The following is a 144,179-nucleotide window of genomic DNA, read 5'->3' as shown; positions in this document are numbered from 1 at the left end:
CACCAGCTATGACACTAGTGCAAACAGATAAAAATAATTTCAAATAGTGTTTAAATTTGCCCAATTGGGGGATCAAACACCTGCCCTTACTAATGCCTATAACACTAAAAAGCTCATTATATACATTACCTTTTAACAAATCCTTTCCCACCAGCAGAGTTACAGGATAAAGCTTTTATTGTGCCACTGACCTAAATTAATTTCATCTCTCTACATCCTGTATGGCTTAGGCCCTTTAGAAACTGCCCCATTACTTATATGGTAGAAGGACAGCTGAGATAGGTTTAGACATTGAAGCTACTCTCACTGGTTAAACAAAAAAGGTCCTTGACTCTGGACTATTCTTCTGTCTTGAACTGACAGATCTGGTGACCCTCATGGAATGCAGTAATGCTTTTCCAGAGGAGGCTGGAACAACACAGGAAGGCAGAAGGTTATTTGTAGGGATTGGGGTTCCCTTTCCCCAACCTATTGGGTTGTTTTGAAAGCATTAAATCATTCTTTTTCTGCACTTAGGCACTGATAATTTTTTACATATATACATATAGGACAGTTTTGTGCTGTGGGCTTTAGTCATCAGGTCAAGTCCATTAGCTAATCTCTCTGAGTTAAACAGAAGGGTCCTTGACTCTTACTCGGCATCTACTAAAACAGCTTTGAAAACACCCAGGGATGTTTGAAAGCTTTCATTAAAAAGCTTCTACATAAAATAACTAACTAACTAATATAAATAATAATAATTAGAAGCAGCTTCCTCACCCACAGTATCAGAGGAACAATCTCCTATTTAGACAGTAAATTATGATTTCATTCTAGTAATTTACAAAATCTTGAAAATACCCTTAGGCACTCTCATAAAATAAGAAATATGGCTGAAATGAATATTTACTTACTGAGTTGTTTTCAGAACAGAAACGAATGATCTGAGCACTCCAAGGAGGAAGTCATGTCATTAGTACTGCATGGAACACCCATTTGGTGTATTCAGCCACTGACAGGCAGATTCTGAACCTTTGACTGTTATTGAGCAGCACTTTTCTCCACTAAAAGTCCCAATGACTCCAGAAAAGGAGGTATATTCAAGTAACAAAGGGTGCCAGAATCCAGCTCATTAACATTGCAAACAGTAATACATAATAATACATTAATACATAATACATACATATAGGACAAATTTTTTAAAAAAACTTTAAAATAATGTATTGGCTTCTTTCCATCTTCTGCTTTAGTGGGGGTTAGAAAAGGAGAAAAAGAATCAGATAATTATTTTCAGTTTCTTTGGATTTCCTTTTATAATTACATAATCTTGCTCAACTATAATGATTGTGGGAGAAGAAAAAAGGTTGCAAATAAGAAGTCTAGTGCAATTGCACAAATTTGCACTTCTCAAGGTTAGTTAGCAATGACAGCATTCGTCTAGTTCTGTTCTGGTAGGGATTTTGTGAAGGCACGGTGCAGTTCTTCTGAAATTAGCATCTCATGAATGAGCAAAGTGAAATGAGCAAGGTGCAATTCTTCTGAAATGAGCATCTCCACTGAGCATACACACCTTCAAGTGCATGTGAATTAGTGGTGCTGTTTAGGGAAGGTGCAATTTAGACACTCCAATGTGGGTACTTAAAAGAATCATGCTATTGTTTCTTGGAAAGATACACTAGTGAGAGGTTTTCCCTCTTTGATTTATAAGCCCTAGGAAATTTAATGCACAAACCTTCTATTATGCAATAATAGAACTGCCCAGATGAAATAAAGGGAGTCAGGAATTCTAAAAAAGACCTTGTCATAAATATAAAGGGAAGGGTAAACCCCTTTGAAATCCCTCCTGGCCAGGGGAAAGCTCCTCTCACCTGTAAAGGGTTAAGAAGCTAAAGGTAACCTCGCTGGCACCTGACCAAAATGACCAATGAGGAGACAAGATACTTTCAAAAGCTGGGAGGAGGGAGAGAAACAAAGGGTCTGTGTCTGTCTGTAGTCGTCTTGGCCAGGGACAGAACAGGAATGGAGTCTTAGAACTTTTAGTAAGTAATCTAGCTAGGTATGTGTTAGATTATGATTTCTTTAAATGGCTGAGAAAAGAATTGTGCTGAATAGAATAACTATTTCTGTCTGTGTATCTTTTTTGTAACTTAAGGTTTTGCCTAGAGGGGTTCTCTATGTTTTTGAATCTAATTACCCTGTAAGATATCTACCATCCTGATTTTACAGGGGGGATTTCTTTATTTCTATTTACTTCTATTTTTTATTAAAAGTCTTCTTGTAAAACACTGAATGCTTTTTCATTGTTCTCAGATCCAAGGGTTTGGGTCTGTGGTCACCTATGCAAATTGGTGAGGCTTTTTATCCAACATTTCCCAGGAAAGGGGGGGGTGCAAGTTTTGGGAGGATTGTTCATGGTTCGTAAGATCCAAGGGTCTGGATCTGTAGTCACCTAGGCAAATTGGTGAGGCTTTTTACCAAACCTTGTCCAGGAAGTGGGGTGCAAGGCTTTGGGAAGTATTTTGGGGGGAAGGACGCGTCCAAACAGCTCTTCCCCAGTAACCAGTATTAGTTTGGTGGTGGTAGCGGCCAGTCCAAGGTGTAATATTTTGTACCTTGGGGAAGTTTTGACCTAAGCTGGTAAAGATAAGCTTAGGGGGGTTTTCATGCAGGTCCCCACATCTGTACCCTAGAGTTCAGAGTGGGGGAGGAACCGTGACATGGTGGCACAGCGGTGGGATTAACCTGAAATCATTTTGAGATCCAGTTGAGGTTTTTTGAACTAGAAATACAGATTTTAAAAAGGAATTTTTAGGAAGTCCAGGAAGCAGCTTTGAAACTGAAAGCAGCTTGGTTTCTCTCTGCTTTGTGGCCAAGCAGAGACAAAAGGGGATTATCTTGTGAATTGCAGGTTCTCTTTGCCTGGGGGCAGGGTACTTAACTCCTGCAGGGAAATTCACAGTCTTCCAACCCAGAGGTTTTTTTTTTCTTTTCTTCCTAAAAGTAAATAGGGGGTGTGTGCTCTACCCATTTGCCTGGAGACAAAAGTGGCAGGGTTTTTTTTTTAGGATTTTGATTTTTTTTTTGTTTTACAAGGAGCACAGGTTTGAAAAGAAATTTTTTTTTTCTTTGGGCTGGGTAAGCAGGTTTCCAAGTAGTTGGAGGTTTTTTGCTTTAATTTGGGCCCAGAGCAGAGACAAGGGAATTGTCTTTTTCTGTAGGCTGACAATCACTATCAGAGAATAGGTATTCTATTCCAGCACAGCAAAATTTTACAGCCAAGTTTTGTTTGTTTATTTCTAAACCTCGGGTGTAAAGTTAGTTAAAAACAGAGAGGTTAGAATGGCCAAATCCTCGGCTCAACTACAGCTGGAATTAGCCAAATTTCAGGCTGAGGAAAAACAAAGGGAACATGAAAGACAGATAGAACTCATGCGGCTGGAGAAGGAGGTACAGGAGGCTGCCCACAAGAGGGAAATGGAGGCAAGGAAGCATGTGGAGGAGATGGAGAGGATAAAGGCCCAGCAGAATATACCAACAAACCCTAGCAATCCTTCTCCAGGTACCACTTTCCATCCCAGAAAGTTCCCCACCTACAAGGCAGGTGATGATACTGAGGCCTTCTTAGAAAACTTCGAAAGGGCCTGCCTTGGGTACAACATCTCTACTGACCAATACATGGTAGAGCTGAGGCCGCAGCTCAGTGGACCCTTAGCTGAGGTGGCAGCTGAAATGCCTAAAGAACATATGAACAAGTATGAACTGTTTAAATCCAAGGCGAGAGTCAGAATGGGGATAACACCCGAGCAGTCTCGTCGGAGGTTCCGAGCCCTAAGGTGGAAACCAGACATGTCATTTACCCGACATGCCTACCACATTGTGAAACATTGGGATGCCTGGATATCAGGAGCAAGTGTTGAATCTCCAGTAAATTTGCCCTTCCTAATGCAAATGGAACAATTCTTAGAGGGTGTTCCTGAGGAAATAGAAAGATACATCCTAGATGGGAAACCCAAAACTGTAATCGAGGCAGGAGAGATTGGAGCCAGATGGGTGGAGGTGGCAGAGAAGAAGAAAACTGGTCGCAGTTGGAGCGGAGACCAGAAGGGACCACCCCAGACCACACCCTATTACCGGGGGCCGCCCAAAGCCCCACCTACCTCCCAAAGAACCCTCCAGACCCCTTATCGTCCCACCACCCCGTTCTCCAGCAACCCACCTCGCCCCGGTGACCCGTCAGCTGGACGATGTTTTAAATGTAACGAGCTGGGGCATGTAAAGGCCAACTGCCCCAAGAACCCCAACAGAGTACAGTTCATTGCACCGGAATCACACCAGAGGTCCACAGGCCCAGATACCTCCCAGATACCCTTGGAGCGGAGGGAAACTGTGAGTGTGGGCGGGAAGAAGGTCACCGCGTGGAGGGACACCGGAGCACAAGTGTCAGCTATCCATGCTTCCTTAGTGGACCCCAATTTAATCAACCCAGAGATCCAAGTGACGATTCAACCCTTCAAGTCCAACTCTTTCAATTTGCCTACAGCCAAGTTGCCTGTCCAGTACAAGGGCTGGTCAGGAATGTGGACTTTTGCAGTCTATGATGATTATCCCATCCCCATGCTGTTGGGGGAAGACTTGGCCAATCACGTGAAGCAGGCCAAGAGGGTGGGAACGGTCACCCGCAGCCAGGCTAAACAAGCCGTGGGGCCTAGCTCTGTTCCGGAAACTTCTATCAGGACCCGGTCAGAGGTGATGGACCCGGACCCCAGGCCAATGTCTGCAACAGCAGTAGTGGATCCAGTCCCAGAGACCCAGACGGAACCAGTCCCAGAACCGGAACCAGCCAAACAACCAACACCAGACCCCGTGCCAGCACTGAATCCAGTACTTGCAACCTCAACACCAGAGGGCCCCACCGAACCTGAACTGGCAGCAGCCGATAACCCTACACAAGAGGCTCAGCCGGAGCCTGAATCCCAACATAGTGCACCAGCGGAGAGCGGTTCACAGTCAACAGAAACAGCTCCATCCCCTATATCGCTTCCAGAGGGACCAAGCCTATGTCCCCAATCCAATGAGGAACTGATGTCTCCAGCATCAAGGGAACAGTTCCAGACCGAACAGGAAGCAGATGAAAGCCTCCAGAGAGCGTGGACGGCGGCACGGAGCAACCCACCGCCTCTCAGCTCTTCTAATCGATCCAGGTTTGTTGTAGAAAGAGGACTTTTATACAAGGAAACTCTTTCTGGGGGACACCAGGAAGACTGGCATCCTCAGAGACAGTTGGTAGTTCCAACTAAATACCGGGCCAAGCTCTTGAGCTTAGCCCATGATCACCCTAGTGGCCATGCTGGGGTGAACAGGACCAAAGACCGTTTGGGGGGGTCATTCCACTGGGAGGGAATGGGCAAGGATGTTTCTACCTATGTCCAGTCTTGTGAGGTGTGCCAAAGAGTGGGAAAACCCCAAGACCAGGTCAAAGCTCCTCTCCAGCCACTCTCCATCATTGAAGTTCCATTTCAGCGAGTAGCTGTGGATATTCTGGGTCCTTTTCCGAAAAAGACACCCAGAGGAAAGCAGTACATACTGACTTTCATGGATTTTGCCACCCGATGGCCGGAAGCAGTAGCTCTAAGCAACACCAGGGCTAAAAGTGTGTGCCAGGCACTAGCAGACATTTTTGCCAGGGTAGGTTGGCCCTCCGACATCCTCACAGATGCAGGGACTAATTTCCTGGCAGGAACTATGAAAAACCTTTGGGAAGCTCATGGGGTAAATCACTTGGTTGCCACTCCTTACCATCATCAAACAAATGGCATGGTGGAGAAGTTTAATGGAACTTTGGGGGCCATGATACGTAAATTCGTAAATGAGCACTCCAATGATTGGGACCTAGTATTGCAGCAGTTGCTCTTTGCCTACAGAGCTGTACCACATCCCAGTTTAGGGTTTTCCCCAGTTGAACTTGTATATGGCCGTGAGGTTAAGGGGCCATTGCAGTTGGTGAAGCAGCAATGGGAGGGATTTACACCTTCTCCAGGAACTAACATTCTGGACTTTGTAACCAACCTACAAAACACCCTCTGAACCTCTTTAGCCCTTGCTAGAGAAAACTTACAGGATGCTCAAAAAGAGCAAAAAGCCTGGTATGATAAACATGCCAGAGAACGTTCCTTCAAAGTAGGAGACCAGGTCATGGTCTTAAAGGCGCTCCAGGCCCATAAAATGGAAGCATCGTGGGAAGGGCCATTCGTGGTCCAGGAGCGCCTGGGAGCTGTTAATTATCTCATAGCATTCCCCACCTCCAACCGAAAGCCTAAGGTGTATCATATTAATTCTCTAAAGCCCTTTTATTCCAGAGAATTAAAGGTTTGTCAGTTTACAGCCCAGGGAGGAGACGACGCTGAGTGGCCTGAAGGTGTCTATTACGAAGGGAAATGTGCTGGTGGTGTGGAAGAGGTGAACCTCTCCATGACCCTTGGGCGTATGCAGCGACAGCAGATCCAGGAGCTGTGCACTAGCTACGCGCCAACGTTCTCAGCCACCCCAGGACTGACTGAACGGGCATACCACTCCATTGACACAGGTAATGCTCACCCAATTAGGGTCCACCCTTACCGGGTGTCTCCTCAAGCTAAAACTGCTATAGAACGGGAGATCCAGGATATGTTACAGATGGGTGTAATCCGCCCCTCTGAAAGTGCATGGGCATCTCCAGTGGTTCTAGTTCCCAAACCAGATGGGGAAATACGTTTTTGCGTGGACTACCGTAAGCTAAATGCTGTAACTCGCCCAGACAACTATCCAATGCCACGCACTGATGAACTATTAGAGAAACTGGGACGGGCCCAGTTCATCTCTACCTTGGACTTAACCAAGGGGTACTGGCAGGTACCGCTAGATGAATCTGCCAAGGAAAGGTCAGCCTTCATCACACATCTCGGGCTGTATGAATTTAATGTACTCCCTTTCGGGCTGCGAAATGCACCCGCCACTTTCCAAAGACTTGTAGATGGTCTCCTAGCGGGATTAGGAGAATATGCAGTCGCCTACCTTGACGATGTGGCCATATTTTCGAATTCCTGGGCAGACCACCTGGAACATCTACAAAAAGTCCTTGAGCGCATAAGGGAGGCAGGACTAACTGTTAAGGCTAAGAAGTGTCAAATAGGCCTAAACAGAGTGACTTACCTTGGACACCAGGTGGGTCAAGGAACTATCAGCCCCCTACAGGCCAAAGTGGATGCTATCCAAAAGTGGCCTGTCCCAAAGTCAAAGAAACAGGTTCAATCCTTCTTAGGCTTGGCCGGTTATTACAGACGATTTGTACCGCACTACAGCCAAATTGCTGCCCCACTGACAGACCTAACCAAAAAGAAACAGCCAAATGCTGTTCAGTGGACCGGAAAGTGTCAGAAGGCCTTTAACAAGCTTAAAGCGACACTCATGTCTGACCCTGTACTAAGGGCCCCAGACTTTGACAAACCGTTCCTAGTAACCACAGATGCATCCGAGCGTGGTGTGGGAGCAGTTTTAATGCAGAAAGGACCTGATCAAGAATTCCACCCTGTAGTGTTTCTCAGCAAAAAACTGTCTGAGAGGGAAAGCAACTGGTCAGTCACTGAAAAAGAATGTTATGCCATTGTCTACGCTCTGGAAAAGCTACGCCCATATGTTTGGGGACGGCGTTTCCACCTGCAAACCGACCATGCTGCACTAAAGTGGCTTCACACCGTCAAAGAAACTACCAAAAAACTTCTTCGGTGGAGTTTAGCTCTCCAAGATTTTGATTTCGACATCCAACACATCTCAGGAGCTTCTAACAAAGTGGCTGATGCACTCTCCCGTGAAAGTTTCCCAGAATCAACTGGTTAAAATCGTCCTTGAGATGTGGAAAATATTGTTAGTCTTTATGTACTTGGTAGTATATTTAGAGATGCATGTGTCTTATTAACTCTGTTTTCCTAGAGCTCCAGGAAGAAATCCCAGCCAGTGTTTCACCCTAGCTGAGATTTGGGGGGCGTGTCATAAATATAAAGGGAAGGGTAAACCCCTTTGAAATCCCTCCTGGCCAGGGGAAAGCTCCTCTCACCTGTAAAGGGTTAAGAAGCTAAAGGTAACCTCGCTGGCACCTGACCAAAATGACCAATGAGGAGACAAGATACTTTCAAAAGCTGGGAGGAGGGAGAGAAACAAAGGGTCTGTGTCTGTCTGTAGTCGTCTTGGCCAGGGACAGAACAGGAATGGAGTCTTAGAACTTTTAGTAAGTAATCTAGCTAGGTATGTGTTAGATTATGATTTCTTTAAATGGCTGAGAAAAGAATTGTGCTGAATAGAATAACTATTTCTGTCTGTGTATCTTTTTTGTAACTTAAGGTTTTGCCTAGAGGGGTTCTCTATGTTTTTGAATCTAATTACCCTGTAAGATATCTACCATCCTGATTTTACAGGGGGGATTTCTTTATTTCTATTTACTTCTATTTTTTATTAAAAGTCTTCTGGTAAAACACTGAATGCTTTTTCATTGTTCTCAGATCCAAGGGTTTGGGTCTGTGGTCACCTATGCAAATTGGTGAGGCTTTTTATCCAACATTTCCCAGGAAAGGGGGGGTGCAAGTGTTGGGAGGATTGTTCATGGTTCGTAAGATCCAAGGGTCTGGATCTGTAGTCACCTAGGCAAATTGGTGAGGCTTTTTACCAAACCTTGTCCAGGAAGTGGGGTGCAAGGTTTTGGGAAGTATTTTGGGGGGAAGGACGCGTCCAAACAGCTCTTCCCCAGTAACCAGTATTAGTTTGGTGGTGGTAGCGGCCAGTCCAAGGTGTAATATTTTGTACCTTGGGGAAGTTTTGACCTAAGCTGGTAAAGATAAGCTTAGGGGGTTTTTCATGCAGGTCCCCACATCTGTACCCTAGAGTTCAGAGTGGGGGAGGAACCGTGACAGACCTCACTAGTAAATACAGCAGGACTTTTCCATATGGGGCCAGTCGTTTACTACTCCACTTTGTGAGCAAATGAAAGTGACATGCCCATGAAACATTTAGAGTTAAACTGTATTTTTTGATGTAAGTGTTCTAACTGAAATTCTTTCAACCCACTGTAGTTCCTAACATCAGGAGGGTAATTAAAAAATCTCAACGCTCCTGAATTATATTAGGTGAAAAAACCCACTAATATGTGCCTGCAAAGTGTTTTATGTGGGAATCATTTTATTTGTCCTAGCATCTGAAAATACTGGTACCTCTCAGTTAAAATTTTAAATTAACATTTGCATACCACAGCCACTTGTCTGGCATGAGTTTTGATCTTGTCACTATAGAATACCCAGAGAGACAACAATCACTTATTCAGTAAAATATGAATAATTTAGCCAGTATGTTACAAGCCACAAAACTATGACAAATCAGACAGCTAAGAACCTCAAAATGTTGTGCAGAAGAGATAGGACCAGCTAGCTAGCTATTCTTTTCCTCTCTAGGATATTATGACTCATTTATTTTATAGCATGACAAAGTCATACTGAACTTGAGTGACTTATCAATAAAAATTTTTTACTGTTAATACTATGCTACAAGCAATGGGATTTAAAGTGAATGCTAACTCATTCCATTCTGACTGGAATCCAATCCTGACTGCAGGAATCCAAGGACAAGGTGTTGTATATCTTCAGAACTACTTTTAGGTTCTGCATATCACAACCAGTGATGGTGATCCAACCATCAGTCTAACAGCCTGAAAAGCCTACATATTTCTGTTCTATCTATCTTCTTATACTGTGACATTGCCATGATATCTCAAGTATCTCAAGATACACTTCTGTACAATTCAGTCTCCACGCTAGAGAGAGGTGCAGACTAGACTACTAATTTAAATGACATATAAGTTTCTAGGCCAGAGGTCCCCAAACTGTGGGGCACAAAGGAACATTTGGGGAGGCATGCCAGGGTCTGGGCCAGTCCCCAGGAGGGGTGGGGAGGGAGTGCAACCAGGCCCCAGTCCCAGCTGTTTCCCCCCCCACCATGGCCCTGGCTCCACACCTGGCCCTGCCCCCAGCCTCGGCCCCCTTACTCCTGGCTGTCTTTTTCCTCCCCCCCGGGTAGCCGTGGCCCCACTCCTGGCCCCGGGGTGGGGTGGGCACAGATAGGGTAAGTAGGGGTGCGACACTGGAAAGTGTGGGGACCATTGTTCTAGGCACTTCCAACTACTAGGAGCACGGCAAATAACCTTTTTGTATCTGCTTTGTGTAAGTCAATGAGAGAGTTGCATCTACTTATGGTGTGCCAGCGGGCTCCATGGCCTTCATGTCAGCTCCCATGCATGCCCTGAGAACTAACCAACCTTTCAATTGTTGGATTTAAAAACTGTAAAGCACGCACATGAAACAAACAGCAAAAGAAATACCATGGCTAAGTGATTTTCTCCCAGGGTCTCTTTAATACACATTTCTATGATAGAGTCTATAAACTCCAGTCTTTGCCTCAACATAAAAGTACCTTAAAAAGAAAATTGTGAAATCCTCAGGACACCTTATCACTCAAAGTAACCACACGATCCTGTCATAAGCCTTATTCTTCTTCCCCTCCAGCCCCCAGTGTTGGTTGCCATCTCCCCTATCCTGACATATCTCCGAGCAAAATCCAGAGAGGTGCTGAGCACCCAGTAGCCAGTCCGCAATTAGGATTGAATCTGGGTTAACTTTATAAGCCTGATGTTGGTCCCAGTTCTAATTTCCACAGGAGCAATCTCATCAATCTCAAAACTGGTCCATCAGGTCTGGGTCTGAAGTACAAATCTTCTAACAAACCTGAAATAAGCTGAGGCAAGGGGCTCCTAAATTACGGCACCCTGTTCACCAGAGTGCAAAGAGAGGGGGTGAGATAAAGCCTAGTATACTGGATTCCCCTAGCTGAGATCCAGGGCAAAGGGCCAAACATTACTTGATTACAATCAAACTTGCCAACATTTTAATTAGTAATATTGTTACGGGCTAGCTGGGCCTGATGAGCTTAGCTCAGTGCTCCACACACAAGGCTAGGAAGCAGAGAGAACCAGATATGAGAGACATTATTCCTTACCTGGATCTCCTGTACAGAGCCAGAGGGGTGGGAAGTCTCTGCTGCCCTGTTCTCCCCTTCCTGCATGTCTCCTAAAATGTGAAGGAAGTAAACCCTATGAAAAAGAGTGAGAATGGAGAAAGCAGAGGTTCTGTGGGGAGGAGATATGGGGCGTTTCCATCTTCCTGTGGATCTCCTGCAGTCTGGGAGCAGAAAATGCTGCCGAGTCTTAAGGGTATGTCTTCACTACCCGCTGGCTCAGCGGGTAGTGATCGATCTATCGGGGATTGATTTATCGCATCTCGTCTAGACACGATAAATCAATCCCCGAATCGATGCCTGTACTCCACCTTGGCAGGAGGAGTAAGCGGAGTCGACGGGGGAGCCACCGCGGTCAACTCGCTGCCGTGAGGACAGCCAGGTAACTCGAACTAAGATACTTTGACTTCAGCTACGCGAATAGCATAGTGGAAGTTGCGTATCTTAGTTTGAATCCCCAACCCCCCACCCCCAGTGTAGCACAGGCCTAAAAGGCTCACTGGGACTCCCCATGCCTTTGAGAAGCTCACTGGGGACCAGCCTCCTTCCCCCCATGAAGCTTAATAGGCTTCTTTTGCACTAAGACTTGTTGAGGGCCAAGAAGCCTGTTTTGGCTTGACCGTGACTGAGAAGTCTATTTGATACTTCAGCAGATAGAGGTGGCAGAGACAGCTGCAGTAGAGTTATCCCATACTTTAATGACAATGGTGCTCATGGCAACAACTGATACCCATCCTTCTTGACGGTCCATTGTACTGGTAAAAGCCTTTTGTGTAAACGCTGCTTTCCATTTTCCCTGGGTTGTTAATTACACATAGTTTTCAGTTAGCCAAGCATGAAGCCACTCAGTTTTATTATAAGAAAATTTGGAATCACATACTTTCTTACAGTACAAAGTTTGTCAACAAAGTAATAGGAGAATGTAGACGTGATACTTCCTGTGTAGGAGCTCTCTAGGGTCATGGGAATAAACAGAAGTTTATGACATGACAGTGTGGAACTAGGAACACGAATTAGGATGATGGCTTTTTTCACTTTAAAAACTTCCTATAATTTACTCAGGAAATTAATGTTGATGCTGAAATTTCTCAGGTCTGTCCTCAGTCCAGATATATATTTTTAGAGAAAATGTGGTAAAATTTCACTGAGCCGTTTCTAAGGGAGGTGTGTAAGGCAGGAGAGAATATTTTTCACCAATAAGACCCTTTGCAGATATCTATTTTTTCAATTTGGAGAAACCAAAAAATGGCCTTTGATGTAGACCTCCACAAGAAAGGATGAACTGAATTCGCTGAACAGATGGTTGTGCTCCTCATTATAGTGTCATAGATCATAATATTTTAGCTGGGGAATAACACTAGGACTTTGAACTCTACGAAATTCTGAAAAAGTTATAGAGCTCTACTGGTGTTTTAAATTGGTCTCAATTTAATTCATTTTACAAATACCTGGAATATTTTAAAGTTGAATTTAACATGACAGACTAGGATGTTTTTTAATGTTAGTTTAATCAGGCAATTTGTTTATTAGTGAAAGTCTGCTTATCTGCAGAATTACTGGGAGGGAAGATGCGTAACCAATAGCAAGGTACTTAGACGTTTACAAGTATGCCCCTAGGCTTGCAGAGTGACTCAGCTAACTTGTGGCTTTGTCATAAGAGGATGCTGTGCACCTCATGCAAGTTGTTGAGTTCCCTTATTCCTCCTTCACTTCAAGAATAAAGAATGTTCAGCACCTGCAGAATTGGGCCTTTGATGTTTTGTAGCCTTCCAAAAAGAAAAGGAGTACTTGTGGCACCTTAGAGACTAACTAATTTATTTGAGCATAAGCTTTCGTGAGATACAGCTCACTTCATTTATTTGAGCATGAGCTTTCGTGAGCTACAGCTCACTTCATCGGATGAAGTGAGCTGTAGCTCACGAAAGCTTATGCTCAAATAAATTGGTTAGTCTCTAAGGTGCCACAAGTACTCCTTTTCTTTTTGCGAATACAGACTAACACGGCTGTTACTCTGAAACTTGTAGCCTTCCAAATGACTTCTATTTAGATGTATGCAGTATTGTTGTAGCCGTCCACCCTAGGAGATAAGAGACACAAGGTGGGTGAGGTATCTTTTAGTGGTCCAACTTCTGTTAGTGAGAGGGACAAGGTTTTGAACTCAGAGGTGCTATTTCCAATGGCAACAGAATTTCACAAGTAACACGAGTTTGTAATTTGCATGTAGTGCCCTCTACTGGAAAATTTATGTTTCATTCTTGATGTCATCTGAAGAGGAAATTCATTCTCCTACTCTACCAAACACAAGGAGAAACATTAGTCTGATTCTTTACTCACTTATAGCAATGTAAATCAGGAGTAACTCTGCTGAGGTTGATCGAGTCACACCAAAAATCAGGCCTACTTCAGTATGTCATAAACATGGACGTAGGTAGAAATGTGAACACAGCCATTTAATTTTACCTCAGAGTATTTTGCGTAAGAATTTGCAGCCCAGATCCCACTTAATGTGTCCCCATTGGCTGCTCCTTGTATTTACGTTTTCTCTTTAAGCATTTGTTTATATTTTTATTCCTGAGTCTGCAATAGTGGGTGAAGGATGAAGCTGAGCAACAAATGATAAGAATTTTGTTTTTTTTCTTGGTTATATGAAGTCATATCAATCCTGGCACTTTCTAAAACGTGTTTGTGTTGCTTACTAAGAAGACAATGGTTCCTTGACATTTGCAACCCCCTGAACAAGGCACTTCAAATTGTTAAATGCCTGGAACTGAACAAATATATTTAAAGGGATCTTTGTGTTTTCTATCCAATAATTAGAGCCCTACCAAATTCACAGCCCATGAAATCTGGTCTCCCCCTGCAAAATCTGGTCTTTTGTGTGCTTTTACCCTATCCTATACAGATTTCATGAGTGAGACCAGCGTTTCTCAAGTTGGAGGTCTTGACCCAAAAGGGAGTTGGGGGGGGGGAAATCACAGGGTTATTTTAGGGAGGTTGTGGTATCACCACCCTTACTTCTGCACTGCCTTCAGTTCTGGGTAGCTGGAAATTGGCAGCTGTTAGCCGGGCACCCAGCACTGAAGGCAATGCCCCACCAGCAGCAGCGCAGAAGTAAGGGTGGCAACACCATACCATGCCACCCTTACTTTTGTGCTGCTGCTGCTGGCGGCAGCTCTGCCTTCAGAGCTGGGCTCCCTGCCAACACCTGCCACTCTCCAGCTGCCTGGCTCTGAAGGCAACGCCACTGCCAGCAGCAGTGCAGAAATAAGGGTAGCAGTACCGCAACCCCCCGACAATAACCTTGTGATCCCCCACCCAACTCCTTTTGGGTCAGGACCCCTACAAATAATATCACCATGAAATTTCAGATTTAAATAGCTGAAATCATGAAATTTACTATTTTAAAAATCCTGTGACTGAGAAATTGACCGAAATGGACCGTGAATTTGGTAGGGCCCTACCAATAATCCTTAACACATTCAAAGCGCTGTTCAGGTATCAATTAATCCTGGCAACACCCTTCTGGGACATGGTCAGTAGTGCATTATATTTTCCTGTTTACAAATACAGAAACTCCTGGATAGAGAGATTAAGGCCAACATTTTCAAAAGTGGTCCCTGATTATGGTTGCCCAACTTAAAAAAAAACTTTCAGGCAATACACATCCTCCTCTACCAATATGCAACTATATGAGGAAGCAGTGAGACAAACTGTACACAGGGATCTCTCAAATGCACCAAGTAAAGAAACTGATAGTGTAGGGAAAATACTATATTTCTCTAGTCTCTTTCAGTTCTAGTAATCTTCGGTGCTACTTGTAACAACAGATAAAAAGTTGTTCACAGGAGTGAGAGTATTTTTAGCTAACAGCATCCCTCAAAATACAGCAAAAAATCAAACAAGAAAAAACATGATTCATTGTGTTTGGTTTAAAGAGAACAGCAAATTCACCATGAGTCCCATGAGAAAAGAGGAAGGACAAAAGATTACTCAAGGCATTTACAGAAGAAAAAACTGAGAACCCTTCAAAAGAGAATCTATGGTGCTCATGCCAGAAGTGGTGCATCTCATAGGAACTTTAATTATTTAATAGGTGATTGAAGTAGTGTGGATGTGACAGCATAGTTAGAGCCAGGGTCTAAGAGGAGTTCAAAATGAGGCAGACACTCCTGCTTTTCTCTATATGCTAGTGGCCAGTCAGTGTGGCCTAGTTTCACACTGGTTCGAAAATACAAAGGGCATAAAAACTGTCATTTTTGTTTGGTTTCTCTTTATAAATGTTTAATAGGAAGCTTTTGAACTTGGTCTCTTTCCGAAATTTTTTCCTTGGTTGTCTTCCTTGTCATTGTTGCCTGAGTTCTTAAAATAGTATCTATCTATACAAAACTTGGTATAGATGTGATTCCTGAGGGGAATTAGCGTGACAGGGAGATTTTTTTTTAGCTATTACGTACTGTGGCAGAGCTCCAACCTTGTCCCTGTGGGTCCCGCACTTCCCGGCAGTTTATTCTAGCTTCAGAGGTTCACTGCAACCCTCCACGTAGCCCTTCTCTCTCTAGGGCCAGGGATACAGTCTCCGGAGCACTTTTCATCATAAGCCAGCAAGGAGGTTGATGAGAGAACTCCCACAGTCTCTGTTGCTCCTGCAAAGAGTCAGGTGTTCTCATTAGCCTGGAGCAGCCGCTGTTCTGGTCAGTCAGGGAACAGAAATCTGTTCATCCAATGACCAGTAGATCTGCCTTTGGCTCCTCTGCTGAACCCAACTGGCCTGGAGGGAGACTACTGCTCCAGCTGCTCCCCTGGCTGGGCCAGACCACCCCCCCGCTTCTCTGCTACCTGGTTGCTGGCTAGCTGCTGTCCCCCCTACCCCCACTTGCTTGCTGCTGCTTCAGCTACAGCCCCTTGGGCGGGGGGTGGCCTGCTGGCCCACTCCTCAGAGGAGGGGAGTGAGGGACCCCAGCCTCGGCCGTTGCTGCTGTGGATGCCACAGCCACCTGTGAGGGGTCCTTTCTGCCTGCCTGGCCACCGGACTGCCACCTGGAGCTGCTGCTGCCTGGGACCTGCTGGAACCCAAAGGAGGAGAAAAGGACCATCTGCTGCTGGGGGAGTGCACAGGGACTCTGCAGACCACCGTGGAGGGGGCCTTAAGATAGAGTAACTTTTGAACTATGCTTTTGTGGTGGGGGTTTTGACTGTGTTTGTGGGGACACAGGGGGTGTCAAGGTTCCTCCCCCACTCTGAACTCTAGGGTACAGATGTGGGGACCTGCATGAAAAACCTCCTAAGCTTATCTTTACCAGCTTAGGTCAAAACTTCCCCAAGGTACAAAATATTACACCCGTTGTCCTTGGACTGGCCGCTACCACCACCAAACTAATACTGGTTACTGGGGAAGAGCTGTTTGGACGCGTCCTTCCCCCCAAAATACTTCCCAAAACCTTGCACCCCACTTCCTGGACAAGGTTTGGTAAAAAGCCTCACCAATTTGCCTAGGTGACTACAGACCCAGATCCTTGGATCTTAAGAACAATGAACAATCCTCCCAACACTTGCACCCCCCCTTTCCTGGGAAATGTTGGATAAAAAGCCTCACCAATTTGCATAGGTGACCACAGACCCAAACCCTTGGATCGGAGAACAATGAAAAAGCATTCAGTTTTTTACAAGAAGACTTTTAATAAAAAATAGAAGTAAATAGAAATAAAGAAATCCCCCCTGTAAAATCAGGATGGTAGATATCTTACAGGGTAATTAGATTCAAAAACATAGAGAACCCCTCTAGGCAAAACCTTAAGTTACAAAAAAAGATACACAGACAGAAATAGTTATTCTATTCAGCACAATTCTTTTCTCAGCCATTTAAAGAATTCATAATCTAACACATACCTAGCTAGATTACTTACTAAAAGTTCTAAGACTCCATTCCTGTTCTGTCACTGGCAAGAACAGCATACAGACAGACACAGACCCTTTGTTTCTCTCCCTCCTCCCAGCTTTTGAAAGTATCTTGTCTCCTCATTGGTCATTTTGGTCAGGTGCCAGCGAGGTTACCTTTAGCTTCTTAACCCTTTACAGGTGAGAGGAGCTTTCCCCTGGCCAGGAGGGATTTCAAAGGGGTTTACCCTTCCCTTTATATTTATGACAGGGGGTGTGGCATGGAGCCTGCCTTCTAGTCAACCGTGTGTCCACCCCCCAACTCCCACCACCACCGTCATTGCTGCCCCCTCCACCAATCTCAGTGGACACTTGCCATCTGCCTTCAGCTCCTGCCTCTGGAACTCGGCTGCTCACCCGGCTTGCCGCGCCCTTTCACCACCATTTGGGCCAGAAGCAGCAGCCAGCCCGAACTGACTTCTTTGTGCAAGCGCACGTGGGCGCATGTGCTCCCCCCCAGACTGATCCCCCCTTCAGCAAGCCGCCAACTTTGTCCCTTGCTACCTGCCCCATTTGCCCCTTGCAGCCTTTTGCCCCTTCCCTTTGCCCCAGCCCCCACTTACTAGCTTCAGTTTGTTTGCCTGCCCCGCCCTTTTCCCTCTGTAGCTTTTGTTTGTTTGCGTCACCCCAGCCTCTCAAGCTAGCCTCTTGGTTCCCTGTCCTACCTCCAGCCCATGCCCCCTCCCATGTGCTTGTGCCCTTCCCTTGTTTGAGTTTGCCCCTATCTCACTGCACCCCCCCCCAATGTTGTTATAACCCCCCTCCCCTAGTGCAGCTAGAGGAGCCGGATTTCCATCCTGAGTCGGTGACTGCCCCCCACAAGCCTTTGATTACCCCCCATCCAGCCCACCCCTTTGGCATCCTCCTCCTCTGCCTGCAGCCTAGCGGGGAGGAGTGGTTGACCTGCTTCCCTTTTCCCCTCCTCTCTCCAGTGTTTTCCCCTCCCTCCCTGCTCATTATGGTGGGGGACATGGCAGGAGGGGCCCCTCCAACAGACCCAGCTGCCCCTCCCCCACCTGCCGCCCGTCACCCCCCCCATACCTCTACCTCAACTGCCGCTGCCAAACCACCTGCCCCTGCCGGGGCTCCAGCAGTGGCGGGCACCGGGGTGACCTCCGCCTCTGCCACGTCCCTCGCCCCCTCAGCTTCTGGGGGAGCCCCCCCCAGTCGGTGGGAAGGGCCAGGGTAGGAAGACGGGGAAGACCCTCGCTAAAAAGGCCAGGCCCTCCATGGCAGGGACTGCCCCCACTGCCACGGCCCCACCACCGGCCGCGGCGTCCCTACCCGCTGCTCCCTCCACCAGCTCTGAGGGTGCCCCTCCCCCAGCCCCTAGAGCATACGCACAGGTGGCGGCAGCCCCCCGCCTGCTGCTACGTCATCTCTCCCACCCGCCATCTCCACTACCATCTATAGCAGCCGGGGCCCCTTTCCCACCATGACCAGGAGGCACGGCATCCGTTGCCTCCTGGTGCCTGCCTCCCTCCACGTGGAGACCTACGTGCGGGCGTTGGTGAGGGTGGTTGGGCCCACGGCCATCGTGGCGGCCTCCAAAATGTATGGAAAGGTTGCATTGTTCCTAGCATCGGATGCCGCTGCCCAGGAGGCAGTGGAGAAGGGCCTGGCGGTGGGGGGCATGTTTGTCCCCCTAGAGCCGCTAGAGGACCTGGGTGTCCATCAGGTCCTGACCTCTTTCCCTCCAGTTCTTCCCAATGCCGCCCTATTACCCACCCTCTCTACCCTGGGGAAACCCTCTCTCACTGGGCTGCAAAGACCCCACCCTCCGTCACATCCGCTCATTCTGCCGGCAAGTGCAGCTTCAACTGCCGCCGGCAGCGCGTGACAGAGAGGTGCTCGAGGGGTCATTTTTGGTCCCCTACCAGAGGGCCCATTACTGGGTGCATTATTCTACAGGGGAGGCCCGGTGCTACCTCTGCTGGGCGATGAGGCACGTCTGGAGGGACTGCCCCCGGCCCAGCAAGGAGGGGCATCCAGGACCCCTGAGTCCTGGCAGGGCGCCGGCCCCATCATCGCCGGTGCTCCTGGCTGCCCGGCGCCCGGAGACGCCCCTTCTCCTCCTCAGTCCACGCGACCGGGACCCGAGCCCCATGGGATGTCCCTCGTTGGTGTGTGGCAACTGACCTCCTTCCCAGGCAGGGACCCCACTGAAGACTGTCCACCTTCCAATGCCATGGCTACTACGCCGGTCATGGAGCCAGAGCCTGGCATCACAAAGGGCCCCATTCCCATCCCCCAGATCCCAAAGCCTGACCGAGAAGGGCCATCTCCCAGCGGCCTGGCTACTGGGGCCCAGGATCCTGCCTCTGCCCCTCTTCCTGACCCCTGCCCTAGCCCTACTCTTGATCCCTGCCCTGCTCCGATACCAATCCCGTCCCTGTCCCCTCCACCTCCCGTGATATCATTGCTGCACCTGGGGCTGTCACCTCCTCATTTCCAGAGGATGGCCCACAGAGAGCGGCCTCTGTATTTCCCTGTCCCAACTCACCAGGGGCTGCTATCTTCCCTCCGCCGCCCCCACTTGAGCTGGGGTTTGAGGAGGGCTGTGTAGTGCCAGCCCATTGGGCACCATGTCGGGGCTCCACCCCTTGCCTGCCCATCTCGGTAGGCCATGGGGCTCTGTCAGAGGCCCCTCTGGAAAATAGCCGGGGGCTAGTGACCCCAGCCCCCCATACTCTGTGAGAGTTGCTGTGGGAGTTCCTTGAGGACGTCCATGGCTCCCGTAACAAGGTGCACCTCACTCTCCAGCGATGGAGAGACTTCCATCAACTCCTCTGGGCCGCGAGGGCCCTCATGTGGGAGGGTAAAAGGACCAGGAAGCAGGCTGCTGCGGCCTACCAGCAGGTCCATCTCTTCTGTTACTCCTTACTCAGCTATCGGATAGGTCATGGTTTGTTGTGCGGCGTGACGGGGGCCGTGAGGGACCCTGCCGGCGAGGATCCCCCCCAGCCCTCCTCTTGGCGCCTCTCATCATCGCAATGTTGAACACCTGGGGCTGTAGGATGTGTCTCCGCAGGTGCCAGGTGCTCTTCTTCCTTCGGGAGGGGAGTACTCTGTGGTTTTCCTGCAGGAGACCCATACAGATCCGGCTGCCAAAGACAGCTGGCGGCTGGAATGCGGGGACAGGGTCTACTTTAGCTATCCCACAGTTTGTGCAGCTGCAGTGGTGACCCTGTTCTCCCCCAACTTACAGCCCGAGGTGCTGGGGGTCACCGAGGCTATGCTGGGCTGCCTGCTGCACCTCTGGGCCCACATGGAGGGGCTTGTGGTCAACCGCGTCAATGTCTATGCCCCGACATCGGGCCCGGAGCGGCTGAGTTTCTATCAGCAGGCATCCGCCTTCCTCTGCACCTTGGATCCTCGCGAGTGCCTGGTCCTGGGCAGGGACCTTAACACCACCCTCAAGGGGTGGGACCACTGGGGGACTGAGCAGTGCCTGGCCGCTGCGGACGTGCTCCGGGAGATAGTCGAACATCACTCCTTGGTGGACTTCTGGCACGACCACCACCCTGACGATGTTTCAACGTTCACCTTTGTCTGGGAGGAGGCCCATCGGTCGTGCCACTCCCGGTTGGACCACATCTATTTATCACGTTTCCACCTTTCATGAGCCCACTCCTCCAGCATCCAGCCAGCCCTGTTTTCTGATCATCATCATTTAACCACCATGACTGCCTCTCTCTGCGCAGAGTGGCTGGGGCCGGCCTATTGGCATTTCAACAACAGCTTGTTGGAGGATGTGGGCTTCGTGGCATCCTTCCGGGAGTTCTGGCTGGCCTGGCGAGGGCAGCAGCATGCCTTTCCCTCAGTGCGGCGGTGGTGGGACTTGTGGAAGGTGCGTGCCAGGCTCTTCTGCCGTGACTACACTTGGGGCGCCAGCCGACGGAGGGATGGGGCGATAAAGCAGTTGGAATGGGAGGTCTTAGAGCTGGAGAGGTGTCTGGCCACCAGCCCCGAGGATCCATCCCTCTGCGGGGTGTGCCGGGAGAAGCAGGAGGAGCTCCAGGCCCTCGAGGATCATTGGGCCCGGGGCACCTTTGTTCGATCCCGCATCCATCTCCTTCGGGAGATGGATGGCGTCTCCCACTTCTTCTACGCCTTGGAGAAAAAGAGGGGGGCCAAGAAGCACATCACTTGCCTCCTAGCAGAGGACGGCACCCCCCTCATGGATCCGGTGGAGATGTGTGGGAGGGCCAGGGCCTTCTACGGAGGCCTTTTCTCCCCGGATCTGACCGATCCTAACGCTTGCAGAGTGCTCTGAGACGAACTCCCGACAGTCAGCATGGGCAACTGAGACCGGCTAGAGCTGCCTCTCACTCTGGCCGAGTTCTCAGAAGCCCTCTGCCTCTTGCCCACCAATAAATCTCTGGGCATGGACGGGCTGACCGTGGAGTTCTACCATGTGTTCTGGGATGTCCTCGGCCCAGACCTAGTGACCGTCTGGGCCGAGTCTTTGCAGAGCGGGGTCCTCCCTCTTTCGTGCAGGCGAGCCGTGCTTGCCTTATTGACGAAGAAGGGGGACCGCCACGATTTATGAAATTGGCATTCCGTCTCGCTTCTCAGCACGGACTACAAAGTCATAGCGAAAGCCATCTCGCTGCAGCTAGGGTCCATGTTGGTGGATATGTTCCACCCAGACCAGACCTACACCATCCTGGGCCGCACCATCTTCGACAACCTGTATCTGGTCCGGGACCTCTTGGAACTCGGGTGTAGGGATGGTCTGTCGTTCGCCCTCCTGTCCCTGGATCAGGAGACGGTGTTCGACAGGGTGGACCATGGGTATCTCCTGAGCACTCTGGAGAGTTTGGCTTCGGACCCCAGGTTGTGGGTTTTCTCCAGGTGCTGTACACCTCTGCAGAGTGTCTGGTCAGGCTCAACTGGACCCTGACCAAATCGGTAAGCTTCAGGCGAGGAGTATGGCAGGGGTGCCCCCTCTCAGGCCAGCTGTATGCTCTGGCGATCGAGCCCTTACTCTGTCTCCTCCGTAGGAGGTTGATGGGGTTGGTGTTGCGGGAGCCGGAGCTGCAGCTGGTGCTCTCGGCATATGCCGATGACGTGCTCCTCATGGTCCAGGACCCTGGCGACTTGGCGCGGGTGGAGGCTTGCCAGGCCATCTATTCAGCAGCCTCCTCCACCTGGGTCAACTGGGTCAAGGGCTCTGGCCTGGTGGTAGGGGACCGGTGGCAGGTGATCCCCCTCCCACCCGCGCTTCAGGCCAGCCGGTGGAGTGCGGGTCCGCTGCTCTATCTCGGCATTTACCTTTCTGCCACACATCCGTCTCCGCCAGAGAACTGGCACAGTTTAGAGGGCAGGGTGATAGAGCAGCTTTGGAAATGGACAGGACTACTCCGGTGCCTCTCCCTTCGAGGGAGAGCACTGGTGCTTAATCATCTAGTCCTGTTCATGCTCTGGTACCGTCTCAACACCCTGGTCCCGGCCCCGGGTTTCCTGGCCAACCTCCGGACATCGATTCTGGAGTTCTTCTGGTCAGGACTGCACTGGGTCTCTGCAGGGGTTCTCCATCTACCCCTGGGGGAGGGCAGGGCCTGAAGTGTCTCCACACTCATGTCCATGTCTTCCGCCTCCAGGCCCTGCAGAGGCTCCTTTATGGAGCAGGTAGTCCAGCATGGAGTGAACTGGCGCACGCCTTCCTGCGCCGCTTCCGAGGGCTCCGATATGACTGGCAGCTCCTTTATCTCCATCCGAAAGGTCTTCCATGAGACCTCTCCGGGCTGCCAGTCTTCTACCAGGACCTCCTCCGGACCTGGAAACTGTTCTCAGCGACCAGGTCCATGGCAGCAGATCTGCTCGTGGAGCCCCTGCTACCCAACCCCCAGCTCCGTGTGCAGGTGGCAGAGTCCACCTCAGTGCGCCAGAGGTTGGTCCTGGCAGAAGTCACCAGAGTTGGAGACCTCCTGGACTACGACTGGGGAGACTGGCTGGATCCCCCGACGCTCGTTCAGCACATGGGGCTCTCCAGGCCTCGTACTCCCCGGCGCGTACTTCAGGAGGTGAGGGCTGCTTTGCCGCCTGCTGTTTGGGTTTACCTTGACTGGGTCCTAGGTCCCCGCCCACCCTCCACCCCAGACCCTCCAGACCTTTTCATCGGGCCCCTACCCTGTGGACCCAACCGACTCCCTCCCTCTCCCTCCCCCGCCCCCCCCCCCGTCCCTTCACTGTCAGCCATCTGCACAATTTGCAGCTGGTCCATTTCCAGTTTGTGCCAAGGAAACATCTGTACACGCTTGTGCTCCATGCCCTTCATGTCCTCACCCTCGTGTCCCGCTCCAACACAAAGTGATGGGACCTCCTGCCACCTCTAGAGGGTGAGGAGCCCTGGTGGGCCAGCCTATATTCCACCCTGGTCCCGAGACCCGCTGGGGATATCAGTTGGCGGCTCCTTCACAGAGCCATGAGTACGGGCGTGTACTTAGCATGGTTCATCCCTATCCCAAACACCTGCCCCTTTTGCAGCGTGAGGGAAACCCTGGCGCACATATACCTGGAGGGCACCAGACTGCAGCCCCTATTCTGGCTCCTCACAAATATTTTGTTAAGATTTTGGTTGCACTTTCCCCCTCACCTCCTTATCTATGCGCTCCCTATCCGTGGCCCCACTAAGTCACAGGATCTCCTGGTCAACCTCCTCCTGGCCCTGGCTAAAGTGGCCATCTATAAAACCAGGGTGAGGAGGTTGGCCGATGGAATCTCCTGTGACTGTGGGGCCTATTTACAATCCTCCGTCTGTTCACGTCTCCAGGCAGAGTTCCTCTGGGCAGCGTCCGCTGACTCCCTTGATGCCTTCGAGGAGCAGTGTGCGCTGTCCAGGGTTCTCTGCTTGGTGTCCCCGTCTGGTTCCCTTCGTTTGACCCTTTGACCGCACTCCTGTCCCTGTTACTTGTACTTGTCCCTGTTACTTGTACCCTTTGACCGCACTCCTGTCCCTGTTGGTTGTACCCTGTGATTATTTGGTTTTCCAGGTCCTGTGGACCCCCCTCTTAGGCTGGGGGTGGATTCTTTAGGAGTGGGCAGGCTTTACCCGCCCACTTCCTGGATCCCAATAAGGCTACTCTGCTGCACCCAACTGGCCTGGGTCTATCACAGTACCTTATAACAACAAGTTTATGGGCACATAAACCTGATTAATGGAAGCCTGGTGCTAACTAGTTTGACTGATTGTTGGGGAGATCAGGCAAACAGAAGTCTGACTGACAGCAGAGCCAGGAGCCTAGGAGCACACAAGCTGGTTAGTTGATAGGGAAGAGACCAGGCACATCTGCAAGACTGATAGATTAATGGGTGGGGGAAGGGAATGGACCCAAGCAAGTCAGATTTGTCGATGGGGGCTTTGTGGGAGTGATTGCATAAAATCTTCATAAGGACCTACATTTTTCTATCAGAAATTGAACATATAACAGAAAAGGTCTTCCCCATTGTACTTCTACCTCAACAGTTCTGCCCCCTGCCATCCAAACCCCACCACAATTAATTATTTTAAAAACCTAGGAAATTAATACACCCAAATATTATTGTGAAGCATTTAGGATTATTATAATATAGAATAATAGAAATGTAGGACTAGAAGGGACCTGAAGAGGACATCTTGTCCAGTCCCCTGCACTTATGGCAGGACTAAGTAATACCTCATAACTAATAACATATATAATATGCCTGACACAAACCCACAACAGCAAGGGATGAAAAGTTAAGCCACCTACCAGTATATACATCTACTCCTTCGCCCACTGGCGCACACCTGATCGCTATCACAAGTGCTGTTTGCTGCAGATCGTGCACTGCAACTAGGGCTGGCCAAAATTTTTCTGTTGAAACATTTTTCCACAGGGTTTCAACTAAATGAAAATGTTCATGAAAAATGTCTCCTCTCCTTGAATGTTTTTAGTTTTTCAGGAGAAACCAGAGAGCAAAAGTGTTCAGCCAAAAAAAGAATATCTGGGGGATTTCAGCTGAAAATGTTTATGTTTTGATTGTCAATAGCACCAATATATATTTCAGGTTTTTGATTAAAAAAAAAGTTATTATTTTCCGAGGGGAACTTCCCTACCACATATTTTAACCATCCCTCACCACAACCTTAATTCTGCCCCACTAGGGAGGCCAACCTTTCATAAACCACTTAACCAACCTTCTGCTAACTATCCTCCTCCAACAGAACTAGTACACTAAATATCTGCAGTACTACTGGTGTTGAGGAAAAATCATTTGCCAAAGGGGTGACTTCAGAAAGGTAAAAAATACAGGGCAGAGTAAAGGTGGTGTGCACAGTCTGTAGTTTAATGGTAAGGTGTGAGGTTGTAAGTTGGGGAGTAGAGGGTACATACCGTTAAATGACCTCACTTTTTATTTAAGAGTGTTTGTGAGTTTATATCAGGCATGTTGGGAGTGCAACAGCCCTATTGGTCCATGATAATGTTTTAAGTGTATTAATTACATTATGATCAGGCTCTATCATCCCATCTAGGCCTGGTTGCATGGGGTTTGGTGCAGGACCATATATATCTATATAGGACTGCAACCACCACTCATCCCCTGAAAGGGATGCAGCCATCACCTTTCTGTATGCCTAGCCAGCTCTGCTGGCTGATCCTGAGAGAAGGTTAGGGGGTATGGGCTCTCTCTTCTCCTCACCCCAGGGAGTGCACATTATGCATCAGGGAGCAAAACAAACAAAAGGAAGTATTTTTTCACATAATGCACAGTCAACCTGTGGAACTCCTTGCCAGAGGATGTTGTGAAGGCCAACACTATAACAGGGTTCAAAAAAGAACTAGATAAGTTCATGGAGCCAGGTTGGACAGGGATGGTGTCCCTAACCTCTGTTTGCCAGAAGCTGAGAATGGGCAACAGGGGATGGATCACTCGATAACTACCCGTTCTGTTCATTCCCTCTGGGGCACCTGGCATTGGCTACTGTCGGAAGACAGGATACTGGACTAGATGGACCTTTGGTCTGATCCAGTATGGCTTTTCTTAGGTTCCTATGAGTACAGGGACTACAAGTATGCCCAACTGCAGTGTAGGGCACAGTGCGGTGAATGAGGAGGCACATATGGGCACAAGCTGACCCTGTATTAAATAGGATGTAAATGACTTGCCAGTTCCCTCATTATATGGAGTTTTCTTTGGAAAATACTGATTGTGTCCGGACAAGGGAAAAAATCCCTCCTTGCTTTCAGCTGCTGCCATATTTATTTTTAGGTACAGCGTATAATGCTGAAAGTTGGCTGCCTGAAATACTTAGTCAGAACTGATGGGAAATCTTGAGCAATTGCTCCCAAGAGCTACTACTCAAGAGCTGTTTAGATGAGAAACGTGTCAGAAAGCGTATATCCTGTGACTATATATTATTAGAAAATGATCAGAAGGAAGAGATTATAGTGATGCACGCTGCTCTTCCTGCATTGTGCCAGTTCTCAAAGCCAGAAGGATTACCGAGTCCACAAAATATCCCCCACCACACAGAAATTGATGGGACAATTACTTAATGCTCACAAAGTTTGGTTAAAGTGGTTTATGAAAAGCTGGCCTCCCAAATGGTAGTAGGAAAACCAGAGTTACGGAAGCCAAGGGAGAATAAGATTTAATTATTTAATGGCCACAAACATTTTTTCTCCACATTCCATGGCATATAGAACAATGAGAAGGGAATTGATCATCAGGAAATTTCAGACAGTGGCTATGTTGTTTATTTTATTCTTCAAAATGGCAAGCACATGCTGGCACAGTAGAAAAAAAACCACAATGTATTTATAATTGTGGTGAAGATTTCGCAGTTATGCTTTTGGGGCTTGTTTTGGTGGGTACAGTCTGGCTTAACAATAGGCCCAGCTGTGACTTTGCCCCGAGTAAGGGATAGCACCTTGCACTGCCACTGGTATAGAAAAGATGGCAGACTGTGACTCAGTCACAATCTTCCTTCTAGGTTTCCACATGCTTTGAGTGAGAAGCACCTTGCACCAGTTCTATACCTTTTGCCCATCCCCTCCCTTTTAAGCTCTAATGCGGCCACACAAGCCAAGCCACTATCTGGCCCAGTATTGTAACGAAAATACAAGTTATTTTCGTTTCAGAGTGATGGATGCATATGCTTTATTAATAGTACTTGTGAGTTATTGTCATTTGAAATCTGTTTGAAGAGCATGGTGGTGCAGAATCTGATGAGAGTCAAAATAAATTTAGAATGTATGCCTCTCAGGGCAGGGATTCCATCTTTCAAACTGCCTGCAAAATGTCATGGAAACCACTGGTACAATACATTGTGACGGGGCAAGGCCAGATGGCTATAGAAAAGTAGTGGGAGATAGATATATTAGCTCCAGGCTAAACAAATCCCTGGTACCAGGTTAAGTGAAATTGAAGCTGCTCCAGGTCAATTAAGACACCTGGGACCAATTAAGAACTTTCCAGAAGGCAGGGAGAATGCTAGGTTGATTGGGACACCTGAAGCCAATCGGGGCTGACTGAAACTAGTTAAAAACCTCCCAGTCAGTCAGGTGGGTGTGCATGTCAGGAGCTGTGGGAGGAAGTTGCGCTGTTGGAGAGGCTGAGTAGTACACACCATATCAGGCACAAGGAAGGAGGCCCTGAGGTAAGGGTGAAGTGGAGCTTGAGGAAATGAGGGCTGCTGTGGGGGAAGTAGCCCAGGGAATTGTACATGTCATGTTTCTAAAAGGTCAGCTACCATCGCTGATACTATTAGGGTCCCTGGGCTGGAGCCCGGAGTAGAGGGTGGGCCCAGGCACCCCCCTCCCCACCTTTGCCCCCTGATTAATCACTGAGACTGGGAGACAACAGAGACTGTGCAAGGAAGGATAACATCTCCTCACCTCCTTTGCTGGCTTATGATGAAAATGGCTCAGTAGACTGTGACCCTTGTCTCTAGAGAAAGAAGGGTTACATGGAGGGTCGCAGTGAGCCTCCGAGGCTAGCGAAATCCACCAGGAAACGCGGGACCCACGGAGGCAAGGACAGAGCTTTGTCACAACATATAAAGTATAATAAATTGGAAGATAGTCATGAAGCAGTGTCCAGAGAGATACATGGTAAATTCTGTCTGCCACCACTTCTGCTTCTCAGAAATAAAGTGGTAGATGACTCAAGACAGGGATTTCTTTCGAGATCTGTACAGAATGGACCTCTATGCATATAGTATAGCCTGTGATGCATAAAAGCTGAAGAAGTTGCACAATGGAAGTTGCTGAAGCAGTGTGCACTGGTGGATAGGGTACTAGACAGAGAATCAGGAGAGCTGGATTCTGTTCTATCTCTGCCAATGACTTGCTGGGCAAGCGACTACCCTGTGCCTCAGATTCCTCATCAGTGAAATGGGATAATGATATTGCTCCTCTCTGTAGAGCAATAGAACATCCAGAGATAGTAAATACAAAGCTTTATCACTGTTAACTCACTAGTAACTCCACATACCATCTACAAGAACATAGTTATTCCAGCTAAGGTCAGCATCAGCTTCTGCCCACAAAATACTCTTTATAGTCAGCCTTCTTTAGATGCTATAATATAGTTTAAAGTCTGTAATGCCTCATCACACCCACTTTGTTCAATCCCATTCCTTTTAAGCAGATCTCACAATCCAAATGTGGATTTGGAGGTCCACCCTTTTTGGGGGATGGTCTCATACCAGCAGAGCAAAACTTTGGTACAGAAGTTACTGTCAAGCCTTTATATGTGTGCCTGACGGTACTGTATTCAGTAAAACAGGGCATTTAATCGTGAGATAGTGTGTCAGACAGAAAAGATGCAGTTCTGTTCTGAGATAGGAAAATGGCTCAGTGTGGTACCTACATTTCCACAGCTTCCTCCTAACACAGAATAAGAACAAGACTTATTGGTAGTGATAAGCTTCTGTATTTTATACCCATATCACTCTCACTAGAGTCTTCTCCCCCCGTATCAGCCATACAAGGTGAAATAAAAGTGCCAATTTACCCTGGGAAATGTAGGTACCTGTAATCTGGAGATGGGAAGGTGGAGGAAAGGTGAGTGGGTCCCAAAGACTTGCAGCTGCTGTTTAAATTTGCAGGGGTGAAGTTACCACTCAGGAAAGGTGTCAGAATTACAGCATTGGAGAAGTCCCTTACTTATTCAGAAACAAAAGTACAGAACAGCCAGCTTTGCCGTAGTCTCACCAGTGCTTTATCCTGGTTCTGAAGAGACTTCCTGTGGGGATGAGAGAGTAGGTTAGTCTACTTGTCCACTGGTCTCTCTGCTGAGATTGCCAAGATGTGTGTCAGCTGTGGTGTGGACATTTTACTGTGAACTGGAAACAGAACACTAAACTCATTTCACACTGAACACCAATCAGCCATCAGATATGTTTTGGTCACTCCCAACCTAGGGTAAACCTGAACCTATGATTTAGAGGTGAAAGGCTCCATAATCTCATTACCAATTCAGTGACCATCTTAATGAAATATGTTTTAAAATATTGGAATCCTTCTAGTTTTCATCCTTAAACAAGTTAAAGAAATATACAGATATAATGCTCTTGCCTTGATGATTATTTTAGAAAAAGGCTTTTCTTTTAAATATGCAAGATTTCCCTGTCAGATTAGTATGTCAAAAACTCTAAATTTTATTAAATGTATTGCTTCATATTTTGCCATAATCTTTTCTGATAATATAGGAAATTACCCAAACAACAACCCTGATCTTAGGGCCCATCGAGCTGCACTTGACACCATTTTGCATCCCCCCAATCCTCAGCCTCTTTCAGACCATAGTGCAATTTAGAGCAGCCTTGGGGCTATTCTAATTTATGCCTGGCTGCAACAGGACTCAAGGGACTTATCCAAAAGCTGGAGGTTTGCTAGAGCACTGTAATGCTTTAGCAACCTGCCATCGCTCTGGCATGCCTCCCAGCTTGTGCCTCTCCCCCCTCCAATATCATGCCAGTAGCTGAAAGAGAATCTTCAGATAGCTTTTTAAGATGGCATTACTGAAGCAGTGCAAAGGGGCTGGAACAGGTCTGAGGATCTGGCCCTATTTCAGGTCATAGACATTTTAAAAATTGTGATGTTTTATCCATTGTATCAGTTCAGTTACAGCTAAGCCTAACCCAAACACTCTACTCTGAACTCCAAAAGATTGGTTCTTTGCAGTTCTGGCCTATTTGCAATAGCAGCCTATACAGTTTTTATTTATGGTATTTACAAATTGGAGACTTGGCAGACAGTACATTTTAAAGTTGTTTTTCTCCTCTGATCTGCATGATTTTCTGTAAGCAGGCTACACACAGGATAGACGCATCGGTTTCTCTTTTCAATCTGTGCCATGTAAATAAAGTGTATTTGTGACATTTTGATTTTATACACATATTGTTTTTGGCATTTATTTGAGTGTGTTGGGGGAGGCTTTGCCTTGCTTTCCTGTTGCACTGGACTGGCTCATTATCATGGCTCTGATCTGCAGCCAGGCACCCAGAAATCTGTTTATAGAATATGGTAACCATTGGGAAGGGTGTGACCCCGACTGTAATTTACAGGAACTGTAATTTACTCTAGTCATTTTCTATAATGATGCCTGTAATAGAACCCATTGAAACCGTGACAGACTTAGCATCAAAATTACCACTATTGACATTACTAGCTCACTGCAGCCAGGTTTAATAAGGTTAGCATCAGGACACAGCGTCAATTCACTGCGTTTTTCTTTGGATGTGGACTGTGTTGTCCGCAATGACACATTAGCCAGTTAAAGTTACACTTGTCACCACAGTGGGGAGCCATTATCCTTTTGGAGGGAAGAACGTGTAATTCAATGTAGATAGAAACAACATTGTTTTCCTGCCAATGTGGGTGAGGCTGAAAGCATGAACAATAATTAGATACATGCCAGCTGCGCTGTTGATGGATCATTTGTGGATGCTCGTGCATGGAAACAATTATTTAGGGATTTCCACTGTGAAGCTATTCCCCAGTGCTGGCCCATCTGACTCTTAGGTTCTGATTCATTTCCTTCTTAGGAGTTGTGTAACCAAAGATTTTAAGACTCAAAAACAGATACAAATGTGTAAGCAGAAGCAGCCATCAAATTTCTGTCTGATTTTAATTCATTTCTTTTTTTCCGAAGTAGCTGAGACGAAGACCATATTTATTTTATGTGGACTGAAGAAAGTAAAGCATTTCTTAATATTAATTAATCTACTTTTTTTAAAAAAAGCACTTAAAGACACATGCCGTGGCCTTGAGAATATATAAAATCTGCATTTTTTCTTGTGAACACAGCAGCTCAGTGGTTTCCTGGAATTCACCCTTGAACTAGAAGGGACTTTTTGGTTAACAGGACACAGTGTAATTGGATATTTCATTATAGTTAACATTTTCAAGCACATGAACACATTTAGGCCCTTAGTCACCTTGCCTACTAAAGAAAAAAAGATGAAAAATCTAAACTCACTGACCCTACAACCCTTACCAACACAGAGAGTCTTAATTGAGTAAGGCTTCCAGACTTGGACCTTAATCTTTTATATTGTATCCAGTGCATATATTCTTTAAAATATAGATGCCTAATCTTAACTGGTAGCCTCAACTCTTTGAAAAATCTATATGGCGTAGTTAATGTAAGCACACAGCCCAAAAATATTCAGATTATCTAACATGGGTTTGCATGCGGATCAGTATTAGGCCTTTAAATTATAAATTGTTAAGGCCTGTGTCTGAATATTGAATAGGGTCATAACCTGGTAGTCTCCCTTCAGTTTTTCCATTTGATGATTTAGGCTTTGTCTGACTAGATTAGCTACACAGAGAAAGGGAGGCTTGGCTGAAATAATAAAGGATTAAATGATGCACATATCCTGCAAATAAAGGGCAATATAAAAGCAGTTTATGCCAGTGACTTGATTTCTCTTTGGGTTTTATATTCCCACCCATCACTGTGGTATCTGCACACCTTCCATGCAGAATCAATAGCAGTAGTGAAATCTGGTATTCACACCCTACTTATCAATGGTGAAGTTGAGAAAATATAGATTTTCTAGTTGCATTATTCATTCTGGGATATCACCAGGACCAAATGGATTGAATATAGGTATAGCCAGAGGAATGCTGAGACTATACAGCAAGGGAAGAATATTATTGGACAGACAGATTTTGTCCAAGAAACCAATGACATGGAATGGTAAACAGTGAGTTGATAATCTGTTCAATGAATGATGTTCTCTTCTGAGAAAACTGTACTGAATATGCTATGACGGAGGCAGCTGCTCAATCTAGCCTGTATAGCTAGTGGAGATGGTGTCCTCCAAATCAGACTGTTACAGGCAAAGCCTTGCTCTTTGGTGAGGTCAAATGTTGTATTTGCTTTTTTAGAAATGCCTCAAACTGGCAGCCTCCTTAATCCCAAAGAAACAAATTTTATCACTTACTCAGGGGGAGAAGGGAAAAGGGGAGATAATTGCAGGCTGGAATGGTTATGGAATAACTGCTTAAACACAGGCATCCAGCAAACCAGAAATCACCTAACCAATAAGGTGACAGAAAATTGCAAAGATCTTATCATAGCACAGGATTGTTGGTCAGCACAGTTTTCATGCCAGTGGATGAGAACAATTAAAGGATCAGTCAGTGTTTACATTATTGATAACTGTTTAAACAGCTGAAGCTGTTCGCCAGGAAACTTGACTCTTCGGATGCGGATGCTGGCTCTGTTTGAAAGAGCTCTTAAGGTACAATTAGCCACGTTCTTCCAATGTTTGTAGAATCCTGAACTTGAGGACTTGGGAAGTGGAATCACTGACTTTTTTCCCCCAGTTGGTTAGAGTTTCTATTACGAAATCAATCCACCATGAAGTGAACGTGCTTGTCCTCAAACTGAGCTCTACCTCTCCATTAACGAAAGTCTGAAGAAGCAATTATCCTCAGTACACCCTAAACAACTAAAAGCTATGGTTCCAAACCTGAAGTCCTCAATGGGAGTTTTGCTTGAGTGAGGACTATGGAAACACCGAGTAAGGACTGTAGGTTCTGGCACTATATAAATGTATAAAAAATGAACTACGTAATATTTATGGACAAATTTATAAGATGCCTCAAGAGCTACATGCAAATTACATACTGTAGTTAAAATTCATATCTGAGCCTCTCGCAGAGCTCACATTTGTGCATGTAAGTCAGGAGCTGCACATGAAATGAATATTTTATACAGATGTATCTGAACTCTGGTGTGATGGGTTTGATCATAAAAACTCTCTCAAGACTGTCACTAGATGTGCTGAGATACCACTGAGAACAAACCCCTCCGCCAGAGAAGGCTTCCTTCCACTCCCATCTTGCTGAGCTAAACACACCAGTCGGCTACAGCACAGACCAAGAGGTTGGGTCATGCCTTGCTGCAGTTCACAGAAACTAAGGTTCACTTAGCCCAGGGGCTTCTCAGTTAACAGGGACTTTCCCAGCACCCAGTATGCTTTCTTTCTGGGAACCTAAACCCCAAATGAATCCGTTTTACTCTGTATAAAACTTATACAGGGTAAACTCATAAATTGTCCGACTTCTATAACACTGATAGAGAGATATGCACAATTGTTTGCTCCCCCAGGTATTAATTACTTACTCTGGGTTAATTAATAAGCAAAAATGATTTTATTAAGTATAAAAAGTAGGATTTAAGTGGTTCCAAATAATAACAGACAGAACAAAGTAAGTTACTAAGCAAAATAGAATAACACACACAAGTCTAAGCCTAATACAGAAGGAAACTGAATACAGGTAAATCTCACCCTCAGATATGTTCCAGTCAGCTTCTTTCACAGACTAGATACCTTCCTAGTCTGGGCCCAATCCTTTTCAGACCAATGTAGTGATTTATGGCCTGGGTCCAGCAATCACTCACACCCCCATAGTTGCAATCCTTTGTTCCAGTTTCTTTCAGGCATCTCTTGAGCCAGCTGAAGACAAAATGGAGAAGATTCCAGGGTCTTTTATATTCTCTCTCTTGTGGACGGAAACCCCTTTGTTCTTCTGTGCAAAATCACAGCAACAGGATGGAGTTTGTAGCTACCTGGGCAAGTCACATGTCCATGAATGAGTCAGCTTTTTTCATTTGCATTCAGCTTTTTGCCATTGTTTACATGTTCGTTTGAATGTTCCCAGGAAAGCTCAAATGTGGATTGGCGTCTCCCAAAGTCCATTGTCAGTTAAGTGTTTCTTGATTGGGCACTTACTCAAGAAGTCCTTTCTCAAGAAGCTGACCAAATGCTTCACTGATGCTACTTAGAATCAAACACATTGAGATACAAGTACATAGCCAATATTCATAACTTCAAATACAAAAATGATACACACATACATAATAACAACCAGCAAATTACAGCCTTTCCATAGACACCTTACTTGACCTCCTTTGTCCAAGATTTGGTGCAACTATAGGACCTTGGTTGCAACAATGATCTGTATGGTCACAGTTCATGTCAGTAATGTCACATCTGGCTTTAAGCAAGGTTTGAAATGTCTGGATCAGATTTAAACTGGAATCTTGTGGATTGAGCTCATCTCTAGTATTCAAGTACCTAAGTAATTGTCTGCACATTTTACTCTTCTCCGATACCTACCTGTATTATTGTCTCCTCCTGATTGCATCTGGACTGGAGTCTTGATTCTACAATAGGCTCCATATGGACACAGGGGTCTGCCTACATGGAGCTCATTGCAGGATTGAGGTCTTAAATTGTAAACTGTTTAGATAGAAGAACTTGCCTTTGCCTGTAATCTACAATACTATGCAAAGTGTGATGCTATACAAGTTAACAATAATACCACTGCCTGATTTCAATACTCAGATATGGAGCAGGTCTAAGTGCATGTGTAACGCCAATAGGCAGGATCATGGAGCTTAGTGCATGAGCCTCTACAGCAGGGGTGGGCAAACCTTTTGGCCTGAGGGCCATATCTGGGTGGGGAAATTGCATGCAGGGCCATGAATGTAGGGCTGGGGCAGGAGGTTGGGGTGTGGGAGGGAGTTCAAGGTATGGGAGGGGGTGCGGTGTGCAGTAAGGGGCTCAGGGTGCAGAAGGGAGTGCAAAGTGTGGGAGGGGGCTCAGGGCAGGGGTGCAGAGAGGAGTGCGGCATGCGGGAGGGGGCTCAGAGTGAGGGTTGGGGGCTTTGGGCAGGGTGTTGAGGTGCAGGAAGGGTGTGGCAGGGGGCTTGAGGTTGGAGTGCAGGAGGGTGCAGGGGGTTCAGGGCAGGGGGTTGGGGTGCAGAAGGGGTGAGGCAGGGGATTCAGGGCAGGGAGCTGGAGTGTGAGGTCCAGGAGGAGTTTGGGGTGTGGGCTCCAGCCCAGCACTGCTTACCTGGAGCGGCTCTGGGGTGGCAGTGGTGTGCAGTGGGGTTAGGGCAGGCTCCCTACCTGCCCTGACTCCATGCTGTTCCCAGAAGGGGCCGGCACCACGTCCCTGTGGCCCCTGGGGGCGGCACGGGGGGGGCAGAGGGCTCCGCACGCTGTCCTCACCTGTGGATACCTCCCCTGAAGCTCCCATTGGCTGTGGTTCCCCGTTCCCGGCCAATGGGAGCTGTGGGGGGTGGTGCCTGCAGGCGAGGGCAGTGCACGGAGCCCTCCCCCTCCCCGGGGCTGCAGGGACGTGGTGCCGGCCATTTCCTGGAGTGGTGCGGGGCCCGCGACGCCATGGGGGTGCCAACCCCTGCTGTACAGCATGAGCTAAAAGCCAGCTGGCTGTTAGCTAAGGCTGTAGAGCAGACTCATTTTATCTCTAAGTGGTCTTGATGCCACTAGATGGGACAGAACACCACACCCAGGAGGTGTGCGGGTTACAGTGCTCACATTTTATGGGTGCCTTTATAGAAGTCCTGTAAAAATGTGACCTTTTAAGTACATATATTTAAAAATTACTGTAACAGATTATTTTAAAATCAATCACTTTCTGCTCAAGCTGGTTGAAATTTTCATTGAGAAACAAGACAAAAGAGACAAAAAAGAGCAGAGAATAAAAAAAGTGAAAGTTTTGAATATCTACCTGAACAAAGTGAAAAGAATAGATGAAAAGCAGATATCTGAGGCAGTTGTGTGAACTAAACAATGGTCAGGCCAGAAAAGAGATAATAAAGAAATAACATCACCAGTGACATGCTTTTTGAGCACTAGTCCTATATTATTGGTAGTAGTATGATTTTTAGTTCCAAGTTGCACTCAAACCTATAGTGGTCTGATTTCCCTTCCCACCAGCATGCGCAATTTAACGTTGTGATATTAATAGGAGTTGTATGAGAAAACAAATCAAGGATGTTTTCCTAAAAAAATATGCTCTAGGAATTATTTTGAGGAAGTTTATGGCCCGTGTTATTACACAGAAGGTCAGAGTAGATGGTCACAATAGTCCCTTCTGGTCTTGGAATCTATGAAAGATTAAAATAAAACCTTCATCCTTTAAAATGACTTTACTTGATGGAAGAGAATTAACTCGATACAGTCATTGAATATGTACAATGTCCACAGCTAAAATTCTTGGTTGTGTTGTTTACCAGCTGAAGGGCTACTTTAAAAAAACCCTGTGTTTAGTTAGCAAAATTGAATATATCTGGAATATTCTCAGTGAACAAATATTTGTAAAGTTACAGATAATTAAGAGTGCCAGGGACAGAAGACTGACTGGAGAGGTTCTAGGATGAAATTGGAGGAGAGAAACTCCAGGAGTGCATAGATGAGCTTAGAAACGAAAGGGAGAAAGTAGACAGATCAGTAGCTGAAGAGGCAAGTGGGGTCCAGCATGACTTTTTTAAAATGGGGGAGATCAACACGTTTGTATGCTCAGGGGAAAGAGTCAAAAGAGAATGAGAGGTTAAGGAGACCAATAAGGGTAGGCAGCAGGGAGATCAGAGGATGGGATGGAATGGGGTCACTTGGGCAAGTGGAGGGGCTAGAGGAAGAAAGGAGACTAGAAGTTTCTGCATCTGTGACGGGGAGGAGGAGAGAGACTTTTATACATTTCCTTGACACCTCCTGCCTCCGTTATTACTGTTATTTTTATTATTTAAAGCTTTTCAGCTTCATGGCATTCTCTGTTTAGTAGCAACTCCTCTTTCTTTAGGACTGTAACATCCAGTTGAGTTTGCCCCACTTCCAAGCTAAAAAATACCCACACCTTAGGACCTCTGAAACCTCAGACAATACAGTGTCCTGTCAACAGTAGTAGTAGATATTAATTTTGATGTTGGACAGTTGCGTGTACATAGAAGTCACCCTAATAAGTGCAATATAATTTTGGGAACTTAGGTTTTCTGGCTTATACGTGGTTTATAAAAGATGATTTAAACAATGCTTTTAAATATCTTAACACATTACAAGTAAACTGGATTTTATTAAGAAAATGGCAGCACAAACCTATTTAATGGCCTGATCTTGCAGACATGCACAGTGCATAGCTCCAGTAAAGTCAATAAGATAGCTTGTAAGCTTAAAGTTAATCAGGTATGTAGGCATTTGCAAGATCGTGTCTTATATTACAAAATGTGCTTTCTGCACATGATGTTTATTTTAAAGAGCCCTGAAGATTAGAATTCCAGTTTGGAATATGCAATATAAGACAGCCAGTGAAAAAAACCACAACACAGCATAGAATGAGAGCTACAAATATTTTAGCTGTTGCAATGCTCTTGACTCTTGGTTGACGAGAAATGAAGAGGAGGCCCTGTAACAACTACTAAACTGTGGTATTAATTAACCCTTTCAGATCAATGTACCCCTTTTTTTTTTTTTGACATGATCACTGTTTTTTCTAAAGTGAATTTAATTGAGTCCTCTGAAAGATGTACTGGAAAATGTGATATTATTCTACTAGAATGGCAAGATTTGGACCCTACCGAATACCAAGAGCACAGATATTGTGACACTGGGGAGGTAGCATGATCTTTTTCTTATGTATTTGTTTAGTACCTAACACAACAGGATCCCCTGGTACATGGCTCAGGCTCCTACTTGCTATCATGATACAAACAATAAATAAATAAATACCAAAACAACCACCACCACCAATAGTATGCGAGACTGTGGCTCAGGAGACCTGGGTTCTATCCCCAGTGCTACCGCTAACGTGCTGTGTGACCTTAGGTAAGCCACTTCACATTTTGTGCCTCTGGTTGCCCTCCTACCCTGTGTTACTCTTGTATTCTTCTGGGTAGAGAAAGTCCCCATCTTGGGGCTGCTAAGCGCTACTGGAATACAAGTGAGAAACACTAATAATGGAAAGTTACACTGGCCCATCAGCACACCTCCAGTCTTGATAGGAAGGGACTATTTCTAGGAGAAAGGCAGCATCATTGAGACTGCAGGCACAGTCAGTCTTCTGGTGATTGCTAAAATTTCCAGGGGAGACAAACCCAGACAGTTTATATGACGCTGATGTTCAAGAAACTGAAGTTTCAACTCATTTTACATAGGTCAAACAGGCCTCAGGCTGCAGCCTCATACTGGATTCAAACCAATGATCTAAAAATGAAAGGCTCCATGTAACATTCTTTTATCAGTCCCCTGAGCCATCCTGTCTCCTCTGTACTATTTATTGGTTATGAAACACATACTTAGAAATTTAGAACCTCACTGCAAAATATAATCTAGGGAGCTGAAAACATGTCATCTCTAATGACTCCCACCTCTACCCTACTTTATTAGAATAATTCATTCACAATAGAGGCAGCCAGAGTTACAAAGTAGATTTAGGTCACATTTTTATTTTTTTTCAAAATCTGAGTTTCAAACCTTGAAATGATTTCTGAGCTGGAAAACACTAACAAGAGAAGTAACAGACCGAAAGTGGGGCTGCCATATGGAAACGTTACGCTTGCCATCAGTGCTGAGACTAATGCATACACTAAAATATACAACTCTAGTGTAGACACCTGGCCGAACAGAGAGTAGCCATATGACAATCTTTTAAGGTATCCTATTTTGTCACAGAAGCAATCCTTCTCTCATTTAATGGGAAGTATGATCATCTTCATTCCTCCTTAAGAGCGAGGAAGAGAAAATGGAAAGAAGTCATTAGCTTTCCCCCCTCGAGAACCTACAAAACTATTAGAAAAAGACTTATTGCAACAGAAATGTTCTTTGTTTTCTCTAAACAGTAAGATGCCCTACACAATTGTCTTCATGTAATGTTTTAAGATCTTTGGCAACTCTTATTAAATTACAGGAATCTCTGCATAACATTTCATAGTCATTTGTTAAATGTCTCTTTGGCAGTTATACTGCAATACATCACTCTCAGATGTTAGAGACATGCAGTATTATCCAGCTATAAGACAACTTGTCGCATGCATTTTCCCTCTATCCTGTGCAATCTAGCAATGTTGCTTGCTGCACTTCAGATGCCAACATGCATTATAACTGGCAGGAAATGATTGATTAGCAAAGGACATGTTAACTCACTAAATCCAGGCTTGGAGTTCTGCATGTAATCTAATTCAAATGAAGGCCATCCCCAATTCTCAGATTTGAAACAGGGATAAATGCCAGATTCTTTCCAGATGTTTTTGAATATCAGTGTCATTGTCAATCAAGTGTAGAAAAATTTCAGCTATAATGTAAAGAAAATAAAAAATTCTTGTATTTCAGTCTGTCAGGTACAGATTTATGGGTTGTCCAACTAATATAGTATTTGTTCTAATACTACTTTTAGCCCAGCTTTGACAAATTCCACTTACTCATGCCTCAGAGCAAGCAATTATTTTTGGACAGGTGAGTGAAATATTATTAGCTCTTACATTCTCAATCAACAAAGTAAATGTCAGGCAAAGTAGACTTTGTATCTGGGCTGGTAAATGTTCATTTCAATTTTGCAAGGCTGTCTCAGCCCCACTTAGCTCACATAACCGATTCCATATAGAAAGTGGTGAGACGCATTAGACTAAATAATGTAACTTAGTTAATTTCCATTATTAATGTAGAAAAACATAAAATAAATAATTTTAGCACATCACAGGCTCATTCACTCCACTGTATCCTAAAGGTCTTAGGGCTTGATCCAAAGTCCACTGCAGTTAATGGAAGTATTTCCATTGACTGATGGGCTCTGGATCAGGCACTTGATGTACCATATTTACCTCTGGACCAAGGCCCTGGGAAATAATAAACGTATGGCAACATCCAAAGGAAGAGAGACATGATTTTCCACTTTAATTTTGATTTGATTGTTCTGTCTTTCTTTATGGCCAGCTGGATGCTCTCTGACCAGCATCCAAAGCATTCTTATGCATTCACGGTGACTTCAGCACTAGCACGTTACAATGCCTAAAAGGGTAGAGCAAATTTTTTCACCTCCTATCTGAGTGGAGTTGGTCAAGTGGCAACATTCTTAGTGTCTCTGGCCTGGTGACAGAAAGGGTTGGTCTTCCACTGCTTACTGGATTGCCAGTCAGGAGGCGCAAACATCTCAAAGTTTAGGGCCAGATCATAGAATCACAGAATCATAGAATATCAGGGTTGGAAGGGACCTCAGGAAGTCATCTAGTCCAATCCCTTGCTCAAAGCAGGACCAATCCCCAATTAAATCATCCCAGCCATGGCTTTGTCAAGCCTGACCTTAAAAACTTCTAAGGAAGGAGATTCTACCACCTCCCTAGGTAACGCATTCCAGTGTTTCACCACCCTCCTAGTGAAAAAGTTTTTCCTAATATCCAACCTAAACCTCCCCCACTGCAACTTGAGACCATTACTCCTTGTCCTGTCCTCTTCTACCACCGAGAATAGTCTAGAACCATCCTCTCTGGAACCACCTCTCAGGTAGTTGAAAGCAACTATCAAATCCCCCCTCATTCTTCTCTTCTGCAGACTAAACAATCCCAGTTCCCAGATCATCAGCTGCTGTAAATAAATGTAACCCCACTGATGTCAATGTGGCTATGCTGATTTATAATCACTGAGGGCCTATCCCTCAATGCTTATGTTTGGTTTGGATAAGCATCTGAAAATTCGGACAATTATCCCAAATGTTTTGGGAATAGTGTTGAATTCTGATATGACCCAGATAGCAGGTTATCATACAGACTTCAGGCTGACAGTACAATATAAATGGCTACAAAATAATAATCTGAAGCGATTATGCTGATACCTATCATAATTGTATAGAATGCTGCACTGAACAGCTGCTAATAGAATTAAAGATGTCGAGGACCCTTTGACAACAAAAAATACAACTCAACAAAATAAAAAAATTTACTAAAAAAATTGCACAATTTTAAGCACGAGTGGCACTGTATGTGTGTCTTTGACACAGATAAGATGTCATGCATCTTATTCCATTGTCTGAAATTGTTCTCAAAGGAGAGAAATGAATACAATGAAAATAGTTTATCTCAAATGTGGCATATGGCCAACTATTTAAAATATTTAACTAGGACCTTGAGAATGATGAGACTGAAGCCCTAGTGTCAAAAGAACGTGTTTCCTTGCAGAGTCTTGTATTAACATATGTTTACTTTTAAGGATTAACTCAAATATGCTTTGTACAGATGACAGATGGCCTTAAGTACTGGGTAGAAGGGAAAATGTTTAACTCTGCCTCAGAAAGGCAATGTACAGCTGCATCCATATGAAAAGGAACTTCTAGGATATTTGATCATTTCACTGTATACAGGTCAGGGGTTCTCAAACTGGGTGTCATGACCCGTCAAGGGGTCGCGAGCTGTCACCCTCCACCCCAAACCCCATTTCGCCTCCAGCATTTATAATATAGTGTTAAATATAAAAAAATGTGTTTTTAATTTATAAGGGAGGGTCGCACTCAGAGGCTTGCTGTGTGAAAGGGGTCACCAGTACAAAAGTTTGAGAACCACTGATCTAGGTAAACAATTACTCAGAACAAAGAAAGTGAACAGCACCCATAAACTCTACATATTTGTGCTAGGATGAAAGAGAATGTTTATATATTGCAGGGCAACACCTGGCCTCATACAGCCCTTCTATGTCTCACAGGTAGTGCAAATGGGCCATAAAGCTACCTCAGCTGGGCAGCTGACGGTGGACCACGCAGGCATCACAGAGCTAGCTCTGGCCCTGTGTGGCACAGGAGATGTGCTGGCAACACGTGTGATGGAGAAGGTTTGGCCAGAGCACAGCTTCACTTCACTGATTCCAAGTTGGCAGAAAGTCCCTCGGGGACCCTTATCAGCTGATGTATGTTAGAATAGACTGGAGGCTGTGCATAGTGGGGTCGAACTGGCTATCAGCAGCCTGGGTGATTGGAGGAACAAAGAAGTGACACCTTGCCCCTTTGGCCCCTCTCCTCGGGTCCTAGGCCGGCAGAGCTTAGCCCAAGCCCAGGGTTGGGCCTAGTAAATTTGAAGTGTGGAAGTATTTTGGTGTGATATATTTGTTATCAGGCAAGGCTGAGGCCGTACAAAAGCAGGTAGCTTAACTGCCTGAAACATATGCAGAATTCTTTTACCAGGAACCGTCAACAAGGACAGAGACCTGTCAGGCTGAAGATCATTAGAAGTTTATATTGTCCCCATACGCACACCAAGATCTGTAGCTCCATTAGAGCCTCCACACTTTACCTTTATTTCTTCCCCTCTTGCATTATGGAGACTCCTTCCAGCCAAACAGGGCTGAACACCTTTTCCTGGGGCAGCCAAATGGGGCAGCAGAGAAAGATGGGCAGCATCTCCTCTCTCGCCTCTAGGGGAGGAGCTCGCATGATTATAGTGCTGTCACCCACCACTGGCCTTAGGAGCAAGGGATTAATGCTGGACTTCTATTCTCTAGGTCACCAAGCATGCCACGTTGCTATTAAACCATTGTGACTGCCTCTATTTTTCGTGTTTAATACAAATTGCTATATCATTATATTTTGAACACTTTTACACACTTCTCTAGGCACCTTTTAATAACTGTTTTGTCTGGAGATTGTTTTAAAACTAAGGGTAGTGATCTGCTTACCATAATACTACATTGGGATTTTTAAGCAGTTATTTCTTCTTTTTCTGACCTGAAAAACCCTTATTCAGCTTCTGCCACATACCTTCTGTGGTCCAACAGACAGGAAATGTAACTGTTAGGTGAAAAGATTATGTGCTATCCTAGCAGAGCAATGTGGCCAACTATTTAATCTCTGGCTTTTTGTAATGCTGTGAAACCATGTAATCTCTCTCTCAAATTAAACGGCTTATCAGCTTTCCTTGTATTTCTTAACAGATGTGGCCACACAAAGAAAAAGGTAACCAATATAGCAGTTATGGGAAAAGTAGAACAAACTACAAGGGAACAAATTATAAGGGAAATGGTAGATTCTCCATGACTTGAGATGTTCACCTTAAGAGTGGATGCCTTTCTGGAAGATAAGCTTTAACCAAACACAAGTTATCAGGCTCAATAACTTGGGGTAACAAGGTGAAATGTAATGGCCTGTGATATAAAGAAGGTCTGACTAGATAATCTAATAGTCTCTTCTGTGAATCTGTGAATCTGTGAATCAATCTGTGAATACTTCAGCTGCATTTGATGAAACTTGGACTTTTCAACTGAACACTATTTCTGAGAAGCACAGAAATTAGAAATGGAACAGTAATTGTGTCAATTCTTTTGCCAATACAAGATTGTTCCCTTCGGCATATACAGACATTTATTTGGTGCTTTGTTTCTCATCTGATGTCAGTGTTCCCCAGCTCCCAATAATTGACTCTTTTCACCAAAAGATCCATAGAGTTCTTTGTGAAATACTGAAGTGCTTCCTGAATTGACCAGAAGTTAAATGAAGTTAACAGCAGTTCCTGAGTTAACTTTAATAAAGAAAAAATCATAATAATTTGATTCATTTGTGATTTTCCATTCACTGGCTTAGTGTCTTTTATAGCAGAGCCCCACACAGGACTAGCGTAGGGCCCTGAAGCAGGACTGTGATCCCTCAGGACCCGCTACCATAATAGCTGGAGTGTGTGGGAGTGGGATTAAGAATAGTCCCGCACAAGGCTCTACTTTACAGCATTTCTGTTACCCTTTGTGCAAGCTCCCTGCTCAGCAAGTAGTTCTGTCACTGGAGCATAGTGCACCCTTTCCTCCCCGTGCTTGGGAAGCCCCGCATGCAATCAGTTTAGGTAGCTCTGTGGATCCTGCCGACTAATTGCTCCATAAATCTTGGCCAATACTCATCAATTAGTAGAAACAATAACTTACATTTATTTAGCATCCTTTATCTTAAAGAATTCCAAAGTGCCTAAACAATTACACTACGGATCATTACATAGATCTGTTCACATGACACTGTAAACAGAACTTCTAGGATATCTCATGATTTCATTGCACCTAGGTAAACATTTCCTCAAAGCAAAGAAACTGAATAGAACCTACAAGCTCTACAAATTGGTGCTAGGATGAAAGATAACCTGGGTCTCCCACATCCCAGGTGAGTACCCTAGACAGACAGTCTCTCAATATCTCTGGCTGAACCTGTTCCATTCTGATTAAATATTCACTGGGCCAAACAGTGACTCTCCAGCACAGTAGTTAGGGCATTTGACTGGGATGTGGGAGAACCAGGTTAAGTGCCCTAACCACCAGGCCATTGACTATCCTGGGGTGTCTCTCTCTCGTGTTATTTCAAAAGGTCTCATTTTTGTTCTGCATTGGAACAAAATATTTTAAAAAATGGTTTTTGAGGTTTCAAAAAGACCTATTCCTCTGAATAATACTAATTTGTTCTTGGACTTTCTAAGAGCCTACAGGTTTGCTCTGGTAGACTTTTGGAATAGGATGGAGGCTTGAAAATGTAAACAAGGTAAAAATACTTAGAATGGGAAAGATTTTCAACAGGTATCATTGAGAGTTAGAACCCAGCATCTATTGATTTTCAGTGGATGTTGGGTGCCTAATTGCCCTTTGAAAATCTCTCCCAAATTTCCTAGTGAATGCAAGGCCAGATAGAAAAACTCTACCTATTGAATCAGCAACCTCATGTCTTTCAGCAGCCTAGATTGTCTGTGACCGTCTCGCATCCAAGTAGCAACTAGTGCAAGCTTGCTTGGTTTGTGAGACTCTGATGAGATCCCAGACTGAGATGGTATGTAACTAGTCAATTAATGGTATTTTTAAAGAAAAAAATTCTTTATAAAAACTTTACATATTTTGAAAAGTTTTTAATTGAGTTTTTTGAAACGGATGCCGATCAAGTCATGAAGTGGCTGATCAATAGCAAGGAGAGTGGTGGGGAAGCAAGGAAACTAATTTAAGAAAAAAGCCTCTTTTTTATCCTTTTTGGCTGGTAGTCCAACTACTTGACCTGCCTTTTCTGGAAGTTTATTAGAGGAAGGAAAATAAGAAAAAAATCAAAGATCCTATCTTCTGAACTGTTCAGGGGAAAAGAAATTTCTTGGTTATAAATATCAAAGTACTTTGAGCACAAGTAAGGATAAGAATGCGATCATGTCAAAACGCATGTCAAGGTTTTGTTATTCACAATTTAATCCTCTGAGAATATGAGAGAGAATTTATCATAGTTCTTGTAATGTTTATGACAACAGTTTAATTCAAAGAAGTTTTGTTAGGCAAGTTCACTTGTGTAAGAAATGCCAAATACATTTGCTTAACAATTACAAAGCAAAGCACATGTTGAAGATTGCAACAACAAGAAACAGTCATGCTTTTTTGGGTTAATAGCTTACTTGTGCTTCTTATTTAAAGGACATAAGGAAGGAAAAGGATGAATAAGATTAAATTCCAATTTTTTTACTTTTCAACACCACCACATATTTTTAAGATTCCAAGCGAATGAAATTTGATGCCATATCCTTAGCTCTCCGTTCCACTAAATTCATTAAACTGTGGTTTCGGTTCCAGAACCTCTACGGGGTTTCTTTAGCTGAACTCCTATAGTTCCCAATGATAATTCTGCTCAACAAAGTTCCTGGGCACTCCACGGCATACCCTGTATGGAAGGAAACCCGTATCAATAACATCTGGATTCGACTCAGAGGGAATACGCTACCATCCACATAATGAGGGCTGCTTGAAAAGGACTCTCATCAGTGCTTGGTGGCACACTTCCAGGGAAACAGAAATTTAGAAAGGGGTGGCACACTTCCAGGGAAACAGAAATTTAGAAAGGATCTCTGCCAACGTGAGCTAAATTTATTATCCCTCGTTAAAGCTCTGGAGGGAGGAAGAAAATACAACGATCCTTGCCAATAGGACACTTGGGAAGAGTATTTCCTAACCCCAGGGCCTGTAATGGACAAAGCACTGTTTAGGTGTCAGGAGTCCTGGTTCTGTTCCCAGCAGCGCCATGGCCTGTCTGGGTGAGCTTGGGCAAGTCACTACATACCTTAGTTTCCCTTTCTTTGAGATCCATGGATGAGAAGTTCTATATTCATTATTCTATCTCTCCAAGCTGTGAGTGCCCACAGCTTCAGTCAACTAAAATGTGAGTAGAAGGTACTCAGCACCTTGTAAGACTATGCTACATATCTGATGATCATTTCAATCATGTGCATGTGAGCAGGTGTAAACAGGACAGCGGGTAGGTAGGCAGATGCAAAGTACTTCCCAGAAGTAACAAATTAAAGGCCTGTTCCCTCTGCAGCTTATACTCTGATGAACAATGGAAGTGAACAGGTCCTGAAGAGCTCATAGACTGAAACCTATTTGTTAAAACTATTTGGCAAGTGCTTATGAATACTGAAAGAAAAGGAGTACTTGTGGCACCTTAGAGGCTAACCAATTTATTAGAGCATAAGCTTTCGTGAGCTACAGAAGTGAGCTGTAGCTCACGAAAGCTTATGCTCAAATAAATTGGTTAGTCTCTAAGGTGCCACAAGTACTCCTTTTCTTTTTGCGAATACAGACTAACACGGCTGTTACTCTGAAATCTATGAATACTGAATCCATTCATAGCAATGGGGACTGCCAATCTGCTGATGAAAAGGGGGCTAAATTTGTTATGAATGTTATTCTAAATCAATAGTTCAACCAGCTCTGCCAGTCACACACACTGGGCCTAAACAGTGTTTTCAAAGCACTCTGTTCTAGAGAACAGTTTTTAAAACTTCCTCTTAACCATGATTTGTCTGGCCTGTGTAAAGCTGAATTAGCCTCAGCTGCCATAAACTAGTTCAGGAAGCACAATTTAGCCACAGGGTAGATAGAGCCATAGAGTGAAATCCTGGCTTCACTGAAGTCAATGGGTGTTTTGCCATTGATTTGAATAGGGCCAGGATTTCATGCACCCATAGTCTTTGTAAGTATTTCTGGTTCATATCCCAACCTTACCGACAGGAGCCTGCTATCATGCTACTGCCCATGATGCACTTGTGGCTGGAGTACTGGCCTGGGAGGCTGGGAGTCCGAACTAGGATCGGTTTTCCTGCCCTGTCATAGACTTCCTGTGTGACCTGAGGCAAGGCAGGTAATCTCTGCCGCCATTCACTACTATATCTGCAAAATGGGGATAAGGCTTCCCTACCTCACAAGGGTGGGAGGTGCTCAGATACTGTGGGGATGAACGCCATAGAGAAGCCTATAAATAAAATAAACCTCTCCTAAAGGTTAATAAAGGGGCAATGACACTGCTGCCCTCCAAACTGACAAGGGGGAGTCCTGCTATTGACAAGACTGCTCTCTGGCCTTTCCCTTCCGCTGCAAACAAATCAGAGCAAAGGCAGCAAAGTCTGGGGTAGAGATCAAACAAACTTATCTGCAGGAGGGGACATGAGAATTACAACATACTCAGCCAGTTATTTTGAATTGAAAATTTGAAGCTCTTGTTTCAAAATGGTCAAAATGGAATGTTTTAATAATTTCAAAACTATTTCCCCAAAATTCAGGAAATGCATTGAAACTTACCCTTGTTCACCAAAAAAATTGGCTTTGACAAATCTGCTTTTTCAGATGAAAAGAAGTTTCAATGAAAAATTCCCACCTGGCTCTAGCAAGAGCAATGTTAACTGTTTCTTGGGTGCCAGAGACAGGCAAAAGGGATTTAATAGAGCATTTCTGACAACATAAGTAACTATTTAAACAGGCCTGTGAAATATATTTGCAGCTTCCCCATGTTATGATACTGTCTCTTCTCCCATAATCTCCTGTGCAACTCTACTATCTTCAGATTATGACCTCAATGACACCTATGCATGAATTTGTATAGGTCTGACTGGCTCTGCAATTGGAACATGGACCTGGCCTGTTCCTGCAAAGATTTACACAAATGATTAACTTAATGTATGCGATTAGTCCCTTACTAAGATTGTTCTATGTTTGTACAGTGCCTAGCAAAGTGTGGTCCTGGTCCAAGACTGGAGAGCTCCTATAATAATAAGTTAAGCACATGTGCAGTCTTTGCAAGACTGGAGTCTTATTAAACAACTCTGTTGATGAGGCACAAGAAAGAATTCAATCCATCTCACTCATAGTAGTGTTTGCTGAACAATGCTAATAGGAGTAAAATAAAGTAATTTACTATTGTCGCTAAAGGAAGCAGATATTAATTTGACTATATACAAGGAACAGCTCCATGGAGTAAAATGATGACATTTTTGTATAGTAAATTTTCAGAGTAGAACTGCACTGTAACTTGCCTGTAAGCTGCCTAACCAATAGGCAGTGGTCTAAGCAATAGGCAGTTTTCAAACAATTCAAGAACTTCATTCCTTTAAAATAAAAAAAAATCACCCCAGAGGATAAATGTATGTGAAAATGTTACAAGAATGTTTAGCTGCAGCTGCATGCTTTACAGCTCTAACTGTATTTGTGTTTCTACTCTCCTGTACATTTACCATCAGGCTTTTAGTTGTTTTGTGAAAATATAAATTCCTATTTCTAAAGAAATAATTTACTAACCCTGACCAGCTGCAAGGAATCCAAAATGTCAAAAGGTATTAAGTCCAGAAATAGTTGTAACCAGATGCAAAACATTATTCTTTCCAATGAAGGTCCTTTCTTGACACTTGGTATATGTATGTATGCATTTATTTATTAAAGATAAGTTGAGCAATGGTTACTTGCACTTTTTAATATATTTTAAATTTGCAAACACTTGGTAGAATTTATTCAGCCCATAAGTTCTCAGGGTGAAATAAAACAATGGCTAAGATCTCTCGTATGCAGAGATTTTCCAACAGCTTTGTGCTTTAGGAAAAAAAACTCTTAAGGACCACAGGCAAAAACAGTATAAACGGAACCATCTGACTGGGGATTGCAAATGACCAATGATGTCTAACTATGCAAGTGTAGTGCCAGACTGGCCTGAGATTAAGTTACAGTGTGGAATGACCTCACTGCTTACACATAAGTCAGCTCTTCTTTAGGTCTGGCAATTAAATTAATCAGGATTTTTACTGTACGTGTGTCTACATCTCTTTCTGTGAAGCTCTTCAAAGTTCATCAAATCGCTGAGCCTGATATTCAGACCCTTACATGCTATTTGGGACCTTGATTACTATGTTCAGTGGGTACTGTAGGCAGTGACTGAAAATGTTTATAAAAGAGATGATAAAAATCAGACAAAGAGGCTCCCTGTCTGCGGCCATCTGTTGTGTTATGTTTGACAAGCACCGGAGAGGGGAGAAATGTTATCTGAGGACTGAATAACTTCCTAAAGTGAGAGAGATTTGGGTAAGTTCATTTGTTTTTTCTGTACCTTTTCTTCCTGTTAAACAACTTTTCCCCATTAGTGACACACAAAGAAAGGAACCAACGATCATCCCAAGCACCAAATATTACAGAAAACAAGCATCATCTGGCAGTGACAGGGGAAAAGGGATTTGTGTTTAAAACTGGCTATTGTTGATAATTGAGTGACAGAATAGCTGTTCTAAGCAGCTTACCCAAAAATTTAGATATCAAAGATTCCAGCAATTTTATTTCTTTGCTCTGCCTTCCAAGACCCATCCCCATTACTTCAGGTAACACCTTACCGTAGCTGAGCTATACCATTTGCTAACATATTTATTCCTTTTAGGGGGAGATTAGTTTGTAAGCAGCCCACTGTAGAAAACTACCAAAGACGAATGCCTCCAAACTAAAGCTGGAATCTGAAAGAATACTTAGCAAGTTACACAAAGGCAGAAAGAGAACGCATTTGCATTGACCCTCAGAGGAAAAAGTTGGCAGAGCACTAAGTGAAATAAAACAGTTGGGGGGAAACACATGTCCTGCAATTCCTTTGCTTGTGATAGCAAGTATCATTTTCAATGGTCTTGAGAGACTGAAACCCCCTCTGCTTTTTTTGGATTAAAATGAATTGATTCAACAGTAAATTAGCAACAGATGACGTGTGTGTGTGTGTTACAGTATTTACAGTTTTTGGCCATATTTTCCACTCCCCAAAATTTTTGAGCACAATACAGTTAAAAAAATGATACTACACATATGTAAATCAACCTAGAATTGTAAACATGCTGTATATTGCCAGCGTCATCACAGCCAGACTTTAATTCATCCTTTAGCAACAAGGTCCCAGTTCAACAAAATACTTCAGCACATACGTCAAACTAAGTTCTTTCCTGAAAAGGGATAGGTTTAAGCATGTGCTTAAATGTTTTGCTGAACCAGGGCCCAAATCCTGGAATGATAAACAAAAGGTCGTTATGAAACACAGGTGAGCCCTCATATGACAAATGAAATGGCACAGTTTAAAAATGTGTCAGTGGATTGATTTAACATAGGAGGCAGCCATTGTAACTGGCATGCAATGGCTACAGGTTGTCTGCTTTGGTTAAAGAAAAAGGGGCCAACTTCTGTTCTCATTCACATACTGCAGACCCACAGGGCCAAATTCAGCATTGGCATAAGTGGGCACATCTCTGAGTTCAGGCAAGTTGCATTCATTTGAACAAGCAGGAAAGTTAGTCGGCTGACTAAAGGGGGTTTGTACGAATGTGAATGTGGAAAACCTGTGCCCCAGTTGATTATTTTCCTCAGGAAAATCTCAATTTAATTCCTTACAGAAGAGACCCATGAAGGAGGACATTTCCTCTCTGTTTTACGTTTATGCATAAAGGGTAGTTATAGATCCAGTCCTTATAAAGAAAAGGGTAGAGCCAGGCAGAAAACCATGTTTTCTAATGCCATTTCCCCCCATCTTAGTGTAAGGAAAATTTGTGAAGTTATTTCACAAATTGCTTGGTCATTTTTGCAACCAGTTTATGAATATCCTGTGGGCAGGGGTTATCTTAAAACAGAATTTGCTAGTTTCATTTTACACTTGAAACACCATAAGAAAAGCTAATGAGAGAATGAGAGAGAACGAGAGAGAGAGAGAGAAACTATTCTGATAAATATTTTCTCATTTAACTTCAAGATACATTTGGTCAAATTCTGCAATCAGTTACAAGGCATCCAACACCATTGTACCGGTTTAACAAAGCACAATTTGACTCATTACTTCTTTCCTAGGTATATGTATTGAAAACCTCCCACACAGAGCCAAAGTGCAAACATATGCAGATTCTGCCTTAAATTGTAATCCTGCATAGGGCTAAATCCTGCAGCCCTTACTCAGAAAAAATCACCATTAAAGGCAATGCTGGCTTTGCCTGAGTAAACTCTGACAGGAAGTGGCAAAATTCTGCAGACATCTCCAACCTGATGCCAGAAAATATTGTAAGAAGAGTCACATTCACTGAACCTCTATTCTGATTGAAAGCTGAGTTTCCCTTCATTTACATGAAAGGACAGCATGAGCTTTCCCCTCTCCCCCGCAAAGTGATTTGGAATTCTCTCTCAGTAAGATCATCATACTTTGAGCCAAAATACTTTGGGGCATTTTTAAACTGTCTTGTTCTCAGACAACCCTGTACTGTCAAAGGGCAATGTCATGGCAAGTAGTATTGAATTTACTTCATCCTCCTGTATTACGATATATGGATGAGTATACACATTATACATGTGTGTTGCTCTGTCTGTCTGCTTTGTTCTTATAAGCAGAACTGAACAAACTATACACAGTGAATTAATTCAATAACTATATCCCCTTTTCTCAGTTCATGAATGATCATAACTGACTGATTTTTAAAATTGTATCTGGTTTGGAGTTGTTTGACAGAGTGGTTATGGGAGCAAATTTCAGTCTATCCGTTGTGTACAGATGCTATGCTTAGGCTATTTATTCTTCCTTATTTGTTGAGAGAGACTTGTCACAAAAGTCATGTTATTGTTTCTGCTTCCTGATTAGACCACTGAAACTTTAAAACAGGCAGATAATGAATAGCAAACACTCTTATCCACAGTTGAATGGGGGGTCTCCATAGCTGCAGTCAAGCCCAAAGCATTTGTGTGAATAGCCATATATTTGCAAACGTAGGAAAATAGGGGCTGGAACTTCAATCAAGATTTTAAAAAATGAGTACTAATTGGCACTCATTTTTGAGCACCCAATTTAGCACACCCTCAACAGTGATGGATTTTCTAGAACCACGAAGCACCTGCCATTGAAAATTAGACCTCTGAAGTTGGTGTTGTGTTTCATGGCACACAAACAAAGAAGCTAGATAATAAATACTCCTGTTGGAAAGTTATAACATAACACTACTTTATTGCTTAGAAATCAGAATGATAACACGCTAGAATCCAAAACCAGAGATAAACAAAAACCAGGCTGCTCCCTGAAATAGAAAGGCACAACTCACCACATCTTAATCTGAACATAGTAGCTGACAGACTAGATTATGTGCTTTCCTTCAGAGTCCCCTAGCCTGCAAGCAGGATCAGGAAAACACTCTGACCATTTAAAGTAGCAACTTACACTTTCAATACACCACAACTGAGAACCCAAAGGTTGAGGCAGTCACTTTTAAAAATCTTGGCCATTGGTTTAAACAACATTCTGATGTTCAACTCTCAGGCCATGAAGCTTTTGCGGCTGCACAGGAATGGACCAAATGGTGAACAATCGCTACAGCCGATTATCTGGCTAAGCGTTGAAGAAGAAGATTGGTTTAAAGCCAACAGCCATCCAAAATCAAAGCAATGTAAGTACATACTGATTGACAGCATTCAGCCAGATGTACTTGCAAGTGGGAGGCAATCAAATACAGAAAACCAAAATATCAGGTTTCTTATTCTTGTATATCTTGCTACACAGAAAAAGCAAACAGGCTGAACTATGTGACAACACAGCATGCACAGGGCCACATAAACCGGTATCAGATTTGTTAGCGTAAGAACAATAGCATCCTAATAACTTTAATGTTAGCTATATTACATCTTTCATCTTAGAGAACAAATAAGTTTATAAGTATGATATTTATTTCTGCTAACTTCCCAGCTATAACAAACAACATCACAACATTTGTGATAACTGGGAAGATAGCAGGAATAAATATATTTCTAAGAGAGATAGCATTTTGGTACTTCCAGCACTGAGGAGTTAGTAGGCAATGTCAATGTAAGAAAGGCTAGAGACATTTTTATAAGTGGCATGAATGGGAGAGTAGAGATGGGCAGATAGACATCTGGATAGATGCTTTACTACTTTGTTTGATAATGGAAGGAAGAGAAAGAATTCTGATGTTTGTTGCAAACTTTTTTATTCCTGAGCAGCTGGAAAATTGCATAATAGGCTGTCATGAGCCATGAAATATAGACCCGAACTTCCCCAAAGCTTAGGGCTTTGGTTCTTGTGTTCTCATTTGGGCCTCATCTCTAACTCTTGTTATTTATTCATGCTTCTTAGATTTGGCTATTTATTTGAATTTTCCTTCTGGAATAGTACTTGCTCACACTAGTTTCACTGAACCTTTCCAGGGGGCCAAGTTTGCATGGTTTCATAAAAATTTATTTTTGCTGAGAGTTTCAGGTTCATTCAAACCCAGAAACTCAACCTGAAACCAGCTAGTTTAATTAGATCTGTCAAACTGACAAATGCCAGTGTTTCTCTAGAAGACCAACAAATTGCTGGTTTTGTAATTAAACTCTATTGTGAAACTTGCTAGGGACACTCAACCCGCCCCCCCGCCCCAAATCCCCTTCTTGCTGCAATCCCAGGGAAGCCAGAATCTCGCAGTGAAAAGATTCAGCTACATTTCTTGAGAACCTTTGGCTGCTTAGATAGTCAAACTGAACTCCCTAAACCAGGCAAGAAAGTTCAGTTGACTTCCAGTTTTGTTATGAAAGTTCTGCATAGCTCTAAATAGTACCTGGGTTTTGAAATAGTGGGACTTTGTTTCTTTATTATAGAAATTGTTACATTTTCACCTCAAAGAACAGGGTGTTTGTTTTAAATTGGGACATCCACAGAATTCTCTTAGTGGCTAGAACCGTTGCAGAGAGTGAATGAGCCTGATTCGCTGAACCTGGATTTACTGTGCAGTGACTGTACCAATAGTTCTCAACCTATTTACCATTGTGGGCTGCATATGCAGCTCTCTGTGTGTTACGTGGGCTGCATCCACACAACATATAGACTACCTGTATGGCCCTGAGAATGCCACATGGGTTGCAGCTGTATGCTGATTGGGCCACAGGTTGAGAACCACTACTGTAGACATACCCCCAGTACCCTGTGCACTGCTCTGGCAATGTACAAGTGCCTTAGAATGGCACGTGCACTTTGCACTCACTTTAAGTAACAATGTAAAGAGAATGATGTATAACAGACTCAGGCCAAGTATGTTTTATTCTGCATCCTTCCTTGTGCTCACGTAACGAATTTGAAACAAAAGCTATTTACAATATGTTGAAATCAAATGCCTGTCTCCCTCTTCATCACCTGTAGCTGAAACACCGTGGGGCCTGTAAACCAACCAAGTATTTTAGAGCACTGTTGTCCTATGAAAAGTGCCCAATTTAGAGCCCAACCCCAGAAGTTCTGAACACGCACTGCTCACATTAGGTTCACCTGCCAGGATCAGGCCCTCACGTTGCAAATTGTGTTAAGAATCTAAGTTACTGCAGTTTTAAATCTGAAGTTAAATCTCAACTGAATGAAGCCCCAAAGCTTCCAAAAGATTTTATTTTAAATTGCTTTCCTATTTCAGTCTCCCTGTTTGTAAGCTCCTTTTACACAGTGATTCATTCATAGCAGCACTGGCTGCTAGATTTCCTCCAGCTAGTGCAAGTCATTAGTCCAGCTGCAAAGCCCCCTTTAATTCATGCAATGGTTTGTGTCTTGTGGACATTCTGTGGGTCTCTTTCATGCTTTAAGCTCCAGTTGGGCTATTTATAAATGTCATTTTCAAGTGTTGCACTCCGTTAAAACTGCAATCACGGTTGTTTTACACTGTATATTTATACAGAAATGTGGCTAGTCAAGAAGCATAGAAACCTCAGTTCTGAATATAGTAAGTTCAGTCTAGAGCTCCCTGTGTACCCAGAATAGACTAAGCTGAGGCAGATCCTCCCAGGTATGGTTTTTTTTTTTTAATTTAAAATGTACCATTAACTTACAAGAACACAATCAAGATTGACAGGAGAGAGCCATATTCTTGTCCATTTCATGCACTGTGTGTACGCTGTTTGATCACAAACAGCCTAGGGCACTGGGAACGGTGGTGGATGGTCACTCAGCACACCTGCAGTTGTGACCATGTTATACCACTTGTTTTGTGACAGACGGTAGATTTTTCATTTTCAAGAGAATATTGATTTTAGAGCAGGTTGTATGTAGGGCTGGGTAGATACTGAGAGTTTCTACCCTAAGAACAAGACTTGTGGGCACTCAGATGCTCTGCCTACACACAAAGGCCTAGCTGCTGTCCTGTGCACCATTAGCAGTGCTGGAGGGGTCCCCCGGCATTTGGACATGTCTAGAATTCTAGCTGAATCAGTCAGAATTCCTCGCAGGGGCTCTCCAAAAGCATGCACCAGTGCGCCTGTTGCACCACCCTAGAAGAGGGTGCAGCATCCTTCCCTAGCCCAGCTCCATTGGCTGGTGTGGAACAGATTGGGTAGGGACCATAGACTTACCCTCATTCCTTTCCTCCTCTTTCTGAGCACTTATTGCCTGCAGAAGCCTCAGAAGGAAGCAGGTGCTATGCTCTTATGGTACGTCTGCACAGCAGCGGGGAGCGTGCTTCCTAACACAGGTAGACAAACATGCTAGCTTTGCTTAAGCTAGCATGGTAAAAATAGCAGTGTGGCTATGGCAGCAGCTCAGGCTAGTCATCCAAGTGCAAACCGACCCGACACCTGGGTATGCACTCAGGCAGCTAGCCCGAGCCACTGCCCACACCGCTCTTTTTAGTGCATTAGCTCGAGCTGAGCTAGCACATCTGTCTACCCACCGTGGGAAGCAAGGCCCCAGCTGAAGTGTAGGTCAACCCTCAGCGTGATCCTGACTAGCCTCTATTCAGGGGAGCAAGGGAAGGGAAAGCTCCTTATGTCTTTCCCTGCTTGCACAACCAAGCAGAGGCTTGCCAGAATCAGGCTGTAGAATGGAAATGGAAGGTGCTGAGAGATAAGGGACATTATGCTCTGTGGATCTGCCAAACAAAACAAAGCTCCACTAAGTCTTCCTCCAGCTTCCCGCTAGGAAGATCACGGTCAGAATTCCCATTCCTGGTCCCTTCCTTCTCTAAGAAGAAAGGATACATCCCCTCCCAGTTATACTCGAACTATATACCCCTCCTATTAGAAAAGGGGCTGCACCCTCAAGGGCAGATTATCCACTCCCTACATGATTTTCGGCTGGTGCTGGTCCCACTTGCCCATACAGAGCTACTCTGGGCTCACTGCCAATGGTTCACTGCATGTTGCCTGCTTCCTGGAATGAGGATGGGGATTAGGCAGTTCATACAGAGAGGGCAGGTCAAGGGTTCCAAGTAGGATGTTCGGGCCAGGTGCCATTCACTGCAGGCTGAGACTCAAACTTGTCCCAATGTTTCCAGCTGGCAGATGTTCTGAGTGTGCTCAATGTCTGTACATGGAAATAGTTAATATTAGATGGCACTCAAGAACATGTAGCATAGCCCCTCCTGGGTGTTGCAGGATCAGTATTACTTGTTGTGGAATGCAAATAGGGTTCTTTGTGCAGCTCTTAACCAGTGCCTGTAGTGGCCAACTGAAGCCTGGAAGTTAGCCAGTCTGCAGTTGAGGAGTGCCTAGTCTCCCAAGTGTTAAATGTCCTCTTTTTTTACTATAGAAGGAGCTGGTAATAACCTCTATGTTGCATAACACTTTCCATTTTAAGAGTCTTGTGACATTTTTTGAGATGCTCTACTACATCCATTGTTTGCAGCAGGCCTTTGAAATCTGAAAGGGAGAAAGCCCTTGGGCTAGAGATATGCTTTTTCTTTGTTCCATGAGATTCTATTCAGATTTAGTTGAGTTAAAGACAGTTGAAAATTACTATTTTCTGTCCTGTGCACTGAATGAGGCTGGGTCTCATGGAAAAAGTGAGTAGTAGTTAAGGTTGCCTGGGTAACCTAAATACTGGCAATGCCTAACTTTTGAGTGCTTGATTTGAAACCTACATAGTTTTAAATGCAGTTTTGTACCTAATTATATGAAGGTTAATGTGACATTATGGGATGCAATCCAGGCCAGTGCGGGTCTGGGTCACCCCTGCTCTGAATGCCTTACTGCAGTAGCTCCCGCCTGGGCCACTCACAGACAGCCTTCCAGCATGCAAGCCACACCCTGAGTATCTGTGTGTAACTGCAGCTTGCCAGCCACACTTGGTTTACATACAGTCTTTTACCGGCCTTGGTTACTTCTGCCAGATGAACCCAACAAACTCCAAGTCCCCGATTTCCCCCCAAAATGTGTGTCTTATATTGCCCAGACCTCTCCTGGACAGTCCAGGGATATTAGGTCTGTCCATTGTCCCTTTAAGAGAACAATATACAACAACTTGCCACCTTAACTGGAGTTACCCAGACCATCTAACTTAAACACACTGGGTTAATTTCAGTTAAAGAATAAAACAAGTTTGTTTAACTACAAAGAGATAGATTTTAAGTGAATACAAGTAATGAGGAATAAAAGTCAGAAATGGTTACAAGAAAAATGAAGGTTAAACACTTCCTAGTGCCCAGCTTCACAAACTATACTTAATTTAAGGTAGAGTCCTTACCAATCCTTTGGCATTACTGACCAAACTTTTCACATCAGGACCCCTCCCCCAAAGCCCCAACAGCTGTTTCTTTTGTCTCCTCACGTACAAAAAGGGTGATAGAAAGGGAGAGAGATCCCTTGGGGTATCTGTCCCTCACTTTTATAGTTCATCCCCCCTCATAAAATTCTATTCAGCTAAGCAGAAGGAAACTAGTAAGAAAGTAAGAAAGAGTCTAGTAAGAAAGATGCTTCCCTGCTGTTTTCTTTCACCTGTGTGTGCTGAGATTCAGATTTTCTTTGTCTCCTTTCTTTTCAGGACTGTTTACTGCTTATATGTAAATTGAGGTAACCACATATCCCTTTGTTTAAGATCTGCTTGATCAGTTGTGCCTAACATGAGTTTGAACATGTCCCTTTAACTTTATAAAGAAGGAATTTAATTCCTTTGCACACCATATCATTACATACATTTCACCATGATATTGAAGAGTAAGGAATCAGTTTTCAAATGATACCTTAAAAGGCCCATTTTGTGTAAAGATTATTACAATAGCGTGTGAATACAGGGGTGCATTTGGTCACAGTTGAGATATAGTATAAGGGGTTAATGCAGAAGACAATCAAGGGGAAATAACTGTTTCTTAATTGATTGGTCTGTATATGTTGCTTGTACAAAGTGGTTTCAAAATCTACCCTGCACAGTCTGATCTGTTATATTTCCATAGGGTTTTGGACACTTCAGCAATGAGGATTTTTTTTTTAAAGACAGTAAAATCCTTTCCCCGAGTGTTATAAATTTAATCTCATCTTAAGTGAAACGCATTTAAACAGACTTTAAGACTGTAATTTTGGTATGTCATGATGCAAAACACTTAAAATTCTTCACTGCAGGATTTATGGAGAATTGTTGACTTGAACCATAAACAAAATTAATGCCTTCCAGCTATTACCCTTCCAACGTGTCTAAATCGAGGATGTGGATGGAAATAAAGCTATAGTGCCCACCACGCACAACTGATCTACAGACAGGAAGACAAGAATGTGTTTTGACATTTATCACAGATTTTGTCCTTGTTAACCTACATGTCCATTTCTGAATGAAATATCCAATAATAATAATAATAAAAACCAGTTTCACATTGCCTACACTGCTCAGTGCTTGGAAAAACTACCTATATCCAGAGGATGGGGAAGGAAGGACTAGTGATTAGGGCACTAGCCGGGGCCTTGGGAAATCTGTGTTCAAGTCTCTTCTCCATCACAGACTCTTATGTGATCTTGGACAAATCCCTAAGTCTTTCTGGCTATGTCGGCACTGCAATTAGACACTCACGACTGGCCCGTGCCAGCTGACTCACGCAGGTAGGGCTCAGGCTAATGGGGGTATTTAATTGCAGTGTAGACAATCGGGCTTGGGCTGCAGACTGAACTCTGTGACCCTCCCACCTCATAGGGTCCTAGAGCCCGGGCTCCTGCCTGCGACCAAACATCTACACCCCAATTAAATTGCCCATTTGCCCAGGTCAGCTAACACAGGCTTTTGATTGCAGTGTAGACATACCCCCTGTGTTCCCCATCTGTAAAATGGGGATGCTAGAACTTCCCTGTACCATAGGGGTGTTGTGAGAATAAAAAAAAGATTGTGGGATGTTCACATAGTAGGTTAATGGGGATTATGTAAATATCTTAGACAGATAGCTTTTTGTCAGTCTTATTTTAATAGTGAATGTATCAACCAATCTTTTTATGGAGAAGTCTGATAGCATAATAGATATGAAGCCACTGTAGTTCTATGGAAGTCACTCTAAAATCCTGTAAGGGTTAGTAAAGATTACACTCACTCATCCTTCCTATAGGCTTTTGGAACCATCCCATAAATTATTACAGTGGGGAAAAAGTATAAGATGGTCCAAAACCAATGAGTTACTTTTTGTTAAATTCTGTAAAGTTTTTCCAAAAGGGCCTGTTACATAAAAATAAATTAAACTTAATTGATCATTACCTGTTAGGTTAACTCCCTCTGAGGCACTTGGCATTGGCCATTGTCAGTAGACAGGATACTGGGCTGGATGGACTTTTGGTCTGACCCAGTTCTTATGTTCCAATGGCCCAGTTCTTATGGCCATTCTTATGTTCTTAATATAAAAGATGCACAAGGATCACTCAAGACACAGTAAGCCATTTATACCCAGGTTTGTCTTCCTTACTGCCAAACTGAAGTTTCAGAAACGTTATTTAATAATTGGACCAACTCTCTTGGGATCCCCTTCCTTTTAAGCAGCCCGCACTATTATTGGTACTGGGTCCCTCATGTGGGGGATGATGATTGGAAATGGCCCTCAGATCACCTGCAATTCAAGTGACTAGACAGCTACACGATACAGTTTGTACCATTTCCATTTCCACCCATAATGCTGTGGCCACAGAATGAGATATCAAGTTAAAGCTCCTTTCAAAGCATAACTCTGCCCTGGACACCCTCACCTGTGCTACAGGGGCATGTGGAAGGGCTGCTTTGTGACTGGAGCTGGCCAGAATTGCCCCTAGGGAGCACACACCGGAGCAATAGCTCACCACTGTTGGAGAGGGTGCAGCATGTTCTCTGCTCTGTGTCCTAACAGCTCCATGCGTTGGTGCAGGGTGATGGGATCATTGTCCTGTTCTTACTCAGCACCTACAAGGGTGCTAGAAGGCAGCAGAGACTGAGCTCCCCAGTGGAAGTAAAGATTGTGTCTTTCGGTGCCCTTGTGCACTCATGCAAAGGCTGACCCGGATCTGGCCCTGAATTGTGCCTTTTGGGTCTTTTCCCTTTATCACCCTCGATACAAGAGCATCCAACATCTCAGTGTCAAAGAATAGACCCCCTAATTAAATATGACAATGTCTTGATTAGAGACAAAGAAAATATCAGTAAATGTTGGAAACCAGCAGCTGGCAAATCTATACACAGGAAAACCAATGACCATGGGCTTTCATTGTTAAAATTCACAGCAGAAATTACTTACTTTGGCAGATACATATTCGAGACATACAACTTGTAGCTCTTTAGCTAGTACTAAGCAAAACCATGTGTTTGTATAAAGCCAGGGAAAAGTTTAGATTCAAGACTGTGAAAGCATAGAGCAGTGCTCACGACCTGTGCTGACAGCAAAATTAAATTGAATGTGGTTAACAAAACAGAACGTCTAGGCTCACAGAAAAATACAGAGGAACTAATGAAAATCACGCTGTTGATACTGGCAGTTTGAAAGTGGAATGAAAGGCTCATTTCCATCCATCGCTTGTGAGAGATGAAGAAAATGGGCATCGGATTGAAGAATATATATCTTAGTGGCAGCACTGGAATCGGGAATAGACTAGTGTTCCACATGGAGAAGCAGAAACAATGCTTCCCAGCACTTTGGGGACTGGAGGAATCAGTGCCCACTCCTCTGTGCTCCACCAGCTCCCCACTTCCTTTGGGAAGGCTAACAGCAGCAGTTGTACTGTCCCTACACAGCCCTTGTGTTTCCCGACGTCTGCGCCATAACCTGTCCATGCCTCTGGGGTTTCTCTTTCAGTGAGTGGGTTACTACTACTTACGTAGCTCTAATGCTTCAAATGTGCTGTGAGGTCCTGAGAGAGAAGGAGTCCTAGAAGTGCAACTAGCCTTTTTGTTACTGTTGTACAACATAAACCTACTCCCACAAACCATAATGGGAGCATGACAGGGCCCACACAGGATAGTCTCTTCTCCTTTCATTAGACGGGTGTGTGAAAATAACCCCCACAAAGGGCTGTGTTTGATACATCTTGAATGGGTTCTCTACAGATAGATCAGACTCAAGGTCATTTTTGGCGGTAATGGTTTATGTTTGATGGTATCTGAAGTCCAATTATGTTGTACTGCTAATGCAAGTTTGTATCCAGAGATCACCTGGCAATATTAGCCTCATTAAAATATAGTACAATTAAAAAGATAGGTTAAAGCACTTTTTTTTTTTTTTGAAAGCGTGAGAAATATTCCCATCCCTTTAACCACTGGGGCAGGTTAGCGGATAGCCATGTAAACTGTAGTTCTGCTCTGGCGGACAGCTTTTGGTTCATGCATGCAGCGTCAGGGCGAACAGCTGCCAACAGTGCTATATAGGACTCTTGTGATTAGGGGTGCATCCATCATCATCATCATAAATTAACAAGAGCCAAATAAAAGTGAGAAGAGCAAGCAAAGGGAAAAATGGTATAGCTTTAAATCACCCACTTTGCAACCAGGCATCCCATTAATAATCCAGCTGTGGATCCCACACGAGTAGGTGAAACCATAATTCATAGTGTTATTTTGACACTAAGGATGGCATGAGAGGTGAATTGGCAGTAACCCCTCAAATAATAAACCTAAGGAAATAAAAATAGAAGAAGTGTTTACAGGAGAGAAATAATAGGGCCATCATAGAAAAGGACATGTCTTCCGCAACAGTTTCTTGGCAGAAGAAATTCTGTAAGATCAAAGAACTATTTAGAGGAGGGCTTTGTTATTTTTGAAGCAGGTTTGCAAATACTGCATTTCATGACAGTAATCATGGAAAATCCTTTAAACAGAGAGCCTGTAACAGCCAAGCCTATTTCAAGATGTGTCAGCATTAGGATAAATATAGCACCAGCTGGTAATGGCCCAAGAAGCTGCTTTAAATTCACTTGAGAATATTTATCATTTAAACTTCACCAGCCAGTCTATCACCATACTATTAGATCTCACAGCCAAGCAGCACTGGGATCTGGGAGACATCCAGCAAATTAATTGCTGGAAAAAACCACCCAAGTGCTGGAAAGGTTGTAGATGGGACTCTTATTTTCTTACATCAGCACTGAGCTGATGCTCCAGCTCCATGATATTGGTGGATAATCATGTTGCTTGGGATACCGTCATTCAGAGGATACATAAAATTGGGGTTCTGACCGACCACGTGTGGTCATTAAAGTTCTGCTGGAATATATTGTAAGAAATAGGGTGACCTAGTTGAATTCCAGTTTGTGTAAGTTCTTTCTGCCTCCATGAGTTCATCCCGACCTTCTATTTGGATTGTCTATTTTTTCTTCCTCTTCTGAACTGTCCTATAGTGTGGGTGTCCATTTTAGTTTGGGTGCTTATTTAGTTGAAAATGTATTGTATTTCATTACTGGGAGCTTCTGAGTTGGTAAATAAATGGGGCATGGTGTATAGGGCTTGTACCAAAATAGCTCCCTGATACCCTAGAAAGACTCTGGAGCTTCCATAAAGTTGTGCTCCCTGAAACTCTGAGAAGAGCAGTACATTTTCAGCCTTCTCCTTTGCAAACCAGGAGGAGCTCCACAGCAGGAAATGAAATTGCACATGTAAAGCCTACATTAGAGAGAGGGGAATTAGACCTTTTATCTTTCAAAAGAAAGTAATCCTCAACAAAATAGGTCAAGTAGGAGCAAGGGGCTCACACATAACTTCCTATAGAGCAAAAGTAAGAGAAGCCCACTCAAAGGTTGGCAGAGCTATTGTTGACAGGCCCAGAGTGGTGTTTCCCTCTGCATGTGCCTTCTTATCAAGCTGCTACATCAGCATGATGCAAATCAGAGTGAGGTAATATCAGCTCATTCTCCCACACAAGCAACTTCCCCTGCCCTTGCACAGCGGAGAGACCAGACACCCCAACAGCTGCGCTGCATACTTCAGCAGCCAAAAACCGTGAGGAGATAAGAGAGCATAAAAAGGGTTAGTGTCCGCAAGGGGTAAATGTGTGTGCCTACTAGGGCAGGGAAAATGCCCAGATGCCTCTGCCAAGGGAACAAGGAAATGTATTAGGATTGCACTGTGTAACCTCTGTGGATGTAACACCAGGATAGATAGCATGAAACAGCCTTGTAACATGTGGCCATATTGTTATTTGTTGGTATTGCAGTAGCACCTAGAGGTGCCCATCAAAGGCCCCAGTGCTAAGTGCTGTACACATATTGAATAAAAAGACAATCTTTGCCCCAAAGAGCTTACAGTCTTGGTTGTAAACTGGGATTCCATCACTGGGTTGGCCCTTCAATAGGCAAGCAAGCTTAAAACTAGGCACAGGAACTAGGAACACTCTGATCCGGCCATTTGGAAGCTTTCTGTACTGCATGTGGTTATAAAAGTCACCCTCAAGATGCCTTAAACAGCTCCATACAAAAGCTCCGCAAACCCACAGTTTGTAAAAGTATCAATCAGTAGGTGAATTCAAATACAAATCTTTCCAAGTTTGCTCCAGAACCAAACTTCGAGTTTTGACAACAGATCCAGAACAAGTCTGGATCTAATTCAAAGCAGATTATCCTCAAACAGGGCGAAAGTAGACCATGCGAGAGGATGCTAGCTTCAGCAATGCAGGTGCTGCACACAGCTATTTGAACAATACAATGTTTAAATTAAACAATCATTATAATGGATCATGGCCCTGGAGAAAAGAGAGAGCAAATTACGATAAGAACAGCATTCCTAGACTTAACGTTAAAGATTATTTCAAGGGGCAGGGGCAGGAAAATTGGGTCTATGCCCTTTATAACTATTTTACAGTGAATAAAGAAGGCTTGAAAAGTGTGCATAGGTGGCTGGGTTTTTTTGTTTTTTAAGATGACTCTTTCCTCCCCTCTTCCCCAGCATTTATGTTAGAAATTCATGGCCAGTCTGGCCTGACAAATGCTAGCATGATTGGAGAATTAGTGAAATGGCATCCTAAGGACCAAAAGAGTGAAATATGAACAACAGAACAGAGATGGGAAGGCAAAAATAAATTAAAGTAATAAATTAGACTAATTAAAACTTTGGGGTTTTTTGTTTGTTTTTAAAACCTATTTAACATTACTGCCTAGATTCTTGAGAAAGGAAATCTTTGCTAAACATTCAAACTCCTTCCTTCGATTAAGATGCAAGAGCTAACATCTTCTGAGATCTACCCTCTTCCATCCCTCCTTAGCAAAACTTGAGCTGACATACCTGATAATTCTGAAGAAAAAAACAAGCAGAATCCCTCCCCCACGTAAAAAAAAAATCAAGAATAAATTAATAATAGTTCACTGGTCACCTTTAAGAATCAGACTTCAGGTACCATGAAATAGGAATTAGCTTTAAAACATGGATATCACCATTTAAACACAATCATTTGCCCAGCCATTGCTGGTTTTAAGAGGTTGCATCTGGTCCACATTGGCCAAACAAATCATGTTTGAAATGTGAGAGCAAGAAGCATTAAAAAAAGCTTCTAATCCCCCGTGTGAAAAGGGGTTATTAGTAGAATTATACAAAAGGGTGAGAGAAAGAAAAAAAACAAAACCCAGCTAAGTCTGTGGCAGTCCCTTAATGCTCATTTCTGATTCTGTAACTCATAACAAATCATATTTTAAAGTCCTTTACCAGTTCATTTAAGGACAATGGGGTGAGATGATTCAGTTATGAGCAATAATTGCTAGTCACATTTAATGGTTCTTTGCAGGACTGTAGTATTTGGTTCTTCAAAGCATTGTACACTAATTGACCACACAACTGTTACAGTAACAGCTGGTAGCTTCAGGTTTGGTCATGGTGAGAGAACTAGCAAAAAGGGACGCTACAAAAAGGGATGAAAGCCCCCCTATAAATGCAAAATTGAACCATGTGGTTTGCAAGATAAAGTTACTTGCATTTGAAATCATTGTTGCAGCTTCTGAGTGATGTCCTGTACAACATTAGCTTTCCGGTGAAGTTGCATCAAAACCAGAAACACCTTAGACAAACACCTTGGAATTTCTCAAAATTTCAGATTAGACTCCTCAGATTTACCTGTCTCGTAATTTGGGTTCCAGGCTGTATCTAAAACCAGAAGGGACATTGGTTTCACTTTTGATATACCCAAAGTCTCACGATGGAAACTGATCTTATAAGATTTCTGGCATTGGGCTGTATCCTCATGAGAAAAATTCATGAGATTGAAGTGTACTTGAGTCCTAACCCTGAACTTTAAACTGTATATGGTTTTATACCTGCAGCCTAACCTAAGCCTAGTTCAGATCCAGTCCCAGTCCAACCAAACATTGTCTCTTTGAAGTGCAGATGATAAATGAAGTGAATTAGCATTGTAGACATATTAATACTAGATACCAATTTATCTGATTAATCCTGTGCACTGTCACTGTCATGCTGGATCAGATGCATTCAGGGTAAATGAAAGCAGGATTCAGTGTCCTAGAAGGGCAGGTAGCAATGAGTGCAAGATAGGTGTTACTATTCCCCACGTACATCAGAATTAGGAGAGAAGGCATTGGTGGCTCTGGGATGAGGATGTGTCTCACCAGAAAGACAAAAAGTCACTTTAACATCCTGGTTCAGGAAGGAAAAGAGCAGGGAAGCAGCAAGGTGCCACAGATTAGAAGAGCAACTGCAATGGAAGCAGATTGAGCACAATGAGGTCTAGGAGAGGCAGAAGGTGCACTGAATACTGATATTCTAGGAGCTCAGCCCAAAAGGATCCCACCAATGCCAGAAGCCCAGCCCTCAAAAGGTTATGTAAAAACTCCAGGCGAGTTTGTATTGAACATATCTATATCTCTACTATTGCTGCTGTGTGGGGTTTGACATCTAATGCAGGCAGACATGAGCAATCAGCAGATAAACAGCAAGCAGAGTCCCAATAACCCCCCTTTGGTCTCAAGAGGTGTAGTGCTTGCCCTGATACAAACGATGAAAAGGTTTAACCTTTAAGAGTCTTTTTCCCTTGATAACATTTTACATGATATCGAGATTTTCATCCTGATCTATGGAAACCATGGACAGAGTAGCCTTTCCCCTGCATGACTTGCTGCCTCTCAAAACTCCTTCTACAACTCCTCCTCCCATAGGAAGAAAAAAAAGTATTTTCGAAAACACCTTTTATTCAGATATTTTTATTTGGTTGGTTGAGGTTTTATTTTTAAATCTGATGCCACAACTATCCTGCCTATTTCTTACTGAAAGTGAACGCTGGGGATTAGATCTCCATACTCATGTTGAATACCTCTCAAATCCACAAGTAATCTTATTGACTTCAGTGGGACCACTTACAGAGAAAGGTGATACTGAGCGTGGTTCAAGGTATCAGAATCTAGCTGTATGCTTGTGACAGGAGAAAGGAAGAAAGGAGACGGCAGTTTGTATAGGCAAATAATCTTTTACCTAAGCAAAATACTCTTCCTCATGTCAAGCCTCCAAATGACAGCATACACTGCTCGAAATGGAATGTTCACCAAGCTAGTGCTTTCAGTAACCACCATCTTCCTGTCCTTAAAAGTCAAAGCACCACAATCAAAGTGAAGTGACAAATGTGGACAGGAAAAGGTGCTCACTGTGCCTCAACTTGCAGGCAGTCTGTAAGTGGTATGCAGATAATAAAATGCAAATTATATCTATGAGCTTTCAACCTATCCCTGTGTTCAAGGGAATCCAGATTCTTAACCACCTGAATTAAAATTAGGCCATCCTGTAACCGGTGACATTATTCTCATAAACTAAGTTAAGTCAGTTTCCAGCGGATCTGATCACCCTAAACTATGGGAAAGTTAGCTTTAAAACATTGTGATTTGGATTCATCTCTATTTCCAAACTACAGAGGCTGCTGAGTTGCTGCATAGTCTATCTTAAATTAATGTACTAATGACAGACCTGGCCGGCTAGGCTTTGACCAATCTGGTAGTAAAGATATACCATTAGTTATTTGCTGTTGTCTTTCGATTGGTTTAACCTTCTTGATGAGTGTCAGCCCCCCTTGCAGTCATTAATTACTTTGGTACAGGTGGCTCCATTTAAAAGTAATCTGTTTTACTTTCTAGAGAACATCTGGCAAAAAGTAAAGTACAGTATGGCTTGCAACAACCATGACATTTCTTAAACACTTAAGCTTCAGTCTTGGCATGAATTTGGAATTGTTAACGGGATGCTTTGGGATTAATTTGTTATTTAAAGCTGAAATTCCATTCATCAGGTATCTGTTCAGAGGTCCTGAAGGAGATTAGAACTATGTTGAGGAGGAGGAGGATGTAGAGTCCTGATAGCTTTGTGAGGGATTTTTTTGGTGAACTTTGTGATGTATAATTTTGCCTCATTTTTTTGTTTGAAAGGGTTTCAATATTAATCAGGCCACAGTTCAGCAGAGAATATGCTATCTCAGAGGGCTGGGGAGTATTCTATTAAAGGCTAGCAGAGTGAATACAAGAGCCTTTTCACTCTCAGAAGAGGGCTATCTTCTGTTATACTATAAGTGTTGCCTTTTCATTTAATGGGGGAGGGGTCCATCCCCACTGCAAGAAAAGACTGGTTGATATTTTCATCTATTACACCCTTTAAGCATTGCAAGTAGCCTCTAACATAAAATACATGTAGTTGACCAAAGCCTACTGTAGCATCTGGTGGTTATTTTATGCTATTTCGGCACTGAGATAAATGGTAGTTCATACAATAATTGCAACATATGATATAATGATCCAGTGTATTAAAGTAAAGTGTATTAAAGCAACAAGCTTTAGGCCGTGGACAATCTGGCACTAAGTCAAACGATTAAAAAATTTATATTTTTTCACCTACTGTTTGTGTTGTGTTTCTGGGTTAAATGGACTATAAACAAAAGAGGAGTTTGGAACCGTAGAGACCACGGGCAGAAAAGGAGTTTCTGCATTTATTTTAAGATTGAAGTAGAATAAAACTGGACCTACGTAATCGTTGCATGTAAGTTGCATTTATTTGAAAAAAAAAAGTCAGTGCCAAAACATTCTCTAGAGACAGAAAAGTGCGGATTTAATTCTTCGTACCAGAATATAATGCAAAATAAGGATTCCCAACTTCTCCCCAGAACCCAGAAAAGTAAGATTGTCCTTTATTAGGTCCTGCTCACCTAATGAATCAGATTGGAGACTGAAAGAAGCTGTTTGATTCTTTTAATTAATTATAACTCCATTTCTGGTTGAAAGTTTTGCTGTACCAAGAAATTCAGCAATCTTTATCTGCAAGTACAATTTAGTCTAATAATGAGTCACAGGCTTTTCTAGATATTAGATAGCTCTCTCTCTAAATCAGTCTTTTCTGTTTATAGCATTTCTATTGCCCTTATGCACATATCCTACTTTTATTAAGAACACAGGCATTTTTTATGACCCTGTGATTAAAGGAACTTTAAGACAGTCTTTTGCCAGTAGCAAAAGCTTTAGGAAAACTGCATCATTCAAGAGACTTCCCCACTGCCACAAAAGCTTTTTTCAGTCAACAGAACTGATAATTCAGTGCTAAAATGGACTCACTATCACAAACAAGGATGATGTTAATGTGTTAGATGCCATACTCTTTGAAACTTCCATTGTGGAGAACCTTACAAACTTCTGGATCATGAACAATTAAAGCCAGCACAGATAAACCATGTGTGAAGGGTTACCCACTTCCCCCCACTCCTGGGGTGCCACCTGATGTACTGGGGTACCACTGAACCTGCCTGTTCCACCAATCTGGGCTCTCTTACACTGTGCTGCTGAGCCAGGCCCTCAAGCCGCCTCCTCCAGTGCGCACAGGTAGGGACACACCCAACTACAGAAAGAGACACAAAGACAGATGAGCTCTGCATGGGAAGATTCAGGGCTTGTCTACACTGGCACCTCACAGCACTGCAACTTTCAGGCCTGGGGTGTGAAAAAACACCCCCCTGAGCACTGCAAGTTTCAGTGCTGTAATGTGCCAGTATACACAGTGCACCAGCGCTGGGAGCCGTGTTGCCTGCTACGCCCCTCATGGAGGTGTTTTTTTAGAGCGCTGGAAGAGCTCTCTCCCAGCGCTGTGTTGCGACTACGCAAGCCACATTAAAGCATTGCCATGGCAGCGCTTTAACATTGCCAGTGTAAACAAGCCCTCAGCTAGGGATTTGCCCAGCCCTCAAGTGCACACCCCCTCTGGAGAATAAACGCAAAATTGTGTTGTCTTGCTCCGCACAGAAAACTGTACAGCATAAGCTCATGAAATTCGCCCCCTCCCTCAATGTGCAGAAGATATGCACAGTTTTTGCCCCCCAGTTATGGATTCTACAAACTGGGTTTAGAGAAAACAAAACAAGTTTATTAGCTACAAAAGATAGATTAAGTGATTATAAGGAATAGCAAACAGATCAAAGCAGATTACTGAGCAAATAAAACAAACATGCAAACTAAGCTTAACACATTAAAGAATCATAGAATATCCGGGTTGGAAGGGACCTCAGGAGGTCATCTAGTCCAACCCCCTGCTCAAAGCAGGACCAATCTCCAATTTTTGTCCCAGATCCCTAAATGGCCCCCTCAAGGATAGAACTCACAACCCTGGGTTTAGCAGGCGGTTACAAGTAGTAATTTCTCACCCTAAATGTTGTTTTATGCATTTCTTTCACAGGCCAGACACTTTTTCCAGTCTGGGCTCTGTCCTTCTCCCCTCCTTTCTCTTTGTTTCTTAGATGTTTCCAGCAGTCATCCTGGGCAGGGATTCAGTGAAGAATGAATCCTGATTAACTCACTTCCCTGCCTTAAATAGGATTTACATATGGAGGGAATCTTTTGTTTCCCAGTTTGATCCCCACCCCATATTAGTGGAAAAATACTAGTAATCCAAGATGGAGTCCAGTACCAGGTGACATGATCACATGACAAAGCAGCCATAAATCCTCAGGAAGATTTCCCAGGAAGGTGGAAATCATAGAATATCAGGGTTGGAAGGGACCTCAGGAGGTCATCTAGTCCAACCCCCTGCTCAAAGCTGGACCAATCCCCAACTAAATCATCCCAGCTAGGGCTCTCAAGCCTGACCTTAAAAACCTCTAAGGAAGGAGATTCCACCACCTCTCTAGATAACCCATTCCAGTGCTTTACCACCCCCCCTAGTGAAAAAGTTTTTCCTAATAGCCAACCTAAACCTCACTCACTGCAACTTGAGACCATTACTCCTTGTTCTGTCTTCTGGTACCACTGAGAACAGTCTAGATCCATCCTCTTTGCAACCCCTTTTCAGGTAGTTGAAAGCAGCTATCAAATCCCCCCTCATTCGTCTCTTCTGAAGACTAAATAATCCCAGTTCACTCAGCCTCTCCTCATAAGTCATGTGCTCCAGCCCCCTAATCATTTTTGTTGCCCTCCGCTGGGTCCTTTCCAATTTTTTCACATCCTTCTTCTAGTGTGGGTCCCAAAACTGAACACAGTACTCCAGATGAGGCCTCACCAATGCCGGATAGAGGAGAACAATCATGTCCCTCGATCTGCTGGCAATGCTCCTACTTATACATCCCAAAATGCCATTGGCCTTCTTGGCAACAAGGGCACACTGTTGACTTATATCCAGCTTCTCATCCACTGTAACCCCTAGGTCCTTTTCTGCAGAACTGCTGCCTAGCCATTCGGTCCCTAGTCTGTAGCAGTGCATGGGATTCTTCTGATCTAAGTGCAGGACTCTGCACTTGTCCTTGTTGAACCTCATCAGATTTTTTTTGGCCCAATCCTCTACTTTGTCTAGGTCCCTCTGTATCCTATCCCTAACCTCCAGCATATCTACCTCTCCTCCCAGTTTAGTGCCAACTGCAAACTTGATGAGGGTGCAATCCACGCCATCTTCCAGATCATTAATGAAGATATTGAACAAAACTGGCCCCAGGACCGACCCTTGGGGCACTCCACTTGATACCGGCTGCCAACTAGACATGGAGCCATTTATCACTACTCGTTGAGCCTGACGATTTAGCCAGCTTTCTAGCCACCTTACAGTCCAGCCCATACTTCTTTAACTTGCTGTCAAGAATACTATGGGAGACCGTATCAAAAGCTTTGCTAAAGTCAAAGAATAACATGTCCACTGCTTTCCCCTCATCCACAGAGCCAGTTATCTCATCATAGAAGGCAATTAGGTTAGTCAGGTATGACTTGCCCTTCGTGAATCCATGCTGACTGTTCCTGATCACTTTCCTCTCCTCTAAGTGCTTCAAAATTGATTCCTTCAGGATCTGCTCCATGATTTTTCCAGGGACTGAGATGCGGCCGACTGGCCTGTAGTTCCTCGGATCTTCCTTCTTCCCTTTTTTAAAGACGGGCACTACATTAGCCTTTTTCTAGTCATCCGGGACCTCCCCCGATCGCCACGAGTTTTCAAAGATAATGGCCAATGGCTCTGCAATCACATCCACCAACTCCTTTAGCAGCCTCAGATGCAGCACATCCAGCCCCAAGGACTTGTGCTAGTTCAGCTTTTCTAAATAGTCCTGAACCACTTCTTTCTCCACAGAGGGCTGATCACCTCCTCCCCATATTGTGCTGCCCAGTGCAGTAGTCTGGGAGCTGACCTTGTTCGTGAAGACAGAGGCAAAAAAAGCATTGAGTACATTAGCTTTTCCACATCCTCTCTCACTAGGTTGCCTCCCCCATTCCGTAAAGGGCCCCACACTTTCCTTGACCTTTTTCTTGTTGCTAACATACCTGAAGAAACCCTTCTTGTTACTCTTAACATTCCTTGCTAGCTGCAACTCCAGGTGTGATTTGCCTTCCTGATTTCACTCCTGCATGCCTGAGCAATATCTTTATATTCCTCCCTTGTCACTAGTACAATCTTCCACTTCTTGTAAGCTTCTTTTTTGTATTTAAGATCAGCAAGGATTTCACTGTTAAGCCAAGCTTGTCTCCTGCCATATTTACTATTCTTTCTACACATCAGGATGGTTTGTTCCTGCAACCTCAATAAGGATTCTTTAAAATACAGCTAGCTCTCCTGGACTCCTTCCTCCCTCATGTTATTCTCCCAGGGGATCCAGACCATCAGTTCCCTGAGGGAGTCAAAGTCTGCTTTTCTGAAGTCCAGGGTCCGTATTCTGCTGCTTTCCTTTCTTCCTTGTGTCAGGATTCTGAACTCGACCATCTTATGATCACTACCTCCCAGGTTCCCATCCACTTTTGCTTCTCCTACTAATTCTTCCCTGTTTGTGAGCAGCAGGTCAAGAAGAGCTCTGCTCCTAGTTGGTTCCTCCAGCACTTGCACCAGGAAATTGTCCCCTACACTATCCAAAAGCTTCCTGGATTGTCTGTACACCGCTGTATTGCTCTCCCAGCAGATTTCAGGGTAATTGAAGTCCCCCATGAGAACCAGGACCTGCGATCTAGTAATTTCCACTAGTTGCTGGAAGAAAGCCTCGTCCACCTCATCCCCCTGGTCTGGTGGTCTATAGCAGACTCCCACCACGACATCACCCTTGTTGCTCATACTTCTAAACTTAATCCTGAGACTCTCAGGTTTTTCTGCAGTTTCATACTGGAGCTCTGAGCAGTGATACTGCTTTCTTACATATAATGCAACTCCCCCACCTTCTCTGCCATGCCCATCCTTCCTGAACAGTTTATATCCATCCGTGACATTACTCCAGTCATGTGAGTTATCCCACCAAGTCTCTGTTATTCCAATCACATCATAATTCCCTGACTGTGCCAGGACTGTGCCAGTTCTCCCTGCTTGTTTCCCAGGCTTCTTGCATTTGTGTATAGGCACTTAAAATAACTCGCTGATCATCCTGCTTTCTCAGTATGAGGCAGGAGTCCTCCCCTCTTGCGCTTTCCTGCTCGTGCTTCCTCTTGGCACCCCACTTCTCCACTTACCTCAGGACTTTGGTCTCCTTCCCCCTGTGAACCTAGTTTAAAGCCCTCCTCACTAGGTTAGGCTAGTGCTAAATCTTCTAAATCCTATTCTCCCTAATGACCCATCCACACTGATTGCATTCTGTATGATGGGTGTTCCCCAGGTGTAAACCCACTTGTAAGTGTTACATAATCCAGTGGTTTTCAAACTTTTTTTTCTGGGGATGCAGTTGAAGAAAATTGTTGATGCCCGCGACCCAGTGGAGCTAGAGATGAGGGGTTTGGTGTGTGGGAGGGGCTCAGGGCTGAGGCAGAGGGTTGGGGTGAGGGCTGTGGGGCCAGGAAGGAGGGGTTCAGAGTGTGGGAGGGGGTTCTGGAGTGGGGCAGGGGTGCGGGTGGGGCTCAGGGCTCGGGCCAGTGATGAGGGGTTTGAGGTGCAGGAGGGGCTCCAGGTTTGGGGGGGCTCAGGGCTGAGGCAGGGGGTTGGGGTGTGGGAGGGGGTCAGGGCTCTGGGGTTGAGGGATTTGAGGTACAGGAAGGGATTCCAGGTTTGCGGGGGCTCAGGGCTGGGGATTGGGGTTGGGACATGGACTTACCTCCCAGTCAGCGGTGCAGCGTGCGTGCAAAGGCAGGCTTCCCGCCTGTCCTGGCGCCACAGACTGCTCTGCGCCCTGGGAGCGACAAGCAGGAGGTCCGGTGGCTCCTAGGCGGAGGCATGCAAGTGGCTTTGTGCGACTCTCGCCCACAGGTACTGCCCCCCCTCCCCAGTTCCCGGCCAATGGGAGTGCAGAGCTGGCGCTCGGGGTGGGGGCAGCATGCGGAGCCCTGTTGCCCCCCTGCCTAGAAGCCAGACCCACTGCTGGCCACTTCCGGGTAGGCACTAACCTGCCTTAGCGGGGCAGCACCCCTGACAGGACTTTCAATGTCCTGGTCGGCAGTGCTGACCAGAGTGACCCAGTACCGGGTTGCGACCCGAACTTTGAAAAATGCTGACAGTCCATATTCCTAACTTCAGACACAGAAATGATACATGCATACAAATAGGATAATCATATTCAGTAAATCATAACCTTTCCAATGATACCTCACGACCCATCTTGCATAAAACACATCTTAGTTATGCCGTATTCATATCATAACAATATCTCTGTGAAGAACATTGGGCATAGTGTCACACCATGTGAGATGATTTTTAAGAAGATTTATTTGATCAAGTTGACACAATAACAACGTACTATCGATCATGGAGTTTTGGACTGCAGGAATGAACTGGAGATACAAAAATAATAATAAAAATCATGCTACCACTTAGTTCTTATATCACACTTTTCACACATAAATCTCTTTATGCAGCATAGGTAGTATACTTCACCAATAAAACAAGCGTCTCTATATAGATGTAGATACAATATAAACCTGCTGAATCTGTAATGGGACGAGCATAGACAGATCCTTGCACCTGCACATATCACTTTGCACAGCTGGAGCTTTAGTCATGGCCTCCCACTGCCTTTTCAAAAGTGAGTAGTGTTGTATATTAAGATATTATAATGTGCCATCCACTAACCGATGTCTGAGAAGGCAATGAAAATCCTAGGCTATAACAACGATTAGACACTGTAGGCATGGAATCTTAAGAAAACTGGAAACTTGATTTTTCTCCCTTCTTAATATACATCTTCTAAGCAAGTCGTGTTGATATTCATAGGTTCCAAGGCCAGAAGGGACCATTGTGATCATCTAGTTTGACCTATTTGATAATAGCAGCTAAGATACTGCGAGATATTGTCACACCTGGTGAAACTGGACACCATGTTGAGTCCTATTGTTTACATCAGTACAGATGCCAATACACATTCTATTAAGAGTGCAAAACTTCTGATTTCTGGCTGCAGCTCTGTAGCCGTGGAATGACATCTGACCCTTAGCTGATATATCCAGAAGGCTGGAGAAGCTAATATGTTATGAATCAATACTGCACCAGCCCTCTGCATCTGGTGGTGAGAGTTGAAATCCCACAAATTCTGTAATGTCATGAAATGTAAAATGGCAAACAGAAAACATTGGCCAGGATTGAAACAACTCTGTATGAGGGAAGCAGCTGCCCTCTAGAGGGAGACAAGAAAAGGATTAGCAAGGATTCCTTGTAATAAAACTGAAAGCACAAAAACTACGCTGCTGTTTAGGATGTGTTTGTCCCAGAAACGGACAGGTACCAATTGTTCTAATCCACCTCACACAAGCAAAGGATCCTTGACAGTGGAATAAGGCAAGGTATAGTAACAAAATTAAGTTTCTAAATCTGCAAAATGTATCCTTAGGAGGAATAAAGTAGTATTCTTAATAGAAAGCACCAGTACTTCTCTCATTAGATGGAAAAGTGTGTTGTGGCTCATATCTTCATTCCCTTAATTCAGGATCCCTCTCTAAAGTATATACTCAATTGCTTCATCTAGTCTAATTGTAAATGATTCAAGCCAAAGAGTTTTGCCACTTCCCCTGGGAAATTTTACTGAAGCCTAATAGTTCTCATTGTTTGAAAATGTTTCCTGATATTCACCTCCCTATTCCTTGTATTCATCTGCAGCCAAATTGTAATCTACTGCCTGGTTGCACTTTGGATTGTCCTGGACCTTCCAGTTCCTTTTAACACTCACGGATGTTAATACTTCCCATCACTACATGGTCACGATTTTTTATTCTCCACATTTGTTTTGTTGAAAACATAATTTCCATATACTCTATGCTGAATTCAAACAGTTCCTGGTCACTTGATCCATGCTTCTCTATGACCCTATTTACCTGCTATGTAGCACCTGTCACTAATATCTGAGTGCTAAATTCTTGTTCATTTTACAGTTAAGTAGATAGTCCAACATTACTTTTCATAGAGTTTCTCACGTTCCTTTGGCAGTACTCAGTGTATTTCAGTAGTCACCATTAAAAAGCTATCATTTACCACAGTATACTATCTCAGATACTGCTGAAACTTCTTCCTACTGCACATTTATACCAGTGTGGTAACTGCTGGTAATGTGGGCAACCAGTTAAAGAAACTTGTTAATGTATGACTACGTCCTACCATATCAGAACATACTTCAGGATGCTTGAGACTGGATACAATAGTAGCTTGACCACAATTAGAATACAAGTGTTTTTTTACAATCTCTTCTGAAAACCCTATGTTCACTGTTAATATCAGTTGGGTTTCCCTAAACAGTTGTAATTCACTGAAGAACAGTGGCCACCATTTCACTTCTCTTAGGAGAGAGAAATTACATGCCAAAGGATCTTCCCTCCAGTAAAACAAAAGTAATAGTACTGAGCATTACAGTCAGACCCCTACTCTTCTGGTGCTGGCAGTGTCCCACAACGGCAACGAAACCACTTTGTAGGAAAACACCAGCTCCATTTTCCAGAATTTCTCCATAACTGGTGCCTCTTGTTAAAATAATATATGTAAACCAAGTATTTATTCTAGGGCTGTCAAGCGATTAAAAAATAATCGTGATTAACGGCACTGTAAAGCAATAATAGAACACCATTTATTTAAATATTTTTTGATGTTTTCTACATTTTCAAATATATTGATTTCAATTACAACACAGAATATAAAGTGTACAATGCTCACTTTGTATTTATTTTTTATTACAAGTATTTGCACTGTAAAAAAAAAACCAGAAACAGTATTTTTCAATTCACCTAATACAAGTACTGTAGTGCAATCTCTATCATGAAAGTTGAACTTACAAATGTAGAATTATGTACAAAAAACCCTGTATTCAAAAATGAAACAATGTAAAATTTTAGAGCCTGCAACTCCACTCAGTACTACTTCTTACTAAGCCAATCGTTCGGACAAATAAGTTTGTTTACATTTGCAGGAGATAATACTGCCCGGTTCTTGTTTACAGTGTTATCTGGAGTGAGAAAAGGTGTTCTCGTGGCACTGTTGTAGCCGGACTTGCAAGATATTCATGTGCCAAATACACTAAAGATTCATATGTCCCTTCGTGCTTCAACCACCATTCCAGGGGACATGTGTCCATGCTGATGACGGGTTCTGCTCAATAAGAATCCAAAGCAGTGCAGATCGACACATGTTCATTTTCATTATCTGAGTCAGATGCCACCAGCACAAGGTTGATTTTCCTTTTTGTGATTCCAGTTCTGTAGTTTCCGCATCGGAGTGTTGCTCTTTTAAGACGTCTGAAAGCATGCTCCGCACCTCGTCCCTGTCAGATTTTGGAAGGCACTGCAGATTCTTAAACCTTGGGTCGAGAGCTGCAGCTATCTTTAGAAATGTCATATTGGTACTTTCTTTGCGTTTTGTGAAATCTGGAGTGAAAGTGTTCTTAAATGAACATGTGCTGGATCATCATCCGAGACTGGTATAACATGAAATATCTGGCAGAATGTGGGTAAAACAGAGCAGAGGACATACAATTCTCCCTCAAGGAGTTCAGTCACAAATTTAATTAACGCAATATTTTTTTAATGAGCGTCATCAGCATGGAAGCATGTCCTCTGGAATGATGGCTGAAGCATGAAGGGGCATACAAATGTTTAGCATATCTGGCATGTAAATACCTTGTAATGCTGGCTACAAAAGTGCCATGCAAATGCCTGTTCTCACTTTCTGGTGACATTGTAAATAAGAAGAAAGCAGCATTATATCCTGTAAATGTGAACAAACCTGTTTGTCTTAGCGATTGGCTGAACAAAAAGTAGGACTGAGTGGACTTGTAGGCTCTAAGTTTTACATTGTTTTGTTTTTGAGTGCAGTTATATAACACACAAATCTACACTTGTAAGTTGCACTTTCACGACAAAGATTGCACTACAGTACTTGTATGAGGTGAATTGAAAAATACTATTTCTTTTATCATTTTTATAGTGCAAATATTTGTAATAAAAATAATATACACATTGGTTTCAATTACAACACGGAATACAATATCTATGAAAATGTAGAAAAACATCCAAAATATTTAATACATTTCAATTGGTATTCTATTGTTTAACAGTGTAATTAAAACTGCGATTAATCGCGATTAATTTTTTAAAGTTAATCGTGTGAGTTAATTGCGATTAATGAACAGCCCTAATTTATTCAAGTAAGAACTCTGAAGAACACACAAATAGAAAATATTATCTCTTTTGGATAAGAAGAATCGACCCATCCAGTTCTCTTACTAAATAAGGGCACAGCAGGTTTTTGTTTTGGCTGATTTCTGATGAGTGAGTGTTCAGGTACTTCTTGCTTGAAGTAATTTTTCAGCACCAAACCAGTCATGGATGCAGTTTCTGAAATGAGTTGATGTTCCATGCTAGATTTAGTGATGAAAAATTGGAAACTGTTCCAAGCTAAAGGGAAAAATGACCTGCAAGTGAGTTGGGAACTTCTTAAATGAATTAGTCCTCAGTGGAAAAGAAAAATTAGAGACTTTGAAACGGCTGAAGTACATTTGGAAGAGTACAGTTAAATCACTGTGAGATGTGAAAAGCGAGGATAGGTAGATGCCACGAAGCATAGAGAAGACACTGTCCAAAAGACTGGCAGTGGCAGACTACCTAACTCTATGCTCCCTTCAAAACAAACTGTGAAATGAGTAGCTACTGCAAATCCATTTTTGGTTTTTTAAAAAAAGGAAATTTACATGAAGCCTTCTTTTCCTACAGAAAGCACCTTGAGGAGAGATCTGTTCCAATATCAGATTATTTCAATTACTGCACAGTTAACAATTTTAGTACAAGTGTGGAAATAGAACTTGGGAATGATTCCCCTCCCCCCCTCCGCCCGAGTTAATTTTCAAAGCATCAGTGTTTAAACAACTGTGTAATGAGTCTTTCATAACTCCAGTACTATTTCTAGCAGGGAGCATTAGTGCATTGCTCATGCATATTCATGCTCTGGCACATCACATTGTTACACTACAATACACAAGCCCATGATTTTAATACAATTATTTTCTTAAAGTATGATTAGAAACAGTAGTCTATTACAATGGTTTCCCATGTTCTTTCTCCAAGGCAGCTTGATATTCATCCTTATCATTCTGATTCTTATTAATGGCCTGCTTGGTGACCTTGGGGAAGTCACTTCCCCTCCCTCCCAATGCTTGTTTTCCCACCTATAAACACTGGAATAGGGATACCCATCTTCTTTGTAAAACATTTTGAGATCTACTGATGAAAAGTTCTGTATAAGAGGTAGGTATTAACAACTATTATCATCCTAGTTTATTGAGAACCCGTGGCACACATGGAAGACAAAATCATAGGTTAGGAAAAAATAGACAGCTTGCGTGGGCATTTAGCGTAGCTTGATATTTTTATGCTGACTGATCTAGAAAGTTGTACAGTTTGCTTTTTTTTTTCTTTCCCATAATTAAATAAAATGTACTGTGGTAGTTAACAATCAAAGTCCTTCATACCCAGCTAATCATGCCTAATACAAGTGTGGGCTAAAGGTTGATCTACATGAAAATAATTGCTATTTGATGGCTCTGAAGTCAGAAAATGGGTCTCACCTGGACTGACTAATCCTATTTCTTAGTGGATTATGTACATTGGAAAACAGTCAGATAGGGCCTCGTCTGTATACCTCCAACTCCCACTGAAGCCAAAGGAAGAGTTTTGGGTGCACAGGGACTGTAGCATTGGTCACTAAGTTGGCACAGTTTGCAGTTTTTCCTAAAAGGAGGGTTAGGTTTAAACAAACATTTAGAGAAAAAATATCCTCTCATTTTATTAGAGGAAAACCCTGTCGGTCGGAGAAGTAGGGGAACATTTAGTTCTGCCAAATTAACAAAATATATACATTTTGAAGTGAAGACTTTTTAAAGTTACAGGAAACCTAAATCAATCCAAATGGTAAATCTCTATTTTTTATTGTCTAGCCCTAACTATTAAAATGACAAAACTGATTCCTTCCAAATGTATATTTTAAAAAAGCTTCTACAGCAGGGGTGGGCAAACTTTTTGACCCGAGGGCCACATCTGGAAATAGACATTGTATGGAGGGCCAAGAATGCTCACAAAATGGGGTTGGGGTGTGGAAGGGGGTGCCGGCTCTGGGGTGGGGCCGAAATGAGGAGTTCAGGTTGCGGGAGGGGGCTCCGGTTTGGGGTGCGAAGAGGGTGGAGTGAGGGCTCCAGCTGGTATGAGGAGTTTGGGGTGTAGGAGGGTGCTCCGGGCTTGGATCGAGGGCAGGAGGGGGATCAGGGCTGGGGCAGGGGTTTGGGGCATGGGGGGCGGTCCTGGCTCTGGCTGGGGCTGCAGGCTCTGGGGTGGGGATGAGAGGTTTGGGGTGCAGGAGGGTGCTTGGGGCTGGGTCAAGGGAATTGGAGGGCAGGAGGGGGATCAGGTCTGGGGCAGGAGATTGGGGCACAGGGGGAGGCTCAGGTGTGCAGGCTCTGGGCCATGCTTACCTCAAGTGGCTCCCAAAAGCAGCGCCACGTCCCTTCTCCGGCTCCTGTGCAGAGGTGCAGCCAGGTGGCTCTGCACAGTGCCCCATCCGCAGGCACTGCCTCTGCAGCTCCCATTGGCTGCAGTTCCTGGCCAATGGGAGCTTCAGGGGTGGTACTTGGGGTGGGGGCAGTATGCAGAGCAGAGTCCCCTGGCTGCCCCTATGTTTAGGAGCCAGAAGGGAGCCATGTCACTGCTTCTGGTAGCTGCTCGAGGTAAGCACTGCCCAGAGCCTGCACACCTGAGCCTCGCCCCATGCCCCAACCTCCTGCCCCAGACCTGATCCCCCTCCTGCCCTCCAAATCCCTTGATCCCAGCCCCAAGCACCCTCCTGCACCCCAAACCTCTCATCCCCAGCTCCAACCCCACCCCAGAGCCTGCACCCCCAGCCGGAGCCATGACACCCCATGCCCAGTGGGAATTCGAGGGCCAAATGAAAACAGGTGGCTGGCCCGTGGGCCGTAGTTTGCCCACCCCATTCTATATGCTGACACTCTTCATTCCCAGTTTGATTCCCAAGTGAATTATTCTAATTAAGAAGAATTTGAAATGGAAACATTGACAAACTATTAAGTATTCTAGCACCAGTGGGTATTGAATAGTATCTGCTAGAGCTGGTTTGGAATTTTTCATCAAAGTGTTTTTTCAATGGAAAATGTCATTTCTGCAAAAATCAAAGTTTTCAGCAGGAAAATGTAAGAAGAAAAATTAAAAGTAAAACTTTCTACTGGGAAAATCTAAATGAAACATTTTGTTTGGGTCACCCTGAATCAAAATCTTTTCGTTTGTCAACCAAACATCAAAATATTTCTTTTTGGCCTGGCTGAATTTTAATCTGGGTACGTCTGAGCAGCCACAATGTCTCATGAGAATTGTTGTTCAGGAGCCTTACACCCCCATTTCTGCGTATGGGCCGGACTCCCTAGCTGGCCTTCATCTTCCACGATACTGGAGATGTCCATTGCTACTAGAGACTTTCTTTACCTCAGTTGACTAAAGCCTGTGTTTTAGAAGCACAAGGTCACCATGAATTGTATTCCTGATGTGCATACGTGCAATGTAGCAGGTGGCCATGATGACCTACAGTTAGACCTGGTTGAAAAATTTGACAAAACTTTTTTCCGAATTAAAAAGTGCTGTTTTGTCACAACCAAAATGTTTTGATTTCAATAAAAAATTCATCTGGAAGGTTTCTTGGATCCAGGATGGAATAGCAGTTCAAAACGAGAGACAAAGAGAGAGATCAGTGTAGGCAATAGCCCTGGTGGTTAGGACTCTGAATAAAGCAGAGCATGGACTGGAACCCAGGTCTCCCACATCAGCAGTCTGCCCCGGCCTAATTTTAGGTCTCATGCAGGCTTAATCCCACCCTTCTCCCCAAACCTGAGTTGCCACAGCTGCCACTACCTCCTGCCCCTGAGGTGAGCCGTCCTCCTCCTGCTTAGAGTCAGTGCACCAGTGGCTATGTGGCTGTCATCCAGTGCCCCTTGATGTCGTCTGTGCATGCTGTGGAGTGAGAGGAGCTGCCACTCCTTGGCGAGCATATCCTGGAACACAGCCCAGTGAGGTGGTGGTGGCTGGGAGAAACAGAACATACAGACACCCCAATACCAACCCCACAGGCAGGAGGAGGAGAGCTGACCTAGCCCAAGCCCAAGAAGGTTCGGTTGTTTTGCCACCCAACCCAACCCAGACCCAGCACTTGTAGTCTCGTTCCAGTGAGTTTGGGTTGGATGCAGGTCTCTATCCCTCTCCGTAATGGCTGCGGAACCACCTGTACAGAGAGTCCGTCTCTCAATTGCTCCAGCTGGAGCAGTTCCACATTGTATAAATATTCACAGGGCGTGAGAGACAGAGACACTACAGCCCAGTGGTCAGGACACTAACCTGGGATGCCAATAGCCTGCTGGCTAGCTAGAGCACTTGCCTGGAGCATGCAGATTTCAAGCAGAGACTTGAACCTGATCTCCCAGACCCCAGGCAAGTGACTTAGGCACCAGGCTATTAGCTCCTTTGGTCTCCCTTGTACTCATGTGGGTTTGTTTGGGTGAAAAAATGTCAAGAGGTTTCATTTACTTTTTGCATCAGAACAAAAATTGATTTTGAAACCTTGAAATCTATTGTGAACCCTAACTGGTTTTCAGGCAGCCCAGTGTGTCCAAACACACAGCGTTCATAAACTCACAGCCAGGTTGTCCATCTTGGCAAACCAACCATCCACCAAACCAGGATGACACAAGTATTGTCTTCATAAACAACATCACTACACTGATGGACTGTGATGATTTCAAACAGTCACCCACCTGATGCATGAGGACACCCTCTCCTACTCCCTCACATTTCTCCTTGAGGCTAACGTCACCCCTGGTGCTTACAACAAGTCACTTCAATTGCTAGGCTAAGGGGACTTGGGTCAGTAGGTGAGGGGCAGTTGGGGGAAGTCAACATTTATGTAATTATAAAACTAAAGTAAATTGAGTAGTGACTGTGTACGGAGAGCAAATGCCAGGAAATCTAAACACAGGGGATGATTGCCACTTCCGCTATAATACAAATGGTAAATATTTCATTGCCTCCATCTCCTCCTCCCTTTATACATGGTTTGTCTTCAAATTGTAGACTCTTTGGCACACAGAATATATTTACCTCTGATTTTATACAGCACTTAGCAAAATGGGGCCCTGATTCTGAATGGATCCTTTGACAGCTAATGTAATATAAATATTTAATAATCATAATAAGAATTGCAATAACAATTTGTAAAGACTGTAACAATGTGCCTGGAAGTATTCTCTTTAGCAAATGGTGCTTTTATCTTTGCTGCTTAGACTTGTGCATGGCTTTGATAAGATGTACAGATTTTTTTTTATAGGGGCCCAATATAATATTTCAGAATGTTTGGCACATGGTACAATACCAAGCAATGATTCATGCAGAAGCTAGTCACAAATTAAGTCTGCTTTTGTACTAAACAAAGAAAGGAAACAGAAATCACTCATGTGAAAGGAGGAGAGTTGGGACCAGTTAATGTCTATAATGTATATATATTCTAGGGGCTTTTAAAAATGCAAGTTATTGATTTCGTACCCTGTTTTGGCTACTTTGCAAGTAGAGCTGGGTGAATAATGGATTTTTTGGTTTATTGGCAATTTTGAAAAAAAAATTGTTCCAGGTCAAACTGAAAACAAGGTTTCTCAAAATTTTTGGTAAATCGAGTAGTTGAAAAAATATTGTTTTAGGTCAAAACATGTTTTGTTTGATCCAAAACAAAAATGTTTCCTTTAGGTATCAGGCATTCATGTTTTTTAAAATTTTAAATAAAATTAAAATTTTTTTTAAAAAGGCATTTTGAATAAAAAAATCAAAATGGTTTGTTTCTAAAATATAGAAACAATATGTTTAAAAAAACCCCTCAAATTCAAAAAAATTGAAACACTGAAACAATTCAGCAAAAGCTACACAAATTCGCAAAACGTTTTAGTGTCGCTAAATCCGCATTTTTTCCCCCCACCAAAAAAAAAAGTCACTTGAAAAATTTTGTCCAGTTCTACTTGTAAGTACCTTGAGGCAGGGACAACACCTTCCTGTGCACGTATATTTTGTAGGCACAATTGGATATGAATTCTAATAGAAACCAATGGCAGCTTCAGCAATAGAAATTAATGATAATTTGGAACTATGATATTCCATTCTTGGGGGCAAAATTTGCCTTTGAAACACAAATAAAACTTGAATTAAATGCAATGCAAGTAACGTGCGCCAGTGCAAGGCAGAATGTGAGAGTTATTGGATCACTGACATGATCACAGATATGACAGAAAAGAGCACATCAGTAGGGCTTCATTGTACAAACACTAACTATGTGTACTCTAAAAGCATGGCAGCACTTTTGCTGAAAATGTTGTGTATTCTAAGCAGCCATGGTTCCTGATAAGATAACAGGCTAGGTTGATTTGTTTTCCAAAATAGCTGGAGATTGCTGATGTACTGCCAATATTTTAACAAGGGATGCCGACAAAATTCCATGTTCCCCCAAGTCTATGAACAAACCAATGGGATCAGGGGTGGGGAGGATGGATGCTGCAGAGAGGAATTCTGGGTGAAGACCTATGAGATCTATTAATTTGTTTTTCCATTTTAAAGAACACACTTCCACATAATCATAACCAAGGATGGAGTCAACACACGGCCGCCCTCTTTTTTGTGTTTTTGTTTGTTTTTGTTTGGTAAATTAACTTACATTATGAGCACTTTGTTGGCTATTTTTATACTTTATTGCTGAAAAAATTATACTGAGATTATTTATAGTATAACACAGTATTCAGCTTGTTTAATTAGAAGTGGGGAAGGATGGGGCAGAATGTGTATTTGAGAGCAGGTCTTGTGAGGGAACCAGGTAAGTGTCACCCAGGGAACATTTTTGGAAAATAACTGACGTTTACTCAGTTTAATCAGGTACTTTCCACAGGGTAAGGTTTGTTCTTTATGAGCCCTAGGAATTGCAATACTGGACCAGCACAGGGACTCTTCTAGTCCAGTCTTGTGCAGTTGCCAGTAAAACATGCTCCAGAAAAAAGAAAAGCCCATAATAGATAATTACGGAATAACTTGCCTATGCAAGAAGTTTCTTTCCAATTCCAGAGAGACAGAGGGGGCAGGAATTATTTGGAATGGTTAGAGAGGGGAGTGAACTCCCTAAGGGGCAGGAAAGCCATCCCAACTCTCTCTTCAGCATGGCAGGAGAATTTTAATAAGGGGTTCCTGAGAGACCCCTCAAGCCCGCTGCTGCTAAAGATACCGGTTAATCAGTTAACAGTTAATAATTAAACCACTGCCTTGAGATAAAGCAACCACCCCAGATTAGTGCAGCGGTTTGATTAAATTCTAAAGGTATCAAAGTCACTGGTAAAGTTGCTAGGTTCTGGCTAACTATTATAATTGGCAGGATGCTGTTTTTTAAAAGATATATCCAGTGTTTATTCTTCAAAAGGAAACATGGGAAAATTCTTGCAATGGCGGAAATACAGTAATTCTGGAGGACTGACCAAGTGACTGATATCTTTGAAGGGCTTTTGCCACGTAGGCTCATCACTAATCCACAGGGGTTTCTAGCCCCTCAGACTCTGCTTGACATGGCTACAGCTGTACAACAGCTTCAGATCAGCTAAGCTGCATTTCTTTTGCTGAACACCTTCAGGATGGCCTCAAGTGCAAATTTCAGGTTTAGTGAATTTGTACTGAGGGCACTCAGAGGCAAGAAACTGAAACAATTTCTGTTTTTCAGTCTGAAAGGCAAAGGCCCAATCGGGCTCTCTCTGAAGTCAGCTGTAAAATTCCCATTGCCTATTATTCCCATTGCCTATTATGGTAAAATCAATTTTCGTTATTTTCCAGGAAGCCAAATCAGACCTCCCTATGTGTATAAATCTATGGATACAATTTACTCTGGTGCAATAAGCCAGCATGAGGTCCTCCATACCATTTAAAGCATGCAGCTGAACCGTGTAGGGAATTCCTTAGTTTACCCATACTGGTGTATGGGATAAGTTCTCTGCACACCTGTGTGCTGAAGAGGTTTGTGTGTCAGCCTCCTACAGGCTGGTTTGGAAAGCGGCAATCAGAGGAGAATGGAGGATAGACCATACAATCTGCCACTATGTGGTCAGTGTCCCTATTACCTTATGCTAGAAGTGTGGCGAGCCAGCAGCGACTATATCCCAGCCCATAAACTGGGGTACTGACCACAGAAATGGGGGATCAGCATGTCTGCAGCCCTACACCCTGCTTCTGGATTGGGATAGTGGCTTTAGTCTCCTCAACCCCTCCACTCCCATATCCTTTGCCCACAAAAATGTGATGAATCTGATTGTGGGTGGGTTACTAGGGGAGCTTTCAGTTGTGTGTTGCTCTGTAAATTAACACTGCTGCTATCTCCTCAGCCATATCTTCATTACTCACCTATATTCTCTCTCACCTTTAAATCCCAGGTACAAAAGGGAAAACTGACCCATTTTCACTTTGCACCTAAAAGCATTTGCAAATTCTTCACTTGCCATTTGAATCTATGTAGGTCTTTTTATGCAGTTTAAAGGGAGAATAAGTGAATCCTGACCGGATGAAATTCATTTATGGTCAAGGGAAGAAGGGCTACCACAGTGTCTGTGCTTCTGAGAGTTAAAGCTGCTATAATGTGAGATTCAAAAAGTTATTTGAGAGTCGACTGGATAAAAACCCATGGCAGCTGGTCATGATGACTCTCTCTCTCACACACACACACACACACAGTCTGTAGGAGCAAGACAGAGAATCCTCTTTTTGCAGTGCTGTATCACCCGCCACTAGTCCAAGGAATAACATTCACTCCAGCTTCACAATGAGTTGTTTACTGGCCTTGGCTGCCTGTGAGAGCAGCCAGAAGAGAGCGGAGAAAAAGGAGAATAAACAAAATGAAATCAGGGCATGTGAGCTGTTTGGCTAAGTTTTAAAAACCAAAGTTTAAAAGCAGACTCAGGATCCCAAGCGGAGGGCTGGAGAAGGCTGGGAGAAAAGAAACGGACCACTACTTGCCATAAGAAAGTAAAGCTGAATAATTTGTCCACTAACATTGCTCTTCCTCCCAGACAGAAGACACCCGAAAACCTTTTCCTAGCTGAAGGGCTGGCACTGAAGGTAAGAGATAGAAATAAAACTCCTGGTTAATTGGTAAGTCAGGAGCCAGATTTACTGAGACAGTAAGATTTAGCAGACTGGGCTATAAAGACCTGAGAAGTGCTACCTCTCTGGAGATTGTGAACTTTATAATGATCTCCATAAACATTTGAAATCAAACTACCTTCTAAACGTTTTAAGCAGGAATCTAAGGCTTTCAGAGCAAACTGCTTGAGAGCAAGAGTCTAATCTGTTCTAGCTCATTTTTATCTAAACAGTTGCACACAGAATTTGAGATCAATAGGAAGTATGGAAAGATCAATAGGAAGTATGGAAAGATGTTAATATATTATCTTTATAAAGTTTCATTTTGCAGCCAGAGGGTGTTCTCTGGAGCATGCCTGACACAGAAATCTCTCCCCACCCCCCCTCCCTTTTTTTTTAATTGGGTAGGTGGGTGTGGGGGAAATCACTGTAGTTGTAGAAACAAAATTTGAGCTTTCAGTCCTGGGTATTCCCTTGCTTTACAGTTGCTAGTCTAAAGCAATACTCTGCTGCAAGCACACACACACACCAGCTGTGTCAGCTAACCAACCACTCAGGAAATAAGCTTTATCTATTGTCGAGCTGTACTTAAGCTGCTAATTCTTAACTGTGAAAGGTGCTTTTCCTGGGCAAGGCGCTTCAGGGAAAAACACAATCAGCCCAATGACTGGTGACTAAAAGCACAGAGGACGGGGCGGGATCACAGCTACTAATAATGCCTTCTTATCCAATGAAAAAGATTTCCCATTGAGACCCCCAAGAGTTCCCCCTGCCCACAGATCCTGCATAGACATTGGGCCTTCTCTTGCGTCCTGTTTCCTAAGGCATGATGGCTGCAACATTCAGCAGTTTCTCTCCCCTAACAAAGGAAAGGAGATAACTGCTAGTAGCCTCACATTTTAAAGGATGAACGACAATCCGTAAAAAGCTAGAGCAGGCAGATTTTACTTATGGGATTAAACAAACCTTTATTTAAAAAAAAAATGGATAAATCTATGGACTGCCAGAGAGGAATCTGTCTGAAAACTGCTAACTAGGTAGCTGTCTGGAGGCATGCTATCTCTAGCCCTATATCTCTTGGGTAAGTTTCTATTTTTATTTATTAATTTTCTGGTTCAGTTATAAAAGTGTACAGATTTAATGTCAGCTCTGAGAATCTGATTTTCATACTTTTAAAATCTCTGCGCAGACTGATGCCAGCTGTAACTATTGGAGCCAATAGAATGATTTCACTCGAAATAAATCTAGCCCACTAGGTTGGAATTGTGGAATATTTTAGTACTAACTTAGCAATACTTTTATCTGGGGAAAGATTTCATTTCTCTTGCCCAAGCCATAATATTATTTCTATGAAAGAAGTGCTAGTTTCCTGCAGTGATGTAGCAACATGTTTACAGTGAAAAGATTATCTCCATGTTTTTGGAATGCAATTACTCTGCAAAACTACTTACTTGCTATGAATTATTGCAGTGCAAACCATTGCAATGCACACTATCTCCTGAAGTCAGTATGACAAATTAAGGACCTCTGTTAGAGTTGTGTTTAATTAGCTAATTAATGTGCTTCAGCTAATCCAAATAATAGCAGCTTGTTCAATAATAAATTGTTTAGAACATTTTTTAACATTTTGAATTCAGTATCTGAAAGATACTGTTTAACTTAGGTTTAAACAAGCAAGCTCTATATTAAACAATGCTAATTTAGGCTGTCATCCTGCAAAGATTTCTATGCTTAGCGCACTGTGATAGTGCATACAGTTAAGCACGTGTCCAAATCTTTGCAGGATCAAGGCCCTAGAAACTATATTTCCAGAACTGAGTATAAGAGTCAACATTTCTCATTTTGTAAAACTGTTTTATTTTAAAGAATTAAGGGGCATTCATTTGCAGCCAAATTCTGGTCCCTTTTAATCAATGGCAAAACTCCCATAGATTTCAATAGGGCCATGATTTGGCTGTAAGTATATGTAAAAACTTATTAAATATAAAATTTATTAGGCATATAAGATGCCTAGTTATTATTAAAATGTGATGCTTTTAAAAAGAGAATTACAAATAAAAATCCCTTAGTTTTTTCACCATCTCAAGAACGGTTTGCAGCACAAATACTTTTAAATAACAGTGCTGAGTTTTTCTTTAAGACAAGGCAGTTCTATAATTTATTATTACTCCAATAGATGAATAGAATAGTTAGCAAAACCTAAAGGATGAGGAAGTTCAAAGCTCAGTGAGGATATCCTCTCACCCTACAATACTTTTTCCATCCTCTTTCTCTTGTTAGTTCTATGAAAGCCAAAGCAAACCTAGCAGGAAGCTAACCTTACTACTTTAAAGAGTTCAAAGCTTATTAACTTAAAGAGTCCTCAAATACATGGGGAAGGGGAGAAAGGACCCAGTGTACATTCCTTTTTACTCCTTAGAGACTAAAAATGAGACTTCTCCTGACTAGGGTTTAGGTCAGTTGATAAAACCAGTGTCCTTTAAATTCTGGAGATAGAAGTTCAGAACATACAGAGAAAGTACAAATAGAATCATGCCTGAATGCAGTTACCTATTAACTTTCATTTCAGAAGATGTGGTTTGACAAGGAACAGAAAGAAAATACATCAACTTGTCTCTCGTCATGTTCTCTGACAGAAGTGAGATATTAATGGTAATAGTTTCTAAGTGCTGCAGATCACAAACAGCAGAAAAGATGCAATCCTAGCAGTAGCACTTTCCGCCCCTAGAGGCTGTGTAACATAACTAGGGTGACCAGATAGCAAGTGGTGAAAAATCGGGACGGGGTGGGGGACAATAAGAGCCTATGTAAGAAAAAGCTCCAAAAATCAGGACTGTCCTGGTAAAATCGGGACATCTGGTCACCCTAAACATAACGGATAGAACATGGGACTAGGAATAGGAAACCTATAGTCTAGTATCTAGTACTGCCACTTTTAAGGGTATGTCTGCACTTCAGAATTAGTCCAGGCTTTTACCCAGGTGTCGCTCCTAGCCCCTGTCCTATCCAACCTCAAAAACCTCTCACCTGAGAGAAGTGCTTTCAACCCTGGGTTAGAGCTGAGATTCTGCTTTCACTTGGACGGGTAACCCACCCACTTTGCAGTGAGGATGCAGTCTAAATCACTGCATTATTGATAGTCCACCAATGCCTTCCCACAATTTCACCCGTGTGCTCAGAACAGAACTTCTCCCACAATTCACTGGGAAAGAATCAGAGCAGCTCAGCTTACTGCAGCATGAAGACTCATGGGATGTGCCCACAGAAGTCCTAATGACACGCATGGGGGAACACAGCATCAGTTAGGACACAGTAACTTGGGTGTGGTTTTACAGTGTGGTCACTCACATCCAGGCCAACTCTGCAGAGAATTCATACCCTTACATGCAGGTTGGGTCTGAGCCTGTCCCCATTGACTTCAGTGGTGCAAAACCAGACCCTCTAAGTTCTGGATCAGTTTCCAAAATAGGGAAAACCATAATTAAAACCCTGCCATATCTCATAGGATTAACAGCATTACAAGGTTTACTAAATGTTTGCAAAGAGCTGTCTATGTGTAAATCACTATAAAGTTGCTCTGTATTTGTATTAATATTATAGGATTTCTTCAGTCAATTTGGCCACAATTGTCAAAGTATTTATACTCATATTCTTCCTGATTTGTCAGTCTACTTATGTTAATTTTTTAAGATATATTTGTGTTTGTTAGAGTTCACCAAAACATGACATCTAGTTATAGAAGATTGCAGCCCTAGCTTGCCTGCTAGAATTTAGACCAGGTTGGTAGTGAAGAACATTAATTACCATATGACACATTGTTGGCCTTCCATACGGAAAGCGAGCTGATTAAATCAATCCAGTCCCTGGCTATTTGCATGGACAGCTGTCTACTGCCACAAATGACATTCTATTTAACTATCCCACCAGACAGACATAGGACTGAATGGGTATGGAGCCTGAAATCCCCATCCATCCCCAGTGGGGTTTTACCAGGTCAAGTGGGTATAAAGGATTGCTCTGCTGCTATGCTTGTTCCATAAATAATATGACTTTAGTCTCTGGGGACATGAAGCCACCACCTTTCACAAAAGTTTAATTATTTTACTGGAAAGAGAAGTTATCTATTCACCAGAGCAGACAGTGGTGGTACATGTTTTGCTCAAATGCACCATCTCCTGCATTTACTCAAGAGAGACTGTGCTCTGAAAGGGTGAAAACCAGTTCAGTTTCAGTAACAGTTTAGCCTGTCCTGATCCCCCTTAAATGAGAGAGCTTTCTGAATTATTTGTAGTTTTGTTTTCTAGAAAATTCAAATACTATCTTTATCTTGGCAAGTTTGAGCAAGGGAATTTGAACAGTGTTCATCAGTCATTCAACTTCAGAAATGAATACATACGAAGGCAACAATAGCTTGCTTTTTGTATCATAGGTCTTAATGAAATACACACAATATGCTTTTTCATAATACTTTAAAAAGTTATGTATGTTCACAAAGAAAGTCACATCTGAAAAGATGTTTTTGTTTTCAAGTTAAATATGAGTTGTATTGCATTACTCAAAAATAACACCACCTCCCCTCAAACCATGCTGTAGTTTTCCCACCATTCTCTGTCATTCTTGGAAATATGGCATCTAGAAATTGAATTATGGGAATGAAATTATGGTGTCTCTGAATCTGCGTTTTTCTAAGGACAAATCATTCTAGCTTTATTCCATTATTATAGCTTTGCTCCCTGTAGTTTATTACTGAAGGAGTAAGATGTCACAACTCTCGCTGTCTGTTAGCTTTCAGCACTCGGGTGTGTTTTCTCTTATGTATTTTCATTATAATTTACTGATTTTTTTTCAATTTACAAAACAAAATAAAAGCCTGATTTACTGGAGAACCCTGGTTAGGAATATGACATTTTCTCTGTGAGAGGGTATAGATGCTTCTGTGAAAACACCAATCAAGCCTCTAGGTCAGTTTACATCAGTTTTGGCAAAGGTACCTGTGACACATAAAATATGGATGCCTAATGTCCAAAACCATGTGATAATCTAACTCCAAGGAGGTGCTGATTACCTTCAGCTCTCAGGCTATGTCTAGACTGCAGTGTAAGCTCAGGGTTCAAACTCAGGCTCAAGCCTAACCCCCCTTCTGTCTACACACAAATCGTGCTAATGCAGGGCTTGGTCCCAGGAGCCCACGAGTTGGAGGGTCTGAGACTGAATCAGCTAGGACCCTGTTGCTCTGCAGTGTAGATGCAGGCCCATTGGACTCCACCAGCTGGGAGTCCACCAGATGTATCTCACAATCCCACCGTCCGACTTTCTTTGTCTTCTGGACAGTCAAGTTTGGTGGACAGTCAATTTTCCCCCCATACTGTACCACAAACACAGAGCTAGAGCATCCATATTTTGGGAGGGCACTAGGAAGTCTCGGGTATGGGTTGTTGGACTCAGGCCTCCATAATGCAGTGCAGATGCTGGAGCCTCACGTTGGGACCCCAGGTTCAACAATTCCTAACCTGTGGTTACAAATGAATGTAGACGTTCAAGCTCTGGGTTAACAAACCCAGGGTCTGCTAATTCAAGTTCTACTAACCCTGAGTTTACATTGCAGTGTAAACATACCCAAAAATAGTCAGCTCCTCGGCTAGTGCAAAGCAGCACCATTCCAGTGCAGTAAATGGTAATACGTCCATTTACACCAGATGAGGATCTAGTCTATAGGCTTCAGTGGGAGTTGCGGGTGCTCAGCACTTTCCAGGATCAGGCCCTTTGAGAGAGCCTTATTACATCAATAAGATCACCTACCAAACCCGTGCAGGGTGCACATCCTGCAAGTTCTGGAGCACTCCTGTGGGGTGCTGAGTGCCTTCAACTCCTGCTGACTTCAGTGGGGGAGGAATGAAGCACCTCAAAGGAGATCAAACCTGTAATCCCCTCATCACAGAGTTTTATAACTGCAAAATCCTGACACTCATTTGTATTCTGATGGAGGCTGAGTGAAACTTCACTGAAGCTGGTGGGCATAAGACACCATTCATTCAGGATAAATGTAAGATGCAGTTAAGCTTCTTTTTACAGTAAGATAGATGAAAGTGTAGGAGCCCCTGCCCCAAACACAGGCCATATGCAAGGCTGGTCAGAAAAATGACTTATTGGGCAGTGGGGTTTTACTGGGAATTATCTGATAGAGGTGTGCATGTGAGAGCAGAAGCACCCAGAGAACATGCAGAGAAGCAGGCCAAAAGCCAAGCAAGACAGCAAGAGAAGCACTGAAGACATGGCTGAGAGAGAAATCCAAAAGAGAGAGGGAACTTTTGGGCAGAGTGCTGGCTGGAAAGAGACTTTGAACTTGGAACAAAGAAACTCCTTCCTGTTTGATTCCTCTTGTGTTCAGGGAAATAGGACTTTGTACATTCTTTGTAAATAAATGGGATTGCATCAAAGAAATACCTGACTCCAACATCATTTTCTCCTTCTAATGGAAACAACCTACTAAACTCCAAACATTGGCTAACTGGTTAGGTCACAAGCATAACAGGGTTTTTAAAATAATTTTTCATTGATTGTTTTCTGTACTACATTCTCTGTTGGATTTTCCAGATTTTGCATGGTCTACTGCTATGCTGGCCAACAGCAGCACTACATTAGATCTAGCTATACCAGTGTAAAGAGAGATCCACCCAGTAAAAGACTTGGGCATGAAAAAAGACACACGCAAAATTACAGTCTCAGTCTTCAGACATCATATTGAGGTTCCTTTGAAAGTTAGGCCCAAAAGGTTGAGTTCTCTTTTTACTAATAATAATCCATTAATATATATGAATTGAGGATCAAGTTTACCACATCAGTGTACACACACATTATGGTGACAGTTTGAAACATTTACTGGAATGTAGCTCTAATCTTAGAATAGATTAGGGGATGAGGGGTCTGGGAAGAAGGCATTTTTAGTGAAAGGAAAAAACAAAATATCTTGCCCTGAAGGTCAGCATATGATTATTGGTTAGGTCAGTTCACCATTCCGATAAAAGGAAAATGTTTTAATGAGCTAAACACAAAACAGATAGAGCACAGAGAAGTCGCCATGCACAGGAAACGCCTTGTAGCTCTCCAAGGACTGTTAGAAGAGTCAACAACAGTGCTGATCAATCCAAAAGGAAACAAACGGTTATCCTTTAGGATTATAATTTATATAGATCAGGTTTCCCTTTCCACATTCAGTGAAGAAAAATCTCTAGGAAGAACAACCCTAATCCTGGCTCCTGTTTTGGCCACTTTATTCTCCTCTGCTAGTGCAAAAAGGAGCTGTAGGACCATGGGTGCAGGTTGGGGGACAGGAGGGGTTGCCTCCCCAAATGGAGGCAATGTGTGGGGGGGGTTACATGCCACTGCTCCCTCCCCCAATTGCTGCGAGTGCTGCAGGCTAGGGCAGCTCAGTGGGGACTCTCCAGACGGGCCCAGCCATCCCTATGGGGTGGGACCTGCTTGTTCACCAACACCCCTCCCCCTGCCCCACAAGCTGGGCCCAGGCAGGACACCAGCCTTGCTCCCCACTTGCTCGGACTGGTGTGCAGCCCTTTGTCAGGCAGCCATAGGCCAGCTATGGCAGCAGCAGGGTCCTGGGAGAAGGGTTGGGGCTTGTCTCCAAGGTGACCCAGCCCCGCACCATGTCTGCGCCCAGCCATGGCCCTGGCCCCTTTGTCCGGGGTTCATGCGGCGCCACCGCGGGTGGGCAGTGCAGGCGCTGGGCCCTCATGGGCAGTGGGAGCGGGGACACTGCCCAGAACCACCACAGTTTCTCCCATCCCACCCCTACAGTGGGAGAGGCCAAGAGAAAGGGGGTGTGGCCAAGGTGTATCTACCCCTGGCTGATTCCTGGCTGCTAGAAGGGCCTGTTAGGACCCAGGATTATGCCAAAGGTTCAGATGGCCCCAGCTCTGGAGTAGTCTAAAACTTTGCTTTTTGTCTAATGTATTTCATCTGGGATCGACAGCACTGAAACATGGTGAAATCCTGGCCCTACTGAAGTCAATTGGCTTTTTGCTACTGATATCAGTGGAGCCAGGATTTCATCAATTATTTCAGCCTCAGCACCCACGAGGTACATAAGAACAGCCATACTGGGTCAGACCAAAGGTCCATCCAGCTCAGGATCCTGTCTTTTGACAGTTGCCAATGCCAGGTGCCCCAGAGGGAGTGAACCTAACAGGCGATGATCAAGTGATCTCTCTCCTGCCATCCATCTCTACCCTTTAACAAACCTTTAACAAAAATGGGACACCATTCCTTACCCATCCTGGCTAATAGCCGTTAATGGACTTAACCTCCATGAATTTATCTAGTTCTCTTTTAAACCCTGTTTAGTCCTAGCCTTCACAACCTCCTCAGGCAAGGAGTTCCACAGGTTGACTGTGCGCTGTGTGAAGAACTTCCTTTTATTTGTTTTAAACCTGCTCCCCATTAATTTCATTTGGTGGCCCCTAGTTCTTATATTATGGGAACAAGTAAATAATGTTTCCTTATTCACTTTCTCCACACCACTCATGATCTTATATACCTCTATCATATCCCCCCTTAGTCTCCTCTTTTCCAAGCTGAAAAGTCCTAGTCTCTTTAATCTCTCCTCATATGGGACCCGTTCCAAATCTCTAATCATTTTAGTTGCCCTTTTCTAATGCCATTATATCTTTTTTGAGATGAGGGGACCACATCTGTATGCAGTATTCAAGATGTGGGTGTACCATGGATTTATATAAGGGCAATAAAATATTCTCTGTCTTATTCTCTATCCCTTTTTTAATGGTTCCTAACATCCCATTTGCTTTTTTGACTGCCGCTGTGCACTGCGTGGACGTCTTCAGAGAACTGTCCACAATGACTCCAAGATCTTTCTCCTGATTAGTTGTAGCTAAATTAGCCCCCATCATATTGTATAGTTGGGGTTATTTTTTCCCAATGTGCATTACTTTACATTTATCCTCATTAAATTTCATTTGACATTTTGTTCCCCAATCACTTAGTTTTGTTAGATCTTTTTGAAGTTCTTCACAGTCTGCTTTGGTCTTAACTATCTTGAGCAGTTTAGTATCATCTGCAAACTTTGCCACCTCACTGTTTACCCCTTTCTCCAGATCATTTATGAATAAGTTTAATAGGATTGGTCCTAGGACCGATCCTTGGGGAACACCACTAGTTACCCCTCTCTATTCTGAAAATTTACCATTTATTCCTACCCTTTGTTCCCTGTCTTTTAACCAGTTCTCAGTCCATGAAAGGATCTTCCCTTTTATCCCATGACAACTTAATTTACGTAAGAGTCTTTGGTGAGGGACCTTGTCAAAGGCTTTCTGGAAATCTAAATACACTATGTCCACTGGATTCCCCTTGTCCACATGTTTGTTGACCCCCCTCAAAGAACTCTACCCTTTACAGAAACCATGTTGACTTTTGTGCAACAATTTATGTTCTTCTATGTGTCTGACAATTTTATTCTTTACTATTGTTTCAACTAATTTGCCCGGTACTGACGTTAGACTTACCGGTCTGTAATTGCCAGGATCACCTCTAGAGCCCTTCTTAAATATTGGCGTTACATTATCTATCTTCCAGTCACTGGGTACAGTAGCTGATTTAATGGACAGGTTACAAACTATAGTTAATAATTCCGTAATTTCACATTTGAGTTCTTTCAGAACTCTTGGGTAGATGCCATCTGGTCCCAGTGACTTGTTATTGTTAAGTTTCTCAGTTAATTCCAAAACCTCCTCTAGTGACACTTCAATCTGTGACAATTCCTCAGATTTGTCACCTACAAAAGACGGCTCAGATTTGGGAATCTCCCTAACATCCTCAGCCGTGAAGACTGAAGCAAAGAATTCATTTAGTTACTCTGCGATTACTTTATTGTCTTTAAGTGCTCATTTTGTATCTTGATTGTCCAGGGGCCCTACTGGTTGTTTAGCAGGCTTCCTGCTTCTGATGTACTTAAAAAACATTTTGTTATTACCTTTTGAGTTTTTGGCTAGCTGTTCCTCAAACTCCTTTTTGGCTTTTATTATTAAATACATTTAATTTGGCAGTGTTTATGCTCCTTTCTAATTACCTCACTAGGATTTGACTTCCACTTTTTAAAAGATGCCTTTTTATCTCTCATTGCTTCTTTTACATGGTTGTTAAACCACGGTGGCTCTTTTTTAGTTTTTTTACTGTGTTTTTTAATTTGGGGTGTACATTTAAGTTGAGCCTCTATTATGGTGTCTTTGAAAAGTGTCCGTGCAGCTTGAAGGGATTTCCCTCTAGTCACTGTATCTTTTAATTTCTGTTTAACTAACCTCCTCAATTTTGCATAGTTCCTCTTTCCGAAATTAAATGCCACAGTGTTGGGCTGTTGGGGTGTTCTTTCCACCACAGGAATGTTAAATGTTATTATATTATGGTCACTATTTCCAAGCGGTCCTGTTATAGTTACATCTTGGACCAGATCCTGTGCTCCACTCAGGACTAGATCAAGAACTAGACTAGGGGGGAGGGATAGCTCAGTGGTTTGAGCATTGGCCTGCTAAACCCAGGGTTGTGAGTTCAATCCTTGAGGGGGCCATTTAGGAATCTGGGTCAAAAATTGGGGATTGGTCCTGCTTTGAGCAGGGGGTTGGACTAGATGACCTCCTGACGTCCCTTCCAACTCTGATATTCTGTGTGATTCTGTGAGAGTTGCCTCTCCCCTTGCGGGTTCTCGTACCAGCTGCTCCAAGAAGCAGTCATTTAAAGTAGTGAGAAATTTTGTCTCTGTATTTCGTCCTGAGGTGACATGTACCCAGTCAGTATGGGGATAATTGAAATCCACCACTATTATTGAGTTTTTTATTTTGATAGCCTCTCTAATCTCCCTTAGCATTTCTTTGTCACTATCACTGTCCTGGTCAGGTGGTCGATAATAGATCCCTACTGTTAAATTCTTATTAGAGCATGGAATTACTATCCATACAGATTTTATGGAACATGTGGATTCATTTAAGATTTTTAGTTCATTTGATTCTACATTTTCTTTCACATATAGTGCCACTCCCTCCCCACCCTGTACGGCCTGTTCTGTCCTTCCGATATATTCCTGGAATGATTGTGTCCCACTGATTGTCCTCACTCCACCAGGTTTTTGTGATGCCTATTATATTAATATCCTCCTTTAACACGAGGCACTCTAGTTCACCCATCTTATTATTTAGACTTTGAGCATTTGTGTACAAGCACTTGAAAAACTTGTCACCGTTTATTTGTCTGCCCTTTTCTGATGTGTCAGATTCTTTATGTGAATGTTTCTCATCTGATCTGGCCCATACTTTATCCTCTTCCATCCTCTCCTCCTGACTGAAACCTAGAGAATCTCTATCAATAAACTCTCCTCTCAGAGAAGTCTCTGTCTGATCCACATGCGCCTCTGCAGCAATCGGCTTTCCCCATCTGCTTAGTTTAAAAACCTTTTTAATGTTAAGTGCCAGCAGTCTGGATCCACTTTGGTTTAGGTGGAGCCCATCCTTCCTATATAGGCTCCCCCATCCCAAAAGTTTCCCCAGTTCCTAATAAATCTAAACCCGTACTCTTCACACCATCGTCTCATCCATGCATTGAGACTCTGAAGCTCTGCCTGCCTACCTGGCCCTGCACGTGGAACTGGAAGCATTTCTGAGAATGCCACCATAGAGGTCCTGGATTTCAGTCTCTTTCCTAGCAGCCTAAATTTGGCCTCCAGGATATGTCTCCTACCCTTCCCTATGTCATTGGTACCTACATGTACCATGACCACCAGCTCCTCCCCAGCACTATGCATAAGTCTATCTAGATGCCTCGAGAAATCCACAACCTTTGCACCAGGCAGGCAAGTCACCATACAGTTCTCCTGGTCATCACAAACCCAGCTATCTATGTTTCTAATGATCGAATCTCCTATTACTAACACCTGCCTTTTCCTAATGACTGGAGTTCCCTCCCCCAGAGAGGTAACCTCAGTGCAAGAGGATACCCCAACATCATCTGGAAGGAGGGTCCCAACTATGGGAAGGTTTACTTCTGTTCCCATTGACTCCTCTCCTTCTCTGGGCCTTTCATCCTCCTTAACAGTGCAGGGGCGGTCTGACCGGAGGTGGGACAAATCTACAGTGTCCTGGAAAGCCTCATCAACATACCTCTCTGCCTTCCTTAGCTCCTTCAGTTCCGCCACCCTGGCCTCCAAAGCCCATACACTGTTTCTGAGGGCCAGGAGCTCTTGCACCAAATGCACGCATGTCACCCACCCACAAGAGGCAGGTAATCATACATGCTACACTGAGTGCAATAAACTGGATAGCCCCCACTCTGCTGCTGAGCTTCTGCCTGCATTTTCTCCTACAGCTACCTAGGTTAATGATAGGGTTTTTGTTTAAATCAAGGAGTTCTGATTATAGTTTAGTTTAAAGGTTTTAAACAATGGCAAGTGTACCTCACCCCCTTTCCAAACCCCCTCTCAAAACTCCCTGTTAGCGGTCCCTGGTCGCTTGCTCACTGCTTTATAAAGCCTTGTTGATAGCCCCGCCCCCTGACTACGGCTCAGCCAGTGAACAGAGTCTTCTAGATTTCAAACCTTGTTTAGAAGCTCACTGCTTCCAACTGCCGGCCACAGCACACGGTCCTTCAAACAAACAAACACAAGCTCAGCACGCAGCAAGTAACCCCCAAACACAAACACACACTATAGACAGCCACTTGCCCAGAGGGTCCCGTATTTGCTCCTCCTTCACCTGGAGAACTCCTTCTCGAAACTCCCTGCAAAGCTCAAAGGTAAGTAGCATTTGTGCTCGTAAATATGGGGAAACTGAGATAATATAGGTGCTGAAGGTACACAGCAAGTCAGTGCCAGAGCCATGAATGAAAGCCTGACTCCTTCCCTTATTGTAAGGCACTAGAAAACTCTACCTTTCACTGTAACCTACATTTCATCTTCCTAACAGTAAATTGCTTTGTTAAAATATGCATGTTTGTGTGTCGGAGGATCTTGTTTGGCTCTTTGGAGTTAGAGGCTTTAAAGGGACAACTTAAAAGTCACACTCTATCTGAATATGTTTTCCTACTATTGTCACAGATAACACCTAGGATTACTAGAGTTGCAAGATTAGAAAAAAGTCTCTTTTCTGCTTTCAGTTACTTTGTACATTTAACAACACTTTGTTTATAGACAGTTTCATTGTTTTCTGTTGTCTGTCAACCAGTTTCTTCTGTTCATGTGGCTTTTTCATACATCAACAGGAAAGAGGAAAAAAAACTTTTGAAAATAGGAAAAAGTTACTTTAAAACCACAATAACTGGCAGGGGAAGGTGTAGTGCCTGAATCTAATTCTAGATTAACCTTATTTCAAATGAATGTCCAATTAAAAAAAAAGACACTGTTTCCTCTACCAGTAGCCAATGGAGTCAGTGAACACCTACTCCTGCTGTGTGACAGGGGACAACCTTTTGTGACCCCACCCTATGCTATGCGACTGAGGCCAGGAAATAAAGATCAGTCTTTTACCGACACTTGTCTCATATCTTTACAATATTGCCAGACCTGAGCGTTCAAAAATCATGAGTTTCCGAAAAAACAGATTTGTTTGAGCCTTTAGACTGTACTTAGATCATTTTTTCAGGCTCTCTCTCCAAAACCGTAAGCAGGGACATCATTTGCTAAAGGCAAGGGGGAAGTTGTCTCCGCCCCATCCCAACTTTTCATAGGTCTGTATGCTCCATTATCTCGAGTTACCAGATAGCAACGTGAAAAAACAGGACAGGGGGTGGGGGTTAATAGGTACCTATATAAGCAAAAGTCCCCCAAAACAGGACTGTCCCTTTAAAAACGGGACATCTGGTCATCCTACCATTATCTCTTCCACTTTTTGCACTCCCCTCCCCCCCTCAATTTTGGATGACATTAGGAATGAAGGAATCATCCGATGAAGTGAGCTGTAGCTCACGAAAGCTTATGCTCTAGTAAATTTGTTAGTCTCTAAGGTGCCACAAGTACTCCTTTTTTGCGGATACAGACTAACACGGCTGCTACTCTGAAACCTGTCATTAGGAAAGCAATAATTGCTTAGTTTCTCATTTGTGATCCTATTTGGGACAGAGAACATCCTCTACGCTGACACAACTTTGCTCCCATCTCAGAATTTTTCTGAAATGACGCCCCTAACCATAAGGGCAAAAAACTTTTTCATAAAAAAAAAAGAAAGAGTAATGTAAGCTTTCAGACAAAAATCAACATATATTGCAAGACTCACAATAAAGTCATATGAGCTGGCTTTATTACTATCCCAAATGCTAGCTGGGGTTCTGGATTCAGGGTTGTTAATTTTTTAATTTAAACCTTGTAAGACACCAGAAATGCTTGATAACTAGATGCTACTGTGATATGTCTATTAGAAATACCTTAGATTTGTCACACAATCTCATTTTGCATTAAGAAAACAAACCATATCTGTAGGGTCCATATTTGCAGAGATGTGTTACAGTCTCATATCAGTAGTTCTCATGCAAGTCTAGAAGAATCTACATGTGGCAACCCTTACACAGGTTTATGCCCTAATAAATCTGAAGAAAAACTAAAACTGTCTTTAGACCAAAATAAATTCCCATCCAAAACCTCTACCTAATCCAAGTAACCTTAGAAATAGACGAAAGGGAGAAAATTCCAAATCAGTGATTATAGTGACTTTGACCTTAACTCATCTTACTAGGCTTCGCAGACATGATGCATAAGACATGTTTTAGTGCAGTGTTACACACTGTGGAGCCATATCTTTATATTCTGTCAACTGGATGCACAATAATGATGCAAAAGCCTTTTCATGCCATTCTTGCCAAGAGTAGGAAAAGTTGTCATGCTGTGTGCAAGGGCAATACATAATGGTCTACTACTGGGGCAGAGGCTGTATGTACTGACTCATACAGCCAAGACCCCATGACCCTTGCACCCCCAACTCTTTGGTCATGAAAGGCCTGTACGCTAGCCTATTTGCATGAGGCAATCCAGAGCAATTCTGTCGCATCACCTCCTGGCCTATGGCTTTTCTGTCATGCACACAGGTACACCTTCCAAAATTTGGTCCTATTTGTGTAACACTATTTTGTGCCATAAAGTGCATTAAGCATAATAATTCCGTCAGAATTTTGAAAGGCTTTGGCAATCTGAGTCAAACTAAGAAAATCAACAAGCCATTTAATTTTTATTTGCTGTATACCCACACGACTTCTTAAATATTCATGTTAAAGTTCAAATCACTTTACATCTCCACTAAGTTAGTATAAAAAGCAAGGGAAAGAAGCAAATGTATTGAGATGATGTGATTTGTAAGTTTTGATTCCAAAGTAGTTTTGTAAAGTAAAAGTGATCCAATTAATGTATATTTTATGCATAACATATAAAACAGACATATAGCACTGAAGGGGACCTCAAGAGGTCCATCTCCACCTGTGCTGAGGGGGATTGAAATATACTTAGAATTAAGCTTGCCAACTTCATAATGTTTGAAAACCGGACACTCCATCAGGAGTTCTGGAACATCCTCCACAGTGCATCTTTGCTGCCCTGAGGCCCCACCCCCTCCTCGGTCGGCTTCCCTCTTCCTGGGTTAGGAGGGACTCGCCTGCGCAACCGCAGCTGAGTGCTGTAGCCGCCCGATGTAGGTAGGAGACAGCTTTGGCTGAGTAGGGCTGCCCACAGTAACCAAACTTTGAGTGTCAGTCAGTAGATCTGATTGGACACTGTCAGGTCCCCTTTTTGACTGGACTTTCTGATCGAAAATTAGGAACCTGGCCACCCTACCTAGAATGTCTAGGTATACTTACAGTTAGCACTGAGTTCATACTGTATTATACTGGGCCTCTAATGGCTAACGTGTAGGGAAAGAGATGTCAAAAGCAACAAAAAGAAGGCAGCTTCATGAATAAAATAAGATGAACTCAGTTTTTCCTTTTTTTTTTGAACAGTTAATTTATTGTGTGTCAAGAGCAATATTTTCAGTGCAAATATACTTCTTTCCCAAATTAAAAGCTCTCTGGAAGCCAAGTAAATATATTTGATAATTACAGTGCCTCGAGAAGCTACGATGTGGCAATAATGAGTGTCATAGTGCGTAAGGACAATAGAGTCAGAAACAAAGGGATCATGTATTTTAGGAAAGACGAGGTGATTTCCTTAATTTTCAGTGCATGGCAGGTGAAAGTGATCCCTATAGCACATGAGAATTGAGTGAGAGCAAGCTTGACTGTCAATTATCTGTTGCAACACTGCTGGCTTCATTCTCAGTGGGGCTGAACTGGCGTACCTGACAAAAGATGTAGAGTCACGTGAAGCTCCCAGTTATTCGCTACTCTAATGTAAAAGCACTTTTCTATATTCCATTATGGCATCGCTTCTAATCTAAAGATCTGGTCTGCCTGAAAAACAGTATTCCAAGTTACTTTGTTTATTTGATGTGCACTGAACTTGGCATGTTAAAAACGTGAAGCTAGATCTTCTTAATCTTTCCCAAATGAGTGATAGGATGGTGAGTATGACAGGCAGGGAAAATTTGCTGTTGATTTAATTTTGGTTAGAGAGAAGGAGAATGTATCTTATATTTAAAGCATTAAAATTATAGACCCTGACACCTTGTAATTGAAAGTGAATGACTCAGTTTGAGTAATTTGGTAAACAACATGGGTTCATATTTTCTAGATCATAACCTAGTTTGGACAATTGTTGGTAGACAATTCTCAGGCTGATGCACCAGGAAAGTGAAATATGTCCATGTGACTCCTTGTTAAATGAAAACAAAAAAATTAAATGATCCAGCATCTTTTCTCCAGAGCACTTGAGCTGCATTGTATGTAGCTCATATTGCTGGCACATAACATAGCTTGATTGTGAACAATAATGGTAAATATTTCAAAATACCCTTTGAATATACACGCCTTTGTTTCTGAATGCACAGTCTGGGGCTGCCAAAATGCAGGACCACGTACACAAATGGGAAAATTGAATATCCAACAATCTGATGTAAGTTTTGGGTGAGTAGAAACATAGGTTCCCAAAATTGTACCCTCCAACATTTGGACATATATGGAACCTACATTGAGGCCACATGGAAAACCTAGCTCTCAATGAGGAAAAAAAAAGAAATCTATTTATGCAAGTTAAATTTCAACATAAACATTACAGATGGAGATAAAGTGCAGTCTGTTTATATACTGTATGTGGGTTAGAAGCCAGGAAGTTAATCTAGTAGACTGAGGTTTAAGTTATGAGGCAAACCATCCCTGTTGGAACTACATATATTTGTGAACCTGGTTAATTATTGCCTTAAAGGCAGGCAAAATATAAAACCTATGCAAATTCATTTGATATAGATATAGCCAGCTAAATGTGTAGGTCATCCTATGATTATTTTTAGATTATTTCACAATTAAAGAAAGTGTATTTTTGTAGTATCTCTTCCAAAACAAATCTCTGTGGAATTTTCTTCTGTGTTCTGTTTCCTACTGCTTGGCAATGAAATTCAATTTGTCATGAATTTAGTAAAGCAGACATTGAAATAGTGAAAGAGAGAAAATGTGTGGATTACAAAGCTGAGAGACACCAAAAGAGCATTTTGCCCCCTACATTTTTTTTAAAGACAGTTCACATAAGGAAGCGTCTGTTTGTTTGTACTGTAGAAAACATCTGAATGTTGGCTTCGATCTCATTTGTCATGCCACACAGCCAACGGCTATCAGATAAAGGTATGTCTTCTTCTGATTTGAGTGTGTGTTAACCAGGATCCTCATAGCAACTGCACATCTCAAACATAAGTAACGATAAAGAAGTTTACTGAACTGTGTTTAAAAGCATGTGCCAAAAACTGCCAGGAAATCACAGACCAAATTCAGACAAACCGATGCACATACAGTTAGCAATTCCTAGGAAGCCCACGAATAAACAGGACAGCCTGGGGTAGAAGTTTTTTGCCCCAATCCTGGCTCCTCCAGAACCTAGAGAGAGGCTGTTGTGTAAGCGCGCTGTGACACAGGTGCAGTTCCAAGGTAAGGCTTAGAGATCAGGGCCATGGTCCATCTGATCTGACTCCGCACTAACTCCTATGCAACTACTTATACACAGACCGATGCTCTTAGCAGGAATAATCTCTAAGGGACAAGGCAGGGCACTGATTAGAAAACTGGCATATAATGCTGCTTTTGCAGTATCTACAGTATATGTACAGTTTTCTGGTCACTCCTAGATTGGGCCAGAATTCATGCCTGCCGTTTGATGAAGTTTTGTGATGAGGAAAATGAGAAGTTTCTGTTCTTTTCATTGTAGTAGAGTAGGTTTTAGTAAAGTTTTGAGCACTGGACATTTTACAGTTGGTTTACAGATAACTTGCATGCAAGAAATATTGTCTGACAATGTACTTTTTCCCACTGGGAATACAAAACAGAAAATGCTTGATTTTACTAGTTAGACAATATGCATCCAATTATCCTGATTTAATCCATGCTTCATTTCAATTAGTTGTTTGCTTACATATTCTAATTTCAAAAGTGTTTTCAATTATTTCAGAGAATCATAATGTATCCTATATCACCTAAAATTTGCTATTTAATCTATATTGCCACAAGATCTCTTTTTGATGCAGCTCCAACTCCTAATTAGTGGTTTCATCTGTCAAAAATGCTCTATAGTTTTACCTGCCAGGTCAGTTGTTAGATCACAGGAAACAAGCTTTATATTCTCTATTTGGTTTGCTATATTTTACAGTGCAGACACTCCTCCTACAGTTGTCTGACCTTGTCCCACTTTCCCCAGAGATACAGCCATGCTCAAAAAATTATTCTCTCCCTAATCTGAGAAACATTCTGATTGCTTCTTTGCACAGGCCTTAAAAATAGACTTAAGATAGAACAGTTAATGAGGGTACTTCAAAAGGGTTCCAAGTATTTAGTTCTAATAAGTGTAAAAAACCAAATGCTTATCAGAACAATCCAAATCTTTAGAGCCTGCTAAATTGGGTTGGAAGTCTCATGAGACCAGATTTTCTATGGGATTTCCAATACTTCCTGTTCTGATCCTAGTCAAAGACCAGAAGTGAAAAAGGAGCTGTTTGGAAAAGTTTCACTAGAACCCTTTTCTAAGGAACACAGTTTAATCATCAAAACAATTAATGAAAACATGTTTTTGCCAAAATCTTGTTTGAGAAAAAACTAAAGAGTTCCAAACAATTTCAGAATGTTCCATTTTGACCTTTTCAGAATGAAATGTTTTGATTTTTTAAAATGACTGTTTCAATTATTTAAGTATAATTGAATTTTTTTTAAAACAAATGCAAATCAAAACAAAATGTTTCAAGGTTGTATCTAAATATTTTTCAGAATTTTCTTTCAGAGAGAATTTCATAATGTTGAGATTTCGTTCCTAATCGGAGAAATGACAAATGTAAAAATCCTTCACAAAATAGAATTTCCGTTCTCTGCATAGCTCCAAGAGCTTATCTGAACATTTCAGAATCTTATTTAGTTCTAGCTAAGGGTGATGTTTTAGAGTTAGGTTTTGTTTTTTGTTTCCCAAACCTGATGGTCCATTCCTATTTAGGATTTTAGGGGGAGGTTTATTTCAAGAAGTTACCAACTCTGACTGAAGCTATTCTGGGAGATTTTTACCACCAACATGACGTAATCTCATTTTCTTAAAATATCCTATTAAAATCTCCCAGATTGCTTTCAGTCGTCACTGGGAGATTGATGCCAATTCTGGGAGACTCCAGGCCAATCCTGGAGGATTGGCAATCCTATTCAAGGCACATATGTAAATTAGGCACCCAACTCCCATAGACTTTCAGTAAGAATCTGGATGGTTAACTGGCCTTTGTGACAAACTCTCCCTCCTGATGTATTTCCAGATCATTTCAAATTTCTTGGTTTAGTATATAAGAAAATATATTGTAAACCAAATACTACCATTATCACAACATTTCTAAAGTAGAATAAAGATACCTACTCCATGATACTTACCTATGGGATGTATCTTTAAGAAAATGTACCTGATAAACATTTAAAAAACCCTGAACATCTGCAGTGGTAAGAATATGCTCCATAACATGTGAAAGTGGTGGTGTTGGGGGAAAAGGGGTTGTGTGTTTTCATGTACAGAGTTGCAGAACTGACTGTTTGTGTCTTCCTCAGGACGACAGGACATCACAAATATGAGGCACCAGCGATTCAAGCCACAACATTAGAATGTGTTTCTTAAGGAAGAGTGTGCTCACTAACTTATTTTATGGATGCCACTGAATTCAGCTTTGAAGGGCTCCAAAAGCACGTCACAAACCTGGAATGGGAAACCACAGCAATAATCATACCTGTTTGACAGATGATTCCTTTAAATACAACCTGTATGGGGCCGTATACAGTGTGGTATTCATCCTTGGCTTGATCACAAACTGTTCCTCTTTGTTTGTTTTCTGCTGTCGAATGAAAATGCGAAGCGAGACAACTATTTTCATGACAAACCTTGCTGTCTCTGACTTGCTCTTTGTATTCACTTTGCCTTTTAAAATATTCTATAATTTCAACAGGCACTGGCCTTTTGGGGACACTCTGTGCAAGATTTCAGGGACTGCATTTCTCACCAACATATATGGCAGTATGCTGTTCCTCACCTGCATTAGTGTCAACCGTTTCCTGGCTATTGTCTACCCATTCAGATCTCGTACCATTCGGACAAGGAGAAATTCAGCCATCGTGTGTGCAGGAGTCTGGATACTAGTCCTCAGTGGAGGAATTTTAGCATCCTTGTTCTCCACAACCAACGTCTCCAACAGTAGCACAACCTGCTTTGAGGGTTTTTCCAAAATTGTCTGGAAGACCTATTTGTCTAAGATCACTATATTTATTGAAGTGGTAGGATTCATAATTCCTTTGCTAATCAACCTCACATGCTCTTCACTGGTTCTGAAGACTCTCCGGAAACCTGCTACATTATCTCAGATTGGGACAAACAAAGAGAAAGTACTAAAGATGATCATTGTGCATGTGGCCATTTTTGTAGTATGCTTTGTGCCCTACAATTCCATACTTTTCTTATATGCTCTTGTGCGATCTCAAGCCATAGCAAACTGCTCCTTGGAGAGATTTGCTAGGACAATGTACCCAATCACATTATGCATTGCAACAATGAATTGCTGCTTTGACCCATTCATTTATTACTTCACATCAGAATCTTTTCAAAAGTCTTTCAATGTACACCCCCAAATACAAATGGACTCCATTTCCAAGACAGAAACACCTCTAACAATGAAGACTGCACTGCCTGCAGTACAGGAGGAAGTGACTGACCAGGCTATAACAAATGGAGGTGATCCAACTGCTGAATCACATTTTTAATGGCTTGTCTACACAGAGTTATTCCTGATTCACTCCCAGGGGTGAAAGTAGGCCAGTACAGTGTAATGGTAAGAAGCCGGTACCGGCCTGTACGCAGCTGACTTTAAAGCGCTGCTGCGGCAGTGCTTTAACATCACTGCTCCTTTTGCCCCACCATTGGCGGCCCTGCTGGAAGGGACCCTACCGGCAGGGCCGCTGATGGGAGGGGAAAGAGAGGCAGCTGCCCTGGCGATTTAAAAGGGCCCAGGGCTCCCGGCCACCGCTGTTGCTACTGTGGCAGCGGCCGGAGCCCCGGGCCCTTTTAAATCGCTGCCAGAGCCCTGGGCAGCACAGAACAGGCATCACAGATGGGCTGGCTGGGGGAGGCTGATCCCCAGCCCCGCTCCTTCCGGAGCAGGCCCCCATACTGGTAAATATTACTTTCACCCCTGTTCACTATACCTATGGATATTCTTATTCCAGAATAAGAGTGCCTTGTCCCTGTTTAGCTTAACTCACTTTAATTTAGCTTTCAAAGTGTCCACATGTGGAGTTAATCGGGGATTTCTCCATGTGAAGATAAGCCCATCAGATAACAGGTTTCTCAATTTTGAGAACTCAAGATATGTAAGTCCAGGTAGATCTTTCTCTGGAGATTATTTATGGAGGGAGTGGAGCAAATTCTTGCATTGAACAATGCCAACATTTGGTATGTTTTCCTAGGATTAAACATGGGACCAGTCAGGAAATATAAAAACTTTATCTTACTTTAGAAATCTTAATCAATTTTTTACTGCCTTCTGAAAATACAGGATATGTTAACTCAATTTCACACCTATGTATGTTTTCTTTCAAACATATAATAAAAACTTTCAGCTTTACTATGAGTGTATATTCTGGGTTTACTAGATACAGGGTTTTTTTTAAATGAGAGGAGGTGTGGGTTGGTTTGGAGCTTAATTAGTTCTCTTATAGAATGCAGGAAATGGTTGTTCGTTGTACTAATAATAGGAAAGAGCAAATAATTAAAGGACTTTGATATACAAAGTCACCTGCAAGATGCTGTGTTCTTTTGAGCTGCATGATTAAGTTAGCTTTCAATTGATTTTAGCACTGTATTAAACACCAACTGTAGATAAAAGAAAAAGCGTATTACAGCATTATTAAGACTGGTGTTTCTACAGACCATGATGTTACTGCAAATTACAGGCCGGTCCTTACTCAGCACAGCCAGCTCAAAGAAAGGATCTGATCCCAAAGAGTTCTTGCTCCAGCAACTTTCTTAATAGCATTAATAATACACCGTCAACCAGAAAATGTGTAAGTCTATTTTAATTCAGAGCTGTCAGGGATAAAGACAGTAGGACCACAATGAATTGGAGAGACACTTCCTTTTAGCCATTTGTTTTAATTTTCACATGTTGAATCTCCTGACACATTACAAGCAACCCATTAGGTCTAATTATGTCTTGAAATGGTTGGAATTTAAATGCTTACTTGCTAAGTGCAAAAAAAGTGGATTGCAAAAAAAATCACTTTGAAAATAATATTTATTTAGCACTACCATTGTTTTGAATAAAAGAGAAACAGCCATACAGTGAGCAAAATAAAGAAAGACCCTGTAGTTCAATATATTTTAGCTCTTAAATAACTACAGCACCTGACTTCTGGCACTCAGGTACAGAATGGCTATGTGATAAATTCCCAATATACAATCTCACAGTCAAAATGATAGAGTGGCCAAACCTTGATAACTTGGCTTTGCATTATTGCCATCTTGACTAGAAACTAACATCTCTTACTGGGATTATGGCTGCATAAGTGTCAGGGCAGTCAGCATTTCCAGACAAGAAAGAAAACATGACAACAAGGAGAGAGGATTCTAGCCACTTGGGAGTATAAGTCAATAGCTGGAACAGATGGTGGGCAGGGTACACCTGCATAGCCCTGGTGAACCCATTGATGCTTTGAAAAATACAGGCAACTCAAATGAGAAAATTAATTAGCTGGCATTTTACAAAGTTGCAGGGTTTGCTCAGCAACCATCCACCACGCCTGCTTTGCATCACCAAAACCATCATCAAGCACAAAACATGCATCCAATTTTAACCAGATTGTTTTGCTCCCCCTTCAACAAAATACTTGGACCTCTATAGAAACATGTGTGCTCAGGGAGGAGTTTGTTCCTGTAATTCAATACAGCCATTTTAGTCTTATGCCTAGTGGAAGAAAAGTTCCCCTTCCATCCGCCCCTCAATGTATACCTGCATTGAACCATTTACAAGGATTTCTGAAATCTCTATTTTCTTTGGGTGATGAACCTGTTTCAACACTTGCCATAAGTCGTATGCATTTCAAAGAAGCTGCTTCCATCACTTCAGATCAAAATCCAAGATGTGGCAAGAGTGATTCATTTGTGTAAAACTATCTTTCACACCCGAGCACTGACAAGGAAGCAGTCGGGTCTGTCAAATCAATAACAAGTCTGGCATGTTTTTGCAGTAGGTATTCCAGCTTCCCCCCCCCCCCCTTAACTGGCTCATGAATGTTGATATCTAAAATGTTTAAAATTGCATAAACTGGGGAGATAGAACTTTATTGTGTGGGAGGGGAGGGAACAAGGAATGAAAAGGGAAAGGGGTATAGTTAGAAGCTAGATTCCTGAATTAATGATGCATTTCTAAACTTTTAATCAAGCCCTTTTCCACTGAGTAAGGAAAAACATCAGGGTAAACAAGTAAGCTCAGATCTCAGAGGCAGGATCCAATTATATTATTATTTCAGTCTTACAAAAGAGAAAATGGAAACTTCTGTGTAGATGCCAGCTCATTCTTAATGGAAAGCTTTGACTTTCAGTTTGTGATGCTCTGTTAGTTAAATCTTTCTACTTTCATGCAATAAGCATAAAAACATGATTCTTGAATTATGTGGGGGTCGTTGGGATGTTCTTAGGCCAAAATCTGTTCTCAGCTCATGAAGGCAAGGGCGTTTCATTGGTGAGAACAGAATGTGGCCCACTATGTCAAAGTGGACTACAAAGGAGTATCTTGTTACCAATGATCTTGGAAAACCTCATGCTCTACTCAACTTTACTCTTCTACTAGTTAAATTTGCAGGATTTTTTTTTTAAAACCTAGAAACCACTGTCTAGCCTTCTCAAGGAAATGTTAAAAGAGGAGGGAAAGAACTGTATGTGACTGGATACCATCCAGCCTGTACATGCATAGCTTAACTGTAATGCTAGTATAATGGTGGTCTTTCTCTAAGTGGAACTAGTGCCAATGCTTACAAATTTCTGTTTGCAGTTTTATGGGGTGAGAGCTGTGGTTGATATTCTCACATAAAATGTAATACTATCATCATGTGCCAAAATGCTAACTGAAAAGATTCATTATTTTGTAATTTAATACTTTATAAGTTATATGGAGATCATACGGTGACTGACATATCTGGAAGGACAGGGTTTGGCTGATTTTTTTTCGAGGTCAGGTATACCAAGAAAATGCCTGTACCGTTTGTATATAAGTAACTAATTATGCATTGAAAGGGAGGAAAATAATTTTTCAGATGCTAGTAAGCAAGGCTGGAAACAACTCTGGTGGCAAATGAAAAAGTGGATTCCGTTTGCCTGGGTAACTTGCAGCTGGGTCCTCTCCTTCTCCCCCTCCATCCACCCCCGCACTGCCCCTGGCCAACAAAGGGCTTCTGTTATCCAATAGCACAAAACAGAAACATTAATTTAGATGCAAGAAACAAATTAAAGAGGTCGATGCTCTCATCTAGCTGACCCTGCGAGAGATAGGACTCAATCTATAAACTTAATCAAGGATTCCATCTATTCACAGCCAGCTTTTCCTTTTTTCAAATGCCACTTTTGTGAATCACTAAACTATAGCTTACTACATAATTTTGGGCCACTAATCTTTCTTTAACTCTGGTGCTAAGCTGGAGCATTTGCAAACACTGACGTGCAAAGAATATCTTCCACATGTGTATATATACATATCTATGTAAAATGCCATACAAATCTCATCTAAGGGTTTTGGTAGTAATGTTGTGAATTTCTAAAGAGGTTGATTATATTAAGGCCATTATGTGCAGCTGTGGGACCACATTTTATGTGGCAGTTCGCAAGACAGAGCTACTTTTATAGCAGAAGAAAGGTGTGTGTTTATCTGATGGGATAAGTTTTCATTGGCTTTGCAGAATTAAGGGAAACTATCCAGACTAAATTTTAAATGGCCTTCAAGACCAGACAGGCACCAGAAGGTCACACAGAGAGTCTGTACATTGGGTCAAGGTACCCAGAGGCCATGCTGGCTTGGTGAATAAGGAAGAAGGGTAAAAAGCACCCACACCACAAGTGAGTTACACAGTTGATACATGAAAGTAAGTGCTCTGCCCCATGAGTACCACTATACCCTCTTAGCCATACCTTCCTCTCAGATTTTGTGGGGAGGGAACCCAACCCCTAAGCATCTCTGATAATCCCAACAACATTCTTCGGGGCCTCTCATACTACACTGCTTCAGGAACAATGGAAGTTGGAATGCCTACCCCCATTACACATCCAAAGGCAGTGAGCTATAGCTGTTGAAAGGCTTCCCCACCAGTGGGGAATTTCCTCCTTCCCTCCACAGCCTTTAAAGAGGGGCATATTTTCAGCAATATGGGCCCCTATCCCCAGCCAGCACACTGCGGAGGCACCAGCCATGCTGTGCCAATTGGCTTCTCCTCAGTAACTCCTCTGTCATTCCCAATGGGCTCAATTGCTATAAATTTAGGAAGGAGACAGCCACTTTCCAGGGGAAGTGCCATCTCAGGACAGGGAATGGCAATAGGTAACAGTGACAGCTCTCAAGAAGTTTCCGTGGGTCAAGCAGTGCCCCAAATGTTTACAGCATTTGGGTAATCAAATCAGGACCTAGCTGTATATTTAGTATCTGAGGAACAGGCAAATACAAAGGCTTTGCTGCATCTGAAGGGATGTGTTGTGCATAGTTCACTTCAAGAACACATGTCAAAGCAATGATCTGTTCATGGGGTATGAGATGGTGGTTTCTATTAATTGAGTAGGAGGGGAGTATTTATTTTGATTAAGATTAAAGGACTAATCCCTTTGGAAATGGAAACCCTACTTTTCTCCAGATTGGAAGCAGCTGTAATTTGAACTGCCACACAGTGCCCTCAGACCTGTCAGAGCCCTCTAATAGAGAGCTACTCAGAATTGGGTCTCTGATGCACTTCTCATAACCAGGCCTGTAACTGCCAAGTGTACCAGCTTGCTTGAATGAGGGAATGAGTACTGGAGTTGTTTTATTTTGTGAATTAAATGCACCAGGATTTAGCGGAGATCACTGTATTTAAAATGATGCATTCAAGACCTGAAAAGTGAAAAACTAGTTCGTATCCCAGGGCTTGTCCACACTGGCAATTAACAGTGCTGCAACTTTCTTGCTCAGGGGTGTGAAAAAACACCCCCCTGAGCGCAGCAAGTTGCGGCGCTGTAAAGCGCCAGTGTAGACAGTGCCCCAGCGCTGGGACCCGCGCCCCTCGTGGAGGTGGTTTTTTTAGAGCGCTGGAGGAGCTCTCGCCCAGCTCTGCGCCGCGACCACGCAAGGCATGTTAAGCGTTGCCAGTGTAGACTAGCCCTTCATGTTTTTATAAGCTTCCTGTGTGCAGAGACACTCAAAGACATGCAGGGCCTGTGACGCTACTGAAAGGTGAACTGTCAGGCTGGAGGGAGGTTACCAGTGGAGTTCCTCGGGGATCAGTTTTGGGGCCAATCTTATTCAATCTTTTTATTACTGACCTCAGCACAAAAAGTGAGAGTGCGCTAATAAAGTTTGCAGATGATACAAAGCTAGGAGGTATTGCCAATTTAGAGAAGGACCGGGAAATCATACAGGAAGATTTGGATGACCTTGTAAACTGGAGTAATAGTAACAGGATGAAATTTAATAGTGAGAAGTGTAAGGTCATGCATTTAGGGATTAATAACAAGAATTTTAGTTATAAGCTGGGGACGCAGCAATTAGAAGTAACGGAGCAGGAGAAGGACCTTGGAGTATTGGTTGATCATAGGATGACTATGAGCCGCCAATGTGATATGGCCGTGAAAAAAGTTAATGCGGTCTTGGGATGCATCAGGAGAGGTATTTCGAGTAGAGATAAGGAGGTTTTAGTACCATTATACAAGGCACTGTTGAGACCTCACCTGGAATACTGTGTGCAGTTCTGGTCTCCTATGTTTAAGAAGGATGAATTCAAACTGGAACAGGTACAGAGAAGGGCTACTAGGATGATCCAAGGAATGGAAAACCTGTCTTATGAAAGGAGACTCAAGGAGCTTGGCTTGTTTAGCCTAACTAAAAGAAGGTTGAGGGGAGATATAATTGCTCTCTATAAATATATCAGAGGGATAAATTCCAGAGAGGGAGAGGAATTATTTAAGCTCAGTACCAATGTGGACACAAGAACAAATGGATATAAACTGGTCATTGGGAAGTTTAGACTTGAAATTAGACAAAGGTTTCTAACCATCAGAGGAGTGAAGTTTTGGAATAGCCTTCCAAGGGAAGCAGTGGGGGCAAAAGACCTATCTGGCTTTAAGATTAGACTCAATAAGTTTATGGAGGAGAGGGTATGATTTTGGTAATTAATTGATCTTTAAATATTCATGGTAAATAGGCCCAATGGCCTGTGATGGGATGTTGGATGGGGTGGGATCTGAGTTACTACAGAAAATTCTTTTCTGGGTATCTGGCTGGTGAGTCTTGCCCATATGCTCAGGGTTTAGCTGATCACCATATTTGGGGTCAGGAAGGAATTTTCCTCCGGGGCATATTGGAAGAGGCCCTGGAGGTTTTTCACCTTCCTCTGTAGCATGGGTCACGGGTCACTTGCTGGAGGATTCTCGGCTCCTTGAAGTCTTTAAACCACGATTTGAGGACTTCAATAGCTCAGACATAGGTGAGAGGTTTTTCGCAAGAGTGGGTGAGATGAGATTTTGTGGCCTGCGTTGAGCAGGAGGTCGGACTAGATGATCATAATGGTCCCTTCTGACCTTAGTATCTATGAATCTAAAAGGCACCCATGTTCACTACCAACACAGAGCCTTTCATCTAGATGTCCACTCCAAATACCAACTCAATATTTTTCACTTTCAAATTTGCTATAATTTGCAATGTTTCTGCTCTGAAAACAATATCAGATTGGTTTGCATAAATAGAACAGTGCCGAATTTGCAGACAATGGGGATGCAGAGATGACCTGAGTCAGAATTCAGTCTGCAAATCTATCTTTGGTGAGGGTCCCTGTCCGAGACCAAGTCCAGGTTGACCTTCAGATCCCAGGGTGAGCTAGCATGGATGGCATTTAATGATCTTTTCATCTGTAAAATGGGCTAATTTGATGCAGAAAGACAAACAGCATCATTTCTGAAGTGGCTTTTTTCAGAGTAGAACATCAGTTGAAATAATATTTATTAAACTTAATGCTACACGCAGTTCTCTTTATGAATCTTTAAACGTCACCCTAATCATATTCGATGCAAGATGCACTAACAGTACTAACTTATGTAAAATATATGAATGCAAGAGGGAAAGTAGCTGGTTTCCCCTTCAGGATTAGGTAGTTTCTGTGTGCGAGTTTTCCCAAAGATGCTGAGAAAAATCTTGCATTAGCACTTCTGTCTGTGGAATTTTCACTATAAACATGTGAATATTGTATATAATTTTATTTGGCATCTTGAGTTTTTGCAGTGTTCACTATTATATTTGTATAATGAAGATGGAACACAGTTTGAGGAAAAAAAGTGGGAATATATTCAGCAAAATAAATTAATATGAACACATGCAGATTAACCAGAACAACATTTAAACTGAAGCTTTTCTATAAACCATTTGAAAAAATAACGTCCATCATGCAAGCAGAATTTCCTGGACAGCATTAGCATGGGAATCTGGTCATTCTCATCTTGTTGTTTTATATAAATACCCAAGCCTTTTTTTGTGGTAGCACTTCATTTGCCTTAGGTCTCCAGGACCAAGCAACACTTTCTTTGATGTTGCTCTTATTCATTAAACCACTTCTGAAAGTCAGCATCATATGACCGCAGAAGTCAGATGATGAACCATCCAGAGTGGTTGCCAGAGAGAACTCATTTGATGTAGTTTATTTCCTTTAATTCCCAGCTGTCTGTCTGTCAGAGGACAGCAGAATCAAACACATACTACACTAAAGGGTCACAGCAGTGTGTCTGAAGGCCAGAGTACCATTTTGTCATCACTTGTGTAACACATTCATTTTTTCCCCCAGGATGGATCTCTGTTTTCCCCATTTCACTCCTTCTACTCCCTATTTTTGATGAATCGCTGGGGGGTGTTTCCTGTGGAGCTTGTCAATACCACTGTGTAAACCAGAAAGAGGATTGTTCCATAATGATGGCTGGAGATTCCTCCAACAACAACTGTTTTAGTTCTTGGCCTTTTAATTGATTTCAAGTGGAACACTGGCACAGACCCAGCCTGAAGACTGGATGCTATTGGTCAATGAATTCTGAAGACTGTTCCAGAAATTGGATGGAATGTGTTATACAGAATGCTGACTTTGGGTATGTTCTCTCTGAAAAGCGAGCTAGCAGAAAAATGACTGAGCCTAAAGCAAAGATTGACCCTGAGTAGCTCTTCCTTAGGGAACCTGAGTCCCATGCATTGCACTTGGAAGCTATGTCAACTTCTGTGATCAAGTCATCTAGGAATAAATGGCCTTTCTGAATTATTTCATTTTGCTAAATTCGTATTAGCTGCAATAAGACTACCCAAGAGAATGCTTCACACTGGAGAATCCCATTATTCACTGAAAAATCAGTGAAATCAGTACATAGTTACTGAGATCATTCCAGTGTTGCCTTTTACAATAGTTTCTTTGTCGGGATGATATTCTTATACCTAAGCTGAAGTACATAACTTCAACTTCTGCAAAAGGAACACTGGTGAAAGACCTCCAAATCCCTGCACTTATTTACTGGTGTCAGAACTATAACTTTTCAGTTGGTCATGTCTTTGCAGCTTTATAATATTGACAAAACATAACCTTACCTGTCACACTTCATATGGACAGAGTAAGACAAACAGTAAATCATCAGAATAAGATTTCTAGTGATTACTGAGGTCAGGTGTGATTTTTCAAAGTCAGGTACTAAACCTCCTGGCCCCAATTCTGCAAGGCTTGAGCATGTGAGTATTTAGATTTACAAATACACCCTTAAAGAAGGGCACTTAAGTATGTACTCATAATGACCTTGACATAGGGTTTAAAAATACAACAAAATTAATTCTCAGAGGTAACTAAAATGCAGCAGTACAATTTCATATAATCCACCATCAGCAAACCAGGTGATTTACAAGCTGGAAGTCATGTCGCCCCTCAGACAATTCCCCACATTTTCAATCACCTAATCAAAAAGATGAGCTTTGCAATAAGGACTTTCTTCTAGAATCCAGTTCAGGTGCCTTTTTCCTAATCAAATCTTAGCAAGCAACAATGTGAGCACAGGTAAAGCTCTCCCTCCGCACTCCTGTTTGGAGAAGAGTCCTTCTGGTCTATCTGCAACATTCAGCCCCCTTCCTTACCTCCTGCTTGATTAATTGGCAGGATGACAAGGGACACCTGCCAAATAAACCAACTCCTTAAACTCTGCTGATCCTAGATATAGTGCCACAGGAAGTGCAGAAGTGTTGGAGGACGTTTCCGGCGGACCAGCTGGTGTAGGGTGCTTACAGCCCAAATAAGCAGAACCCCCCTGAATCTCAAAGGGCCTATCATACATCCCATCATACCAACCCACCACAGTACTGAACTGAAAAATCGAGTTGGCCTATAGCATTCAAGTAACCCTACAGTTTTTTCTTGCCAAGTTTGTATATGTATATCAATACTTGCAACAGAATAAAGTCTGAAACCTGCTGAATGTTCCTTTTATTATCCTGGTCACTTGGGGACATGTATCAATCAGCACATAATTCTAATGTTGGCATGGGTTTTGCATTTTACGTTTGCAGGTCACCTTGACTTTTCCAATTTTGCATGAGCTCATCCCAAAGAGAGATTCCCAGTCTCTCACACAAGGTATTCAAAACGCTCTTCACAGCTCAGCAAGGGAAGGAAAACTGCAAAAATATCTGAAGAAGGGACAACCCTTCCTACATGGTAATCACCAGTCGACCTATTTCAACCATGCCACGTGATTTACATTTTAAATATCAAGTAATATTCACAACAAACTGGTTTTGTAATCCAACCAGAAAGTAAAATAGAGGGCTGAATATATTTGGATGACAAATAGATTCATGATCTTCATTTGCTCGCAGATGTTCTGCAAGCCAAAATTAATCCCAGTTTCGGCAATTACATCCCCCCTTTCTAAAAGCCTCCTGTACAATATCATCAGATATTTTTCACTTCCTGTCCTATGTTATGTAGCTTAGCTCTTCACTAGTAACCAGTAGCCATATTACACTGTAGAGCACTACTGGCTGGAAAGTGCTCATTGCGGCCCCCTTGTCCATGCTCTGTCACTAAACTAAAGGTTGAAGGGAGAGTTGGGTGATTTTGTGTTGCCTCTTTTCTTGGTCATGCTTGAGAAAAAGCAGTTCTTTAAATGGAAAAAAACAAGTAAATAGACTGCCCTGTCCCACATTCTTCCTGTGTGCAGGCTCATGCATACTTAGGACACAGAGCTTATCAAGCTAAGATGGGGTGAAATATCATTAGGCGCTCATTCTTAGTGTATGATCAGTGCCTTAGAGGCAGCTGCATTTCAATGGTGGGCAAGCTGATTCCAATATATTATCATAATTAAATAAACAGTATTGCAATTGCATCTAGAGACCTCGATCAGGAATTGGGGCCCACTGGGCTAGGCACGTCACACTCAATAGAGAGGGATGGTTACTTAAGTTTGAATGGGCTGAGTAATTAAGGGCCAAGTACTGCTGTCCTTGCTCAGGCAAAATTCCTATTGATTTCAGTGAGGTTTTGGCTGGGTGAGGACTGCACAATTTTAAAGAAAAGGCAGAACAATATGTTAATTGCTAAAATGGAATAGCTTTGGAGGAGGAACTCAGACTCCAGAATGCAGATAAATAAGATACTTAAAAAAATAAAACAAAGAGTGCCTGTGTGTACTTATGGAAATAAGGGATACCTGTAAAAGCACCTTTATTATCCCCATTACTGCGTCCACACTAAGGGCTTGTACCACTTTAACATCTGCTTCAAAACCAATATATTAAGTGTACAAAAGATGGGTGTAGATCATCCCTAAATAAAAATCAGTTTTCAAAAACGCTTATGTCTACACTTAAAATGTATTCTACCCTAGCGACGTCAGTTAGGAGTGTGCCTTTTTTTTAACTGACATACTGATGTGTGCGAGACCTCAAAGAAATGGTCATGGATGTGAACAAATGGGAAGATCCCACTCAAGACCGCAGCCTTTGGAAACAAGAGCTTAACAAAGGTCTCCGGAGTTACAAGAGAAAGCAGTCCAGCTTAGCAGAGGAGAAAAGAGCTCACAGAAGGCAGAGCCCAAAAGGTCGAAACATCACCTTTAAATGTGACAGATGCGGCAGAGATTGTCTCTCTCGAGTGGGTCTCTTCAGCCATGTTCGTGCCTGCCATAAAACCAACTAAGTAAATTCTTTACCTCTCAGGGGCGCATACCCATGGTCTCTTGAGATTGAAGGATGCCTACTACTAGTACTTATACTGGTATAACCCCTAGTGTAGATGCATTTATACAAGCATGGAAGTGATTTTGCCAGTGTAGCTTGTCTTTCTCAAGGAACTGGTGTAAGCTATGCCAGCAGAAGCACTTTTATACTGGCATAAGTGGTGTCTACACCAGAAGGGCTTGCTTGAATATTGTTATGCCAGCAAAACTTTTCTAACTGAGACAAGGTCTTAGTTAAACCCGTGCAAACCCCTGTGGACATGCTACAGGCATGTCTACATTATGGGTGCTATAGCAGCACAGCTCCACTGCTGCAGCTATGCCACTATAGTGTTGGCACTGCCTACATCGATGGAAGGGTTTTTGTCTGCTGGTGTAGATAATCCACTTCCCTGTGGGGTAGTAGCTTGGTCAACAGAAGGATTCTTCCTTTGACTTAGCTGCGTCTACACTGGGGATTAGATTGATTTACTAAGAATCTCATGGTGAGTGTGTATACACACACACACACACCACTGCATCTATGGTAGGGGATTGTGTTAAGTTTGTATGTGTAGACAAAGTCAAAGAGAACATCCAAGGTAACGGTGACCTGATACATCTGCTGATACAAAAAAAAAAAAAAAAGAAGTGCTGAATATTGTATTTGCTTTGCATAATCCTTGTGCAGGCCAAGCTCCCATTAACTTCAGCTGGATTTTGATCTGTACAATGATTGCAGGATCAGACTTTCTGACTAACTAGATAGATCCATATGGTTCAGAGAATTTTTGACACTAAAACCTCCCATGTACTATGCAATCTAACACGGTAGTAAAGCATCTAAGACTGTGTAGATATAGAAGTTGTACCGATTTAAGTTAAATAGTATTTTAAAAACCAATTTAGCTAACTGTATGCAAACTCCTCGGTGGACACTCTTCGTTCAGTTCCAACTCCTAAATCAATTTATGCTCAATCAAAATAATGCTTTAAACCAAAATAATGCCCACCCAGAGGTTTGCAGGGGGTTAACTAACTAAAGGTGTGAGATTTAAAGCAGTGCAATTTTTTTCATTTAGGCAAGTCTAAGGAATAATGCAGCTAAGCTACCTTATATCAAAGTTGGCCTCTTTAGTTATTTTAATTACTGTATGCTCTGAGGCATAAATCTCTGTTGGTGACAATCAGGTCAGAGTCATCTAAACAGCTACCAGATAGAAATGATTTCAAGTCACTACCAATCTGGACTAGATTCAAACTGATGATAATCCATCCAATCCAGGTGAATGCCAGTGCATATAATGACTTATACGCTGAGCCATGCGCTCACCTAACAAGATTATGAATCATTAGGTACAAGTGTCTCTCAGGACTGTGGTAACATGAAGCAATATAATGGGTCTAGTCCCTTCAGAATAGTTTCAAGTAAAATTGTAAAGAACTTATGTGGTGCTGTCAGCCTGAAGAAAAAACCTAAGCATTTTGTTGACTTTAATGAGCACAGATAGCTTGCTGCCTTCACAGTACTTACTGGTTAGGACGAACCAGACATCATCACACATGGTCATTAGGTGAAAGAATGTTTACTGGTTGTGTCAGCCTTGGCTTGCTCCATCAAACCTACACTTCAATGCTGCTCTCAGCAAGGCACCAGATTCTCACGTTATGTCTACACTGCAATAAACCACCTGCAGCTGGCCGGTGTCAGCTGGCTCAGGATCACAGGGCTCAGGCTGTGGGGCTATAAAATTACAGTGTAGACATCTGGCTCCAGCTGGAGCCAAGCCTCTGGGACTCTCCCCCCGGGGTTCCAGAGCTCAGACTCCATCCCAAGCCTGGATGTCTACACTGCAGTTTTAGAGACCTGTAGTCCAAGCCCCGTGAGCTGAAGTCAGCTGACACAGGCCAGCTGTGGGTGGCTTATTGCAGTGTAGACATACCCTAAGGACTGTTTCAGAGCATGCAAGGGAACCTACCCAACCCGCAGATGGCATAAGCTTTTCTTTAGCACTCACATGCATAGATATAAGGATCATTTCACTTATCCAACCTGACCATGTCCAAATAAGAACGTTCTCAAAATGTGAGCTATAAAGAAAAACAGAGCAAGAGGTTTAAAATAACCAGACCTTTATTTGTTCACAGATAACATTTTCTATAAACTCTCATGATTCCGGGTTTGTGATATGACTCATTTACATGACAAAAAAGATGTTTGTTTGTGCCAACATTAGAACTCAAATTGCCCCTAAAAATGTATGGGCCTGATTCTTCTCTCCTACCAGGGTTACACCAGGCTAAATCAATGGAATTATTCTTATTTACACCACTGTCAGAGTCAGAATCAGGCCCGCAGTCTCAAAGAATGTGCTTCATATAATTCAATGTCATTTTTAGCTTCATTTTTGATTTCAGATAAAATAAAATTTTCAAGAGCAACCAAGGAACTTACACTCTTCTGAAAAAATATGCAGATTTCCCTTTGATGGGATCACCTTAAGTACAAGCTTGAATTTTAAATGGAACTAGTCAGAAGACAGTAATTTTCCAAACCAGTGCTGTGATGCAGGATCCCAGACTAGATGGAAGAATCAAACTCCCATCTCATCCATTCCCATGAGTCTGTAGTATGACACATTTAGGTGTACGTTAAGCCATCTGACAATAATAGACATCTGCTTCTTTGTGTATGCAAGTTAAACAAGCTCATGCACCCTAAAATAAAACCAGCCAAGCTGCAGAAGCAGTCATTTCCCTATCTAGTTTCCTGCTAAGAAGCTACAATTAGTTGGCCACGCACCATGGCATTGAAAGCCCCTGTTGGTTTGCTGTAAGTGAAGAGATTTAGTTAGTAACTAAGGAAGCAAGGAATTCCTGTTTTGAAAAAAAAAATCAAATGGGACAGAAAAACAAATTAGTAATAGTGTGCACATTTTCCCTGGCACTGCAGAATAAATGCAATGCTATGAACTACACCTTCTTCCTCTGCATGTCCGTCACACTTTCCTTCCCTTGGCAGAATCAAGTTTAAATAAAGAAACAGCAGCAGTAACTCTGCAGCAAACAGACCCTAAATAGGTAAAGATAAATACAAGTAGCTGAGACCTTCAGTGAGGTGCAGGATACCAAAATTCTTTGTGAGAAACGGGTGCCAAGCCACTTGCGCTACAGATTAGAATTGGCAAGGATTTCAAGGAAGCCACATGTCTGGCTCTGGGACTGGGATAGCGTATTGTGGTAAAGAAACACCAACCAGGGATACAATAAAGGAAAATATGTATGCCAGGATGATTGTGGGATGAGGTGGTTATATTTCTACAAGTCTCCTTTTTAATGCAATAAAAGCAAGAGGCTGTAAGCCAATGTCTACAAACATGCACAATAGGTTAATAATAATGTGAAGAAATCAATTTCTATTGTTAACAGTTCAGCTAGAATTATCCTTTAACACCACAAGGCCTCATCCTGTCTACATAAATGCTCAAGATTAGGTACTGTAAACCCTCATCTGATAAAGTTAAATACACAGCTGCAGCTGGAGCAGAGTGAGACCAATGGGTAGAACCTGGGCAGGATATACATATATATTTTACTAGCTTTGTCTCACTTGACTACTATAGAAAGGAAGTAGAGGACTTGAAGATATGGTCAGAGTTTGTGTTTACTTCCTTTTGTTGTAGGTTTTAAGATGCTACGGATGAGGTTGCTACATTTTGTAAAAGGCAGTTAGTAAAAATGTTTTGTGTTTTCTTTTAAACCTATGTGAGAGGAACTGGTTGCTGTGGGGAAGGCTGAATGAAAGCACTGCACCTGGATCCAGGATCGTGCCGGAGACAGTCAATGGACAAAAAGAAAAGGAGTACTTGTGGCACCTTAGAGACTAACCAATTTATTAGAGCATAAGCTTTCGTGAGCTACAGCTCACTTCCTCAGATGCATCTGAGGAAGTAAGCTGTAGCTCACGAAAGCTTATGCTCTAATAAATTGGTTAGTCTCTAAGGTGCCACAAGTACTCCTTTTCTTTTTGCGAATACAGACTAACACGGCTGTTACTCTGAAACCAGTCAATGGACAGTGTCTCGCAGCTGCCTGCATCATTGGAGTTATTCTGACTGGGCTGAAGTACAATCCTCTCACAAAGGTTTTGGAGCTGCACCAAATGATTTCTGGCACCTAACAATGAACTTCTGTCCAATGCTAGGAATTCAGTGGAACCAATTTTGACTACAAATGTGCACAAGTCTACACGCAGGATCTGAGTATTTAGGAGCATTTGAAATCAGACCTGCTATCCAGATCCAAATGTTGCTAATAATTTATCTTTATCGCTGGCTGGAACCAAACCCCCAGACTGGGGGTGGGGGAGGAAAGAGGAGCGTGATAGTGTGTGTCAAAACCAGGATCCAAATTTTGCAGCTTGAAGTGATCTCTAATTCTGATTAGTGATAGAGGAAGTTGTGTAGTCTGACACTTCACAGTGCAGAGGAACTTAAGGTCTATCTTCAGATCACTTAGTAAGACCAGTATATTCCTGAAGCCTCAGGACTATATTTTCCAAAATCTTCTCTCTCTAATCAATATTGTAATGATGAAGATCAGCCACTTGGCAAGACTTTACTTCCCTTTTATTGTCATTCAAAAGTGTAATGCTTGCTACTGGATGTTAAAATGAGAAGTTCTGTTGCAAGAACAAGCATATTAATACTGAATAAATGCTTCATAAAATTGGCACTTCAAGGTCTGTCATAGGGCATCTACATGTACTCCTGCCTCAGTTTCCTCTTTCAGCGTCACCGGTAACTTCACAAGAGCTTTCTTGCCTCAGGTATATCCTTTCTTGGGGCCAGTATATCGTAAAAACAGAGCAAAACAGTCCATAAAAAGTCCCCAACATAGTCCATTTATCACCCCAGTGTATATATCCCATGAAATGATGTCAACACACAACACTGCCTTCTGCCACATGTGGCTCTATCAATCCTCCACTGTCCTTCTGCCAAGGGAGTAATCCCAGCCCTTCAAGCTGGAGTGCAACCCCACTCTTTCCAACCCCACTCATCCCTCTCTCCCTGTGGCCCTCTTGTTCCCCTGGGTCCAGGTTTCTAGCCCTGGTGATACTAGCAGATAAGTCCCTCCACTGCTCCCCTGCCTTCAGCCCTCGGCTCCCGCTCAGAATTCAGCAGACAACTCCTGCTGCTGCTCTCTGGCCTTCAGATCCTCTCGGGCATGGAGACATCAACAGCAAGCCCCTCTCAATGCTCCCCTGCCTTCAGCCTTCTCCCAGGAACCACATACAATCTGCCCCTTTTCCTGGCTCTCACTCATGCATGCAGCTCTGCTTCACTGGATCACTCTCCTCCCCACTCAGATTTTCCCCGATTCTTTATAGTCCTAGGTGCTACCCTACCCTTTTAATTGACTAAACTGGGAGCCCCTGTCTTGGCACAGGGAAGCTGAACCTGCTTCATTTACAGGGGCTAGCCAAATGGAAAATCCAGTTTCAGATATTGCCTGGTGGGGGTGCTTTGACTCTCACATATAGGCCAGAACCACCTCTGACTAAAGAACGATTCCCATAGCAATCTCCAGCAAACGTATGCTTGGGTGTATAAGCAGGGGAATCTCGAGTAGGAGTCGGGAGGTTCTACTACCTCTATATTTATCACTGGTGTGGCTGCTACTAGAATACTCTGTTCAGTTCTAGTGTCCACAATTCAAGAAGAGCTTTGTTAAATTACAGAGGTTTCAGAGAAGAGCCACGAGAATGATTGAAGGATGGGAAAAGATAGTCCTATAGTGAGAGACACCAGCAGCTCAATCTATTTAGCTTAACAAAGAGAAGGGTAAGGGGGGATATGATCACAATGTATAGCTACTTACAAAGGGAACAAAAATTAGACAGTGGTCTCTTCAGTCCAGCAGACGAAGGAACAACAAGATCTAAAAGCTGGAAGCTGAAACCAGACAAATTCAGACTGGAAATAAGATGCAAATTTTTAAGTGAGGACAATTAACCATTGAAACCACTTTCCAAGCGTTGTGGTGGATTCTCTGTCAGGGTAATGTTAAAATGCAGCATGGATGTTTTTCTAAAGGATACGCTCTAGTTCAGACAGTAACTAGGTAGGGAAGTCCAATGGCCTATGTTATGCAGGAGGTCAGACTAACTGATCCTAATGAACTCTTCTTGTTTGATGATCTAGGAATCACTACAGCCCTTCCGCAGCCCAACACTTCACATAGAGAATCCAGGCCTCAAAAAGAGAGAGACCAAAAAATGAGCGACCTCAAATCAAGATCACGAAGGCAGCCATGGCCTGCTTAGCTTCTAAGGGAAAGGACTCCTGCGTTGGTGGATAGCCCTGGTGTCTGAGTCATTATATTTTGTGCACTGGGAGCATTAAAGGAAAGGAAGGAAGAAAGCCACATCTACATCTGGAAAACATTGTTCTAACCGAGGCAGTGAAGGATAAATTACAACAAATAGGAGGTGGGTGGATCCAGAAGTAATATCTATGTTAATCTGCATCTGCTGGATCAAGCTGCAGGGGTGGCCTGGAGACATTGTTATAAAATAGTTGCCTCTTGCTAGCATGACAAAGGGAAAATAGATCCACATTTAATCCTATTGCATTCCAAGTCACTTTCAAACCACGTATATTATATTCCATTCCATGGTTCTCCAGAAGGAATGTGTTTGTACACAAGTGATCACTAATGAAGGAGGGTATTTGAATAAAAGCGAAGTCCACTTCTCCTGCTTGAGCCTTCATCAAATCATAATGCAGGGTTTATGGTATTATAATGAGTTGCCATGGAAATTCATCATTATGAGCTCACATCAGGACTGCACCAGCGACAGATATCATGGAGAGACCATTGTTTAAAAACACAAATATTTGTGATGAAAACTTTCAAAAAGAGGCAAGACAAATGACGAGTGCTACATGAAAACAAAATGGGTTTATTTCAAAATCCGGTCTATTAAAAAAAGATTTCCCTATGGAGGAAACCCTCTATTATAGCAAATGCAAATCCTGTGCCTGCCCTCAGCACATTCATTTACACACCTGCACTTCACTTGGAAAACATTCCTCGTGGTTCCTGTTGGGCGAGACATATTTTTTCATTGGATTTTTTTTCAGGTCTTGCAGATTTTTTTTGTATGAATCTGGCTTTAATTTTTTTTTTGGTGTATGCAACGGAGAACCACACAGGATCACATCGATATAAATGTGCTCTATTTTAGGTCCTTACAGTCGGTTGCACAGGTGATGACTTTCCAATTTGCCGGGGGTGGGGGGGTGCTTGATCCCCAGCTCTGTCCTAGGCCATGCTCCCACTCCATCCCTTCCCCCAAGGCCCTGCCCCACCTCTTCCTGCCGCTGCCCCATCCCCTCTCCCAAGGACACCGTGCTTTTGCTCCTCCCCCCGGTGCCTCCTACACACTGAGAAACAGCTGATCACGGCACGTGATAGGTTTGGGGAAGCACTGACTGGCGGGGTTGCCGGCAGGCAGGAGGCTCTGGGAGGAAGTGGGGGGTGAAGGGGAGCTGGCTGCTGATCCCAGCCCCGGAGCACCCATGGAGTCGGCACCTATGGTTTGTTGGTTGGGCTCCCTTTTAGAGTCACACTGACCTGCAGGGGAAAAGGCAGGACAGATAACAGTCATGGAAATGAATCCTCCAGGGAGAAGACTTGGATGTTCTCTATGTGCTGAAGTACTGATATTTATTTTATCTTATTTAGATTTATACAGACTGTAATATATGAGCCCTCATCCGCTGCTCTGGACACCCTAGACAATTTTAAAAACCCACTAAAATAAACAGACCTGTCAATTCTTCCAACTCAAATATGCAGAAATAACAAATATGACTGCCTCAATATAAAGCCATGGTGCACCCACACCTTGAATACTGCATACAGTTCTGGATACCCCATCTCAAAAAGATATATTAGAATTGGAAAACATACAGAAAAGGGCAACAAAAATTATTAGGATCATGGAACAGCTTCTGTTTGAGGAGAGATTAAAATAATGGACTGTTCTGCTTAGAAAAGAGACGATTAAGGGACAGATATGATAGGAGGTTTATAAAATCATGAATAGTGTGGAGAAAGTGAATAGGGAATTATTTACCCCTTCACATAACTCAACTATCAGGGTTACCCAGTGAAATTAATAGGCAGCTGGTTTAAAACAAACATAAGGAAGTACTTCTTCACATAATGCACATGTCACACAATCAACCTGTGGAACTCATTGTCAGAAGATGTTGTGCAGGCCAAAAGTATAAATGGGTTAAAAAAAGAATTAGGTAAATTCATGGTCAGGGACACAGCCCCAGGCTCTGGGTGTCCCTAAACCTCTGACTGCTAGAAGCTGGGACTGGATGGCAGCTGGGGATGGATCACTCAAATTACCCTGTTCCATTCATTCCCTCTGAAGCGTTTGGTACCAGCCACTGTCAAAAGACAAAATACTGAGCTAGATGGACCATTGGTTTGACCCATTATGACCATTCTTATGAAACTGACCTCAGACCCAGCTCTCCTCAACACCCATCTCCTCATGAGCCACCGAGAAAACGTGGGCCTTGTAGCATATCTGGAAGGCCAACGCACTTAGGCTGTTATGATGAAGGGAAACAGTGAGTTCCCAAAGGCCCACAACCCAATCAAAAGCACTGCTGCATACGTACTGTATTTCTATACCACTGCTAGAGCTGGTCAGAAAATGATTATTTTCCCAGCCAACATAAAAATGACAAAAGTGGAAAAAACTTGGGGACCAACAACTGATGTGTGTCAAAACCCCAAGAACTTTCAGATTTTTCCATGAAGCAGACACTTTCTCCCACATATTGTTTTGTCAAAACCTGGGCTTTAATGGAAAACTGGGTTGTCACAGAATTTGTTTGACCAGATCCTAATCAAAGCCTTTTGGAGGCAGATATTGCCTCCTTTCCAAAGCTACCGAAAGGAAACATGTCATTACAATTACAAAATTTCTAGTCTGGAAGCAAGGAGCACTGACTGTTCTGTCAGTTCTGTGCAGTGTCACAATAAGCCCTTAACAACCAGGACTGTGTCTTTTGTCAGGGCCCTTCACAATGTCCTTGTTGGTTTTACAAAAAAGACAACCACCACCAAACACATTACAGTGTTACAGCCCATGTTCTGTGAACTCCTGTAGACTGGCCACCCGAAGAAACAACCAATCATCGACTGAGCTGAAAGGGTGGCAGGTGCAGGTGTCCTTTAGGGGCCTTCCCCAAAAAGAGCTGGTGTATGCTAACCCCTTGTTTCTCACACACATACACAGGCCCTTGAACTAAATCCACGGTGGCAAAGAAGAGGCAGGGGTGTTATGTGGCAGAGGAAAAGTTGCGAGAGATAAGCACACATGGGTTCTGTTTCTCACTTTGAAAGTCTGGTTCTCTTACCATTGTGATCAGCATGTCCAAAGCATGGGCCTGTTGACATACTGGGAATACTTGTTGATGTTGAAGAGAAGGGGGAGTTGTGTCCAATTTCACATTTTAGCATTTCACTGAGGTGGGGGGGGAGGGAGATGAGGTGAGGAATATCAATCACTCTGGCCTTCACAATTTCTTGTGGTGCTCATTGTGACAGAATTAGAACAGATGCAGACTAGTATAAACAACAGGCACACAGAACTGCCATTGACTGCTGCTTGCCTTTCTCAGTTTCCTTTAATGCCTCTGGGGTGTTGTATTTAACACTGTAGCAAACAAGAATTCATAGCCCATCTATCTGAGGGTTTGTCTAAAGAGGGCCACTCAGAAATATAATCTGAATTAAGATTAAACCAAATGAAGGCCACTTTAATTCTTCACAAGAGTGTCTATACAGAGGTCGAACATGGTTTAACTAATCCACTTTAAATTCACACCTTTGGTTAATTCAGATAAATGTTCCTGAGTGGCTCCATATAGACAAGCCCTAAATCTCCCACTATAATACATGAAAAAATTCTTCTCTTTTACACTTTACGGACAAAATCATGACATTTAGCAAAGTGACTGAAGTTTTCAGAATTAGGCAGTTGTACATTTTTTCTTACCTCTCAATGACATGAGGTGTCAGACTCTGGGCACGAAGGAGCATGCAATGCAGGATGACAGCACTGGCTGGTATCTGTGGAAGGGAATTCCACTCCACACATCAGGTGGAGCAAGTAGAGGTCAGGTTCAAGGGTCATCCAAACACGCTCCTCTTTGTCATCTACAGGTGGATCCTGAGAATCAACACATTCATCAGGACTGAACATGACATGGACTTGACAGATCCTGCACATTCCATGAATATAATCAATGCCATTCATCCACACTTAGGGCACTGCAGACAGTGTGTGTGTCGGGGTGGGGGTGGGGGGAGAGATCTCAAGACTTTCCTTAAAGGCCAAAAAAGGTTTATTGCCTCTGCTCTGCCCCTGTGTTCCAGCCTCAGAAAATTCAGCTGGGTACTGCCACAACACAAACATCTGGAATCCCTGTGCTTGACTCATTGCTCCCCAACCTACAACTTGACCTGCTAAAAAATTGAGCTATATGCATTACCCCTGCTGTACATTCGGGAAAGTGGCTGAGTTTAGGTCTGGGTTAGCTAGTACGTGTTAGCTAAACCTAACCCAAACTCAGTCTTTTACCCAGTGAAGAAAAATCTGAAGTGGGGTCTGGAAACCTTGCATTATTACTGTACTTGCAAAAGCTGCAGACAACACTTGATGCAAGTGGAGGACTTGTATGCAACAGAGAACCACACAGGATCACATTGATATAAGTGTTCTCTATTTTAAGTCCTTACAGTCAGTTGCACAGGTGATGACTTTCCAATTTGCCGGGGCGGGGGGGGGGGGGCGGAGATGCAATGCAAGTGGAAAGGATAACATACCATAAGCTGCCTATGCAGTTGACGATACATCTGATTTATTGCTGTGGATGCCTGGCATGTGCACATTTGAAGGACAGGGTAAGGTAATATCTGCCAAGTGTCATGGAAAGGACAAGGTTTCCCATGCTGGTCCCCCTCTCAGCAGCTAGGAGGCAGCTGAGCAGACAGCCAAGTTTTTCTCTTACCTCCCCCTTCACATTCCTCTCACTGGTTCCCGTGCCCCGCAGTGCTGCACAACTGGGGAATAGGGAGTCAGGAGGAGGTGAGCACTGACTGCCTCACACTCACCTGACCACTTTCCAAACCTGAGCAACAGGAGGGAGCAAATACTTCTCCTCCCATGGGGGGTGAGTGGAGATGAGGGAAGCAGAAAGACCTGGAGAATGTGTGTGAATGAACTGGATAGCCTGGTTTGGACAAGTCAAGGGAAGGGAAATAAGAGGAGAGCGGGGATGGCTGAGGAGGAGAAGTAGAAAGACAGACAACTAGCTGGTGGTCAAAGAGACAGTGGAGAAGCAGAAGGAGATGGTTTGGAATAGAAGGAGGAGAGAAAACAAACACTGGAGGAGGAGACTGGCCAAATCAGAATAATGCACTTGCTGCAAAGTTACTCCTCCTCCTCCATCCAGCATTCTACACAGGTTACCACCTATTATGCTAGTGACCAGGAACTAGGGAAGGAAGAACACATCACCCCCAGGAGCCCAGGAAAGCCAGTGGGGTCCAGCTTCCGCTGACACACACCATACCTAACAATGTATATCAGGCTAGGAGTGCAACCAATTTACAGTCTTGCAACCCCTCCTCGTGGCAGAATTGCTCTGCTGCAGCCTCCCATTGAGATCAATGTAAAACTGCAAACACCAGCTTAGGGTTTCGTAGGAGAGGCTACATTCTGCCCTCAGCTACACCTGGATAAGCCCTTTGTCTTCAAACTCTACCCTCAGTGGCTTTCAGCAGAATTGCAGAAAATTCACTGAGACCAGGATTTGGCCCTACAAGGAGAATTTACTGTAACAATTCTATTAACGATGCACAAGTTAGACTAGAATCCAGCTCACCTTCCCATAGAGCCTAGAGGTATTAGTTCTGCAGAGTTAACAGGAGCAAAAACCAGTGGTTAAAACCGTATTTTCATCCCCAAGTGATTCTGAAAACACAGGGAGCTCTGCTGACTACGGAGGTGCCATTTTACATAGTAGCTTTCCGGAGTGGAGCACACTTTCACCAATTTCAATATTATTAGACGTTTACGTTGCCATCACATCTAGAGTGCAGACAGATCAGAGCCCCAGTCCCATTCTTCTAGGTGCTGTACATACACACAGAAAATAGCCTTGAAAGATCTGCTTCCTGCAAGCTCACTCCCTTTCCTAAATCCACCACGGACAGTCTCAACTTTCCCAATACTGCCACATGGACCTGGAAAGGTTAAGAATTTTAAGGTCTCCTGAAAGGCACTGGGCATTTAGTGGAAGCACCAGACTGAGCAAAATCACCAGAATTCAAAGCAGTAGCTGACAACATAGCAGAAAAAGGTCCATTAAAGTTAGGAGTAAGGCCTGAATCTGGGGACCGCAGGAGGAGAAGTTAGGAAAGGATTGTGTCTTTGGACACAGGAGATGGTTATTAAGTACATTTGCTGGGGAATAAGGTCTTTTTAGCGTATATTTCGTGTCAACGCTTTGTGAAAGGGATTTGATTTTACATGCATTGAGTTTCACATTAAGGACTATAGGAGCTTGTAGTTAAGGTGAGCACTGCCCTCTTGTGGTCGATTTGAGGAACGGAGGGAGGAAGAGTAAGAAAACTCAGTTAACGAGTTCCGTGGGAGAAATGGCACATACTGTTGTCACGGACACTGTTTTGCAAGTACTTCGAGCCATTTCAGATCATCAAATGGCTCTAGCCTTTTGAGACAGAGGGGAAAAATGCCCCCTATTTCCTACTCCTTATATCCATTCATTCCCAGGACAAAACCCTCTCATCTCAGCCTGTTTTCCAGCAAAGATTTAACATGGAAGTGTTGCAGTCATTCAGGTGTCCTATAACTGAGGTCATTTAGTTTTACAATGCACTTACTAGTATGCACAGAAGCTTAACAGCCACAGGCTGCACGCTTCCTCCACATTGGCCTTAGCATCCCTTGGCCAGGCAGAGAGGGAGCAGGAGCTGCTGCGGCCACCCCCTAAAGCACTATTGCTGCCTTCCAGAGTTCTAACCTCACACAATACCTTCTCTGAACTGTCCCTCCCTTCCTTCGCCCACCCTGCTTTATACATGGCAGCTGGGCTCACTAGGGGAATGAGCCTCAGCTGTATCTGCTTCCCAGCCACCTAGTCTCTTTGCAGTTCCCCACACCTGCAGAACTGACTGGGCAAATGGAGAGTTTGCCTTGCTATATCTAGTAATCCTGGCTTTGCTACTCAGGCACTTCACAGGAGCCAACTATTGTGATGATGGGGCCTCGTAAGTGGTATCCATATTGATGGATGTGTAGTAAACCCTGTCATAGTCACAGGCAACTAACTCTATGTTGAACTTGGAAAAACCCACAAAAAGGAACCCAGTCTGTCAGGTAAATTGCTCAGCTACTACCAGAATATTTATTGAGAAAGTTGGTGCAACACACTGTGTAAAAAGTGTGACATCAAAAACCCCAAATTGAATAAAACCACACTGAGTCAGCTGCATTTAAATGAGCCTAAAGTAGATGATTTATGACATCCTGGCAGGAAAATGGACCAAGATGCATGTATACAAAATACTTAAAAACATTCAGAAACAGGGGCTGATCCAATGTCCATTGAAGTGAATGGGAGTCTGTCACTTAACTTCAGTGGGCATTGGATGAAGGCCATACTGCTGTTTGTTCTTTTATACTCCAGCGGAAGCAGATAATATTAATATCTGAGATATACTTATTAAATAACAGCTATTTTTATTATTTATTTTTATTTATTTTTATTATTTGCCAATTAATTACAGTTAACTCACATGATTAACTCAAAAATTAATCACCATTAATCGCAGTTTTAATTGCACTATTAAACAATAGAATACAAATTGAAATTTATTAAATATTTTTGGATGTATTTCTACATTTTCAAATATATTGATTTCAATTACAACACAGAATACAAAGTGCACACTGCTCTTTATATTTTTTTATTACAAATATTTGCACTGTAAAAATGATAAAATAAATAGTATTTTTCAGTTCACCTCATACAAGTACTGTAGTGCAGTCTCTTTATCATGAAAATGCAGCTTACAAATGTAGATTTTATTGTTATATAACTGCACTCAAAAACAAAACAATGTAAAACTTTAGAATCTATAAGTCCACTCAGTCCTACTTCTTGTTCAGCCAATCGCTAAGATAAACAAGTTTGTTTACCTTTATGGGAGATAATGCTGCCCACTTCTTATTTACAATGTCACCAGAAAGTGAGAACAGGTATTTGCATGGCACTTTTGTGGCCAGCATTGCAAGGTATTTATGTGCCAGATATGCTAAACATTCGTATGCCTCTTCATGCTCCAGCTTTAGGTTTCCCCATACTCTGGAACTCATCTTGCTAACACATGTGACAACTACTAACTGCCTTGTCTTCACTAAGAGTTTACCTCAAGTTAGTAGAGCTTTTTTTTCTATAGTGAAGACAAGGCATAAAAAAGAGCTTGATACCACTGTTCTTGGTGGATTGCTGTGGATGGATGTGGTTTTGAAAATGTGTGAGGAGCCCAGCTGCCACACCAAGATGCACTCGATCAGTAACTCAAACAAAATAAAGGCATGAAAGTCTAGTCTCAAATCTTCTGGGAGTCATTTGGCAAGGACCAAGGAATAGAAAGCCTCTTCTTGCAAGACTGCCTGCCAGAAGTCAGAGGGTGATGTAATAATCCCAGAGGCAGCAGGCCATCACAGTAGTTTTATCTCTTTAAATATTTTCTTCATTCCAAGGTCTCATCTGCTTTTTTCAAGCCAGCCCACTGTAGAAGTATAGCAGCTAACAGATCCTGATGAGAAGGGTGAGAATTTGGCTTTTAAAAGCTCTTGGTAGGAATATAGGAACTGCCAGATTGGATCAGACCCTTGGCATATCTAGTCCAGTATCCTGCATCTGACAGTGGCCAGCACCAGCTGCATCTGAGGAAGGAGTAATAACCTTGCAGTGGGTAGAGGTAAATGAATTTTCACAAGAAATCTTCTATCTTGCCAGGAGAGATTCACCAAGTGAAAACGGCTGAACACAGTGATGTATGCAATTGAGTTACCCTTCTGTAGAAAGGACTGAATCAGGAATGTTAGCCAGCTCATCAGGGAACTTGTTACATAGAAACTGCGTGGTGATAGTTTCCCTGCCACCCACTGAGTGCTATTGAGAATGACATGATTCCAGGAGCTGGGGCTTCACAAAAGACACCAAATATCCTGAGAGTTGACAGTGCTGCACAAGGAGCACCAGCTGGATGTTTTCTTCTCAAGTAGCCTGAGTAGTGCAGATCATCTGGCACCCTGGGTACAAATAGGCTGGCATAGCTCCTTTTCTGGAGGCAGAGCAGCACTAGGGCCTGTGGTAGGTTCTGTGGAAGGATCGGATGCTAATCGGTACTATGCTCAAATAACAGACACAGTCGCTGAGGAGACACAATTTATGCTGTAGGCCCTGGGGAAGGATGGATCGCACTCACTGCTAGGCTCATGGCTTCATTAGCTCCTAAAAAACTCTCCACTTTAGACTCTCAGGAAAAGAGAAAGAATGGAGACAAGAAGGAGGTGTTCCTGCTATTACTGCCTCTGCAATTATATTTTAATTGAAGAAAAACAAAACAAAATAGGCAGAAAGGAGAGAAAGAAATAGGATGAGAAATAAGGAGAGGATGAAGGAAACAAAGACCCACAGGACCTAGTTCAGCTCTCAGATACTGAGGGGCAATTTACATTGACTTCAGGACAGAACTGGGCCCATAGCTTAGCAGATTTTTAATGTCTTTATAGTCCTTGATTTCAATGAGTGTCTGCAATAAATCCCTGGCTGCATGGTGCAGATGACTGTGTGAGAGGGCGGAATATGTCTGGTCTGGGGAACTGCAGTGAAATTGAAGCTTATTGTTACCAATAGTCGTGTAACTAGGTTAAAAGGACTTAAGCCTTTATAAATTCAATTTCCTTCCTCTTCTGCGCAGATATTTTAGGCAGAGGAAAGTCCTCTTGGCTGGAATTTGAAACTGAAATATCACCTACTTAAAAATAGCAACTCAGAAAAAAGACGCATATAAGAAATCACAATTTAAAAAAGTATCTGCCCAGTTAACACAGTTACATAAGAGTGGGCATAGAACCCAGAGCTTTTAAAAATGTAGGCGACCAGCCTGGCACTGCCGTGTGTAAAATCATTGCCTGTATCACCAGGGCCAATCAAAGGGGGGCCAGGAGGGCCATTTGGCCTGGGCCTCAAGCTCAAAGGGGGCCTCAAATTTAGACACTTGTTAATTTTCAGCATTTGATAAGTTTCGCAACTTGTTTTTATGCGCATCCCTATCAGACCAAAATGTGACACACTCTCTCAGCTTAGAGCTGCAAATTTAAGCAAATTAGAGATGTGATTTGGTAAAAGACATAATTTTTTTGTTAACTGATATAGATTTTTGTCATATTAAAAAGAGTTTAAAATGTTCATCAATAGTAATAAAAATATATCGGTTCTGATGGCACAAGATTAGACCATGTGTTGTCATTTTTAAATTTTTATCATGGCGAGGGGCCTCAAAAGCTGGAAGAGGCCGGGGCCGCTCTGGACTTCTGAGAGGGCCTTCACATCACACACAAGAAACATACCTTCACAGGAGGCAGTCTCAGCCGAAACCAGTGATTCAATAAGCCAGGCGAAGGGTCTCCAGCTGGTCCTGGCAGGTCAGGTTTGAGGCATGCTTTGTGCCCCGTGTTCGTGCTGTACCTCTTCTGCAGCGTGGCAGTGCTCGAGGAGGAAGCCCTGTCTGTCTGTCTTGGCATCTTTCAGCAGCGTTAAATTCAATCAGTATTTTCAAAATGATCATTAGAGCATTACAGGCAGCAAGAAAGTAAAAGCCAGTTTTGGAGCAGAATTCACCCAGTTGAAAATTAGAGCTGGTCGGGAAAAGGGACATATTCTTTGCAAATATTTTTCTTCCAGCTGAAAAAGCTCCAATTTCTAAAGCTGTTGACCAAGTCTATTGAAGATAAAAGTCTTGGATGTAAAGTTCACAAGATCTCTCTCTCTCTCTGCAAGCAGGGGGGACCCCCATGTCTCTGGATGATTGAGCCACTAAGAAAAAGCATAGCCACTAACCTAAAAGTGCCATGCCCCCGTGTGGCTGACATGTTGATTCCACATGTCAGCCAGAAAGCAAGAAATGGGCTGTGGAGCCTCAGAAGGAATCACTGGAGTCTTCACCAGGGAGGTAGCGTGCAACTCACTGTGGCCATCTCAGCCAGGAAGCAGCTTTCTCACCACCCTCTTTAGTGATCTATTGGGGAGGCCCCTACACTACAGTGCTTTCTCTGATGATCAGTTTCCCACCTCACTCTGTGGTAGTCTTTGGAGGGTAGTCCCCCCACTTAACTTCCTTGTGATCTGTGAAGCAGAAGCCATCCAGCAGAAGCCCAAGGCTAATGGAAATCTCAAAAGAGAGGAAAGCTATCTGCAGCTTTCTGTGGTGAACTGGGTGGGGCCTAGTTAGCTTAGCCCTGGTCTACACTACGAGTTTAGGTCGAATTTACCAGCGTTAGATCAATTTAGCCCTGCACCTGTCCACACAACGAAGCCATTTTTGTCGACTTAATGGGCTCTTAAAATTGATTTCTGTACTCCTCCCCGAAGAGGGGATTAGTGCCAAAATCGACAGCGCCGGGCCGAATTTGGGTTAGCGTGGATGCAATTTGACAGTATTGGCCTCCGGGAGCTATCCCACAGTGCTCCATTGTGACTGCTCTGGACAGCACTCTGAAATTGGATGCACTGGCCAGGTAGACAGGAGAAGCCCCGTGAACTTTTGAATTTCATTTCCTGTTTGTCTAGCGTGGCGAGCTCATCAGCAGAGGTGACCATGGAGACCCAGAATCGCAAAAGAGCTCCAGCATGGACTGAACGGGAGGTACTGGATCTGATCGCTGTAGGGGGAGACAAATCCGTGCTATCAGACCTCCGTTCCAAAAGACGAAATGCCAAAATATTTGAAAAAATCTCCAAGGGCATGAAGGACAGAGGCTATCACAGGGACCCGCCGCAGTGCCACATGAAACTTAAGGAGCTTAGGCAAGCCTACCAAAAACCCCAAGAGGCAAACACCCGCTCAGGGTCAGAGCCCCAGACATGCCGCTTCTATGATGAGCCGCATGCAATTCTAGGGGGTGCCCCTACCACTGCGCCCCCCCCCCCACTCCGTATGTGGACTCCTGCAAGGGGGAAGTCTCACGCAACAGGGATGAGGATTTTGGGGATGAGGAAGATGATGAGGATGGGAAGGTTGAAGATAGCGCACACCAGGCAAGCGGAGAAACTGTTCTCCCCAACAGCCAGGAACTGTTTATCATCCTGAATCCAATACCCTCCCAACCCAGGCTCCTGGACCCTGAAGGCGGAGAAGGCAGCTCTGGTGAGTGTACCTTTGTATACATGGTTTGAAAGCAAGCGTGTTTAATGATTACTTTGCCCTGAAGACTTGGGATGCATTTGCAACCAGTACAGCTACTGGAAAAGTCTGTTAACGTGTCTGGGGATGGGGCAGAAATCCTCCAGGGACAGCTCAATGAAGCTGTCTTGGAGGTACTCCCAAAGCCTTCACAAAAAGTTTCTGGGGAGGGCAGCCTTATTGTGTCCTCCACTGTAGAATTCAGAAGGATTCTCTTTTTCACTGCTCCACAGTGCCTATTGGTTTGGTAAATGGAGGACTTCAGTCTCCAATGCTCTCTGTCTGGCCCCCTTTCTTAGCATTAAATTCCATCATTGTCTTTAAAAATTGCTCCCTCCTTTTTATTCTGTGGAATGTTCAGGGGCACTCTTGCCTCTTGTTTTCTTACGTCTCCTTCTTGAAACCAGTCTACAGTGCACAGTTACTTCTTATTCACAAACGCTTATGCTCCAATACGTCTTTTAATCTATAAGATGCCACAGGACTCTTTGTCGCTTATTTATCTGGATTGTTTCATGATCAAACACACCATCGATCACTGGAGAAGCAAAGCTTAATAAAGGGAATTAAAATTTATTTTTCAGGGCATAAACTGATCCTGATGGGGATCTGGAGGAATTCCCCTCTCCACTCCAGTCTATAACATTACACAAGTAGACAGGTACATTGTAGGCTGTTTGTTTTTTCGTTCCTTTGAAGCATCAGGCACTGGCGTGTGAGGCAGGACACATGCAATGAAGTCTGATTCACTATGGCATCTTTGTTCTACCTTCATCTAATGATTGTACTCTAATAGAATAAACTTGAATTTCCTAATATGATAAATATCTAGTGCTCTTTCCAGGTGCTTGTTAAACAAGAGCACTAGTGTGACTGCTCTTTACATTCTAACACAACTGTTTTATTTATTAACTAGAATTCTCAATCCACATTGAGAATTCACATTTTACAGAGAATTCTTTCTCAGGTGTCAGGCTGGTGGGTCTTGCCCATGTGCTCAGGTTGTCATATTTGGGGTCAGGAAGGAATTTTTCTCTGGGGTCAGATTGGCAGAGACCCTGGGTTTTTTTTGCCTTCCTCTTCAGTATGGGGCATGGGTCACTTGTAGGTTTAAACTAGTGTAAATGCTGGATTCTCTGTAACATGAAGTCTTTAAATCATGATTTGAGGACTTCAGTAACTCAGCCAGAGGTTAAGGGTCTATTGCAACAGAGGGTGGGTGAGGTTCTGTGGTCTGAAATGGGCAGGAGGTCAGACCAGATGATCATATTGAATTTCTGACAAAGTCTATGAGTCTACGTTGCTGTACGTGTTCTGACCACAGTTTGGTGGTTTGCTTAACTGTACAGTAGTTCTCCGAAAAACGGTTGCATCAGATGTTTGCCAGATGCAACACTTGTTCAACCACAGTAGCTCACACAGTAAGGTGACTTTGGTAGCCTAAGGTCATAGGGTTGTGTGGCGATAAGATGTACTCTCAATTTTTCTTTTTTTCAGAGATGCAGCAGGCATGCTGTAGGGAAATGAAGGTATGGGGGAGCTGGGTGGCAGAAGGTCTTAAAAGTTACTAATAGACATGGGAGATTAAACAATTGGCTTTTGCTTTGTGACAATTATACAGCAAAACTGGAAATGTTTCACGAAAGCTTTGCAAGCAAGAAAAATAAATGAGAAAATGAGAAAAGAGTTAGATTAAATTAATCAAAGTGAGATGTAATTTACTGGTCTGATCACACTAAAAGCCTCTATTGGACCCATGATTAGCATTGGTTTGAATATTACTTATGATCATGAATCAGCAGTGGTGCCTAAGAATTTAGAGCCCAATCCTATGGCCACTGAAGTCACTGGGAATCCCTCTGTTGGCTTAGATGGGCATAGGATCAGGCACTTTGTTTGTGTCTGGGATGTTTTGGGATGCTTGGGTTTGAGCTCTTGGTTTTCCCCATCATGGTGACAGAGCTGAAATTGGAACCCACATCTGATTGGAGTGGTGAAATACCCATCCTCCCCAAAAGGTCATGGAGTCTCACTTTTGGGTTCAGATCCATCTATATTCAGGGTGGTTTCTGGCCTGTTACATAAAAAAAATTACCTCTCCTCTCCCCCTAGGGAGAACACACAGTGAAATGAACATCAGTCAGTGCAGTGTCTCTTCTCACAGTTCTGGGCATGATCAGCAGTGTAACCAGGAGGGACTTGCACTGGGCATGCACACAGCTACACAGTGGCACATATAGTACATGCTGACAGCTACCTAGTTAAGTAGCAATGACCTGTGTACTAAAAGCCAAATGCATTTGCATTTTTGTATTATCTTTTGTATTGCTTTTGTATTATCTGCTCCTCTCTCTAAGGGCTCCAATCTCTCAGCAACTTCCCCCTCATTTAATTTTAGCAACCTTTTGACAGTCCTTCAAGGGACCACTATTTGCATCATTATCAGCACTCTACTTGTAGGTCCTGATTTGGAAAAGCCCCAAAGCATGTACCTAAATCCCATTGACACCAAGAGAACTATCCTGAATAGTTTGAAGCCAGTGGAATTACCTAGGAATAAGGTACTGCTCATTGTGAGTAAAGTTGTCACAATATGGCCCCTAATTAATCTTATGAGATGTAAGTATGTATCGTATATGCTGAAAACCATTTGACAAGAACACATTTTCAGTGATATGCCAGGAACCATGGCCTAAATTTGCAAAAGTGACTAGTGATGTTGCTGCCTCAATATTTGCATAGTCGAGAAGGGGACACTTTAATTTGGTCTGATTTTCAGAAGGCAAGTGCTTGATACTTCCTGAAAATCAGGCCCCTTTAATGTGTCTTACACTGAGTATCAAAAATTGTGATGCCCAAAATCAGTTGTCACTTTTGAAAAAAATTCAGGCCATGATACTTATGGGGCATAAAGATTTAAACAAATCAATAAAAGGGCCAAATTCTGCCCTTGGGTGCCTGCAGACCTCTCTGATTGGCTTTGGTGGGTGTTACACATGTGGATTCCAGAGGCAGAACTTGGCCTGTTGTGTTTAAGGCCATGTCTACACTATGGGGACTGTCGTGGCCTAGCTATGGTGCGATAGCTATATCAACATGACCCCATAATATGGATGCAGCCTACACCAACAAAAAGGTAGCCTGGCCCTGAAAAAAAGCTGGGATAGAGAGATTTGGGGCTGAGTGCTGGCTGGAAGAGTTTTGGGACTGTGAGCAAAGAAACTGACTCCTACTGTTTGGTTCCTACTGTGTTCAGGGACACAGGACTTTCTGTTCATTCTTTGTAAATGAACAGGATTGCATCAGATACCTTGCTCCATCATCAGGGTCTCCTCCTAAGTGAAACAATCCACAAAGCCCTGAACTTGGTTAATCACTTAGGTCAAAAAACGGTAAAAAGTTTAGTGCTTGGTGCCAAGTCTGAAACAGCTACAGTTTTCCAACCTATTAATTATGTGCAAGTGGAGTTTGCACATGACTTTGACAAAGAGACCTCAGATTTAAACCACAATGGCTAGATACAGTGCTGTTTTCTTATGAGTCATACAGCTAGCCGGTTAATATTATAATCTAGAGGAAAAACCCCTGAGCCAGTGCAACAGCGGCTTGAATAGGGTAAAAAGAACAACAACAAAAAAAACCCTCAAACCTAGCTACTTGGCTTTTTTCTTTGTTACCTAGAAATAATTTAGCATGCATAAAGGCAGTAGACAAATGTATTTAGCAATGGTCAGAGTCCATAGGGTAATAAGATTTCACAGCCAACACCGCAGCCTCAGAAATGTGGGGAAATGAATGACAATGCTGACCTTCTCCCTCCCTTTCCCTTTTCCTTTGTTTCCTTTGGAGATGTGCCAGAAGTTAAATTGACCCAGTGGTGTTGCTCAGAGATGTGAAAAATCCACACCCCTGAATGAGGTAGGTAAGTAGACCAAGTGCCTGGATTAGACAGCACTAGATCAATGGAAGAATTCTTCCATTGACCTAGCTACCAGGAAGGTGGATTAACTATGGTGAGGGAAGAACCCCTCCACTGCAGCATGTTAAGTGTAGATGTAGTCTTAGAAAGAATAAAAGGGCGTGGTAAGTGTGTGTGTGTGTGTGTGTGTGAAAATGAGACAGGAGAGAAGGTTTTAGAACACCAGACCCCCATTCCACCTAACCCCTCTTCTCCCCCAGCTGTCTCTCCTTCCCTCCACTCCCTGTTCATGTAGGTCTTCTCCTATTTTATGACTGTTACCCCGGCTCTAACGTGCTATGTCTATGTAGTATTGTCTGGTTTTCTATTACCTGGTCTTGCAGCCTTGACAAGTTATAAAATTGTGTACTTGCATAATTCTATTGGAGAGCCGCCACCCATGAGGTATTTGGAAATATATACGAGCTGTAAGACCCTTTTTGTACTTTTAATTGTCTGTTTCTTTATGAAAATAAAAAATTAATCACCAAACTTTTAAAACATTCTTTTGTTCTCCAAGGTACTCATAGGAAATAGGTACCTTCAAAATACTTTTCACATGTATTTTAAATTATTGAGTAAAGCTCACAATTTAGGAAGTGAAACATACGGCTGGGTAGGCATTATCCAAATCCAGGGCCAACTCAATTTTAATTATTAATAAAAACAGACACGTATATAAACAGGGATGGAGGTTTTTGAGGGGGAAAGTCTCAGCTATAGTACAACCTACTGTTGACATTATCACCATGAAAAGTGACCATTTTATCTTAGATGGCTTGG

General features: G+C 43.1%; 1 protein-coding gene across 3 annotated transcripts; it reads left to right on the top strand.

Annotated features, from left to right (window-relative positions):
* The first annotated feature begins 49,538 nt into the window (after window positions 1-49,538).
* On the top strand, window positions 49,539-110,229 carry LPAR4 (lysophosphatidic acid receptor 4). 3 transcript variants are annotated; one of them, XM_073360944.1, is made up of 2 exons: window positions 49,539-49,608; window positions 107,944-110,229. In XM_073360944.1, the coding sequence occupies exon 2, from the start codon at window positions 108,094-108,096 to the stop codon at window positions 109,141-109,143; it is 1,050 nt and encodes a 349-aa protein (XP_073217045.1). In that variant the 5' UTR covers window positions 49,539-49,608; window positions 107,944-108,093; the 3' UTR covers window positions 109,144-110,229. The 3 variants fall into 3 exon arrangements, with proteins under 3 accessions (XP_073217045.1, XP_073217044.1, XP_073217043.1); XM_073360943.1 differs by lacking the exon at window positions 49,539-49,608 and adding an exon at window positions 87,419-87,723; XM_073360942.1 differs by lacking the exon at window positions 49,539-49,608 and adding an exon at window positions 88,476-88,828.
* Window positions 110,230-144,179: the final 33,950 nt, after the last annotated feature.

This window comes from Lepidochelys kempii, chromosome 9 (assembly GCF_965140265.1).
Source record: "Lepidochelys kempii isolate rLepKem1 chromosome 9, rLepKem1.hap2, whole genome shotgun sequence".
NCBI lineage: Eukaryota > Metazoa > Chordata > Testudines > Cheloniidae > Lepidochelys > Lepidochelys kempii.
This window is presented reverse-complemented; position numbering and strand designations above follow the sequence as displayed.

What these genes read in the sequence shown, in the direction of transcription:
- LPAR4 (XM_073360944.1), top strand. Translation starts at nt 108,094, where the DNA reads ATGGGAAACCACAGCAATAATCATACCTGTTTGACAGATGATTCCTTT.